The sequence below is a fragment of the Rana temporaria genome, chromosome 4, assembly GCF_905171775.1.
Source record: "Rana temporaria chromosome 4, aRanTem1.1, whole genome shotgun sequence".
Lineage (NCBI taxonomy): Eukaryota > Metazoa > Chordata > Amphibia > Anura > Ranidae > Rana > Rana temporaria.
In genome coordinates, this window is record NC_053492.1 from 205,771,508 (window position 1) to 205,887,767 (window position 116,260).

General features: G+C 43.0%; 2 protein-coding genes and 2 long non-coding RNA genes across 4 annotated transcripts; 1 reads left to right on the plus strand and 3 right to left on the minus strand.

Annotated features, from left to right (window-relative positions):
- Positions 1 to 3,383: 3,383 nt before the first annotated feature.
- LOC120936945 (transmembrane epididymal protein 1A-like) lies at positions 3,384 to 4,923 on the minus strand. The gene has a single exon (XM_040349776.1). The coding sequence runs from the start codon at positions 4,312 to 4,314 to the stop codon at positions 3,457 to 3,459; it is 858 nt and encodes a 285-aa protein (XP_040205710.1). The 5' UTR covers positions 4,315 to 4,923; the 3' UTR covers positions 3,384 to 3,456.
- A 19,205-nt stretch (positions 4,924 to 24,128) lies between these two features.
- LOC120936946 (major facilitator superfamily domain-containing protein 8-like) lies at positions 24,129 to 85,298 on the minus strand. Its single transcript, XM_040349777.1, has 13 exons — positions 84,973 to 85,298; positions 76,904 to 76,981; positions 71,823 to 72,008; positions 67,485 to 67,547; positions 65,493 to 65,612; positions 56,934 to 57,013; positions 47,770 to 48,064; positions 43,756 to 43,829; positions 43,601 to 43,684; positions 32,174 to 32,303; positions 29,304 to 29,426; positions 26,713 to 26,843; positions 24,129 to 24,722 (listed from the first exon to the last, which is right to left on the minus strand). Exons 1-13 carry the CDS (start codon positions 85,010 to 85,012, stop codon positions 24,657 to 24,659), a joined length of 1,470 nt encoding a protein of 489 aa, XP_040205711.1. The 5' UTR covers positions 85,013 to 85,298; the 3' UTR covers positions 24,129 to 24,656.
- A 14,637-nt stretch (positions 85,299 to 99,935) lies between these two features.
- LOC120935360 lies at positions 99,936 to 100,851 on the minus strand. Its single transcript, XR_005748431.1, has 3 exons — positions 100,771 to 100,851; positions 100,447 to 100,586; positions 99,936 to 100,281 (listed from the first exon to the last, which is right to left on the minus strand). It is a non-coding gene; the product is annotated as an uncharacterized LOC120935360 (long non-coding RNA).
- A 7,795-nt stretch (positions 100,852 to 108,646) lies between these two features.
- LOC120935361 lies at positions 108,647 to 109,748 on the plus strand. Its single transcript, XR_005748432.1, has 3 exons — positions 108,647 to 109,014; positions 109,199 to 109,338; positions 109,503 to 109,748. It is a non-coding gene; the product is annotated as an uncharacterized LOC120935361 (long non-coding RNA).
- The last annotated feature ends 6,512 nt before the right edge of the window (positions 109,749 to 116,260 follow it).

Here is a 116,260-nt window from a genome sequence, read left to right on the forward strand (position 1 = left end):
GAGTATCCCGCTTAAGGCAACAGTCTTCTACCTTGTGCACAATGTGTAAACAGGCGACGGGTTATTTTTTCCATTTAGTTTGGGCGTGCCCGGTCCTTCAGAGTCTATGGAAGCAGATTGTGGACTTCCTACATGATGACATGGGATCCCCTTTGACCCCAAACAACGTCTACTAGGGATATTCCCTGATTCTGAGATAAACAAATTCACCAAAACATTCCTACATGACACTGTTCTCTGCCAGGAAGATTATAGCCAGGCAGTGGATGAGACCCATTCCCCCTAGCTTTAATGACTGGAAAATAGATATAAATAACACACTGCCCTACAAGAAGTTCATATACATCAACAGAGGTTGCCCAGATAAGTACAACAAAATCTGGGACAGGTGGCTTGCGGACACATGTACTGATGGTTCATAGAGTCATAACCCCTCCCAGTGAGGAACCTTGTGATTAGTATAGACCAGTAGTGCCCAACCTTTTAAAGAGCAAGGGCCATTTAAGCGACTTGGTAAACGGTCGTGGGCCACAATGAGTGGAGTAAGCCCACTCGGCTCTATAGCGCCCACGCTACTCTCAGGTAATAGAATTCTATGACTCAGTGCAGGTAACGCCCAGGTGCACTTCTCTGTACCTGTGGATCAGTTTGAAAGCAGCCCAGTAACCACTGCAGAATAGATATGCCTATATATACACACACTGTGATTTTTAATAATAAAAACTTACCTTTAATAACAGTATTTTATTTTATTCCATCCCAGAGCAGGAGGTTGTGGGCCACATCAGAGGGGCCCCCGGGCCACTGGTTGGGCACCCCTGGTATAGACAGAAGGTTTTCACCCAGCTGATATTTGTTGACCATCTGGTTTAACTTGTATGAGTTCCTGACTTGTATTTACATGTACAATAGCCACATATCCTATGCATTTCCACAGTATTGCCTTATAACCTACAGAAATATGTTTAAACTGTAAATTGTTCAATAAAAGCCTTTAAAAGAAAAAAAAGGCAGATATGTTGCCAACACCTGAAAAGTAGATTATTGAAAACAAAACACCCCCCATGGGGGCTTTTAAGGCAACTTAGAAGAAAATTCATGAAGATATTACATTTTCTATATGTTTATTAAGGTAATTGTTTAAAAAAAATAGGCACCTATTTTACCATATAAAACCCACGATAAACCATAAAAACAATACAGTTAATATTGATTTCAAAAGTGTAGATCTTCGGGAAAATTTTTTTTGACTGACGCGTTTCAGGATGTTATTGTAAATCCCTTCATCAGGGGAATTTCTTTCAGGAGAGGTCACAAGATAAGACAATCTATGATAAAGCACAAGATATGTTGAATATATAGAACAGGTAACAATAAATGAGCATCGTCTGAGGGCGAGAGAGGGAATCGCTTACCAATCACCTGTATATCAAAGTCCTGCACTGCCAAGCTTTATGTGTTTTGTTGATATCTGTTGAAGAACTGATATGCACCCACATAGAATGGCTCTGTATATAACTTAGTCCCAAATGTCTCCTTTTGGCCGAATTAAAAAAAATATTTTCATATATGAGCATGATAATGAAAGAAATAGCCAGTAAGTCGTCAGCCTTCAATTGTGTGCTGACCCAGTGTGATTTGGAGTCCAGAGCCCAAGCAGCTTGATGGATTTTACACACAGGATTCTAAAGAAAGGGTTTTGGAAGAAGAAAAAAAAAAAAAAGTATAGACACATGTCAGCATTTGTCAAATGTATCTGCATGTGTGATAAATAAAGCTTGGCAGTGCAGGACTTTGATATAGTTTCCGAAATGGGGGGTTTTGTGCTATCTTGGCATTTCATGGCCTCCGAAACTGTGATAGGCAGTGAGGAGTGAAATGTTTTTTGGGGTCCTGTATGCAGCTAGACTCACAAAAAGTCTCAGATGTGGTATCCCCATACTCAGGAGAATGTATTTTGGGGTGTAATTCCACATATATCCATGGCATGTGTGAATAATGTATCATTTCAGTGACAACTTTGTGTACAAATGTGTTTTTTTTTTTTTTTTTTTTTAATTGCTTGTGACAAAAAAATTAAATATTCAATGGGCTCAATATGCCTCTCGGCAATTTCCTTGGGTGTCTACTTTCCAAAATGGGGTTGTTTGGGGGGGGGGGGTGGAGTTTGTACTGCCCTGCCATTTTAGCACCTCAAGAAATGAGATAGGCAGTCATAAACTAAAAGCTGCGTAAATTCCAGAAAATGTACACTAGTCTCTAGATCATGGGTCCTCAAACTACGGCCCTCCAGTTGTTCAGGAACTACAATTCCCATCATGCCTAGTCATGTCAGTGAATGTGAGAGTCTTGCAATGCCTCATGGGATGTGTAGTTCCGCAACAGCTGGAGGGCCGTAGTTTGAAGATCCCTGCTCTAGATGCTATAACTTTTCTGCAAACCAATACGCTTATAGAATTTTTTCTTTGCCAAGATCTGGCTAAATATATTTTGGCCTAAAAGTATGACTAAAATTGAGTTTATTGGATCTTCTTTATAACAAAAAGTAGAAAATATAATATTTTTTTCAAAGATTTTTGGTCTTTTTTCATTTATATCGCAAAAAAATAAAAATCCCAGAGGTGATCAAATACCACCAAAAGAAAGCTCTATTTGTGGAAAAAAAAAAATTTTGTTTGGGCACAGCATTGCATGACCGCGCGCAATTACCAGTTAAAGCAGCGCAGTGCCAAATTGCATAAAGTGCTGTGGTCATTTAAGAAGGCAAATCCTTGTGGTTAAATAACAGATGACAGATTGGATATACAGCATTAGGCCACCAAGTACTAATAGTCAGAGTTTTTAATAAATTCTGCTGGATTGTCTTTTGAGGGCCCCAGTGGTGAGACCTGTCCATTGCAGTTCCAGGCTCTGCTTATCAACCCTAGTTCCAACTCCAGCAAATCTCCATCCTTCTGCTGCAGGCTTTAAACTGCATTATTTAAAAGCACAAAAGTGAGTATCCTTGTAATGATAGAAGGATGGAGCTGGGAACCCCAATTACAGAAATCAATCTTCCTAAGAACAAAGTAATTTAATTCTAAAACTTAAAAAAAAAAAAGTAAGGTAAATTTTATATTTCACTGTGCCTGTTCATGTTTGAATTCTGGTATTACTGTATCATTATAAACCCACTATCCTGGAATCATAGCTTTAAAATATTGATGGTATCTGCACAATAACAACCCTCACTTTTAGTGCAGCCCCAATATAATATTTTTTCCTCAGTCCCCCCCGACTTATATCAAGGTCTATTACTAGGTATGGGCAAGGCTCAAATGTGTTGCAAGTCATTTAAAGATTTGTGTGTACTACTTACCTGTAAATGACAACAAACCCGAGGGTCATTGTAACAGGAAATTTATTGTGAAACAGACATCAGTGAGGACAATACAATTAAGATTTCAATCACACAGATTACAATTCTTCATCATCTTCTCCTCCAGTGAGTTTTGCCAACTCGTCTTTATCCCCAGCCAGTTGATAGTCATCTTTTTCTAGTCTGCTACCCCAACGTCTGTGCACAATACTTGTTAGCCAGAAGATAAGGGCCACTAGCCCTGCATCTGCGGTTAGATGCCAGCTGTAGAAAGTTGTGAGAAACATGAGGTCCACAGGGTCTGCTGAGTTCCAAATATGCCCTGTTGGAGGTCGATACAAGATAAAAGCAGCATGAAGCAGCCAAGTTCCTTGCACAGTCACTAACCATGCCTTGGTAAACCAGAGTTTGCGATGGTTTGGCTGCCAGATCTCAAAAACCATTATGGCACAATTTATGCCAACAGTGAGCAGTAGCAGTTGGTGGACATGCACTTCCACTGCTTCCTTGCCATGACCATGGAACTTCAGTAAGAGGGTTGTGATGAAGAAAGCATAAGTGAGTCCTACATGTTCAAGCAGTGGATATCGCTTCTGCAGACAGGACTGACTCACTATGTCTAGGATTCCACTTACAAAGAAGGAGCCATACATGTTGACATGCTGCCACTCACTAGGGTTCTGAAAGTGATACTCGGGGTCATCTGAGCGGAAAAATCGCAGCTTCTGTACTCCTGGAGGAAAGAAGAACTCAGCCAAAACAGCCAGGAAAGAATAAATTAGCTTCATTATGGCCTCTATGGGCAAAGTCTTCCAAAACTTTGGGTTGGTCTTGGTGCGGGGGGCATACTGAATCTTGCATCCATTCAGGACCATCCAGGAGTAGCGAATAGCATACAAGAAAGCAAAAGACAGGAATGCCAGCCCAGGAGAAATATGTCCAATAAATGTGCCCATGTTGAATATGGGGCAGCTTCTGAGTAAAATTACAAGTGTGATTCACAAGGAGTGGAGGCACAATGCGTTTAAGCCTCTGCTTTATCCAATGGAGGTTTACTGTTATCTCTGGGTTGCACAAGTTTAATCTCTGAAATCTGCTGCAGAAGGAATGTCACTCTTCAAGTCAGATGTCACTTGACTTTGAAATATTCACTAGAGCAAAGTTGTTCCGAGTTTGTTAGTAGGAAGTTCAGCAGGTTACCCTGGAGAGCGGATCAAATGAGTTGACAAAGGTCAATGGGATGTCCATAGAAGAGGAGAGTATTTGTGTCTTGTCAGTGTCCAAGATGCCCACTATGCCAGTCTACCTGGCTTACAGCAGTCTTATTGTATCCTTTTGTTTTTTCTTCTTCTTTAATGTAAAGTTATCACTTCATTCATGTCCACTGTATTCTTTTACTTGTCTTCACGTTTGCCCGCTATACTTCTTTGACATGGAATTCTATGTCCAGTCCAGCATACAACAGTCTGCTGGGTTATTGCACAAGCCGGTGTTTCAAAAAGGAGAAGAGTCCCCACCGTTGTGAGCAGTCAGTGAAAGGCATTACCTATTGACAGGAGCCTGAAAAGCAACTCCGATATAAAAATACCTGTTACTTACAGACACACCCCACAGGGTGGCTCAAGCTCTGTTTATCTGCAGGATTTATGAAGGGTGTGTGATGGAGAAAGATTAATCCTATCATTCAATTGTTGATGATGATAAAAAAACAATGAAGAGGATGGAAAGCAAAGTAAGAAAGGGAAGGGCCTCTTAACACGTTGTTGACAATTATAGACAGCAATTGGTCTAAAAAGAAAAAAGAAGCTATTTGTACTAACACATGTATTATCTTTAGTTACCTAAGGAGAACCCTAAATGGCAATAATATTCTGACATTTGCAACTGAGACTGTACCCTGAATGTATTTCTCTATACTATGTATGTACATTTGGCAAATAAAAACCTTTTAAAAAAAGAAAGGGAAGGACACAGAGCAAGGTTGGGAATTAGAACAAACATGTTTTAGCACATACGGTAATAAAAACGATCACAGCCAGGCAACAGAATGACTGTCACTTTTGTATCTTACAATACGATTGCTTGAGCTGGTATTTCTATATAGTACAGTATAATGCCTCCCAATACCTAGTCTTATACTGAAAATATGTGTATTTAATGTGCATCTCCAGTCAAAACCTTTTTTGTTGGCTAGGGAAGAAGAGTTAGGGCTTGTTTACATGGGTGACCAGGAGGTGGTAACAGCAGGCAGTTGAGCTGTGGTTTTACTGCCCCTGGCCACAAACCTAAACACAGCAATGCAGCTGTGCACATGCTGTGGCTGCAATTCTTTGCAGCAAAAATTAAATGGCATATTAAATTCTGCAGGTGGTACTAACGTGAAACGTATCCCATTCAAGTGATTGGGGCCATACTACAACTGCCCTGAAATGCACGAGGTTGCAGTGCAGTGAGTTGGCATTTTGAGGGTTAAAGTAGCCTATCAATCACCTCTAAAAAGTGGCCCCCTGGATTGCTTTTCAGAGGATGCACATGTGGACAAGCCCTTAGGCTGCATTCACACCTAGGCGACAAGTAACGCGGCGTATTTTGCCGCAATTTCGTTTACTTTTTTTTTTACAAAGAATTAACATTGCTGTCTATGGCCGAACGCCAATGCCGCCTGAAAAAAAGGGTCCGGGACTTGTTTTCAGGAGGCAGGCGTACGGCGTTCGGCGTGAGATGTGAACCATCTCATAGACAGCAATGGAAATTCGCCCCTCCAGCGTATCGGGCGTCGGGCGTTTTGTCGCCAAGGTGTGAATGGAGCCTTAGAACCCCTGCTAAAATGTTATTGCTTTATCCCCAAGAACACAAAAAAAGGCTACTTCTAAAAGTAACTAGGGGTGAGACTTGTAATGCATGGAAACAATGGAGAAGTATATAGCAAAAAAAGTATTTATTAGAAAAAGTTTATAATAGATGCAATAATAATAATAGAACAGTATTCAAGAATTAAAAATCATATATAATGATATAGTTTGTACACGCAAGGGCTCAGTGTACAAACTATATCATTATATATTATTTTTAATTCTTGAATACTGTTATCTATTATGTACTTTTTCTAATAAATACTTATTTTTGCTATATACTTCTCCATTGTTTCCATGCCTTAGAAGTCCGACCCCTGGTTACTTTTAGAAGTAGCCTTTATTTGTGTTATTGCTTCAACTTACGGATGTGGCATTGTGAGTGCTTCCTTCATTTTTTCCATTGCTTTATCCTCCTTTCTATGTGTCCTGGGTACCACTGTCATCAGAAAAATAAGTGAAAAAAAATCCATAATGATACAGTTGTCACTACAACAGAAGGCGAGGAGGAATATTCCATAGAGGGTGCCTGTTCTGGTGACAACATTTGTCAAACACAAGGACCACAGCCCCCTGGTTTCAGCAATCGGCAGCAGACAGGACAGACTTCCTCTGCCAGATCCTGCACTTTTCTGTGCATCCGTGCAGGCCCGGATTTACTCCCTGTGCCGCCCCAAGGCCGGGTCCTTCAGTAAAGCAAATACACACACACACACACACACACACAGAGGGGCCAAGTGATACAGTCGGCTGTAGCCGCCGACTGTATCACGGGAGCGCGCCCGCAAGAACTAACCCATATGTGAGAGAGCTCGCATGAAGGGGGTTAGTTCTTGCGAGGAGGAGCCGAGACAGCCGCCGATCCCCCATCACAGATTCCCCCCATCAAAAAGCCCCCATATAAGGTCATCCATCACAAAGCCCCCCATAAAAGATTCCCCATCACAGACTTACCTATTATTACAATGTAATATAAAATTAAATAGTTCAACTCACCATAATGCAGGATGAGTGGGAGCCCTGATATCACTGTCCCCAGCCAGCGGAGTGCTTCCTTACATCTCAGGTGTGACTGTCCCCAGCAGAGTGCTTCCTTACATCTCAGGTGTCACTGTCCCCAGCGGAGTGCTTCCTTACATCTCAGGTGTCACTGTCCCCAGCGGAGTGCTTCCTTACATCTCAGGTGTCACTGTCCCCAGCCAGCGGAGTGCTTCCTTACACCTCAGGTGTAGAGTTCAGCGGACACCTGGATGTTCGGGTTCGGGACAATGGGACACAGACTTTTAGAAAAAAAAATATGCGGAGGTCCCCGCAAATTCAATAACCAGACCCTTTAGGTCTGGTATGGATATTAAGGGGAACCCCGCCGTCAATTAAAAAAAAAAAAAATGATGTGCGGTTCCCCCTAAATATCCATAACCAGACCCTTTAGGTCTGGTATGGATATTAAGGGGAACCCCGCCGTCAATTTAAAAAAAAAAATGATGTGCGGTTCGCCCTAAATATCCATAACCAGACCCTTCAGGTCTGGTATGGATATTAAGGGGAACCCCGCCGTCAATTAAAAAAAAAAAAAATGATGTGCGGTTCCCCCTAAATATCCATAACCAGACCCGTTATCCGAGCACGTTGACCTGGCCGGTCGCAGAAAAGAGGGGGGACAGAGTGCGGCCCCCCCTCTCCTGAACCGCACTAGGCCACATGCCCTCAACATTGGGGGGTGCCCCCCAAAGCACCTTGTCCCCATGTTGATGGGGACAAGGTTCTCATCCCCACAACCCTTGCCCGGTGGTTGTGGGGGTATGCGGGCGGTATTCTTATCAGAATCTGGAAGACCCCTTTAACCACTTGACCACTGGGCACGAAAACCCCCTTAATCACCAGACCAATTTTCAGCTTTCGGTGCTCTCACAATTTGAATGACAATTACTCAGTCATACAACATTGTACCCATCTGAAATTTTTGTCCTTTTTTTAACACAAATAGAGCTTTCTTTTGGTGGTATTTGATCACCTCTGCGGTTTTTATTTTTTGCGCTATAAAAGAAAAAAGACTGAAAATTCTGTAAAAATAAAAAAAAAATTCTAGTTTCTGTCATATTAGCAGGTTATTTCTCACACACATCATATGCATACTACAAATTACACCCCAAAACACATTCTGCTATTCCTCCCGAGTATGGCGATACCACATGTGTGAGACTTTTACACAGCGTGGCCACATACGGAGGCCCAACATGCAGGGAGCACCTTCAGGCGTTCTGGAGCACCAAGGCCAATTTTGACATTTCTCTCCTACATGTAAAAATCATCATTTATTTGCTAAAAAATTACATAGAACCCCAAAACATTATATATGTTTTTTTTTCAAATACCCTAGAGAATACAATGGCGGTTGTTGCAACTTTTTATCTTGCACGGTATTTTCGCAGCAATTTTTTGAACGCGTGTTTTTAAAAAAAAAACTGTTTTGTGCTTAAAAAAAAAAAAACAGTAAAGTTAGCCCAATGTTTTTGCATTATATGAAAGATGAAGTTACGCCGAGTAAATAGATACCCAACATGTCACCCTTCAAAATTGCACACGCTCGTGAAATTGCGCCAAACGTTGCTACTTAAAAATCCCCATAGGCGACGTATTGCAAGGTATTGGAGTATTGAGGGTATTGCGGAGTATTGGGGGGGTATTGCAGAGTATGGGGGGGTATTGCAGAGTATGGGGTGGTATTGCAGAGTATGGGGTGGTATTGCAGAGTATGGGGGGGGGGGTGGTATTGCAGAGTATGGGGGGGGTATTGCAGAGTATGGGGGGGTATTGCAGAGTATGGGGGGGTATTGCAAAGTATGGGGGGGTATTGCAGAGTATGGGGGGGGTATTGCAGAGTATGGGGGGGGGTATTGCAGAGTATGGGGTGGTATTGCAGAGTATGGGGGGGGTATTGCAGAGTATGGGGGGGGGGGGTATTGCAGAGTATGGGGGGGGGGGTATTGCAGAGTATGGGGGGGGGGTATTGCAGAGTATGGGGGGGGGGTATTGCAGAGTATGGGGGGTATTGCAGAGTATTGCACTTTACTTTACTTTATCATTTTTTTTTTACTGCAGAGTATTGCGCAGGGATGGCTGGATCTGTGACTGCAATTGTCACAGATCCAGCCCACAGTGCGGCGGCTGCTGCTGCCGCCCGATCCCCCCCCCTCCCTCTCCTCTCACACTGTACCGAACGGTACAGAGAGGAGAGGGAGGAACCGGCGTCATTACATGACGCCGGTTTGTTTACAAGTGATCGCGCCGTCATTGGACGGCGCGATCACGTGGTAAGGAGCCGCTTCCATTGGCTCCTTACCGCGATCCGTGTTGCTGCGGGTCCCGTGGACCCAGCGAGCGCCGGTGATCGCGTGTGCGCGCCCGCTCGGGCGCGCAATTCCGACTCTCTGGGAGGACGTATATTGACGCCCTCCTAGAGTTAGGGAACCGCCTTGTAGCCGTATTTCGGCTATAGGGCGGTTACCAAGTAGTTAACAAAGGGGACCCCCAGATCCTGACCCCCCCCTGTGTGAAATGGTAATGGGGTACACTGTACCCCTACCATTTCACGAAGGAAGTGTAAATTCTTGTAAAAAAAAAAAACACACACCGTAGAATAAAGTCCTTTATTAATAAAAAAATTAAGAAAAAAACTCCAGCGGTAATAATCCACTCGTTCCCGGCTTCCTGCTCCAACGTTGTCCTGATCCAGCGACGGGTGCGGGTGATCTCCAGCGATGAGAAGATCCAGCGACGGGTGGGGGTGATCTCCAGCGATACGTCACTGGGTAAGCCCAGTCTTCCCTCTTCCTGGGCTTCCCCAGTGACAAAGCAGAGGGTACGTCAGAGGGTGCGGGGTCACGTGACGGGTGGCCCTGCCTCCCCTATATAAGTAATGTCACAGCTTCAGCGCGTCATTCGCTGGGCTGTGTCCAGCGGTGAGAGGAGGTCGGCGATGCTGCGCTCTGGATGGATCTTCTCATCGCTGGAGATCACCCGCACCCGTCGCTGGATCAGGACAACGTTGGAGCAGGAAGCCGGGAACGAGTGGATTATGACCACTGGAGTTTTTTTCTTATTTTTTTTTTATTAATAAAGGACTCTACGGTGTGTGTGTGTGTGTGTGTGTTTTTTACAAGAATTTACACTTCTTTCGTGAAATGGTAGGGGTACAGTGGGGGGGTCAGGATCTGGGGGTCCCCTTTGTTAAAGGGGTCTTCCAGATTCTGATAAGCCTCCCGCCCGCATACCCCCACAACCACCGGGCAAGGGTTGTGGGGATGAGACCCTTGTCCCCATCAACATGGGGACAAGGTGCTTTGGGGGGCACCCCAAAGCACCCTCCCAATGTTGAGGGCATGTGGCCTGGTGCGGTTCAGGAGAGGGGGGGTCGCACTCTGTCCCCCCCTCTTTTCTGCGGCCGGCCAGGTCAACGTGCTCGGATAACGCGTCTGGTTATGGATATTTAGGGGGAACCGCACGTCATTTTTTTTTTAAATTGACGCCGGGGTTCCCCTTAATATCCATACCAGACCTAAAGGGTCTGGTTATTGAATTTGCGGGGACCTCCGCGCATTTTTTTTTTCCCGAACTCCGAACCCGGACCCAAATTTTTTCCAATTATTCGGGTTTGGGAAAAACCCAAAGTCCGTACCGAACCCGAACTTTACAGTTCGGGTTCGCTCAACTCTACTCAGGTGTCACTGTCCCCAGCGGAGTGCTTCCTTACATCTCAGGTGTCACTGTCCCTAGCGGAGTGCTTCCTTACATCTCAGGTGTCACTGTCCCCAGCGGAGTGCTTCCTTACATCTCAGGTGTCACTGTCCCCAGCGGAGTGTTTCCTTACATCTCAGGTGTCACTGTCCCCAGCAGAGTGCTTCCTTACATCTCAGGTGTCACTGTCCCCAGCAGAGTGCTTCCTTTCATCTCAGGTGTCACTGTCCCCAGCAGAGTGCCTCCTTACATCTCAGGTGTCACTATCCCCAGCGGAGTGCTTCCTTACATCTCAGGTGTCACTATCCCCAGCGGAGTGCTTCCTTACATCTCAGGTGTCACTATTCTCAGCGGAGTGCTTCCTTACATCTCAGGTATCACTGTCCCCACGGAGTGCTTCCTTACATCTCAGGTGTCACTATCCCCAGCGGAGTGTTTCCTTACATCTCAGGTGTCACTGTCCCCAGCCAGCGGAGTGCTTCCTTACATCTCAGGTGTCACTATCCCCAGCGGAGTGTTTCCTTACATCTCAGGTGTCACTGTCCCCAGCGGAGTGCCTCCTTCCATCTCAGGTGTCACTGTCCCCAGCGGAGTGTTTCCTTACATCTCAGGTGTCACTGTCCCCAGCGGAGTTCTTCCTTACATCTCAGGTGTCACTGTCCCCAGCCAACGGAGTGCTTCCTTACATCTCAGGTGTCCTCCCCCCCCCCATTAGAGCCCTTCTATATCCAGCAGGCAGCAGCAGTGTTTCCGCCGTCATTACTGAAGGCTGAGGGGGAACAAATTAGAGGCAACCATTTTCCAGCAGACCACAAACGACTTATAAACAAGAAGGAAGCCTGCCGAGTGGCTACAATAGGAATTGAGTGGCGGAACCACCCACCCGCCACCCCTTTCCACAACAGGTTACAGATGAGAGGGGTAGCTGACAGGAGGGGGGTAGCTGACTGAGAGGGGGTAGCTGACAGATGGGGGGAGTAACTGACAAAGAGTGGTAGCTGACAGATGTGGGAGTAGCTGACTGAGAGGGGGAGTAGCTGACTGAGAGGGTAGCTGACAGAGGGGGGAGTAGCTAACAGGAGGGGGTAGCTGACAGATGGGGGAGTAGCTGACAGGAGGGGGGGTAGCTGACTGAGAGGGGGAGTAGCTGACTGAGGGGGGAGTAGCTGACTGAGGGGGGGAGTAGCTGACTGAGAGGGGTAGCTGACAGATGGGGGGATAGCTGACAGATGGGGGTAGCTGACAGATGAGGGGGTAGCTGACAGATGAAGGGGTAGCTGACAGGGGTTGGCTAAGAGAGGGGGAGTGTCTGACAGGGGGGGGAGTAGCTGACAGTGGAGGGCAGATGAGAAAGATAACACAGTGAGGAGACATAGTAGAGCACACGCCAGGCAAGGAGGCGGACTATGGGCAGCCGTGATCACCCACAGTCCAGCGCCGCCTCCAATCACAGACCCTCGCATCGTATAGGTACAACTGCTGCTCATCGCTGAGCTCGGCTCGGCTGTATGACAATGTAATACTGATGGCAGGTGCGGGAATCGGGTTGCGCCGCTCTAGGATATATGTGCCTGGGTTTCAGGTGGCTTGCCGCGGGATGACAAGTGGTGGGGGGCGGTAGCGCTGCCCCTACACTCACTGTCGCCCGAGGTTTTGTCTGGAATCCGGCCCTGCATCCATGGAGAGGCTTGTCTCTGCTTGCTCCCCCATCTCAGCAGTAAGCAGCAGAGAACAGGACAGAGTTCCTCCTACAGATCCCGCACTTCTCTGTGGAGCCGCACCACCCCTTCGTCTCTACCTCCCCTGGTCTCAGCATTCAGACTCCAGCAGCTAACTCCAGCCCTCTGGTCCTCCTCCAAACCCTGCACTTTCTACTTTCCAGCTCCACACTCTTGTCATATGATGTAAGAGGAGAATGGGTGCTCTGGATCAGTGTTGCCAACCCCCTGAAATGAAATTCACTGGCAGGATGACAAAATTTACAAACAGCACCAACTTTTTACTGGCAAAAAGCATGAAATTAATAATTTTTTTACTGACAGTGCAAAAAAGTACCTAAAATTAGTGCTAGTGCAAATACAAATATTTGAACTATAAACACATAGCTAGGACTATTAGCAATGTGGTTAAGTTAAACAAAAGCCAACAAAAATATATTTCTCCATTGACATGAAAGTCAGGTTACTTTAACCCAGCCAGCACAGAGTTTCCCCTTACATCCGAGTCTGCAGGATTCCCTCTTACAGTGCAAGGGAACTCTTATGAAAAGGGGAAAGCTGCAGATCATGATCTAAGGGGGAACTCTGATGCAAGGGGAGGTTCTGGTGACCAGAGACCACCTTATATCAGAGTTCCCACTTGCATCAGGGTCTGCAGCATTACCCATTTAAAAATGGCGCCAGGCGGCGAAATTACGTTACTGCGCAGTTGCATGGCCGGCCCGCAGTCATCTTTTCTACAGGCACCGCTGCCGTAACTGACAATTACAGACACCCCGAAAATGGGGTTAAATTTACGGGCTGTCCGTAAAATAACGGGCGGTTGGCAACACTGCTCTGGATATATAGTCTTATAAATACAACTGGTCCTTTTGAGGATAACCATAATGCTGTTGGGGTCCCCAATTAAATTGAGTTTGATGTCCCTGGTTTAAGGCCTTTTAAACACGGATGCTTAGGAGTGCCTATGTGCTGAAGCGTAAAATCCCTGGTGCTTTCTGGTGTCCAGGGGAGCCACACGTGCCTTGTACAGCCATGCAACCAATGCAAGTGAATGGCTGTACACAGCAGTGCTCGGGAAAATGCCATTTCCACGTTCAGGGAGAATCACCATATGTGTATAGCACTTGGTTGCTACTAGTAACAAACATCCACCAAATCACCCTCCTGCCAGACCCCCATATATCACTTCTGAGACAACGAGCAGTCATTTGCGTTGTTTTATTTTTGTTTATTGGGGAATATAACTTGGCTGGGGGACATGCCCATAGCACTTGTTGAATTGACATTACATTTAGAGAACATTAATTATTAGATTTAGCCCTGAAAGCTAATGCACTTCTAACATTCACAGTCTCTTCCCCTGCATATCTCCATGCAGACTATTGCTCCTCCTCCTCTGCACTAGCTCCTGCAAAATATCACGCCCCAGGACTCTTTTCCTCTTCCTGCACAAATCCTTTACTGTAAACTGTTAGACTCCTGTCTCATCATCTTCAGTATGACAAAAGGGGATCACTCTGAATAACCCTCAGCTTGCTGTCTGTATTTAGTTGCTGCTATATTGTTACTTGGATGCTGTTACTTGAGTGCTAATACTAGGCCAGAGGTCTGCTGTAGTTGAGCCTAATAATTAGGTCCAATAACAGCAATGATGGGGCACAATGTTTAGTCATGTGAGGGGGGCAATATGTTTCCCAATGACAACTATATTTAATGAGGCACATGAACAGCAATGTTAGTGTGAGGTCTTCATAAATAAAAAACATTTTTTGGCCATTGTACATCCCCACAAACATCGTCTGGTAAAGAAGAACGATGGCTTCACGATTGCTGCTGCAGCTCTTTCCCGCCACACGGCTTCTCCTCATACTCCTGTTCACGTCCAGCACGTCAGCCAGCGCTGATATTTTTTTTTGGCAGTGTGTATCAGCCGCTTTGATTGGTTAGGAAGCTAGCACATGACCTCCGAGCGCTCACGCCCACTCAGACACGTCACCGCTAGCACATGGAAGTGTGGGAAATGTAGTTTGTAGGTGCGGTGTACGATTTCATTATTTTTTAGATGACATTTCTACAGTCTCATGGCGTACCCACCGAAACGGTTTGCCGTGCCGGGAGCGGCACGCGTGCCACGCGTTCGCCATCACTGATCTAGAGAGTGACATTTTTGCCCATTATTTTTTGCAAAATAGCTCAAGCTCTGCCAGATTGGATGGAGAGCATCTGTGAACAGCAATTTTCAAGTCTTGCCACAGATTCTTAATTGGATTCAGGTCTGGACTTTGACTGGGCCATTCTAACACATGAATATGCTTTGATTTAAACCATTCCATTGTAGCTCTGGCTGTATATTTAGGGTCGTTGTCCTGCTGGAAGGTGAACCTCCTCCCCAGTCTCAAGTCTTTTGCAGACTACCAGGTTTTCTTTTAATATTGCCCTGTATTTGGCTCCATCCATCTTCCCATCAACTCTGACCATCTCCCCTGTCCCTGCTGAAAAAAAAGCATCCCCACAACATGATTCTGCAACCACCATCATGGGTGGGGATGGTATGTTTAGAGGAATGTGCAGTGTTAGTTTTCCGACACACATAGCGTTTTGCTTTTAGGCCAAAAAGCTCAATTTTGCTCTCGTCTGACCAGAGCTCCTTCTTCCACATGTTTGCCGTGTCCCCCACATAGCTTCTCGCAAACTGCAAACAGGACTTCTTATGGCTTTCTTCTTGCCACTCTTCTGTAAAGGCCTGATATGTGGAGTGCAGTGGTGTTTGATCGCTCGGTTCTCAGTGTAGAGGTGCCAGGAGACATAGACCTAGGTAAGTATGAATCTTAAAAAACAAACCCATACTCACTTTTATGCCGAGCTGCGTCCTGCCTCCAGCATCATAAACCTTTTAAAGGGTCAGGAGGTTAAGGAAGTGAGAGGCTGCAGAGACAAGTACGCATGGGTGAAAAGGGTGAGAGCTTCATCACTTAGTTTGTGAAGATCCCCACACATTTACTTCCATGAATTCTATGACACATATTCGCTATACCCTGTGAGTAGGTGCTGCTGTGTCACACATTTCACAGAGCCTGCCATCTAAATTACAGAGGTGCTGAGAGGAGGAGTTTCAGGAGGCGGAGTCAGTAGAGGAATCCCAGCTTGCAGGCAGCAAGGTGCCATGAGATGTGTAGTCCTTAGAAATTGCTTTGCAGAGGAGATTCTGCAAAGCATGCAGGCAATCAATAAAGTTGTGGAAAGAGATGACCAGCAGACAGGCAGAACTCCAACCTGAAAGGAGATTTTTCAAGTAAGCTTACAGTGGACTGTCAAATATAACTATTGTTTGTATTGATATTACAATGTTTATGTTATAAAATCAGTGTATGCTGTGACCATAGGACTCCTTTAAGCAAATATGTATGTTACTGGGTTTTCTTGACCATATCTACAGCTGCTGCCGGTGCGGTCAGGTATTTGTATTGTAGACAGTAGGGCATACTACATATTTACTCAGTATAGCAGCTTTGAGAAGTCTGTGTGTCGAGTGTATTCATATCCTATACCTGTCATGTGCACACCCTTCTGTATTTCTCACCCACAGACAATTTGGATTAATGTTTAGCTCAAAATAAACGGAACAGAAGTTAATATCTTTTGATTCCACTCTGACTGTTTTTGTGTTGTAAGTTGTTGTGGGGATATGGCACAAGCTTTCTAAACAAAGGGGAAGGTTACTGTTCATCAGCATAGCTCCCAATTGTCCCTGATTTCGAGGAACTGTCCCTGATTTGGAACAAAGTCCCTCTGTCCCTCTTTACTGCTCATTTGTCCCTCATTTTGGCCTGATCTATGTAGTTGTATATAAAATTTACTTTTTATCTTTCAAAAAGGTGTTTCCCAGTGCTAAACCTTTCATCAGGTTTCCAAAAGGTTACATTTGTAAATGCCAAAAGCCAATATAACGAAAAAGTAGTGGTAAAAAAGTGGCACAAGGTTGCAATTGATGGGCACAGTTAGCTGCATTTTCTTGGCACAGTGGCTGCAATTGATGGGGCGCAGTTGCTGCATATTATGGGTGCAGAGGCTGCAATTGATGGGGCACAGTGGCTGCAATTGATAGGACACAGTTGGCTGCATTTGATGGACACAGTTGGCTGCATATGATAGGCACAGTTGGCTGCATTTGCTGGGCACAGAGGCTGCATATGATCGGCACTGTTGGCTGCATTTGCTGGGCACAGAGGCTACATATGATGGGCACAGTTGGCTGCATATGATGGGCAGAGTGGCTGCATTTGCTGGGCACAGCTGGCTGCATATGATGAGCACAGTGGCTGCAATTGATATTTTTGTTTCAGGGGGGCTGAACTTGTGGCTCAGATCGCCGTTACCTATCAAAACCAGGTACCTGCCCCCCCCCCCCCCTGAATAGTGTCAAATGTGTCAGTGGAGGGTGCAAACAAGCAGAATTTGCCCTTTTGGGTGGAGCTCCACTTTAATTAGTATTAAAAGAGCGATTTTTTTTGTGATGTAAATTATCCTCTGCTGCAAAAACCTCACCCACAATAATTGGCAGGAGGACAAGGAATCTGTTCTCTCTCCTTCTAGTAACAGCAATAGAGGACTGAGAATGCTGCTAATAACTTCCAAAATTGCTCTTACTCGGCTCTCTGCAGGTTTGTCCTTCCACAGCACTCACTATGCTGGCTTTACCAAAACATACCTGACATGTAGAGGGGTGTAGCAGTGCCCCTGTGGGGTCGCTGTGTGTTCAACGTCCACACATCATCCTGCTTGGTCAGACATCTATTTGACTTGTTTTTGTTGTTTTTATTAAGGCATTAAACTTGGATGGGGAAATGGGATGCTAACATGATGAATCTTTCTTAGTAAAACAAAGGTAGTTGAATACAAACTGACAGTCTTTTCTACTGCACATCAGCACACTACTTGAGATCACTTCCTTTCCTTCACTGTCCAATTCTAGATTCCTGTCACCGTTATTCATTGAAGCCTGGCCATGTGCGAAGTCCTAATGTTTTCCTAGTAGCCATTTGCAGGCAAGGGTCTACAGGAACTAAATGCCAAAAAAAATTGATGTGGGTTCCCCCCCTAAAATCCATACCAGACCCTTATCCGAGCATGCAGGGGGACAAAGAGCTCTTCCCAACAATCCTGGCCATTGGTTGTCAGGCTCTGCGGGTGGGGGGCCCACAGATCCAAGCCCCCCCATGTGAATGTGCCCCTACCCATTTCACCCCAAAAAAAGTGTCAGAAAGTAAAAACCACAATAGACAGTTTTTGACAATTCCTTTAATAATAATTCGAAAAAAATGTCCCTAGATGTAAATCCATCTTCAATTATGCCGCCCAATGGACCGGAAAAATAGAAAAAGAAAAAAGAAAAACTCTGCCTTCATGGGAGGCATGTGGCGACTGCTGTCTTTTGGCTTTGACAGCTGTTATATAGGCAAGGACGGGGCCACCCACTGAAGTGACGCCCACCCCCCTCTAATGTCATGTGACCTCAGAAGGGGGCAGGGTCACTCAGTTACGTCACCGAGTGGCCCCGCTCTTGCCTATATAACAGCTGTCACAGCCAAAAGACAGCAGTCTGGAGGCAGAGCTTTTTTTTTTTCTCGTCATTTTCCAGGTCCATCAGTCGGCATGATTGAAGATAGATGGACATCGTGGAACACTTTTTTTTTTTTTTTTTAAATAAATGAATTGTCAAAAACTGTCTATTGTGGTTTTTACTGTTTGACACTTTTTTGGCTGCTTTCTCGGATAAGGCTCTGGTATGGATTTTGGGGCCAATTATTTTATTTTTTTACATTTTGGCATGGAGTTCCCCCTTAAAAACAATGCCAACCCTGAAGGGCCTGGTATGGATTTTGGGGGGGACCCCACACTGTTTTTTTTATTTTGGCGTGGCATTCCCCATACAAATCTATACCAAACCCAAAGGCATTTTTTTGTCTCAATTCTGTTATAGGGTTCCCCTTAACCCTTAACCGGATGGTAACAGGTTATTAATGCTATGACTATCGACCAGAGAGAGACTAATTAGCATAGTCAATGCTGGTAATAGATATCTATTATTGGTATATCTATCTATCTATCTAATCTATCTATCTAATCTATCTATCTATCAGCCACTGAGATTTGTGCATCTATGAGGTTCCCTGACTGAGCACCAATATGGGCTGACAGCTGGTAACATTGATATCTCCGCCCTACACAGCCTAATAGGACATATGCAACGGCCAAATCAAGCAAAGTTACAGTGACTAGGCACGCGGGTGTTTATCCCACCGGTCGATACACAGGAAAAATATATTCTCTTCTTTTAATATGGAGTTGCTAGTACGGCATCCAGAGCAGACCTGCCCATACGCTGGCTGTGATCCATGGCTTATCCATTTGGCAGGATGTTCATAGAATCCACATAGGGTGTCAAACACCGGTGCATACTCCGGTATGTGAGCAGGTCTCCTGGCCTTAAGAGAGGGGGGGGGGAGTATCCCCTTCCACGTCCTCCCAGTGACTGGGGCTTCCTGAGAGCATGGATCAGATCAGGAAAGAGTTAACAGTGGACAGTGCAATCCCCAGTCAGTCTAATAGCTCAGAGAAGGAAGGAGTAGCCTAGGGGAGGCTTTTGCAAACATACAGGCCTTTATTGCAGAATGGGAGTGACACCATCTTGCACCAGCAAATCAAGATGGCCTAAGAATGTCAACCGGGGGAAGTTGGGGGGAGGATACCGGCGCCAGCATGACACTTAATGGATGTCAGACTGTTGGAGCATGGATGAATAGTCTTGCCTTTAGTTTTGCTTTAATATCACTTTAATTTGATTGCAGTTATTGTCAGACACAAGCTTTAACGTACCTGGACATTTTAATACACGGTATAACAGGCAAACACATGAAAGACTGTTTGTGTTTAAATCAAATTTGTTTTTTTTTGTTTTTTTTTTTAGGAATAAAAAGATCAAACAAAACACCACCATTACTCATTTAAGTTTTATAATCCATTTATTTTTTGGGATATCCCAAACTTCCAAATTTGTATTGTAGAAATCTGCTGGGAACGAAGCACTTTGCAGTGTTGAGGAAACCATCCACCACATTCCAAAAATGTGTCCAACATTATGATAAAAATACATAATTGAGGTGTGTACATACAAACTTCAACAAAGTGCTCGACAAGAGGAATGTAGTACTTGTATTGACAACGTGACTTATAAAGCTAAGTGGAATGAACGCCCTTTTCAAGTTGAAAAGGCTAATAAATTCAACAAAAATACAATAATGTATGAACAAATAGGAAACTATGCCTCACAAACTGACAAAGGTTGAGCAACAATGCTGTATTGACTTAAAAGCTCTGACTGGATTATGAATTAGCATTTAACGTGACCCTTCCATACAAGAAAAACATCCCAAGCCTGCACATGCCTATCAATAAAATATACTTGCGTCCCCTGGTTTGCTCCTGCTGACCTCCCCAGTACAGAGGCAGTGGTGACATAGAGACAAGTGTAAGGAACCAGTGAGAGCTGCGGGGGACCCAGGAAATCAACACTCCTGAAATTGTCCCGGTGGACCATTTCTCAGCAACGGAGAGGAATTCAATTACATTTTTCTTTACACGTGCTTGCTTGAGACTTCTTACTTATGTGGCAGGGTCACATTAAATGCTAATCCATAGGAATCAATCAAAAGATACCCTGTACCAGTGTGAATTCCAGATTGATGTCTTGCGGGTTACAGCAGTTGGGAGAAAAACATTTTACCAATTATTGTAAAGCTATTGTAGGAAAATAGGAATTTTGTAATACTGTGTAAGACAAAACATTCTGGAACATTCGAGAGAACTAAAATGTTATTTACAGATTTAATATGATAAATATTCAAGTATTCTTTGATTCCATTTGTGGTGTGCTTGTGTTTTTTATTTGTTAGTTTCATTTTCTGTTGCCGACATGAAAGTCTTCCGAGTGACAAATACATCTAAATATCACTAAAGCATGCCGTTTGCGTACTAGTAACGCTCAGATCACCCATTTTACTAATAAATACTAGAAAGTTAAAAAGACTCTACACCAAACGGCAAAACCTTTCTACAATCAAGATATTTATAGACTTAGTTTAAATCCAAGCATGCAAGTTTAGGACTGTGTCAAAGGGGGGGGGAAAAAATCTTTCAGAAGTTGGTCTGTGTCTTCACGTCTGACAACCCTTATCTCTAGAAAGCGTAGACAAAACTAAAAACGCGTCATGAAAGATTTACAGAGCTTTCATATAAATGCTTGTTGCCTGGTCCTGATCCAAAGAAGTATGCAGATCAGAAATGTTGATCCTTCCCTGACTTTCGTGATTTATACACATTTATGAGTCAGAAAGAATTGAGGTCAGCGGTTCGTAAATTAGCCAAGAAACCAGAATTTGCTTAAAAAAAACGACACGACACCCTTGCATTTCCCTCATGACCAGTTTCCTTCAAGCATTTCTTTTTGATGTTTTATGCTACACTTGCGACACCTTATACTCACTTCTCCATCACTCCCCAGCTGTTCCTTTTCTTTTGCGGCTGCCACTGAAAAATACCCAATGTTTATTGGTATGGGGGGGAAATCTGACGACCTTCCATGATCAAGGGTTAGGACCCAATGTTCAATCGCTAGGTCAAAGCACTTTTACATGATGCAGAAGACCACACCACAGCTCCCACTGAACTCCAACACTACTTGACACTGATTATTTTATTGGTGGCTGTGACAGAGGAAGGAGTGGTGGGGGAAGCTGAGCAGGTGAGTATAAAGTGGTTGGGTGAGAATTTTGCACAAGTACTTGTACTTTGCTTTGAATGGAAAAGACAACAATGTCTATTTATAACTAAATGCAACAGCGATTTCCTGTTGAGCAACATATTAAATAACCAAAGAAAATAAAAATAAAATAAAGAAGACCAATAGCAGTCGCAGGGCAGGAAAGAGCTACTCAAATAACATTTTCACTAAAAGTGACAATCTTTTGACTGGGGATCCTAAACGTATATAAAGCAGGACCCCTGCCCCATACTGGCTTACCTTATAACTAACTCAGCCATACATGGATCGAAATTTGTCCAGTTTAGATGTGACCAGACGAGTTTCATCCATGTATGGGCTAACTGGTTGTACACAAAAGTCGCTCTATCATACAACTTGTGTTCAACCAGCCTGTTGGGTTTTTCCTGAACAGTCAGCTATAGCCGGCAACACGAATGATTGTATTCCACAAGAAGAATATGATAGCTCAGCAGGAGCGATTTCCCCATCCACTTAGAATGTGTGGAAGGGGGAAGTGGTTAATTATTATTTTTTTATTCAACCTATTGGTTGAATGAAAATAAATTAATCATGTACCAGTGAAATGAAGCGATTCAAAACGTGACCCACTTTTATAGTTGCATTTTGATTACAAATTTCACTAACAGCAGCCTTGCAACTGAGTTCTGCAATTCTGTCGCAAGAAAACCTGGAAGCTGTGGGAGAAGGAAGGGTGTCTAAATCAAACCTGGAATTTTCTAATCCACATAAATCTGTCAACTGAAGAATGGTGAAGCCGAGATGGTGAGTACTGTGTGGAGTGATGTGTGTAAATCATACACATCTCTTTTACCAGATTCTTTATAACCAGGTTGAGCAACCACACTGGGCCTATACACCGTTCAGCCATAACTTTAGGACCACTGGCAGGTAAGGTGAATTACATTGACTATCTCATTACAATGGCACCTGAAAGTGGGTGGGATATTGTAGGCAGGAAGGGAACAGCTTGTCCCTGAAGTTGAAAGCAGAAAAAATGGGCAAGCATAAGGATTTGAGTAACTTTGACAAAGGGACGAATTGTAATGGCTAGACAACTGGGTCAGAGCCTCACCAAAACTGCACCTCTTGTAGGATGCTCCTGGCCTGCAGTGGTCAGCACCTACCAAAAGTGGTCCAAGTTAGGAAAACGGGTGAATGGGCAACAGGGGGCATAGGTGGCAAAGGCTCATTGATACACTTGGGGAGCAAAGTCTGGTCCGTGTAGTCCGATTCAAAAGAAAAGCTACTGTAGCCTAAATTGCTGAAAAAGTTCATGCTGGTTCCCAGTGAAATATGTCAAAACACAGAGTGCATAAATTAATAATAAAGTGCCAATCACTGCAAATAATACCTAAAACAATATCTATTGTTAATGTGAAAATTATATAAATATTGTTCACCATGAACAACTGCCGCTCAGCCAACCACTGTGAAAGTGATTATACAACACTTAAAAAATGTGATACTAAAAAAATAACAGTGTAGCACAGCAATATTTAAGAACAATCTTATAAAGTCCTCTCTGCAAATGTAAAAAAAAATAAAGTCCACACTGCAGATGTGTAAAATTTAAAAATATATATTTCTTCAATGTGCAATCATAAAACTTCAACACCCGTGTCTACTGTCTTCAGGTGAAAGGGCTGCTCACCTCATTGCAAATAAAGTAAAGCATATCACACAAATCAGGCACTTCTCTCCTTTCCTCCTCTCCACAGCAATGGTATAAAGCAGGGGTGCCCAACCTCTTGAAGAGCGAGGGCCACTTAAGAAACTTGGTAACCAGTCGAGGGCCACAATGAGCGAAGCGGGCAGATGACAGGTCACGGCTACTCTATAGGCCCTCCGATCTGCCCAGATGAAAGGGGAAGAATTCCCTTCTGTTTTTTGGATTGGAGGTAGGCGGGCATAAACAGACATCTTTCGCTCTATAGAGGTGAATTGAGGGTCCCATTTGGTCAGGCTGAACGTGTGCAAAGGGCCTAAGGCTGCTTTCACACTGATGTGCTGCGGTTTACACATACCGCGGGTGCAGCGTAGTGCATCTGTGTCTATCCTGCGGGTTAACTGAACTTTGCCATAGACTCTACCTGTGGCAAAAGCCGGCGCTGTAGAGGAAGCATTGGCTTTTGGGGCTCTGCTCCGCAGCTGCTTTCTTCCTCTACCACCAGCTTAATTCACAACACTGATGCTGTGGTATGGCTGGTCGGCAACCTGCGAGCTGGGCTTGCCAACCCACTATTCCAGAGCAGGAGGTCGCGGGCCACATCAGAGGGCTCCGCGGGCCACTGGTTGGCCATCCCTGGTATAGAGACTACACTGTTATTTTTCTAGAACACACAGTGCATCACAGTTTGTTGCGTATGGGGCTGCATAGCCACAGTCATGTCAGGGTACCTATGCTGACCCATGTTTACAGGCACCTGAGCATTAGAACTGGACCATGGGCAATAGAAGAAGGTGGTCTGGTCTGATGAATTCAAAAATGGTTTGAGGAACATAGCAAGTTCGAGGTGTTGTCTTGGGGTTGCTACTACCTCTAAACATTTATGAAAATTGCAAAATGGTTTGTGTATGAGTTACCAGAAAATATTTTTGTAGGAGGGTTTTTTTTTTGGTTGTTACCAGCATCCAGTCATAGTTGAAGAAACAGAGTACCAAATAGCATTGTTATAAAACACAAGACATAGGCAATAATTTGCTTGTTTCTATTGTCAGTAGCCCCCATTAATATTTTTACACTGAAAAAATTGATATGTGGGCATGTAAAACTGGCATCTCTAATGGGTGGACTGTATTCTCTCCAAGTCAGTTAGGACACCACCTTCTTGTGACTGTGCAGCTATCTCACAGAAAAAGTTTGCTTCCACAGATGGAAATTCACCTCCCAACTGCAAACAGTAGCTATCTGTCACATGCGTTTTACATCGTCATACTCTGAAAAACATACTACAAATATGTCCATTGCTGTATCTTGTTGATGATCACAGAGAGTTAATGAAATCATAGAGTTCAAATTTCATGAAGGCGAGGCAAGCAGATGGCTTTCAGCAGTTAACAGCTTCCAGTCACTACAATGATCCCTGATAAATGGATAAAAAAGAAACCTCAGAGCACTTTTGAGTTATAGAAAGTTTCATTCTTTTTCATGAAGTTTCAGTCACCGATGGGGCAGGTTCCACAAGGTACTTGTATGACACGCTGAACAATATCTAGAAATAGACAAGAATGGTGTAAAAGCATCCCATGTCTTATCTGGATAACACAGCACAACAGAATATTTGGGAATTTTAACAAAGAATGTCCAGTATCTATATATGAAATACGTTATATATCTCATTTCTTCTTTTAGAAACGTTTTCATATAGTACTCTAGGATTCCTTTTTAAGGTTAAAATCTTGTCTAAAGACTGCAAATTTCAAGCTTTTTTATATAAAATCCAAGTTCAACCAAATTAAATTGGTGTGTGAACTGCACTCTTAGGCCCCTTTCACACGGACGGATAGAATGGTGCCTTTGGCTGCAAATTTTCTAGTTTTCTACCGCAGCTAAAAGCACACAATGCTTTCCTATGGCCCCATTCACATGCAACGTTTCGCTGCGATTTAGTTACATGCGGTTTGGTGCGAATAGAAAAAATGTAATTTAATGCGTCCAGGTGCGAGTAGCGTAGCTATATGCACATAACCGCATCTAATCACAGTCTTTTTTGTCAACTGTGGATAGCAGCGTGAGAAAAAATAACAACAGGAAGCACATCATAATCAAAAAAATAAAAAGGGTTGCTATGGGAATGACTACCGCAGCTAAACGCGGCCGCATGTAACCGCACGGAAACACATGTAATTACAATGTATAAATGCAGCTAATCGCAGTGCCTGGAGCCTTGAATTTCACAAAACAGTGTACATGCTTTTAACTGCGGCAAAACAGCCGTCCGCGTGAAATGGGCCATACTCTAAAGTTAACAATGGCAGGTCTGGGAGCATGACAGTTTTACGTTCATGACAGAAGTACAGGGGCTATCATTGACTTCCATCTAAAAATATTAATACAAAGCTGCCTATTATTCTGACCCTCTGGCTTTAATACTTGCGGAGGTACTGGTCCAGAACATAGCAGAAAAGTCCTTATCTAAATACTAGGTTAGTGACTCAAAGTAATAAACTAGGGGTTGAGTATGACATCCAGCCAATAACTTTAAGAATACAGAGTTAGTATTGGCAGCCTCAGCATTTCTCTCAGGAAAGGATTCTTTCAAGGTCAGATTCGCACATATGCATTACAAATGCATGGTAAAACCTGTGCATTACTGCAACATGTGGTAGCACATCAAGCCCGCATTACTGGATTGCAATGCTATTCATTTTGAATGGCACCCCACTGCACCAAAACAGCATTCCTGCATTGCAGGCCACCACCATGTACAACAACACACTACTGCTGCACTGCCAAAAATGACGCAGGTGCGTTTTTCTGGTCCATTATGGCTGCCCATTCAAACACACCACACAAGACCACAAATGTCTGAATGAAGATTTGATAGCGATCACCTATATGGCTAGGTCTGGACAGATAACTTATTCTGCCATTATCAAGGTCTGAAATTTGCAGTTCAAAGAAAAGGCTGCATGATGACTTTACACAACCAAATAGGGTCATCATATGACAGGCAGGAAGTCAAGAATTCCAATACAGTGGCCTTTATAAACAAGTTATATCGAAAACATATATATATATATATTTTTTTTTTTTGCTGTGTTAATACATATATAATCCCACACAAAGTAGAAATCGCACATAAACTAAGCTCATGCTGAAGAAAATAATGACTAATGTGCAAATAAAACCTATTAAACAAGTCAAAATCTCACAATAAATGCATTATTGGTAAACTATGCTGGCAGTCTCTAAGAACAATCTATACAGTAAAGCTTTGAATACCAAGTAAAGATAGTGTGACAAAGAAGCAGATTGTGAGAAAAAAAAGTAAAATATTTGTATGGGACAAGTGGGCAAGGAAAATACTATGGGGTTGATTGTAAAATCTGGTGCAGCTCTGCATAGAAACCAATCAACTTCCAGGTTTTATTGTCGAAGCTTAAATTAACAAGCTGAAGTTAGAAAATGATTGGCTACCATGCAGAGGTGCACCAGATTTTGCACTTTCCAGTTTTAGTAACTCAACCCATTTGTCTTACCGTGTTCAGAAGGAGCAGACCCATCATGACTCCCAACATTATGTAAAGATTTTCTGTTAAGCCTGCTGCCCACAGTGGCCCCAAAATTGTGGCTACACCTCCAACTGAACGACGAATCCCATGGTTAAACCCTGCAAAATGTGCAACACAATTTAATCTATATAAACATTTTCAGTATTCATAAACAAATATTACTTGTCCAAGTTGACTTGTAAGCATACTATATAAATTTTATAGATTTTAAGGCAAGATAAGGAAAGCTGTATTGTGTTAGCCATCAACAGAAATAAATGTCGCCCATTCCATTGACTGGACTCTAGTAAGGCATAGCAGGTACCGTATTTATCGGCGTATACCGCGCACTTTTTTGCCCTTAAAATCAGGGCAAAATCGCGGGTGCGCGATATACGCCGATACTTGCTTCCTGCGCTGTGTTTGAACGCCGCCGCCGACATATACCGAGCGCAGTACATTCGGCCAGGCTTGGCTCCCCTTGCGGTTATGCGAGAAGAGCCGAGAGGAGTCGAGCGTGGCCCGAGTGTACTGTGCTCGGTATATGTCGGCAGCGGCGTTCAAACACAGCGCGGGAAGCAGGAATCGGCTCAGAGACAGCGCGGGAGAACACCACGAAGGCCGCAGACGGACGCCGGACCGGACAAGGCCGCCGATGGACGCCGGGCAAGACACCAAAACTGTAAGTAATAATAAAAAAAAAATCCACGTTTAGATTAGGGGTGCGCGCTATAGGCAGATAAATACGGTATATGCATAATGACGATGAAACCATTTGAAAAGTATGACAAGACTTGTAGAGAGTTGCTTGAAGAAAGTGAAGTAAAAAAAAAGAACAAGTTAGGCATAGAAACTTCTTCATAAGGGTGAAGTCATCCATCAACTAAGGCTACTAGCAACAAAAAAAATAGATCTCACGGAGTGGGTAGAGTTACGGGGGTACACCCAGGGGGAATGTCCAAAAGCTTTGCAATAAGGATAATGGGATTTTTGACTTACCAGTAAAATCTAATTCTTGGAGCACAGTACAGCATACAGGCATTTTATCATTATTATTGGGTTATATGCAGCTACCTTTAGGTGATTGGACAATGTCATACAAAGAAGGCTGCAGGGACACCCCTCTATATAACAGGAATAGGTGGTATGGATAATCCAAAAGGGTCCACAAAGCATCTTCCAAGAGCCTAAGTACATCAGCGTTTCATCTACTCCTGGGCCAATTTGGTGCACTGAGGATCACCAGAATGTCCCTTCACAATCCTGTGAATTAGGTGAGGGAGAATGTGAAGGGACAGAAAGGTGTAGATTAACTGAGGTGTAGGTTGAACCGATTCCATGGGATCACTAGAGTGTACACTGCAAAGGCCTGAGAGTCCCTGGACCTGGTGACAAACCTGTTAATTGTGTTGTTTAATCTGGTCTTCAACAGCACAAGCACTTGTAGGCCACAGTAACTACGTCAGAGAAAGAACCAGGAGCTGTTACTGGTCCAGGGTCCAGTCTGCAAATAGGAAGAGACAATATGTGCAGGGCTGTGTGTACAGAAGCAGGCTGTACAGTAACTCCCTAGAAAACAAGCAGACACAGGCAAAGAAGGCATTTAGGCTACGCAGGTACAATAGACGCCATGTGGGATGTGCACAGGCTCAGTAGCACCAAACTTGGTGTGCCTAGAGAGCCAAAATGGCATAAAATTTTACATTTAAATTCAGCGAACCAAGTTCCTATCAGCAAAGGTGGACAGCTGTTCTCAATGCACCCCAAAGGTAAAATTTGGACAAGAGTACCCTGGGGTGAATGTTTAAGGGACCCTGTCCTCTACTCACTTTATCAGTAGCAGGATGAAACAGGAAATGACCCTTATTCTGGCTTAGCCTTTAACTATTGGCATACACCCCGTTGACGTCTTCATGTACAGGTCTATGCACAGGCTTCAGACTTGTGAAGCACCCTGAAGCCAATTCCACATATTGAGCAACAGGCCAAGGGGAGTGCCCACAGCAGTAGCCAGTGCAAAGCAACATTACAGCCCAGCCAAGCATCTTTAACCACGGAGGGTCAGGGTGGTTGTGATGCAGCCTAATTGAATTGTGTTGGAATATTGTCATCATCCATCACCCAAGGACCCTAGAAAAATAGGAAGGGGTATATATAGGGATGTCCATGCAGCCTTCTTTTTTTTGCCATTGCCTAGTATAGTGTTGCGTCATTTGAGACAATTCTGCAACCGATTAATATACACCTCAATGGCACATACATGACTCTGTTTCAAGCTGCACCATTTGTCATAAGAATTTTAATGAGAACTATGACACTCTTGATGAATTTTACAGACTGTGTGTGCCTGACAGGGATAAACGCTGTCTGAGCAGCAACATGCTGGAAGGCATAAATACATGAATAAAAAGGTACTGTACATATTATGTATACAAGATAAGCATCAAGGGAAAGCCAAGTCTGTTTCATTGCCCCTAGGCCTTGTCTGCTCTGTATACTCACCACTGACATGAAGCAATATTTAACCATTGGCTGGTTATAACTAGTTTTGAGGGTGGTGATTAAAAAGAGTTACTCACCTTGGGTATTCTCAGCTGTCACTTTGGAGAAAAGAGATACCTGGGCTACCGATACAAAGGGCAACCCAAGAACTTGTAGGAAAACCCCAATGATGAACTCTGCCAGCAGAAATCCATAACTCCCTGCATGAGATATGAATATTTTAATGCAAGTAATATTATGTACCAGGAGAGATATACACTCTCTCCGTTTGCTTGCTAATCGTTTCCATGCTGATCTGGCAGGTTCAATACTTTGAGTCATGGACTAGAAACAAGTACAGTATGCAGGTAAAGTGTTCTGACTTTTCTGTGGCTTCACTAGCTGCATACTTATTCTATTTCAGTGACTTACAAAATACTGAAGCCAGGGATAGCCAAGCAACCAGTATTTCCTCAAGGAGATTAGCCAATGTATCTCTCTCAGTACAGGATTCATTTAAGGCAAAACTTGGATTGCAAAGACTGACTAGCAGCATCAAAGAAAACAATTCTGAAAATGTGAAACATTTTAATGAGAAAAAAATAAATATTAAAGGGGTTGTAAAGGTACAATTTTCCCCCCTAAATAGCTTCCTTTACCTTAGTGCAGTCCTCCTTCACTTACCTCATCCTTCCATTTTGCTTTTAAATGTCCTTATTTCTTCTGAGAAATCCTCACTTCCTGATCTTCTGTCTGTAACTACACACAGTAATGCAAGGCTTTCTCCCTGGTGTGGAGTGTCGTGCTCGCCCCCTCCCTTGGGATACAGGAGAGTCAGGACGCTCTCTACGTTGCAGATAGAGAAAGGATCTGTGTGTTAGTGGGCGAGCACGACACTCCACACCAATGAGGATTTCTCAGAAGAAAGAAGTACATTTAAGAGCAAAATGGAAGGATGAGGTAGGTGAAGGAGGACTGCACTAAGGTAAAGGAAGTTATTTAGGAAAAAAAAAATTCCTTTACAACTCCTTTAAGTTGGTAATAAATGTTTTACAAAACAAACTCCAAAAGTTATATTTTTGTCACATAAAATAAACTTGTCATGAAAATTAATATAAGGGCTGTCATCACTGACCTCCCCAACAAAAAATGCCTGTTCTCTGGCTGTCATGCTGATCCACTGGATTCCATACTGTCTAAGCCAATGACCTAGAACACTTATGGAGATCTGGAAAGTCACTGTAATTTCAGAAGTAGTTATCTAGCTATTTGTTTCAGGTCAGTGAACAATTATTCAAGCAAGATGGTCAGTATGACAGCCAGTCAACTAGTGTCTCTAGCATGGAGATCTTAGTAATGGCAGCCTTTATGTTTTCCTTGTGTCATTTACTTTAAGAGGAACTGTAAATGCATTTTTTTTTAGACCTAAAATGAAAGTGTGATCAATGACTAGGCCTGTTGCTCCCTGCATAGGCAGGGATGGCTCGTACACATAGAACCCTTCTTATAAGAGCAATGTCAGGTGTGACCTAGAGGCCACACTAGTCAACAGGTAAGTATGTGCATGTTATATAAAACAGAGAGTGTTGCATTCATTTGTTGCTGGGGTTGCAAAACAGATGTGTGAGCATGACTGTCTGTTGTGCTGTGTAAGACCCACTGTTAGCAAAGGGAATTAAATCTTAAAAAGGGATACAAAGTAAAAGCACATCTATACCCAATCATAGAGTACACATGAAATTTACAAAAATCCCTTTAACAAACATTTAAAGTGTTACTAAACCCAGCACCATGCATTCACTGTATCTGGTCTTCCACAGTACACAGAACATGGAAATGCACTTATTTTAGTAACTCTAAACTGCTAAATACCTTTTCTCATCAGCAGTATATACAGTGCCTTGTGATTTCTATCAGTGTCTGGCCGAGCACTGGTTAAAGTGGAGGTTCACCCTAAAAACGATTTTTTAACATTAGAGCCAGCATAGTAAGGGCATATACTTTTGGCAGTTTTTTTTTTCTCCGTACTTACCTTTATATTCTGATTTGGTCCAGGGCTTCCGCGTTCTGATGACTCCGGGATTGGGCGTTCCTATCCCTGCCTCAGGGTTCCGATGACTGCGGGACTGGGCGTTCCTATCCTTCAGTTTCGATGATTGACGGCTTGTGAAACAGGTGACCTGTCGCACAACACGCATCACCAGATTTCGGGAAATAGCCGAGCTGCGAGTCGGCACTATACGGCGCCTGCGCCCGCCGTGTAGAGCTGACTGCGCAGGCGCCGTATAGTGCCGACTTGCAGCTCGGCTATTTCCCGCCATCTGGTGACGCGCGTTGTGCGACAGGTCACCTGTTTCACAAGCCGTCAATCATCCAACGGAAGGATAGGAACGCCCAGTCCCGCAGTCATCAGAACCCGGAAGCCCTGGACAAAATCAGAATATAAAAAAGGTATGTACAGAGAGAAAAACAAAAAAAACGCCGAATGTAAATGCCCTTACTATGCTGGCTCTAATGTGTGTAATATTAAATAATTTTTTTTGGGTAAACCCCCGCTTTAAAGCTTGTAGGAGGAGTTTTCATTAGTCTCTGACTGTCCTATAAGGCTGCAGGACCCCTGACCCTCTGTCTGGACAGTGCTGAGCGGCCATGTGCAGATCACATGCACCCTCCCAAAAAAAAAACCTCTCTAGCAAGACACATCAAACTGAGCATGTGCAGAGTGTCTCCAAGGCTCTGTACTATCAGGAGATGGATTGGGGCAGTGTAAGAAGGGGAAGATCAAAGAAGACCGGATCAAACAGCCTTTTTACACAATGCGCGGGATTGACCCTTTAGGATCCACAGTGAGTATAACAAGCATGCTTTACTATGTATACAGACTGATTTTACTGTTGTGGGTTTAGTAACACTTTAAGTACTGTCTAATGAGTGAGCACACACAAAAAGTAAATGGAGACCTGTTAACCTTTGGGTTTTGCCAAGAATATGAGGCACCAAATGCAGGAGATGTTACAGATGAAGAGGCCAAAAGCCAGGATGAGACGATCTGTACAGCAACGGCTGAGGGCGCGTACAATGAGGAAACCAATCAACATCTGCAGAGATACCATTGTTAAATCACCTTTCATAATAAACATGTACGGGTAGCTATCATCAAGTATAGGGATTCATGGGCTGGAACCACACGTCACCAAACTGACAATTTGTGTATGTATAGCCAAACATTTATTTTTTTTAGTTTTGGATAGAGTAGGTAAGGGTTAATGTTCTGTTGTCCGTGCCCTGTTGGGGAAAATTCTCTTCACTTTCTGTGCAAGAGATGCAACATGAAGTGAAATGAAATCTCTCTAAACCGAGAGCAATTCCCCTCTTAAGCTGGATACACACTATACAACTTTTGTTGTTCGATTTCCTTTAGATTTACCTATTTATCAACTATGTAGTGCAAAGGCCTGACTGATTGTATACAAATTGAAAAAGTGTTTGTAAATTTGACCTCATATTATATGGTTTTGGTAAATCAAAAAAAAAAAAAAAAAAAAAATGTATCCAGCTTTAGACAGCAGTGACCCAAACAGGTGCGTCCATGGGAAGGTTTCCTCCCACCTCCAGTTCTGGATACAGCTGTAAAAATGTAGATTTCCCAACACTTTCTGCCTTTCAGGGTGCATAAAGAGGGTGTATCTCTCCAGAAGGGATGAAATCCCTCCTCTATCCAAACTTAGAAATAAAACTGGCTATACATACACAAAGTCCCAACTCAAGCCAACATTTTGTTTTAGACGGAGCTGGAATCTCAAATGTTTACCGCGCCTGTGGTTTCCAATCATTTCCTCATCCAGCAATAAAAGCCTGACAGAGGTTCTCACTAGTTTCCCTGTCTATCCAAAACAAAAAAAATCATATGCAATGTAACGTGTATAAAATAGGCCTTCCCTCTTCTCCCATTTCTGCACGCAACACAGATGCATGCTTATGTCAAGAACAATAGACTTTATATAAGTTGAAACGCGTTGGGTTGACTTGGGGGATATGCAATTTATTTTAATACATTTCATGTATCCCTGCAGTTAATGTATAGTGTAGGAATGGTATAATAACAGAATGCGAGTCTAGACCAGCCAATTTTAAACCTGTTGTTCAATAATAAAAAAAAAATCAATTTTTTATGCACAAATTTGTAATTGTGCGATTTCTATCGCTACAACAAAGGCCCATGGAACAGTGGCGGCTGGTGAAGTTTTAGGATGGGGGGGCGCAAGACCCCGCCCCTCCACGTTTGGTCCCTCCCACTTCTCATAAGATTCGAACTGTTAATGGCGCTTCATAGGGCAATGGTGGCCGGCGCTCAAAAGAATTTTAAGTAAGGGATTTTTTTTTTTTTTTAAGTTTCTTAAAGGGGCCACTGACATTTTTTTTTATATATTTATATATATATTATATATATATATATATTATATATATATATATATATATATATATATATATATTTTTTTTTTTTGTGCCTACAAGAGGGGGGGCGGTGCTCGGGCGCCCCCTATGGGCGGGCCGCCACTGCCATGGAAGATATCTTCTGTCTAATGTCAAGAACAATGACCAGTAAGCATTTTGTTCAGTTGATAGCCCCCAACAAAACAAAACATTATAATAAAAGGGAACCTTGTGTTTAAAGAATAACTGCAAGCAAAAGAAGAACTTTTATGTAAAGGGTGCTCTTAAATAGTATTTACTTTTTAAATGCCGTCACTATTTAAGGAGCCGTTTCCAGGTGCCAGTGAAGTCTCTTGTTTGTACTGCAAGTCCTTTAACTGAAGATCTCGGTTATAAAAAAAGAGCAAGAAACGCCTCAAGGATGACAGTACAGTATATTAATGTTGTGGGGTGGCCACCTCACTAATAACATCCGCACTCTAATCCCCATTGCTGCTAATAGGAACCTGCAGTTTTTCCATGGAGATTGTCCAGCAACTTAAAATACTGGGAGCATTTAACCACTTAAGACCCGGACCAAAATGAAGGTAAAGGACCAGGCCCCTTTTTGAGATTCGGCACTGCGTCGCTTTAACTGACAATTGCGCGGTCGTGCGACGTAGCTCCCAAACAAAATTAGCATCCTTTTTTTCCCCACAAATAGAGCTTTCTTTTGGTGGTATTTGATCACCTCTGCGTTTTTATTTTTTGCGCTATAAACAAAAATAGAGCGACAATTTTGAAAAAAAAACTGCAATATTTTTAACTTTTTGCTATAATAAATATCCCCCAACAATATATAAAAAAAAAATTTTCCTCAGTTTAGGCCGATACGTATTCTTCTACCTATTTTTGGTAAAAAAAAAATTGCAATACGCGTTTATCGATTGGTTTGCGCAAAATTTATAGTGTTTAAAAAATAGGGGATAGTTTTATTGCATTTTTATAAAAAAAAAAATTTTTACTACTAATGGCGGCGATCAGCGTTTTTTTTTCATGACTGCGACATTATGGCGGACACTTCGGACAATGTTGACACATTTTTGGGACCACTGTCATTTTCACAGCAAAAAATGCTATAAAAATGCATTGTTTACTGTCAAAATTACATTTGCAGTTTGGGAGTTAACCACAAGGGGGCGCTGAAGGGGTTAAGTGTGACCTCATGTGTGTTTACAACTGTAGGGGGGTGTGGCTGTAGGTCTGACGTCATTGATTGCGTGTTCCCTAATATAGGGACGCACAATCGATGACAGCGCCACAGTGAAGAACGGGGAAGCTGTGTTTACACACAGCGGTGTCATTCTGCCGACGTATATCGGCGTTAGGTGGTCCTTAAGTGTTTAATGTAACAAATGCATGTTGTACCTCTTATGCCCTGTACACACGATCGGGCTTTTGCCCGGCCAAACTAATATCGGAATTCCATCGGAGTAAAAGTAAAGTAAACTTCGATTGAATTCCTCAGAAAAAGTCTGATGGGGCATACACGCGGTCGTAATTTCTGATGGAAAAAGTCTGTTGGACCGATCCTGTGTATGATTTTGGTTTCATCAGAAAGTAAAAATAAATAAAAAATAAACAAAAAAAGATTTTGGATTTCATGCCTTTGTTCTGTAAAAATAAAATGCTGTGTGATCTAATGCCAGCCATGCCTAGGTGGTGATTTAATGACAATGCAGCAGGTGTCTGTAAAAAAATTGAAATATATTCTTTAAAACCTATTTAGCCATTTTAGCAAACACAATGGGTATTATTATTATTATACAGGATTTATATTGCTTTACATCATCAGGGAAGACAGTACAGTTACAATACAATTCAATACAGGAGGGTATAATGCTTATTGGTGGAATATCAATGTGAGCCCGACAAAAAAAGTAGCAAGTCATATACAAACTTATTGCCTAGATCAAATCCCAAAATGTTGTACGCTTTTATATTTTGTAACTTTTAGCTTCATCTACAAAAGGCACAAAAGTGCTGTCTACGTACTAGGTCTACCTAGAACTTGAAGGAGCTCTTATCATTGGGTACCCAATGAAAGTCCACGCAGTTGCAAACAGATTCGGTGTACTTAGGTGTGGCCAGTCAGTTAATTTTTAAACGTGCTCACCATAAAACCTCTTTGTTTTATGCAAGATATTTACTCAAATGCTAACAATATTTAGGAGTGTGACTTTCTTTAGGATAAGCACAAGTGTCATACTTGACAAATATGCTGATATCATCCTGACACTGACTACACTATGGGAAAGCTGTCATGTGAGCTGCCAGTTGATATTTACCAAAGAGATGGACCTTGACCTTACCTGCATTTCATCCTAGACATTAGCAAAAGCAGCGATATAAAAAGAGTCACGTATTTAATGGTTCCTACTATTGCTTCCCATCTTCTTATCTTGCTAAATGTTGGCGATACACCTTTCAATTACGTCACATGATTGTTTAACTAGCTAGCCTAACGCTGGGTACACACTGTCCGAAAATTGTCTGTTTCATTGGGAACCGGACGACTTTCAGTCAGTGTGTATAGCAGTCTGTCTGACAGAAAATGGTCTAACAACTGACTTGTCGAAGGGCCATGCTGGAAAACCAGCATCCCATCAGAGTTTGCAGCCAATGGCTGTGAGTGCCTATTGATGTATTCTGGCTGAGGGAGGGTAATCCTCATTTCAGAATAAAATAGCACAGGGGATAAATCGACACACTAACATCGCTTGTGTTGACACGGCGACCTGTCAGTTTTATTGTGCATAAAAAACATGCAGCTTGTACCAGGCTTGGGTGGGTGCAGCAGAAATAAAAAAAACAAATAATCAGCATAATGGGCATAAAAAAAAAGTACAATTAACAGGATGTGTCCCTTGTCTCCATTTCTCTTTTGCTATGTTGAATTTTCCTCCATCCATGCCTTCCCACCACCGTAATCTCCCAGTGTGATTGGGGTTAATAGAACCAAGGAGGCAGTCACAGGCTCTCATAAAGTGTGCCCGACTTAGTGGTGCAACGGATCGTCATTGATCCGTGATCCGCACGGATCAACAGCTTCGGATTGGCACACACGTGATCCGCAGAGCAGCTGTAACAGCTCACATTGAAATTGTCTCCGCTCTGCTCGCACTCACACAGCCCCGCCTCCCCCTAACCCCGCGCTTGTGATAGACAGAATGCGGGTCCAATGCTGGGATGTGTTCTAAAAGAGGAACAGTATTCCTTCTCACCACCAGGTGGCGCTGTGTGTGACCGCCCTGCTCCGTGTATGTGGCCAGGGAATGACATAGTGGGTTACAGCTGATGGCAGCTTCCTTGGCACACGTGTATGGAGATATTGTGGGATGCGGGCAGTGTGCCCAATTCTACCAGGACCTGGGGCTCAGTTCAGTCTCTTTGGTGGCATTGAAGCTCGAGGAGTTTGTAAAGTGAGTAATGGTCAGCCAGTGCCATATAGCACCATTCCCTGCTCACCCTATATTCATATTACACACATACTGTATCTAGCTGCTGTGTGAGGCAAGCTTCCATAGTTATCACTAATTCTATAGAAGACAATCAGCAGGACCTACTACAAATCATTTGAACAAGTTACATTTAGGTAATCCATTAAGGCCAGCTTCACATTTGTGCACTGTAGGAACGCATGCAAACTCACACAATGCATTAAAAAAAATTATTTTTTCAGGCACACAGCACCCCCCATGCACACAAAGTGTGTGATAAAGTGTCATGCGTTTTGGTGTGCTACGATTTATAAAGCATCATACACTTGATGTTTTCAAGCTGCCCTAAGCGTGATCCACAAAACTGCTCTGTTGCACCTGCATAGGTGTGAGTAGGGCCTGAAAAGATCAATGGGTAAAGAGCAGCGGGCAGTGTTACCGATCAGATTTCAGCTTCCTGGGTCTGAATCTGGGAACTATTGAAGTAGAACTGAACTGCTGTCTGTGCACCAATTAGGGTTCTTTCACATGTGCGACAGTACCCTGTGTTTAAACACTTACCTACGGGACACTTTCACCCCCCTTCCTGCCCAGGCCAATTTTCAGCTTTCACTGCTCACACACTTTGAATGACAAATGCCCGGTCATGCAATGCTGTACCCAGACAAAAATGATGTATGGGAGCATTTTGCCTTCTCTGTCAAATATAATGATGAAGGAAAGAGGTTAGTGGATAAAACCGTGACGATGTGTTTTTGTCTTTTTTTTTTTTTTTTGCTGATCCAAAAAATTATACGATCCGTGTCTCTGATCCGAGAAACGATCCGAACCGCAAGATTTTGGTCCGTTGCACCCCTACTGACTATGCTCACTCTTTCCACCCAGGAAACTGCCATTCATAGAAGCTACAGCTACAGCTTCTATGAATGAAAATCAATGTAGGGCAGGTGGATGATTGAAAGGTCCACCCCCTGGACGATGCAGAATGGTCCAGAATATGGACTACTTAATCTTTGCCCAATGTTACGGCGATGGAAACAAATTATAACGTTCTAACCCGCTTTTACCTTGTATTTGGCCACTCTGACAGGAACACTTTCGACCATTCAGTCCTCTGTTTCAGGGGCTGTAAAGATCCAGGTACATACCTGCATATATGGTGGACATGCCCAATAGCCAAATCTTTTTGGGGGAAAATCTTTGAACTAGCCTCCGAAATGTTCCAAACGCCGCTATCACTAGACCCTTTTATAGCATTACTTAAATCTGAAACTTGACCATTTAACATTCTCCCAATTTAAGCTTTTTGTTCAACTTTCAACCGCTGCTAAACAAGCGATCTGCTGTTCTTTCCTTGGCTGTGCACTTTGCACTCATTTCCTCACCATCATTCTGTACCAGCAGCACACTGTGTGCCCTGAGCATTACATTACAGCAATTTCAGGCTACCCTAGTGCGCTTTTCTGACAGAGTGATTTACTGTGCCATCAAGCAGAAAACATGCAAAAAAAATTCAGAGAGGCGGGGGGGGGGGGGGGGGGGGGGGTTAAGGGGCGAGGACAGGACATCAGCTGCCCCTCTAGGCATGACTGGCCAATAAGAAAAATGGGAGGGCGTGGCTTAGGAAAATCGCTGCACAGCAAATTACTGCCTTCTGGGATTCATGCCAAACATCTCCCAGGAGGCATTGTGGAGGGGGGATGATGCACTCAGGGCTCGGGCCGCGGCTGGAGGAGATCTAGAAAACTAATAAAAATATAATAATTAAAAAAAAAAAATAATAATATATGCCAAATTCGTTTAAGGGGACTGAGCATCAGGGGATGAAGAGGAGTTGAAAAAGAGGGTGGAGCTCCACTTTAACAAAACCGAGAAACCACACTTTTATTCATACAGGTAATTACTGTGCTGAACCGCGCTCTGGTACATGGAGCGACCTTGTGAACTTACCCTCTATCTAATCTTTCCTTTCCCCCCTTTCTCTTAGTGCCGGTTCACACTACAGTGACTTTGGATCCGACTTGTGTCGCCCCAAGTCGCGCGACATGAGACATTCCGTTCTTAATGTACACTACTGAAGTCTCTCCGACTTCAGAAAAGGTTCCTGTACTACTTCAAAGCAACTTGTACCCATTGATTTTAATGGAAGTTGCCTCCAAAGTCAGCTCACTGTCTCAACTGAAGCAACTTTACAGGAAACTAAAATAGTTTAGTTTACTCAGGCAAACCCCTCCCTCCCACAGAGCTGATTATTCTGTGATTGGCCACAGCCAAAGTCGCCTGGCCTGGAGGCAACTTTAAGTTGTGTTGTAAGTTATTCCAAGTTGCTTTGCAAAGTCGCGCTGTAAGTCGGGTTGCCCCTGTGTGAACCGGCACTTACCTTTCTTCTTCTCCTTCTTTTTTTTCTATTATGAGTTAATTTATAATATGTGTTTATATATATCAGCTCAATATTAACACGTTTGACCTACACATGTACAATTTCTTAAAGGATTACTTTTATTAGGTATTAATAGTTACAATACTTATACTAACATGATAAAATAACATAGAACAATTAACTATATGTATGCGTTGCAATTTAGCACTAACCGGAACATACTATGTTACCTACATATACATTTGTTATTGTTTAACAAAAAGCTTGTCTATATATCCTTATACATGTAAAAATTGTTCTTTCATTCTATTGTGTAATCAATAAACCTCTTTGACAAGGAAAGGTCCACCCCCTCCATTCATAGATAACGTTTCCTTCATAGAAGCTATATCACGGCTTCTATGAATGGCGAAGCTGGGCTTAAAGGGCGGGTATAGTCATGCACACTTGAGAGCATGTGACAGCCCCTTAATTCTATTAACCCCCAATGTACTGGAATATTATGACAGAAGAGGGTGGGGGGCATGGATGGAGGATGATTTCACATAACAGAAGAGGCATCAGCAAAAGGGACACATCCTACTGACTTGCAAGTGATGTCACTGCCGATTTTTGCCTTTTTTTAGCCTGCACTAGGGCCCTCCATACACGGTTTAGCAGGAACCAGCTGAGATTCGAACTGTTAATGGACAGGCTGAATGTACCAAGTTGATCGATCAACTTGGGTACAAACCAGCAGGATTCTCTTGTGATTATCGTTAGCGGCTGCTATAGATGCTAGCAATAATCGCCGTCTTCTCCCAGAGGGGACAGCTTCCCCCCCGCCCCCCCTCAGAGTAGCCAGACAGTGCAGATGGACAAATCCCCCTGCTGCCCTATTGTATTCTGACAGTTAGCACCTGCGGCTGTCAAAATACCCAAAAAGTGTACTGCATCTCATTGGATGCAGCTGCTGTTCAGCTGAAAATTTTCCAGCAAGCTCCAACGTTGATTGAACAATCTTTTGTCAGACAGAACAGAACCGGAAGGGCTCCCCACTTGGCATCAGGAACTGGTTGAAATTCACTCAGTGTATGGCCAGCTTGACACACCGGGGGAGATTTACTAAAGCTTGTGCACTCAGAATTTGGTGCAGCTGTGCATCATAGCCAATTTCTTGTTCAATGAAGCTTTGGCCCTATAACCTGAAAGCCGATTGGTAAATTGCACCAGATTTTGCACTCCTCAGTATATAATCCCCCCATGCTTGAGCTTCCTTCTCGAAATTTGTATGTGAGCACTTACAGCCCAACTGAAACAAACAATGCTTCTAATTTGAAGCATTACTTGTAACCTTCCTGCTGTTTCTGCTGTCCTCGAAGACAGGATGAAGAGCCTCCAGAAACTGAAAAGACTCATTGTACAGGTAGATTTTCCATCCTATTAGGACATATTTCTGTGGGCAGAGCAAAGGAAAGGATTAAAGTAACTCACAGAATGGGATGGGGATCATGGCAGGTCCAGAGGCGTATCTAGTAAAAATGGCGCCTATGGCAAGCAATGAAACTGCGCCCCTGTCAAAACATTTGAAACCTGTCTCTTAGATAACCTAAAGGGGGTGTCGTTAGAGTCTGAGATGAAAGCAGGAAAGCAGGATGGAAGGACAGCGTGCCCAGATCCTACACCACAATAGCAATATGTGTATTCCAGAGAGTTTAAAGAGGAAGTAAACCCGGATGGCGGCCATATCTCTTGTCATGTGACTGCAGTCAGCTGACACCTGTGAGGGCGGGGCATTCAGTACCACAGACACTGATTGGCTAGGACACGGTGCAGCCCCTGCTATCTCTGTAGCTGGCTGTTACATCCCTCTCAGCATTCTGTGTGGGCAGCACAGGACGAGCCAGAGCGGTTCATCTTTTTTTAAGGGGGGGGGGGATATCACAACTCAGTCCAGTACATCCCTGCCTAGGACAAAAACATTTTTTTCGGGAAACTACCCAGGACGGCCATAGCCTGGGAATCTCCCAGCAAAATTTTGACTGTTGGCAAGTATGCCCTGGTAAGTGCCTTGCTGCCCAGCCATTCACAAGCGCCCCCTTCAGATGGCGCCCATGGCACTTTCCATATCTGCCATACCCTAGATACGCCACTGGGCAGGTCACAGTGTTTGACCAAGGTGCAAGAAGATGGGCAGATTGCTTCCTGCCCACTGCTATAGGTGATATCTGGTCAACACTAAAGGTGCTGGGCACGGCTGAACCATGCTTTAATCTGCCCCCCTTCCTCCCTTGCTGGTGTGCACTCAGAGGGCTATAAGAAAGTGTTTGCAGGCAAACTTACATAGTCTCGTCTGCCAGCCAGAACACAGTGATCCATGCTCCTGTGCACAAACCATACTGGACCACAATGTAACAGTTTTTGGTAAATTTCTAGGTATTTTGCCAAAACACCCCTGAAGATGCCTGGGCACCCTGGCTGAAAAAGGCTTCTCTAGAACAGTGGTCTCAAAGTACCGGCCCGCGGGCCATTTGCGGCCCGCGGACCAGTTATAAATGGCCCCCAGGCAGGGCAGAAGTGGGGGGAGCAAAAAAAAAAAAAATTTTTTTTTTTTTTTTTTTTTTGTGAGCTGGCGCTATTTGGTGGTGAGCCGTTGGTATTACAAGTTATTACCACCAGATGTGAGCTGGCGCCATCTGGTGGTGGCCGCTGGCATTACAAGTTAAGCATTACAAGTTAAACAGCAATTCTAATGTCATTTTACACTATTTTCACTGCCATCTTATTCCCTCTAATTAGAACCCCCAAACATTATATATATTTTTTATCCTAACACCTTAGAGAATAAAATGGCGATTGTTGCAATACTTTCTGTTACGCCGTATTTTCGCAGCGGTCTTACAAGCGTACTTTTTTTGGAAAAAATTACACTTTTTTTAATTAAAAAATAAGACAACAGTAAAGTTATCCCCATTTTTTAAAATATTATGAAAGATAATGTTACGCCGAGTAAATTGATACCCAACATGTCACGCTTCAAAATTGCGCCCGCTTGTGGAATGCCGACAAACTTTTTTACCCTTTAAAATCTCCATAGGCGACGTTTAAAAAAATCTACAGGTTGCATGTTTTAAGTTACAGAGGAGGTCTAGGGCTAGAATTATTGCTCTCGCTCTACCAATCGCGGCGATACCTCACATGTGTGGTTTGAACACCGTTTACATATGCGGGTGCTGCTCGCGTATGTGTTCGCTTCTGCGCGCAAGCTCGTCGGGACGGGGTGCGTTTTCTGGCTCCTAACTTTTTTAGCTGGCTCCTAGATTACAAGCAAATTTGTCAAACCCTGAGTTACATCAGTGCAGGTGGTAATAATGCGCTTTAATAATAACTTTTGGACTTTTAAAATATTATTTATATTTTTGCTGACATTGCTCAAGCCCTGTTTATGGACTGTTTATCACCAGCTTTTTTTTGTTACCCATCACAGTTATTTGGGTGTTGTGTTACACATAATATTTTGCACCTTTTATCACTTTATTTATAGTGTATTTCATCACATCAAGAGGAACCTCTGGAGTTATATGATTTGCATTAGCACTGTTATTGTTCACTGATCACTTTTACTTTTATGCCATTTTGGTTATACTGTTTTAAATCACAGTCATACCATCTTCCATTCCCTTTCCCCACCTGTCCATTCACCCGTCCATCCACTACCCAATAGCGCAGCACTACCTTCCCCAATATCAATAATGCGCTCGCTGACACCAGTGCTGGGGGTTAATAATGTGTTCGCTGACACCAGTACTGTTGTTTTTGAAGTTTGAAAGTTTGCATGCGGCCCCCCATGGCATATGAAAACTTGTCTTGTGGCCCTCAGGTAATTTGAGTTTGAGACCCCTGCTCTAGAATAATAAACTTTTATAACACGATTCAACACATGCATTGAATCACGCAAATCACATGATACATAAATCCTTTAGCCTCATTACCCTTCGGGTGACATCATTATATTACAGGCACAAGGTTGTAACATATTTCTTTATCCAATACCTGTACTATATAACCTCCCACACGGCACTAATCATATGCCATCATAAAAGCTGTCTCCTAGATTACATACCTCAATTCCACAAAGGAAATACAGCAGCGAATTTTCCAGATCCTGGAATGCGAGATATTTCTGTGCAAGTGGTGTGACCAGAGTCTGCAGAGGAATACAGCAATAGGTTAGATCCCATTTTTCTTTACTTGGAACTCAAATTCTGTAATACTCACTTCTAATGCTGTCTGATTAAAGAATGTCACAAACTGAGCTGTCAGAAGCACCACAATGTCCTCCCGCAGCAGTCCTACAACAAGTAACGTTGGAAAAAATAAATCTACCAGGAAACCCTACTTATATGGGATTTATACGCACAATGTTCATGTAATATGAGAAAAGTAATATAAATAAATATATTAGCTCTGCGGATACTTTATTAAAGGGGTGTTCCAGCCTTTTTTTAAGTTTATTAAAAGTCAGCAGCTACAAAAAGTGTAGCTGCTGGCTTTTAATAAACAGAAACTTACCTGCTCCACGGTTCCAGCGACGCACCGGCCGGGGCTCCGCTCCTCGCCCCCCCTCGCCGGCCGGCGTCTTCATTCCTAGTGTGGGCACCCGGCAGTGACAGCTTTCGGCTTCACGGCCGGGCACCCACTGCGCATGCGCGAGCGGCACTGCGCATTCGCGAGTGGCGCAGCGCCATCCGATTGGACAGGCGCTCGCCTACAGGAGGGGCTGCAATTAGGCGATTAAGCTATTCGCCTTACCAGCCCCTCGGCGGAAGGAGGAAGTGGGACAGAAAGTCTCACTTCTCCTGACCCCCCCCCCAAAAAAAATTACATGCCAAATGTGGCATGTAAGGGGGGAAGGAGTGGATTAAGCTGAAGTTTCATTTTTAGGTGGAACTCCGCTTTAAGTAAAACATTTTTCAACTTCAATTTTTTTTTCTTTTAGAACAGCCTGAATGTGTCATGCCATAAAACAAAAAAACAAGAAAAAAAATTCTGATCCAAAATATCAAGGTGTTCGTTCCAAATTGTCAGCCATAAAGAATGTCTGTGTGGCTGATGCCATCATCTACATTTTGCAGCTAAAATCAAGACTCATCAGACCAGTCAATGGATTGTTCAATAATCAATCAATTTTGGCGACCCTGTACCCAATGTAGACATACACTAGATTACCAAAGGTATTGGGACACCTGCCTTTACACGCACATTCATTTTAATGGCGTCTTAGTCCATAGGGTTCAATATTGAGGTGGCCCACTCTTTGCAGCTATAACAGCCTTAACTCTTCTGGGAAGGCTGTCCACAAGGTTTAGGAGGGTGTCTATGGGAATGTTTGACCATTCTTCCAGAAGCGCATTTGTGAGGTCAGGCACAGATGTTGGGTGAGATGGCCTGGCTTGCAGTTTCCACTCGAATTTATCCCAAAGGTGTTTTATTGGGTCAGGACTTTCCACCCCAAACTCGCTCATCCATGTCTTTATGGAGCAGGAACAAAATTGTTTCTGGACAGCCGCACTCTGAAAAAAATTGTAGCCTTTATTCAAAAAAGGACAGCACTACAAATCACAGCAACATAAAATCAAGCTATGACTAAGCACTAGTTTCAGTGCGAAACGCGTCAGCAGTCGGGTTTGATTTTATGTTGCTGTGATTTGTAGTGCTGTCCTTTTTTGAATAAAGGCTACAATTTTTTTCAGAGTGCGGATGTCCGGAAACAATTTTGTTCCTGCTTTGCCAAGTGCATTGCCTGCACCTGAGTTGTCTGCAACGGAGGATATTCATCTGGGTTCCCACCCGGAGTGGCTATTCCCTTTTCCCATGTTTTTATGGACCTTGCTTTGTGCACTGGTCCAAATCATTTGGTGGAGGGTTGATATTCGGGGTTGGGCTTGGCCCCTTAGTTCCAGTATACCAAGACATTTTGGACAATTTCAAACTCCCAACTTTGTGGGAACAGTTTGGGGATGACCCCTTCCAGTGCACAAAGAAAGGTACATAAAGACATGGATAAGCGCGTTTGGGGTGGAGGAACTTGACTGGTCTGCACAGAGTCCTGACCTCAACCCTATAGAACACCTTTGGGATGAAAAAGAGTGGAGATTGCGAGCCAGGCCTTCTCGTCCAACATTAGTGCCCAACCTCACAAATGCGCTTTTGGAAGAATGGTCATACATTCCCATAGACACACTCCTAAACCTTGTAGACAGACCAACTCAATATTAAACCCCACAGACTAAGACTGGGATGCTAATAAATATCAGGTGCGTGTAAGGGCAGGCACCACAATACGTTTGGCAATATAGTGTATTTTCCTGTTCTGACCTGACAGCTATGGAACCTAGTGTTGTTCAGCATGCTCTTCAAACTATCGCCAAACCTCCTGGTCATGTCTGCATTCATTTTATTTTTAGATGCATCTATGGTATTCATTGACTGCCTATTTTATGTTAGCAAGCAGATACACCAAATAAAGTGGCCACTGGATTCAAGAGGTTAGACAGACGCATCCATACTAAAATCCAAGTCAATTTATCTCACAGTGTAAACATTTTATAATTCTGTGCAGTCTTTAAAATTTAAATAGAGAGATATGTTTAAGTCCTTTTTATAAAAGATATGATTCGGCTACAGTAACATAAGGAGACACCTTCAGCATAATTAGTTATGCTGGCCACGGATGGGTAGTTTTATTTTTCCGGTTTAGCCAGCTGGCTGAACAAAAAAACAAAACAAATTACTCCATCCATACCAGTGAGGTGGATGGAGGAATACCCTCTGCCAAGATGTATTCTGAGAGTGGCACTCGCTGCTATCAGCATACACCTTTTTAACAGCTGTAGCTTTAACCAATCAAACAACTGACTTTTACTAATCAGGGGTGAGCGCACACTGATCAAAAATGTTCCGCTCTTTGCTGAACTGGATTAAATTTAAAATACGTCTAAGGTCAGCTTAACACTAGTTAGAATATGGGCATTGTTACCATTATATATGAGCTAATAAGGATATAATGACTTGGGCACCTTGAGAGACTTACTTTTACAAAAACCCCAATATAAGCTGAGCAATATCATGGTGAAGAAAAAACAGGGTAGGAAATGGAAAGGTATTATGTCATAATAGTTTCCATACTTATATGTAAAAACCCTATCAGCAGTCTTGTCAGAGCCATTAAAGTACATTTTCCATTTTGGATAGAGTAAGGGAGCGTTATAACCCGTCAGTTTTTTTTTTTCACCATCTGTGTCCCATTGCAGAGATTTACCTTCACTTCCTGTCCCATAGCCGAACCGGAAGTGAGAGGAAGTCACTGCAAATGAAGGGAATTTCTTGGGGACCCCCAGGTCAACAGAACTAGTGTCCCCATTGGAAGATTTCCCCTCTATTACTTTTCTGGGGACAACCCAAAAATTTAGATTTTTTTTTACTTTTAATAATGATAAATAGTACAAATAGAGAGGGTGAATGTCCCTAATGAGGACACAGACAGCAATAAAAACCGACAAAACCGAAAAATCCTTCTCCACTCCAAAATGAATCTTACGCCACATACACACGACCATTTTTCATGATGTGAAAAAAAAATAAAAAATGTAATGTCATTAAAACGATCGTGTGTGGGCTCCAGAGCATTTTTCATGATGTGAAAAAATGGCCATTAAACATTTAGAACATTCCCCTTTTTTTTCGCATAGTTTTTCACGTCGTAAAAAAATGGTCGTGTGTAGGCTTTAACGAAGTGAAAAAAACACTCATGCTCAGAAGCAGGTTATGAGATGAAAGCGCTCGTTCTGGTAAAACTAGCGTTCGTAATGGAGATAGCACATTCGTCACGCTGTAACAGACTAAATAGCGCGAATCGTCTCTCACAAAAACTTTTACTATCAAAAACAACCCCAATGGTGACACCATCCGAATGGAACTTCCCCTTTATAGTGCCATTGTACGCGTTGTACGTCACCGCGCTTTGCTAGAGCATTTTTTTTTCCACGATCGTGTGTAGGCAAGGCAGGCTTAACAAAACATTAAAAATGGTCGTGTGTACGCGGCATTAAAGCATAATAATCTCATAAATACAGATTGGTTTGTGTAAATTCCTTCTTGTAAGTTCCTTCGAGTACCATTTATACCGAGTGAATAATTTCTGTTGTACTGTTAAAACGTAAAAGTATTTTTCTAAATATACCTATTCATTCTTAATTCTATAATAACACTAATAAGTTACAGTGTTCTCACCAATCACTGGTTTCACATTGTGAAATCTTTGATCTAGTTCATCGTTCTTTAGGTGAAGATGATCATTTGCTGTTGGACTGGTGGACATGGATACATCTACGATAGCAGGAAAATCTTCCTGGTTAGGTGATGGCTCGTCTGAGTTTACCGTGCCATACGACTGACTTGGTATATCACTTTCCTTTAAGAGAGGCTCATGCTCTTGATTTAGTGACTGTGTGGAATCCCGTGGACCATCATAAAACATAAAAATGACCATGAATTGTATCAAAGTCCATAGAACACACATGAAGATCTGAAAAAAAAAAAAAAACATTAAAAATAAAACTGCAGTCCAATTTTGCAATCAAAAACATTACACACTTACTTTCTGCATGTTATGTTCTTAAAGGACCACTCCAGCAAATAATAGTTTAGTTTCTTTGTAATGCCAGTCAGTTCTTATGATCTTCTTGCCATAATTCTTAACCGTCTCCACATTTAGGCTACTTTCACACTGACGAAGGTGCCCTTTGCGTGGCTCCGAAACGTTGTACTTTCTTTGTGTTGTGATCATGCAATAAACCATCCGTTTGGACGCTATTTACGTTGTTCCATGGTGTGCTGGCAAATATTTATACTGTAACGTGCACCAGTATCCAGCTGGTTGTTGCTACGAGCACCCAAACCCAAGAGCTTATCCAGGAATGTGCGCGATGGAAATATGAAGTAATACTTTCACACTGAAGCGCTGGGTGCGTCGGCGCTAAAGTGTCCCTATTTTTAGTGCCGCTTTACCATTGTTTTTGCCGTTATTTTTGGCCACTAGCGTTGTGTTTTTAACCTCCGCTAGTGGCTGAAAAAGGGTTAAACCCGCCCGCAAAGCTTTTGGAGACGCTGCCCCATTGATTTTAATTGGCAGGGGTGCTGTAGGAGCGGTATTATTCACCGCTCCTACAGCGCTTCAAAGATGTGGCTGGCAGGACTTTTTTTTACTGTCCTGCCAGCGCAATGCTTTCACACTGGATATAAAGGAGCGGCTCTTTGCAGGCACTATTTTTAGCGCAATAGCGCCTCAGTGTGAAAGCAGCCTTACTGGAAAAACTCTCCTTACTGGAGAGTTTTAGGTGTTCACACACATTGTTGTGTGTTCCAATGGATTCTTCATAAAATGGAATAAAGCATCCAGGCAGGAGGAATAGGAATTTCTTACAATGGTAGGTTTGCAGACTCCTAGCTCCAACACAGGGCTCTTACCAATACCGTATTTATCTTCATATAATGCGCCCCGGCGTATAGCGCACACCCCCAACCTAGAAGGAAAATTCATGGAAAAAAAAAAATACTTCCAGTTTGGATGCCCCTCGTCGGTGTCTTGCACGGCGTCCATCGGCGGCCTTGTCCGGCGGCCTTCTGCGGCCATCGTGGTGTCCTCCCGCTGTGTTTTTCAGCCGATCCCCGCTTCCCGCGCTGCGTTTGAACCACTCCGCCGACATATACCGAGCGCAGTAGACTCGGGCACGCTCGGCTCCTCTCGCGTAAAGGACGTACAGGACATGACCGCGAGCGGAGCCAAGCCTGCCCCAGTATACCCGAGTGTACTGTGCTCGGTATATGTCGGCGGAGTGGTTCAAACACAGCGCGGGAAGCGGGGATCGGCGTATAACCCGCACCCACGATTTTCCCCTGATTTTCAGGGGAAAAAAGTGTGTGTTATACGCCGATAAATACAGTAAAAAAACCTGCCAGGGGGTAGAACCCTTTAGCATCCATCAAATTCAAAACGAATATAATTTTGGATGGACAGACCCTTTAAAGCAGTGGTCCCCAAACTTTCTAAGTAAAGGGCCAGTTTACTGTCCTTTAGGCTTTAGGAGAGCCAGATTGTGGCCAGCAGGGGTAGAAAATGCCCCAACATCCGTGCCCCATTATCGGTTTTATTAAGGGAAATAGTGCTCAGTTCTTGGTATCAATGGGAAGAATAGTGCCCTATTGATGGTGTCAGTTTGGGGAATGGTGCTTGATCACTGGTGTCAGTTGGGGAAATGGTGCCCCATGAGCCAGATAAAGTCAAACAAAGGGCCACATCAGGCCCATGGGCCACAGTTTGGAGACCACGGTCTTTAAGCGGAGTTCCACCCAAAAATGGAACTTACGCTTTTTCTGAACCCCCCCTCCGGTGTGGCAGGGGGGAGCAGATACCGGTTTAATACAGGTACTGTATTTGCTCCCATTTCCAGGCATAGATAGCCGTATTATCTGTGGGTATCTACGCCACTTCCCGTCACCACGCCCCCACTGCAGAAGGACCATTTTGATCGGAAGCTTTTTCGTAATGGGCGGTATGCTTTTGGTTTCTTTAGGGAAACCAGAGTGTAAGTGCGGAACACCGTGAAAAGCCCATGCAGATGGAATTATCAGTAAGAATTTAACCCAACATCCCAGCACTGCAGGGCAAGAGTGCCAACCACTTAAGCCGGCCATAGGCAAATCAAAATTTGGCCAGCTCAGCAGGAACCAGCCGAATTTCCATCCATCTACAGGCAGGCTGGTTGTACTTAAGTTGATCCATCTTTTTTTTTTTTCTTTCCCCTGAACACTGCCAGAAGAGACCATTGTATTCTGCCTGTGGGGAAGGCTTCCTGCCGGCAGAACACAATAGCGCTGCGGGAGGGAATTTCCAAATTCCCCCATCAACACAGTCATTGTTGATGGGGGGTATTTGGCAATTTTATTTCCTTTAACCCGTGGTTGTAGGAAAGAAAATTGCATAATGTAAGGCCTCCTTTAGCTACCATATTGAGACCTGTGGATCTCAGGATAAAAGTATTAATGTGCTTATAACAACCAGCAATCTGTTCTCATGTAATAATGTGCAGTGTGGATGGGTGGAATGTACTTTCTTTGGTGGATTGTTTGATGCAACGCCCAGCACATGTTTAATGTGTAAATGAAATTCATATGGAGATCGGGTGTAACCTTCGCTTCTAAAATCTTTCGATGAGACGAGTATTCGTGCAAGCTGCATTATTTAACCCTTCCCGCTGCTTGTGGCAAATAGAATTGGCATACAGAAGTCTGTTGCTGTTAAACTATCTTGACATTTTTAAGGGCTTTCATCACTAGGTGACATTTTATGTGACTGTGAAAAAGGTAAAACTTTCTTGCATATCTACAAGTTACTAGACGCAGCAGAAGCAAGAATAGTGGCGACGAATATACTAGACATCGGTCTAGCTTCACGTGAAGAAAAAGTGCGCGGTGATGATTTTTTATTTGTGAATGCAGTTATGTCTTTAAAGATTTAATTTTAAACTGAAACTGCTTATGTACTGTAAACCCTTCTAGCAGTCCTAGCTCTGGTGTAATGGGCTCTTAAAGTGGTACTGAACTCTTGTTTTCTTTTTGTTTTTCTTTAAAGATAACATGTTATACTTGCCTGTTCTGTGTAGCAGCCCAGATCCTCCTCTTCTTGGGTCCCTCTTCGGTGCTCCTGGCCCCTCCCTTCTGTCGAGTGCCCCCACAGCAAGCATCTTGCTATTGGGGGCACCTGAGCCGCAGCTCCCTGTGTTCATTCAGACGCTATTCGTCCCCGCTCCTCTCTCTCCTGATTGGTTAGCTGACTTTGACAGCGGCGGGAGCTAATGATGCCTCTGCTGTTTCTCAGCCAGACGTCCAAGACACTCGTGCACATCACTGGATAGATATGGGGCTCAAGTAAGTATTAGGGGGGCTGAGGGGGAGTTGCTGCACACAGTTTTTTTTTATTCTAGAGGCATTGAATGCTGTAAGATGGGGGGGGGGGGGGGTTCTCGCCTTGAGTTTACCTTTTGTGCTTTCTCTTTCACTGAACTAAATTGGGTCAGTCTAAAATGAGTTCTCTCTGCAAACAAGGAGACAGTCCTCACATGTCCTGCTGTCGGTGCCACCAAATGTACTGATGAAAAGCCATCATCCTCTAAAGCAGGGGTCCTCAAACTTTTTAAACAGGGGGCTGGTTCACTGTCCCTCAGACCGTTAGAGGGCCGGACTATAAAAAAAACTATGAATAATTTCCTATGCACACTGCACATATGTTATTTTGAGCCCACCGTCATTTCAAGCCATCATTGCAAGCCCACCCTCACTGTCATTTCAGACCATCATTGCAAGCCCCTCCTCATCACCATTTCAAATTCAAGCCATCATTTCAAACCCCGCCCCCCCCTCACCATTGCAAGCCCCTCACGATCATTGCAACCCTCCCCCTTCATCATTATAAGCCCCTCACTGCAACCCCCCCCCCCCCCCCCGACAATCATTAATTGCAAACCGATCATGATCATTGAAAGCCCCCCCCACCTCACCATCATCATCTCATTGCAAGCCCCCCTCGCCATCATCATTGTAAGCCCCTCATTGCAAGCCCCCCTTCACAATCATTAATTGCAAGCCGATCAAGATCATTGCAAGCCCCCCCCAATCATCATTACATCAACATCATCATCAGCCCCTCATTGCAACCCCCCCTCACCTTTGCAAGCCCCCCTCACCATCATCAGCTCCTCATTGCAACCCCCCCCTCACCATTGCAAGCCCCTCATTGCAATCCCCCTCCCCACCTTCATCATTACATCATCACCCCCTTATTGCAAGCCCACCATCATCATCATTTCATCATCATCTCATCAGCCCCCCCCCCCACCATCATCATTTCATCATCATCAGCCCCCCCCCCACCATCATTACATCATTATTTCATCATTATCAGCCCCCCTCACCATCGCAAGCCCCCCCCTCACCATCGTAAGCCCCTCACAGCCTTTCTCTTTACTGTGCCAAACTGCTGTCACGGTCCCGCTGTGTCTTGGTCCCGCTGTGTCACGAAGCTCACAGTGTTGGTAACAGTTCTGGCGCGTTGTGATAAATGTCCCGCCCTCCTCCTCCTAGACCAGCTCGTGTGATAGACAGAACACTGGCTCTATCACACGAGCTAGTCTAGGAGGAGGAGGGCGGGACATTTATCACAGCGCGCCCGAATTGTTAACACTGTGATCTCCGTGACACAGCGGGATCGCTGTGTTACAACCTGCCGTGTAACCAGCATTGCCTGTCAGGGTCGGGTGGGTCGGTTAAAAGTCATCCTCGTCTAGTCTAATGTCTAGTTTGAGGGGTCTTTTCAGGTGGAAAATGGTAACCTCCGGATTTACCTTTAGTTTTCACCACTTCACAAAAAGGTTAAAATTTAAAAAACCTACACATATTTGTTATTTATTAAAGCAGGGTTCTGCCGAAAAAAATATTGAAAGTCAGCAGCTACAAATACTTCAGCTGCTGACTTTTAATATTAGGACACTTACCTGTCCTGGGCGCCCGCGATGTCGGCACCCGAAGCCGATCTCTCCCTCGGCTCTCCATTTTTGGGTGGAACTCCGCTTTAACGCAATACAATTTTAACTTTGATATTTACTAGGAATTTTGTATATTTTGCCATGTATGAATCCACTATTAATGATTTTAGTGTATTTTTAGCGAAAATATTGTTTTGATCAAATAATGCGGGGGCCTAAAAAAAAAAAAAAATCAGTATCACCTTCATTTTATTACAGAGGTCATATGCTTTTTAGAAAATATATGGTTTGGGGGTCTTTTACAAACTTTGAAAGCTGTAAGTGAAAAATAAAAACCTACTGATTTTTTGAGAAATTTTTGGGTACGTTCGATTTTCATTATTTTTCAAAAAGGCGTGATGTAAAAATGTTAATTGTTTGTTTATTAACTCCATACAGGTTAAACTTTTATATTTAGTAGGGATTTAGCAGGAATGTTGTCAAATTATGTGTTTTTATCTGCTAAATAATGGTTTTAGTGTATTTTTTGTGAATATAATGATTTTATAAACATTTGCGCAAATACCACTGGGTTTTTGGGGTCTTTCAGAAATTCTGAAAGCTGTAAGGAAAAAAATGAAAACCTTTCAGACTTTGAGGGAAATTGGAATATTTCCACTTTTGCATCCATTACATTTTCACCATTTCGCAAAAAGTATTTGTTATGTATTAACTAAATACAGATTAAGCTTTTATATTTAGTAGGAATTTTGAAAAATTTGCTGTGTATTTATTTGCTAATCCTCATTTTAGTGGATTTTTTGCAAAAATACTGTTTTGATAAACATTTGCACAAATATCACTGTGCCCTAAAAATAAGCGGTGCCTTCTTTTTACTCTACAGGTCATGTGCCTTCAGAAAAAAATATGGTTTGGGGGGGGGGGTCTTTTACAAACTCTGAAAGTTATAAGTAAAAAATAAAAAGCAAAATAAATATTGCAAAAATGGTCTGGCCACCCGAGTAAGAATGGAGCACAGGGCCTGGCAGCGAAAGGGTTAAACGCGAACAAAGCTATCACAAGGAGTGGTGATATGCAGATATGTCTAGGTAAAAGGCCTCGGTTATTTCAACTGACTCACAATTTTAGTTGCCTAATATCACTTTAATAGTTTTAATTCTAAACTAAACTAATTTCAAAGATTCCACTACTTTTTCTGAGCTTTAACAAGAGACAGGTCATTGATTCCCTTGGAACGTCTTGTGAAAAGGCAATAAGAATTACATCACATATTAAGAAATGCTACATTTTGTCCATACAAGGCAACTGCTGTTCTGTGTGTTCTATACAAATTATCAACATCAGATAAGTCAGATAACCTTTGTAATAAATTCACCTCAAAAGACTTCTTAAAGTGGAACATCACTCTCTCAAATCAACATTGACTATTTTTAATCCTCATGCTACTAGCATTAGTAAACAGCTAGAAAAAAGTCTATAATATTCACTTGTTTTACAATTTTGTTTTACATTTCTTTAGTTATATCCTGGTTTCGAGGCCTAGGCAAATTAGGTTAACTATCCCAGGAAGTTTTCAGGAGGGGAAGATGGGTTTTCTCAGCTAAGCAGACCCTCCTGCCTGCATGCCCGAGATAAGGGCAGGTGGATTCAAGGAAGTAAATGCTACATGAATCATCTGCCCTTACTCAAGATGGCCAAGATCTGTTTGATTGCTACTATATAATGATTTCTTATTGCACAAATCCTTTCAAGGCTATGGTCACTCTATCTATAGACTGGCGGATAGATCAGGAGAACAGGGAGCTACCTGTCATCTGCATTGCCAGGACCTGATGGACCGAAGCATGCATGCTTGTATATACTACCCTAAAGCTTTTCCTTACGTCTTTTGTGAAAATGTAGGTGTCTAGTTGCCACAAAGGCACTCTGTTTTAATAACCGTCCTCGGATAATTATTTATTTTAGCATTTATTTCACACTCCAATCACAAAAAAAAGAAAAAAAAAGGCAGCTTGTGTGGCTTAGGCCGCGTACACACGACCGGTTTTCTCAGCAGAATCCAGCAAGAAACTCGATGGGAGACGTATTCTGCCGAGAAAACCGGTCGTGTGTACACTTTTCGCCGAGAAACCCATCAGGAAACTCGTCGAGCCAAAAAGAGAGCATGTTCTCTATTTCCTTGTCGGGCAATGGGAAAATTTGGTTTAGACGAGTTTTTGGACAGCCGAACAAGGAACTCGATGGGGAAAACGATGTGTTTCGCCCGTCGAGTTTCTCGGACGTGTGTACCATCCTGCTCCTTCAAATTTTTGAAAAGCAATGATGATTTGACCCCACTAACCATTAAAGAAATTGAACGAACATTCTTAAAACAATTTTTTTTTAACAAAATCTAACTAGTGCATGGTCAGTTGTCAGGGATGGGGAGGTTTCTGTAGTTCAGTCAGGATAGCAGCCTAGGGTGACGGCGCTACTCCTTCATAGATACATTAAAAGACCCATTCACACCACTGTACTGTGGCAACTTGGTACATTCAGCCTGCCCAATAACAGTTTGTGGGTTCCTGCTGAACTGGCTGAGATTCGAACAGTGTATGGCCGGCCTTAGTGATGGTAGTTCTCATAAAGGATCCTTTTAGGCCTCGTACACACGATAGGTTAACCCAGTGTTTCTCAATTTCAGTCCTCAGGCCCCCCCAACAGGTCAGGTTTTCAGGATTTCCCTCAGATGAAAAGGCTGTGGTGATTACTAAGGCAGTGAAACTGATCAAATCACCTGTGCAAAATAATGGAAATCCTGAAAACCTGACCTGTTGGGGGGGCCTGAGGACTGGAATTGAGAAACACTGGGTTAACCAGAGGACAACGGTCTGATGGACCGTTGTCATCGGTCAAAACCAATCGTGTGTGGGCCCCATAGGTTACAGGCATACCCCACTTTAAGTACACTCACTTTACATACACTCGCGAGTAAGGACATACCTATGAGTGTATGTAAAGTGTCTCTCAAGCTAAAGCTGCAGCTGAGTAATCCGTGCACGGATAGTTCAGATTCCCTGCTACTTGGAAAAACACTCCCCGACACCCCCACTACAGTCCCTGACACCCCAATACAGTCCCTGACACCCCTACTATAGCCCCTGACACCCCAGAAGTGAAGAAAGGTATTGCTTCATTTTAAGTACATTTTCGTTTTACATACATGCTCTGGTCCCATTGTGTACTTAAAAGTGGGGTATGCCTGTATTTAACCATCGGTTAAAAAAAAGCCAACTTGCTTTAAATTTAACCGATGGATTCCTAACCGATGGGAAAAAAACGATCGTTCGTAGGCACAATCAATCGGTTAAAAATCCACGCATGCTCAGAATCAAGTCGACGCATGCTTGGAAGCATTGAACTTCGTTTTTTTCAGCACGTCGTTGTGTTTTACGTCACCGCGTTCTGACACAATTGTTTTTTTAACCGATGGTGTGTAGGCGCGACAGACCATCAGTCAGCTTCATCGGTTAACCTATGAAAACGCTCCATCAGACCGTTCTCATTGGATGGACTAATCGTGTGTACAAGGCTTTAGGGTGTGAAGAATTTAGCCAAATTTTTTTTTTTTTTTTTTTTTTAACATTGACTAGAGACTCAAGTCATCCAAAAAGGTTAAAACAACCTATTCCAACTACTTCTTTCAGAGCAGGCCTTCCCTGAACTCTCACCCCTTCCCAAGCTGAGCCTATAGTGGAGTCCTTCAACGTTTTAAAGACACATAACTTCACTTATACTTTATGGCTCATTAATGCACTGATACATATGATACAACAAATAATAGCAATAAAAAGAAAGAAACTCTTGTATTCTTACTCCAGGAGCAGAGAACTTATCAACATGGAATGGTCCAAGCTGGAAGGTGCAATATCTAAGGAAGATATTAAATGCAGGACCTGAAAAAACACATCAAAAGAAACAGTGTGAAAATACTTTAAACCGACATGACCAAGCACCAACACAATGATACAGTATTTTATCGAGTTCAACCGCACAGTTTACACCTGTCTCAATAGACTGCTTTTTACATCAGGCTTGCTGTGTTTTAGATGCAGCAAAAACGGTGCTCCAGCATCACAAGCAGCTATGTTACACCAGGATCACTGTGTTTTCTGGATTAATGATAAAGGGAACTGGCGTAGATTAGTGCTCTACAGCCATGCCTAGTTTAAAAAAACATAAGATACTAATTGGGTAAATTGTACTCTACATAATCATTTTAAGACTTTGTTTAGAAATATGGGTGATGTGTACCTTAAGTGCTGGTTCACACAGAGGCAACTCGACTTACAGCGCGACCATTGAAATCAATGGGTACAAGTTGCCTAGAAGTCGACTTGAAGTAGTACAGGAACCTTTTCTGAAGTCGGAGCGACTTCAGTAGTGCACATTAAGACGGCTCACATTCACTTTTTTAGTTAAGTGGAGAGTTTTCCATCCCCCGTATGTTCAGTATAGAACCTCTGCATTTACTCGCTAGTCCTCCAGTCCCCCCAATCAGACACCTCTCAGTACCATAAGATCTTCGAAGGGTCTCCGGGTTGGTATCACACTTTAATTAGTCAGATGCTGTATCCATGCAAGCAATCAACCCCCCAAACCTCCTTGAACTTAGTCAGAGCACCCCTGTTCAGGTATGTAGCTTTGTAGAAGGGCACTGCCTTATTGACCAATACTTTCCAAGAATGCATAGTTGGCGACACATTGCTCTTCCACAACAATATAATACGTTTTTTAGCATAGAATAGTAACAAGGTAAAGAGGGTCCGTATAGCCCTGGTAGTGGCCAGTGGCTACACTAAATGTAGAAGACATACTTCAATGGACATGGGGATAGAAATGGAACTGACTTCTGCGTGCTATTGACTTATTTCTTGCTAATTTAATACAAATGTATGTATTTATTTTATTGAAAATAAACTTAAATTTGAATGAAAAAAAAGAAATGGAACTGACTGGCCTGATACAAGAGGCAATGGCTTGCCAGTAGGGTTTGATTGATGGGCACTCCCAAAAGATGTGCAAAAAGTTAGCTACAGGTGAAGTACATCTCCAGCACTGGGAGTGCCGATTCACAAACATCCTTGCCAATCTAGCAGGGGTGAGATAGACTATATGTAAGAATTTGTAATGGATCAATCTATCCCTGCTAGATACAAGATACTGAAACGCAGTCCCCCACCTGTCGTCCCAATCATCTGTCCAGTCTCGGTGCCATAGCTTCCCAAGTTCTCCTGCAAGGCCCCAACAAGAGGTTTGTTTCCTAGAATAAATCTTTATATAGGCAAGAGACTGGTTTTGGTAGCGATTCACTGTGCGTCAACAGCTCTAGGTCACTGGGCTCAAGTTAAGGGGTCCCCCACCAAATTGTGAACAAAAAGCATGTCTTAATTGGATTACCTGAAAAAATGTGTATTAGGCAAATTATATTTCAATTTGAGTTCATCAAACGACAGTAAAGTACTGTTCGCTACAATGTGAAGCAAAATCTTAATACCATATTGGTCCACACTACCGGGTCCGGGGTAATCAAAAAAATGTGATAAATTGGGATTCCTTCACAGCGGTGTTTTAAGAGAAAATCTGGTTGCTCTAGATGAGCTCAATCCCTGAGCTACAACCCATGCCCTCATCACTGAGCGCATGGAGGATGTCAGTGGGTAAGAAGCTTTTTGACCTCTGTACACCAGATGGGACAACGCCTCGTAGGAGCCCACCAAGGCAGCCTCCAGGGACAAGGAGTCATCATCCTGGGGGACAGTCAGCTGGCGGTGGGCCACCGTCAACTGTCCGGCCAGAAAGTACTTGTAAAAATTTGGAACTGCTAGGCCCCCCCTCCCCCCATGGCTGCTGCAATATCGCCAATTTAAGGCGGGGAACACCTCACACAGGGTTGTTTATAGTTGAGTTTAGAGGCTTTTTCTGGAACCCAGAAAAAAATGCATTCAGAAGCTGTGCTTAGAGGCATTTCAAGCGGCTAAACGCGGTAGCTTGTGTTTAGTTTACAGACATTTTGCATTTTAACCCAAAAAATAATATATATACGCTTCTAGACGCAAAACGCAGCATGTAAACATGGCTAAACGGACGTTTTTAGACGCCGGTCTCTAGCTGTCAAGCTAAATCGTTCAGGAGAGGTTGAACAACTTCCTGTGTACATGAAGCCCAAATCATTTTACTGCCAGTGCTGTAAGGCCTCTTGCACACAATACTCCTGTTTGAGCATCTATTTTTTTAGCCGTTTTTTTTTTGTATGTATTTGTGAGCATTTTCATGCATATTTGATTCAGTGAGCTGTATTGTAAATCTATATATATATATATATATATTGAAAAGGCATATGCCTCCCCTCTCTATATCACCATTGTGCTTCTCGCATTCACCTGCTTCCGCCCAGGACCACTCTAAGGGGAGGATCAGGATGGAGACTGAAGTAGCTTATTTTGCTTTCAGCAAGGTAGGAATCGCAAGGGTTGTTTTACTAAAGGCAAATAGAATGTGCACGTTGCAAGTGCAGTAGCACTTATATTCCCCAAAGCTTAGCGAATGTGGTGAAGCTTCACTTTGTTATGTTAAAAATGAGCGCCAAAGTGCACATTCTATTTGCATTTAGTAAATCAACCCCGCAGACTCAGAAATCCCTCTATCCTTTAAGACCTGATTTTCAACAACCAACAACCATGCTGTTAAAGCCAGGGACTGGAATAGAAGACCTTGAGATAGCAGATCTGGCCAGGGATCATCTGCTAGAAGTTTAAAGTGGAGTTTCCATCCCCAAATTTTTTTTTCATTATTGTGCTCATTAGACCTAAAAAAGAAAAAAAAAATCTGGAAATGCCTGTTATGTGGTCCCACGAAATCTGCCTTTGGAATCACCTAGGATTCCGACATCTCCCTCTAATGCTCCTGGGAAATGTGTGTCATCATTTCCCAGGATGCAGTGCGCTACCCAACTATCACTCCCCATCCAAGACTTCCAGGAACGGTGTGGACATAGTTTTATAAATTATCTTTTTTGAATAACTATGCGGATCGGCAGCGGATTGTAAAATAGTAAGTGACCGGATTTATATTAAAAAAAAGCATGATGAAAGGACATACATTTAAAGGGGTTGTAAAGGAATTTTTTTTTCATAATAAGCATCTTTTACCTCCAGACATTCCTCTTTTCACTTCCTCATTGTTCGTTTTTGCTCAGAAGTTGCTCTATTTCTTCTCTGTTCTGTTCACTTCCTGCTTGTCTGATTTTACTGACCATCGCGAAGGGAGGCTTTACTGCGGTGGTCAGTAACATGCTCACCCCCTCCTGGGAACTACATCTGTGCAGCAGGACGCTCTCTACGTGTTAGAGACTTCAAGGAGGTATGAATTACTGGACGTGCCGCAATTCATACTGGGAAATGTAGTTCTTACATAAACGAGCGATGCAAACCAGGAAGTGAATGAGAGAACAGAAACTAGAACGCCAGAGGTGATATAGATGAAGGAATTTAATAAGTATTTACTCGTTTTTTAACAGAATCATTACACTATTCTGTCTGTCTACCTTGCAGACATTAATTTTAGGCAAAACATTTTTTTCCTTTACAACTCCTTTAAAAAATGCTAATTGTGGTTGGAACCCCGCTTTAAGTTTGTCTGTTAAAAACCTTCCCACCTTTGACCTCCTTGATGAATTAGTCCAGTGCCCCACCACTAGTCTTTCTTAGAAAGGCATACATGTGAGGTGCCGTTTACAGGCAGCTTCTGCTATGCAAGCCTTTAGCCATAAGATTCTGCACATTTGTATGGAGCCACGAGCCTTTCTGGATGTTTGTCTCATGACATCTAGAGCATGTACACAAAAAAAGCAGAGCAGAATGTAAATGGTGTAATTAATCTGTAATAGCACAATCCTGACAAACAGGGTCACGTTAGTCATTTGTTGTCCTAGTGCAGTTTGACATACAGAAATAGAAGAAAAAGCTGGTTGCATGACTGGGCCTGTCAGGTTAGACAGCTTTTAAGGTTAGACAGCTTTTAAAAGCATCTCAAAAATTCTATCAACAGAAACTTTGAACAAAATAAACATCTTTACTAGGTACAGTGAAATGTTTGTATAGGCAAGGTCAACCACAGGAATACTCCACTTCTTTGTAAACTCTTTTTCCACTGGCTAGGGCTCAGCAAAGATTTTTGGGGAGTGCAAATCCATTCAGTAGTGACCCAATCAACATAGACTGCACATGCTATCTATTCATAGAGGGAATGTTTTGCAAGTTTCTTTAGGTCTCTTTTAGCCCAAAAGGGCCCGGCGAGACCGAGGAGGCTCAACTCATACAATGCTAACATTTTGGCAGACACAGGCAATGAGCTTTTCCATGTTTGTAAAGTGTACAAAGAAGGGTGACCACGCTCCAAACTTCAGAGAACAGGGAGCTTTATTTCATAAAATCCATATAGGACACCAAGACATCATGATATATAAGGACAGCAGCATGGTTGATGCGTTTCATGAACAAAATTTTCTCAATAGGTTACGATTAAGCGCATCAACCATGCTGCTGTTCTTATGCATCATGATGTTTTGATGTCCTTTATGGATTTTAAGAAATAAAGCTCCCAGTTCTTTGAAGTTTGGAGTGCGACCGCCCTTCCTTGTACACTTTGCCTGCTATGCCCAGATTGCGGACTGGACCAGCACCTGTCTTTCAGAGAGGGGAATACTTCACCTGGAGGGGTGATGCTTTCCATTACAGCTTTTCCATGTTAGCAAGTACTTTGCATGAAACTTTCTCTTCTAAATAGAAACAAATGTTAGGGAGAGAAATCTTCTGCAGCTTCCTCCAGCACGGCCTTAAAGGGGTTTTAAAGGTTTGTTTTTTATTTTCTAAATAGGTTCCTTTAAGCTAGTGCGTTGTTGGTTCACTTACCCTTTCCTTCGATTTCCTTTCTAAACGTTTTTTTTCTTTGTCTGAATTTCTCACTTCCTGTTCCTCCTCAGTAAGCTGTTCTGACTGACTAACCCCAGCCAGAACAGCTTGGATGATGGGGGCAAGCTTACTGAGGAGGAAAAGGAAGTGAGAAATTCAAAGAAAAAAAACATTTAGAAGGAAAAGGTAAGTGACCCAACAATGCACTAGCTTAAAGGAACCTATTTAGAAAATAAAAAACGAACCTTTACAACCATGGATCAAGTCCTGGGGAAAAAAGTGTGGGAACTCCCACCCAAGATCCACTCCCCCACCAAAAAACAAAAATGATACGCTCATATGCATAATTACTAAACGGCATGTTTTTTTTCGATCCACTGTACCTTAGTAATCCTTTATGTTACTGGGCGCTTCCTGTATAAAGATTCATTGGGTAGTGTGCGGGTATTCCGTCACTTCCTCGATGCCGCAATGTCTCCTGGGAGCTTTTGTCATTGTTCCCAGGAGATATTGCGGAGGTCTGTCGCGAGTTATGACGGGATTTATAAAGAAGCAAGTTCTTTCTATATCCCACGATAACTCGCGGCAGACCTCCGCAATGTTTCCTGGCCACTTAGCTTGGCTGCTCTAGTCCTGCAAAGGGAACGGAGTTCCTGCTGTGAAAAAAGTGCAGGAACTCCGTTCCCACGCGTTCCCGCAGGACTTGAGCCCTGTTTACAACCCCTTTAACATCCTCTCCATTCCCTTCTGTGTCTGCATCCTCTAGGAACGACATATTGGGATCCCACTTTGGGTGAGAAACAGGAGTAAGAGAAAGGTGGGGCATTTCTGTGCCCTAGACAAAGATGGCTGTATTAAGGCTGTGATCTGTCCATGAAATTATGACATTACAGTAGATGCAGAAAATTTTGCTTTATTCAAGTAGGCCATTTATTCTGTTCCTGAAATAGAACTAGAATCAGATGCAGAGTGCGGTGTGATAGATCATGATTATGTATTTTTGTTATGCAAGCTTTCAGCAACCTGTTTTGAATTGGCCCCTTTCACCTGTTCTCTGCCATAGCTACAAGTGAGGGTATTTCCCTGTGGGCCAATTACAGAGTAGAGTGCGAGAGAAAAGGTAGAAGTATGTGATAAGTCAGATGTAGAACAGTACGTATAACGGCAAGGGCTCTAGGCAAAAGTGTCATTAAAGTGTGCGACCAATGGTGTGATGCAACACCTGGTTATCCACCTGAAACTGAACTCTGACTAGTTGAATTTTAGCACCAAGTTTGAAAAGTTTGCACTGTGGAATACAGTAAAACCTTGGTTTGAGAGTAACTTGGTTTGAGAGCGTTTTGCAAGACAAACAAAATGTAATACATTTTGACTTGATATACAAGCGATATCTTGATACAAGAGTAGCGTCATGTCACAACCGAGTATAAATGAGAGAGGGGCCTCTAGGTGTAGCAATATGGTTACATTTAATGAAGGTACAACATTTAGAAACTCACATGCTTGAGGATTAAAAGAGTCGCATCTAAAATATGCAGGCATCCGGGGTAAAGCTGTCCACATAAACCATCCTCTGCACCACCATTGATGTCATCCCTTCCACTAGCGGTTCAAGCCTCGCTTTCAGATCGCTCTACTGCAGGGTAGTCTTCCCGGTCACAATTGCAGACTGACAACGGTGAGAGCCGGCAGTGAGGAGGACAGTCTATGTGGATCGCTTTACCCCGGATGCCTGCATACTTAGATGTGCCTCTTTTAATCATCAACCATGCGAGTCGCTAAATGTTGTACCTTCATTAAATGTAACCATATTGCTACACTTAGAGGCACCTCTCTTCTCTTTTATACTCTGTAGATCCTCCTGGATTTTGCTTCTAATCCCCTTGGGGAGGCTTCCATTAGTGGATGGACATTTTATGGTTACACAACCCGTCACATTGCTATAATCTTTTTATATAGACTATAGACTGAAGGACTTATGAATAAATGGTTGTGGAACAAATCATTTGAGTTTCTATTATTTCCTATGGGAAATTCGCTTTGATATACAAGTGCTTTGGATTACAAGCATGCTTCCGGAACGAATTATGCTCGCAATCCAATGTTTTACTGTAAAACATTTTTTACAGCAATGGTCAGAGATACAGGTGACCCTGTCTTACCTGTCCACGACACTGGGTTGTATATAAAGTCCAGGCTTCACCCATCACTGTGGGCAAACCCCCAAAGGGGTCTTCAGGGACTGGGTTCTATAGTGATGGACCACCGGCCCTGGATCTGTAGAACACCCTGTGGCTAATGCAATGCATTGCACCCAGTGCAGAGGTGAGTGCTTCACACAGGATCCAGTGCCCAAAGCAATATTAAACGCTGTATCCACAGCATGGGGTCTGGTTCCCAAGGTTATCTGGATACACTGCTTATGTGTAGGCATTAGAAGAAGTTGGGGTTGACTGAAGAATTACAGAAAAATATCAAAGAAAAATAAATAAACAAGTGAAGCAGATTTCTCTACACAAGGAGAAGAGGTCCATCACCTTCAGACACTAGGACTGATGGAGTGGTGTAGGGTTATAGGGGAGACGCCACAGGGGGCGTGTCTTCAAAAGCTTGCCAGTTCCCAATCACCTGAAGACACAAGCCTATAAGCCATAGTGTATGAATAAGTTGCTGTACTACTCAATTAACTTAAGTAAAGTAAAGTAGATGGCTCAAGTGGGTGGACAGCGTTGCAAAACTGAGGACATTTTCAGCCAAACTTATGCCGCGTACACACGATCATTTTTCGGCATGTAAAAAACTACATTTTTAAAAAATGTCATTTAAAATGATGGGCTTCACATCATTTTTCGGGTTCTGAAAAACGACAAAGCAAAAAAATTCGAACATGCTGCATTTTTTTAAAGACGTTTTAAACAATGTCGTTTTTCGTGTTGTAAAAAATGATCGTGTGTGGGCTTAAACAACGTTAAAAACCAGCGCATGCTCAGAAGCAAGTAATGGGACAGGAGCGCTCGTTCTGGTACAACTACCGTTCGTAATGGAGTAAGCACATTTATCGCGCTGTAACAGACAGAAAAGCGCGAATCGTCTTTTACTAACACGGAATCAGCTAAAGCAGCCCAAAGGGTGGCGCCGTTTGAATGGAACTTCCACTTTATAGTGCCGTCGTACGTGTTGTACGTCACCGCGCTTTGCTAGAGCATTTTTTTTTTTTCACGATCGTGTGTGGGCAACGTCGTTTTAATGATGAAGTTGGAATAAACGTCATTTTTTCTAGAGGCTGAAAAACGTTGTTTTTTACAAGCCGAAAAATGATCGTGTATACGCGGCATTACATTTTCATGGGCAGTTCCTTTTTCATTTAGCTGCACTTTTCTTAATTTTCTAAATACTTTACAATGAACATCAAATGCAAAATTACTTATTTCCTAGCATTTCCCCAGAAGTAAAAAGAACTCACCTATCAAAAGACCAGCTTGTCTGCATGCCATTGCCATGGCAAAGACCGGAACACGATCTTTGGCACTAGAATGCCGTGTCAGATAGCCAAAGATTGAAGCCCCAGCTCCCCCACCAATACCTGAAAAGAAGGAAAATAAGATTGTACCCTCAAACCACTTTGGGGTTTGTTTACTAAAGGCAAATAGACTGCACTTTATAAGTGCAGTTGCACTCATTTTCCCCAGAGCTTAGTCAATGCGATGAAGCTCTGCTGTTTTCTATCATCTAATCACGTGCCAGCAAAAATTCAATTTTTTTTTCCTTGCACCCGATTAGGTATTCTTTACTAAGTGACATTTCACCACATTCACTAAGCTCTGGGAAAAATCAACTCCTGCGTGTAAATATCAAAAACATGTTTAAAGTAGAATTGACCAAAAAAAAGAAGTTATTTAGAAATTGCTGAAACATCATGACAGCCAAGCAGCTAGACTTACAGCCTGCAGGTTGCACTGGGCCCATGGTTGCTAAATATCAGGCCTGTCAACGCCTCGGCTTGAAGGGGTTGTATAGGCGTGATGCCTGCAGCTGCATGCATCACCCCAGTACCGTTTTTTTAGAGCCGGCTTTCTTGGGACAACAATCGATGCGGCTAAGAAGCCCCTCTCAGCGGTTATCCCAGGCAGCGGGAGGGGACGTCCCCCCTCTTGCAGCCTTCCGTGGCTCACCCGGACTCTCCTGTCCCACTGGGAGGCCCAAGCGACCAGCAAGCATGTCCGCCAGCTGGCCAGAGACCCGAACAAAGCCTTAATCGGCTTTGATCGGGTCTCGGATCTTGGATCTAGTAAACCGGAAGCAATGTCATGAAATCACTTCCGGTTTACAGAAGACTTAAAAGGTACAAAAATTTGAAAAAATGTTGGTATTCAAAACAGCCAAACTTGGTGTTTTGAATGCTTCAAAGGGATTTGGAGTCTTATAGACCACAGATCCCTCCATAAAGAGTACCTGTCACCGCCTATTACTGTCAGAAGGAATGTTTACACTCCTTTTGACAGCAATAAAAATTATCAGAAATGTTTTTTTCAAAGGGACAGTGTAAAAGTAAAAAAAAAAAAAAAGAAAAAAAGTAAAAGCACCCCACCCCCCTTGCTTACACAGCTGGGGCGTGCCGTTTAATATGCAGGGGGGGCTGTTTAATGTAAAGGGGTCCAGAGGTACAGGGGCTGTGTAATGTAAGGGAGTCCAGAGGTGCGAGGGCTGTGTAATGTAAAGGGGGCCAGAAGTGCGGGCACTATGTAATGTTATCTTCATTTATTAGCAGGTGAATGTGGCCCTCCATGCATTCACATACATTAAATCTGGCTCTTAAAGCGGTAGTTCACCCTCCTTTCCATCATTAGACCATTAAATTCGGCATCGTAGCGCGAGCTACGGTATGCCGGTCTTAAATTTTTAATCCCCGTACTCACTGTTCTATCGCTCATTGAAGAATCCGACTCCCGCGGGGAATGGGCGTGCCTATGGAGAGGGAGGATGATTGACGGCCGGCTCTGGCACGTCACGCTCCCCGAAGACAGCCGGAGTAGGTCTCGGCTATTCACGGCGCCTGCGCACAGGCTATGCGCAGGCGCCGTGAATAGCCAAGCCTATTTCGGCTATTTCCGGAGAAGCGTGACGTGCCAGGGCCGGCCGTCAATCACCTTCTCTCACCATAGGAACGCCCATTCCCCGGATTCTTCAATCATCGATAGCACAGTGAGTACGGGCATAAAAAATGTAAGACCGGCATACCGTAGCTCGCGCTACGATGCCGAATTTAATGGTCTAATAAAAAAAAACTTTTTTTTTTTTTTTAACAGGGTGAACCCCCGCTTTAAGTGAGAAAAGGTTGTCGACCCCTGCTTTATGTACTGGGTAAATGGGCCTGTTGGCCACAAAGTTTAACAGTGGAGACACATGCAGACAGTGGGTTAGGCATCAGAGGTCTACCTGCTAAAACTAACATTACCTGCTACCAACCGACTAGCCAGGAGAAACCACTTGGAGATTCCAACAAAGTACATGAAATTACCTATTGAAATAAAAGAAACAAGGAACAATTGTGTATGGTAACACATAACAGACACAGAAAATAGGAATAGTTTTATTAAAGAATGACATTTCACCAATTGATAGATCCCACATTAAAATACAAGTGTACTTGTAATACACACTAGCTTTTTCAATATACAGTGTCTTGAAAAAGTATTCACACCCCTAGAAATTTTCCACATTTTGTCATATTACAACCAAAACATAAATGTGTTTTATTGGGATTTTATGTAATAGACCAACACAAAGTGGCACATATATATATATATATATATATATATATAAAATTAAAAGTGTGGCGTGCATTTGTATTCAGCCCCCCTAAGTCAATACTTTGTAGAACCACCTTTTGCTGCAATTACAGTAGCAAGTCTTTTTGGGTGTCCAAAGAGAGTGAAATTTTTGCCCCTTTTTTTTTGCAAAATAGCTCAAGCTCTGTCAGATTGGATGGAGAGTGCCTGAACAGTAATTTTCAAGTCTTGCCTCAGAGTCTAAATTGGGTTTCGGTCTGGATGTTGACTGGGCCATACTAACACATGAATATGCTTCGATCTAAACCATTCCATTGTAGCTCTGGCTGTATGTTTAGGGTCGTTGTCCTGCTGGAAGGTGAACCTCAGCCCCTTTCTCAAGTCTTTTGCAGACTAACAGGTTTTCTTCTAAGATTGCCCTGTACTTGGCTCCATCCATCTTCCCATCAACTCTGACCAGCTTCCCTGTCCCTGCTGAAGAACAAGTATCCCCACAACATAATACTGCCACCACCATGTTTCACGGTGGGGATGGTGTGTTCAGGGTGATGCACAGTGTTAGTTTTCCACCACACATAACGTTTTTCTTTTAGTCAAATTTTGGTCTCATCTGACCAAAGCACATGTTTGCTGTGTCCCCCAAAAGGCTTCTCACAAACTGCAAATGGGACTTCTTTTGGCTTTCTTCTTGCCACTTTTCCATAAAGGCCAGATTTGTGGAATGCACAACTAATGCCACGTACACAGGATCGGAAATTTCGACTTGAAAACCGTGGATTTTTTTCAGACGGAATTTTGGCTCAAACTTGTATTGCTTACACACGGTCACATAGAATTCCGGCCGTGAAGAAAGCGGTGACGTACAACACTACAACGAGCCAAGAAAAATTAAGCTCAATGATTCCGAGCATGCGTCGAATTGATTCCGAGCATGTGTGTTTTTTTGCGCATCGGAATTGCATACAGAAGATCAGAATTTCAGTCAAGAACTTTTCCGGTCGGAAAATTTGAGAACCGGCTTTCAAATTTTTGCTGGTCCGCAGACCAGTTCCCGCGGACATGTTCGGTCGTGTGTAGGGCCGACCGGACAATTTTCCGGCCTACCGGACAGGTTTCCAGCGGACAACTGTTTCTTAGCATGCTAAGAAACATGTCCGCTGGAACCATGTCCGCCGGACATGTCCGATGGTCAGTATGACTCACCGGACATGTCCGCTGGCCCGAGAACCCGTGCATGACGTCTAAGTGATTCGACGCATGCGTGGAAGCATTGAACTTCCGGGTTTGCACACGTCGCCGCGTCATCGTCACGTCGCCTTGCTGTCTGTCCGCGGGGATTTTGGTTTGATGGTGTGTACAACCATCAGACCAAAATCTCCGAGCGGACATGTCCGATGAAAGCGGTCCGCGGACCTTTTTTAATCGGACAGGTCCGCTAGTCTGTACGCGACCTAAGAGTGACAACTGACTGTATAATCCCTGTACAATTTCCATTCAATTTACCAAAACTTTGTTATATAAGGACATACCTAAACAATTCATTCAGTTTGTATCCAACGCATAGACGCTTACATTACACAGTTGGTGGTAGAGCTAATGGAAATTGTACAATCAAATGATATAGTATATGGTCAGCTTTAGCTGGTTTACCATATATCCGGGAATGAGCCAGAACATACCAAGCTATACAAGGAATAGCTTCCATTTTAATAACAGAAAACATTTCTTTATGTCTCTTCTAACCATCAGCACATTTATCTTTGTATATACCTTTAGCCATGTTGCTGATAGCATTTACTGTAAAAAAAAAAAAAAAAAAAACATATATAGCTGCCACTACTGAACATCCGAGTTCAAAAAGCAAGGCTAAACTAATAAATACATTTAATCTTATGTTTGTCGTCATTGACTTAAAGTATAACTAGGAGGCAAATTTTTTTTTTCTTTTTATGTTTTGGATAGATTTGAGAGGGATTAGAACAGCATTCAGGTTTTTAATGTGTCCCCATTAGGGAGGTTCACACTCTCCATTTGTTTTGGTTTATCGTTATTATCAAAAGTGAAAAAAAGGTCCCAAATATTGGTTGTCACAAGAAAAGAGATATAGCGGTGGAAATCTTCTAATAGGGACACCATTACCTGGGGGGGCCCCAACAATTTCCCTAATTTGCAGAGATTTCCTCACTTCCTGTTTTGGCTATTAGACAGGAAGTGAATGGAAACCTCCCCAATGGGACACAGATGGCAAAATAAAAATAAATATAAAAAACAGGGATTATAGATTTTCCTTACTCTATCCACAAAAAAAAAAATGTTTTTTAGTTCCACTTTAAAGTGGCCCTAAGTTGAAAAAAACAAAACAAATGCTCACCTATCCCTGCAACCATGTTTTAAATTAATTATATTGATAATAAAAAATAAATAAATGGTCCTTCAATACTAAAAGTGCTCTGAGCACTCATGGAGGCTAATCATGTTACCATATACATCAAAGAAATTTGAGAATATAGTTCTCACAAAGAAGAACATAGGATGTTACCATATGCCTATAAACCTGGCCTAGTAATTTCAGCTGCAGCAACTGATGTTTCTGCAGGGCCATCCAACTGAAGATTTTTGCCTGAACTGTCATCCTGTCCTTCAGCCAAAATCATGTAATTGAAATCCTAGGGACGGGATTAACTAACCATGCCATTTAACTGGTTGCCGACCAGCCACCGTCGTTTCACGGCGGCAGGTCGGCTCCCCTCCGTGAGAGCCCCTAGCTATACGTCGGCTCTCGCGCAGGCCACTAGGGGGGCGCACCGGGCACACGCGATCGCTCGTTACAGAACGAGGACCCGGGAGCTGTGTGTGTAAACACACAGCTCCCAGTCCTGTCAGGGAGAGAAATGCTGATCTTCTGTTCATACAATGTATGAACAGAAGATAAGTAATTTCCCCATGTCAGTCCACCCCCCCTACAGTTAGAACACACCCAGGGAACATACTTAACCCCTTCCCCGCCCCCTAGTGTTAACCCCTTCACTGCCAGTGGCATTTTTATAGTAATCAAATGCATTTTTATAGCACTGATCGCTATAAAAATGCCAATGGTCCCAAAAATGTGTCAAAAGTGTCCGCCATAATGTCGCAGTACCGAAAAAAAATAAAAATCGATGATTGCCGCCATTACTAGTAAAAAAAAAATATTAATAAAAATGCCATAAAAATACCCCCTATTTTGTAAACGCTATAACTTTTGCGCAAACCAATCAATAAACGCTTATTGCGATTTTTTTTTTTTACGAAAAATATGTAGAAGAATACGTATCGGCCTAAACTGAGGAAAAAATATATTTTTTATATATTTTTGGGGGATAATTATTATAGCAAATAGTAAACAATATTATTTTTTTTCAAAATTGTCGCTCTATTTTTGTTTTTAGCGCAAAAACTAAACACTGCAGAGGTGATCAAATACCACCAAGAGAAAGCTCTATTTGTGGGGAAAAAAGGACGCCAGTTTTGTTTGGGAACCACATAGCACGACCGCGCAACTGTCAGTTAAAGCGACGCAGTGCCAAATCGCAAAAAGTGCTCTGGTCTTTGACCAGCAATATGGTCCGGGGTTTAAGTGGTTAACAGATAAAATGTAAACTTATTTCTTAGAGCCGGTTCACACAGGGGTGACCTGTCAGGCGACTCAGCCACCTGACAAGTCGCGGTCCGTTCTATTCAATAGAACCGTTCTAATAGGAGCGACGCAGGTCGCGCTGACTTAGAAAAAGGTTCCTGTACGACTTTGGGGGCGACTTGCATTGACTTCAATACAGAATTCATTTTGCAAATTGCCTCTCAAGTCGTCTTGAGATCGCCTTGCCGAGTCGCCCCCAAAGTTTTGTGAACCGGCTCTAAAATAAAATTTTTGACACTAGTGGGTGAGAAACAAAAACCATACTACCCTGAAAAGGCCAAGTTCATGCAAGTCCCTTGATAAAAGTATAAAACATAATATGCCTTGCCTGCAATCTCAAAGCAATTGCTCAGTAGGATGACATGCTTTGTTTTGCCCGTCCTGTCTGACCAGTAACCAAACACAGGACCAGACAATAATTCAGTTAGACTGAAGGCAGAGAGAACAAGACCCAAGAAGAAAGGTTGTGCATCTAATGTTTGCAGGTACATCCAAACAGTGGGTAGGATCACAGCTAGAAGAGGAAAACAAACATGAAATTAATTATTTTTACAATACACTTCCATATAATGTTAATAAGCCTCCAAGTAGTTGGTATTTTTAGTTAGCAAAGCGACTTTGGGCATAATGTAGTGCCATACACACACAAAAAAATAATATGTATTCATGGGGAGATTACAGTAGAGGTACACCAAAAGGTTAATTTTTGTCACCATTATCGACACCTTTTTCTCTATTAACAAAATGCTGAAAACACAATTTTCGGCCACCGAAATATCAGTGCACCTCTAGTTTACAGGTATACAATCCATGAGCATGATGTAACCATGTGCCTAAATGTAAAACTGATTAAAATACAGTTTCTTTAAAAGGGGTTGTAAAGGTTTGTTTTTTATTTTCTAAATAGGGTCCTTTAAGCTGGTGCATTGTTGGTTCACTTACCCTTTCCTTCAATTTCCCTTCTAAATGTTTTTTTCTTTGTTTTCTTTGTCTAAATGTCTCATTTCCTGTTCCTCCTCAGTAAGCCGCTCTGGCTGACTAACCCCCAGCCAGAACAGCGTGGATGATGGGGGCAAGCTTACTGAGGAGAAACAGGAAGTGAGGGATTCAGACAAAGAAAAAAAACATTTAGGTAAGGTAAGTGAACCAACAATGCACTAGCTTAAAGGAACCTATTTAGAAAATAAAAAACAAACCTTTACAACCCCTTTAATTAATAAACAGAATATGTCTGAATATAAAAATTGGATTTTTGTACCTACCGTAAAATACTTTTCTTGGAGTTCACTGAAATACATAGGACTTGGAGACTACTGGGTCTGCTGCCTACAGAAAGATTTGGAAACTGGCAAACAAAAACAAGTGGCCTGGTGTAACCCTACCAATACCAGCACGCATCAGTTTTGTACAACGTAGAAGAGCAATATAAAGAGCAAGATCATAGACACAAGGGGACGGGACCCGCGTCCATCAAAGACCTCCAAAAAAAGGACTTTGTGGTAAGGAAAGCACAGAGATTGGACCCTTCATGGTACAGTACTCAGGGCTAATTGCTGATCACTGTCTGATTGTAAAAAGTCAGGTTTCATCCCACAGGCCCTTCACTAAGTGAAGTATGTGTTCTATATGTGATGGTAGACCTTGCGGGAAGTGAACTTCCTGACTTTTAAAATCAGAGATCATCAATTTGGAGAGGCTCTGTGCCTAAAAACCTGGGCTCCAACAGCTATGCTGTTAAAGTCAACAACTGTGAAGCAGAATGGTAAAAAGGTCCTTGGGACAGAAGATTGACAGCCTGGCAAATGGAGCATCTTCCAGGAGCTTGATTAGCTCAGATTGACAATCTGCTGGGTCAAGCCAAAGCTATAAGTATTACTGGTCTCAATCCTGCACAGCAGAAGCAGGAGGAGTTTCAGGAAAAGTAAGGCATAAATCAGGCTGTACTTACCCCATGGAGCCACCAGAGCATCTACCGTTTCTGCAATAGAAGCTCTGTACCTGTAGTCAAATCTATCCAGTTTGTTGTTAAATCTAGAGGCCAGGAGGTCCACATCCAGCATTCCTACCTGTGACACAGTTGTAGGACCCATTCATCTGCATCCAGATGCTGACAGCCGAGAAAGTCTGCCTACCAAGTTTTTCACTCCCGGGTGTTAAAAACGGCAGTTGGTAAAGGCTGGATTGTGGTTTTGGCCAAGAGAGAATCCTTTCTACTTGCTGTATAAAGACTTCTAGTACCTCCCTGATGGTTGATGTTGTGGCATTGTCCAACTGGATCCTGATTAGATGATCCTGCAGTTGGGGTGACCACCACTGTAGGACAACAAAATTGCACAGAGCCGGTTGTGCTGGCAATCATTGTAAGGATTTTCCAAAAGATCAGAAAAAATAATTTACCCATCTCCAAAACTAAATTCCTAAGCAGGTCAGAGGCAACCTAGTCCTTAGTATCAGGCGGATCAGTTTGTCCAGGGACTGAACCAACTTGTCCTCCAAAGACAGGACTGCATTGAATGAAGCTCCCATCAGTCCCAAGACTCATGAAGTTTCTCTTTGGAAACAAAAAAAACCCAGACACTCCAAGCAAAGAGTTGGCTCTAACACTGACTTCTGAAGGTTCAGAATTCAACCAAACCTTTTAAGGTCTGAATTGTCCATGACACATTGTTGGTCAGACTGTTCAACAGGAAGTTATTCAGATATCCCTTAATGGGAATGCATTGGGAGAGTAACAAAGCAAGCACAGGGCCAAAATCTTGTTAAACACTCAGGCCTTGTACACACGACCAAGAAACTCGTCGGGCGAAACACATCGTTTTCCTCGTCGAGTTCCTTGTTAGGCTTGTCGAGGAACTCGACAAGCTTGCTTTGCGTACACACAATCAAGACCAAATCGCCTCGTTCTCAAACGCGGTAACTACAACACATAGGACGGCAGGGGAAGTTCCATTCCACTGGCACAACTCATGGGACTGGTTTTGCTAATCTCATGTGTTTGCGTGTTGAGTAAAAGTTTGGTAAGAGACTATTTGCACTTTTCAGTCTGTTACAGCTTGAAAAATGTGTTATCTCCATTACAAATGCTACTTTTACTCCCGTCTCATACTTTATTATGAGCAAGCGCGGGTTCCTTAGCATGTACACGCTCGAGTTTCTCATCAAAAACCAGCCCGACGAGGAACTCGACGAGCCAATTTGAGACTCCCGTCGAGGAAAAAGAGAACTTGCTCTCTTTTTTGCTCGTCGAGTTCCTCGATGAAAAATGTACACACGACCGGTTTCCTCAATAAAAAAGGTCTCCCACCAAGTTTCTTGATGGATTCTGCTGAGGAAACCGGTCGTGTGTACCAGGCCTCAGAAGGAAGAAAATGTCAGAGTCAGGAATAGGAAGTACTGGGGACTTACATCAAAGCATAGGAAGCACTGGTAAAAATGGGGACATGCAAGTATTCATTTGTCAGGTCTACAGAGATCAGAATGACCTGATGGAAAGAAGTTTATGACAGGCCTTGTAAACTTTGAAATATGAGGGCCTTGAGATCCAATATTGGGTGGATGCCCCCTTCTGGTTTGGAGACTGTCACAATTCTTCTGTAGGTGGCAGTAAAACTCAATAGTCCAGGGGTGTCAAGGTCAATTAAATCACAGACCGCATCAGCATTATGATTGGCCCAAAAGGGCCGGTTGTATCTGTAAGACTATATAGTAATTTATCCAGGTTTTTTTTTTTTTTTAGAGAATAGGTGCAGGGAGAATAGGAGCTCAACCACGCCCTCCACCAAACTGCATCGAACAGTGGGTTTGGCCATATTGCAAAGCAGCAGTGGGAGGATCTTAAATGGGCAATAAATACCAGAAGTGCGTTATGTGCAGAGTTCAGGGGTGTTCTTTGCACAGACTGCAGAGTTCAGGGGAGCCCTTTACACAGAGTGCAGGGTTTATGAGTGCGCTGCATACAGAGTGCAGGGTTTAGGGGTGTGTTATGCACAGAGTACAACTATCTTTCACAAGCTGTCCACATTTAAATTCCAACCCTCTTTGTCTCTAACCTCTGTGCCACTCTCCCCCATCCCCCATCCTCGCATCTCACCTACCCAGCCCTTCTTTGGTATCTTCTGGCAGTGTACGTGGCTATACCCTTCTCTCTCTCTTGCAGGGAGATCATTGGTTGGCATCTGTGCACCCAAGCACAAATAAAGATCACAGTGCAGCTTACCACGTGATCCCCCATCTCACATGGCGGCTGTATCTCCATCTTTCTGGTCTCTGCCGAGAGTACAGGGCAGGCAGGGATCCGTGAGGCCACAGAGGGGAAAGCTGTCCTTGTAAACACAGAAGGCTTTTGTGTTGACAAGCAACAGTAGAGAGTGGAGGGCGATAGACAGAGGTGGGGGAGCGGAGTTTTGCCATGTTCTGGCAGGGAAAAAAGTCCTGGGTGCGAGGGCTGTGTGAAATGCCCTGGCGGGCCAAATTTGACCCACTGGCCTTGTGTTTGACACATGTGTAATAGTCTCTGAAGCCTATGTCCCTTAATGAACAAGAAAGAAAGTAGGTGCCCTAGGTGGGATTAAAACATATATAGCTAGATTCAGGTAGCTGGCCGCATCTTTGAGGCGGCGTAGCGTATCGTATTTACGCTACACCGCTGTAAGTCAGAGAGGCAAGTGCTGTATTCACAAAGCACTTGCCTCCTAAGTTACAGCGGCGTAGCGCGAATGGGCCGGCGTAAGCGCTCCTAATTCAAATGAGGATGAGGGGGGCGTGTGTAAATTACTTGTGACCCGACGTGATTGACCTTTTTTTACGAACGGCGCATGCGCTGTCCGTGTACATATCCCAGTGTGCATTGCTCCAAAGTACGCCGCAAAGATGTATTGGTTTCGACGTGAGCGTAAATGACGTCCAGCCCCATTCACGGACGACTTACGCAAACGATGTAAATTTTTCAAATTTCGACACGGGAACGACGGCCATACTTAACATTGACTAGTCCAGCTATTTGTTCGACTAACTTTACGCCAGGAATCGCCTTACGTAAACGGCGTATCTTTACTGCGACGGGCAAGCGTACGTTCGTGAATCGGCGTATCTCGCTGATTTACGCTTTCTAGGCGTAAATCAGCGTCCATGCCCCTAGCGGCGGGCGGAACTAGACAGCTAAGATACAACAGCGCAGGCCGTCGTATCTTAGCTAGGTTTAAGTGTATCTCAGTTTGAGAATACACTTAAACATACGACGGCTTAGATTCCGAGTTACGACGGCATATCTACTGATACGCCGGCGTAACTCTTTGTGAATCTAGCCAATAATGTATATACACATATTCCTTTTAGTAATTTCATTTATTTACTTGAAAGCAGTTGTAAGAACTAGAGTTAGGCAATATGTATTACTGTGTCATTACTGACCATATTCAATGCCACTGAGCAAAAAGATGAATCCAATAACAACATTTGTAAGTGTTTGCTTCTTCCTCTGGAGCACACCTGTTTGCAGAAAGAAAAAAAAATGTAATTAATATCAAACATTTGTCTGATCATAGTCACCAAAAATATTGGGTCACATTAATTATTGCTGAACTCCAGTTTAAAATGACCAATTCAAGTATAATAAGTGTATTTTAAAATGCAACTGGTGTAAGTACTTGGATTTGTCATGGTCTCAACTTCATTGGACAGTAAACTAGAAGGAGAATTGACAAGGGACATGTTACAGAAGGAGAGAGCAGAGCTTATCAGTCTGCTGCTGCATCACCATCTAATCATTGACTCTGGGAACTATAAGGTGACATCTCTGCGTTGCTTATTTGCAAAGAAGAAAAATCATGTCACCAAGCAGTTTCTGATGTCAAACTATTTCCATTTAAAGCGGGGGTTCACCCAAAAAATTTTTTTTTAATATTACATCTAGCAGAGCCAGCATAGTAAGGGCATTTACTTTCGGCGGGTTTTTTTTTTTCTCCGTACATACCTTTATATTCTGTTTTTGTTCCGGGTTCCGATGACTGCGGGACTGGGCGTTCCTATCCTTCCGATTGATGATTGACGGCTTGTGAAACAGGTGACCTGTCGCACAACGCGCGTCACCAGATGTCGGTAAATAGCCGAGCTGTGAGTCGGCACTATACGGCGCCTGTGCAGTCAGCTCTACACGGCGGGCGCAGGCGCCGTATAGTGCCGACTCGCAGCTCGGCTATTTCCGGAAATCTGGTGACGCGCGTTGTGCGACAGGTCACCTGTTTCACAAGCCGTCAATCATCGAACGGAAGGATAGGAACGCCCAGTCCTGCAGTCATCAGAACCCTGGAGGTAGGGATAGGAACGCCCAGTCCCGGGGTCATCAGAGCGCGGAAGCCCTGGACCAAATCAGAATATAAAGGTAAGTATGGGAAAAAAAAAAAAACCTGCCGAAAGTATATGCCCTTACTATGCTGCCTCTAATGTTAAAAAATCGTTTTTAGGGTGAACCTCCACTTTAAAGTACAGTATGTATTTAATTTGCTGATTGCCTGGAGTTCAAATTTGAAACAAAAGAAAGGAAATGAGAAAATATGTGGAAATGCTGTCCATAGCAACCAACTAGAATTATTTAATGTTCAATTAAATGAAATGTGGAACATTACTGATTAATATTAGCAATATTGCTCTTATTTTATTTCTTCCGTTTTAATGACCGAGCCCAATTGAAGAATAGCAAAAACTGTACAAATAATTATAAATGCTTTTTCAGCAATGGTATTTCCATACGTCTAAAATTGCCTTCGTATTTCAGATAATAACCAGAGTCATATTTCATCTCATTAAATAAAAATGGTACCAAACCTAGCTGTGCCTAGCCTCAATTTCTTAAGCTGGCCACACAGTTTTTTGTTTTGTTTACCAGTAGGCACCACTGATGCAGCCGATTGGCTGCAGCGGTCAATCAATGGAATGGCCCTACTAGACCAGCTGAATTTTGATCAGTGCATAGTCAGCTTCAATCACTGACCTGGATCATGTATGCAGTTCGTGAAATTCCTTGTAAAGGTTAAATGACTGAAGTCATGGGATCAACTTAACCGCCAGGCAACTAGTATTTTCAAAATTAGAGCTCAGCAATGATATATTTTCCTAATACAAATAACACAATGGTAAACCTATTCTAGTAAAGAGCATGTTCAAACAGTGGAGACAGCAGTTCACTAGTTCTGCAGGCTCTGGACCTCCAGAGTGTGCCTTGATTGTTTTTTCATAGGCCCCCTCAACATGTATCAATAGAGAAAATCCCTCTAATGCCTCGTACACACAGTCGGACTTTTGAACGTGCAAATGTCCGCCGTGAGTCCGTCGGAAAGAAAGTCTGGTCGTGTACACGAGGCATAAGCTATTCCTGCAAATTCCTTCCACATCAGCTGACATAGTAGTCACTAGTATTTCAGACTTATTTTAGCTGTATGTTCTTGCATGACAACCCGGTACAGGGGCAGATTTTTGGTACACTACTACATTCTTCAAATAAGGCATAAAGAAAGGCAAGTGATCTGAATGTATTTTAGCTTATAGAAGGATTGACTATATCTTCAATTCACAGTCTTTGCTGGACTTTAAGGCAGTTTCCTCCATAGGCCTTATGCCGCGTACACACCATCACTTCATGTGATGAAAAAAAACGACGTTTTTAAAAACGTCAATTTCAATGACCGTGTGTTTGGGGGAAAACGTTGTTTTATGTCTTGTGAAAAACAACAAAAAAAATTGAAGCATGCTTCAATTTTTTTGTGTCGTTTTTCAAAACTTCGTTTTTTGTTTCACAGAAATTCACCATGTGTAGCAAAAAACGACGTTTAAAACAACGTTTTTAAACCCACGCATGCCCAGAAGCTAGTTATAAAGCGAGCTTCAATGGAAAAAAGTGGTGAACGTAACCTCGCTTTGCTAGAGCATTGTGAAAAAACGATGGTGTGTAGGCAACGTCGTTTTTGAAAATTGAAGTTTCAAAAACGTCGTTTTTTACTTCACAAAAAATTTCTTTTTTTTTTATCACATAAAGTGATGGTGTGTACGCGGCATTAGGCTGTGGTCGGACCATTCTCCCATCCATTTGTCCCTGGGGAGGCTCCCCTGCAGCATCTGGTCACCATACTTGGCGGTTAAATGACAATCTCTTTTATGACTCGCTTTGTGTGCTGGCTATCTCCCAACCTATTAAGGACTTCTCTTACACTCATGCCTCTGATCTGACCCCCCCCCCCCCTTTGACCCAATGGAAGACTCTGAAATGTGTCCTTCAGTACAAATTCATTCAACATGGTTCCAGACTGCCGATATTCATAGACTGTTATCTCTCATTTCCACTCAAGTCCAACCATAAATGCATTATAGATTCCACTACCCTACTCAAACCCCTGCGCTTTTTTGCTGACCGTTACCATATTACTAGGGGCAAAATGCAACATATTCACTACTATACTATAATAACACAGTGATCACATCCGAATTCCAAAGCCGCTACTCACAATTGTACAATTTTTACTTAACCAACCCCCCCCCCCCCCCAATCCTACCCATCACCTCCTGGTTTACGGATCGACACACGCTCTTACATACAAGAGACCATACTGCCCACCACTCTGTCCCGACTGCGTTTTTATACACCTTACGCTTAGGGTGACCACATGTCCTGGATTGCCCGGGACAGTCCCGCATTTTGCAGGTCTGTCCCGGGCACATGCATTCCAGAACAATACAGTGTCCCGGAATGAAACTGACACAGCCACCGCCCAGGCCAATCTGATACCCCAAAAAAGCCCGCCACATCAGCACTTTACTCACTGACAGTATTTGTCCTGGCTGGTAATACCTGGAGGAGCACAATCCTGCCCCCTGATTGTGATTGGAGAAATCATAAATCCTGCCTCTTGTGTCCAATCACTGTGCTGTGATTTGTTACACCACAAGCAGATTTTTGGGAAGGGAGGGTGCCCCTGAATGGTAGTTTGGAAATGTGGTCACCCTACTTACGCTCCCTCATGACCTACTTTATCTGGTGCCATTGCTTTTTCAGATTGAATAGCAAATTACTCTGTAATCTAACAAATACATGGAGGATGGGGGTTGTGCCTTCCCGCATTTGAGCTCCAACATGTCATCCATAGTGGTGGCAGCATCATGCTTTGGGGTTGTTTTTCTTCAGCTGGAACAGGGGCCTTAGTCAAGGCACAGGGAATTATGAACAGTTCCAAATACCAGTCAATATTGGCACAAAACCTTCAGGCTTCTACTAAAAAGCTGAACATGAAGAGGATCTTCACCTTTCAGCATGACAATGACCCAAAGCATACATCAAAATCAACAAAGGAATGGCTTCACCAGAAGATTAAAGTTTTGGAATGGCCCAGCCAAAGCCCAGACCTGAATCTGATTGAAAATCTGTGGGGTGATCGGAAGAGGGCTGTGCACAGGAGATGCCCTCGCAATCTGAAAGATTTGGAGTGTTTTTGCAAAGAAGAGTGGGCAAATATTGCCAAGTCAAGATGTGCCATGCTGATACCCAAAAAGACTGAGTGCTGTAAATAAATCAAAAGGTGCTTTAACAAAGTATTAGTTTAACAGCTTGCCGCATGCCCACAGTGAAATGACGGAGGGATGGCGCGCTCACGTTCTGGGTGGACGTCACATGACGGAGCCCAGAACGGCCGCTCGGGGGCACACAGCGCGGCTGATCACATGGCTCTTAATCCATGTGATCAGCTGTATCCAGTCACAGCTGGTCACATGTAAATGCGAAAATGCTGTAAATTGGCTCTCCTCACCTCACACTGACAGAGCGTGTGGCGAGGAGAGGCAATCAGCATTATCTTCTTGCAGGGAACACCCAGACATGTAATCAGGGCACTGATCATCAGTGCCCAGATTACAGTAAAGCTCCCCAGTGATCATTATTGATGCCAGTCACTGCTGCCTTTCAGTGCATGTTCATCAGTGCTACCTATCAATGCCCATTAGTGCCTCCCATCAGTGCCGCCTATCCCGTGCCCACCAGTGTAAAAAATAAAAAACCCAGCAATGATTAAATACCATCAAAAGAAAGCTCTATTTGTGTAAAGAAAATTTTACAAAATTAAATTTGGGCACAGTGTTGTATGACTGTGCAATTCAAAATGTGACAGCGCTGAACGCTGAAAAAAGGCCTGGGCAGGAAGTGGTTAAGGGTGTGTACACATATTCAATCATATTATTAAATTTTTAAATTTTAATTTCCCTCTACCGAAAATAATTCAATTTGTTGTTCAACTGAGTATTACAGTTTATAGGTCACATTAAAGATGGGAAAAGTTCTGAAATGTATCTTTGTCTAATTTTTTACATCACAGAAACCTGACATTTTAACAGGGGTGTGTGGACTTTTTATAGCCACTGTAAATACAGTTTCTCATCAGCAGTATATAGCAGTCTTGTGACTTCTATCAGTGACTGGTTAAAGCTTGTAGGATGAATTTTCATACTGCACTGGCTGTCCTATCAGGATGCAGGACCCCTCACCCTCTATCTGGACAGTGCTGATTGGACCTGTGCTGATCACATGCATTTTCCCAAGAAAAAAAAAAACTCTCTAGCAATGCACACCAAACTGAGCATGTGCAACCTGATTAACCCCTTAAGTTCCACTGTAAGTATTAAAAGCATGCTTAAAGCGGTGGTCCACCCCAATTTTTTTTTAAAAGCCAGGAGCTACAAATACTGCAGCTGCTGACTTTTAAAAAAATGGACACTTACCTGTCCAGCGCGCCCGCGATGTTGGCAGCCGAGGCTGAGCAATCGCCCGTCTCTCGACTGCCCCCGCAGCAATCCTCGGTGAGGGAATCAGGAAGTGAAGCATTGCGGCTCCACTGCCCGGTTCCCTACTGTGTGAGCGGCGCGGCCCATCCTCACTGATCCCTGCTCTCTCCTGATAACAGTGTGTTTTCTAGGAGACAGCGGGGGGGGGGGGGGGGGGATGTGGCGTGATGGGAGTCTATGCTCGGAAGTAGGTACAAATACCTGCACCCCCCTCCCCTTGAAAGGTGCCAAATATGACACCAGAGGGGGGAGAGTTCAGAAAAGCGGAAGTTCCATTTTTGGGTGGAACTCCGCTTTAAAGAGCTCTTTCACACTGTGCCGCCATGAGCATCGGCGATAAAACGCTTTACTGTTGGATTTGCGGCGCATTTTGGCCACTAGCGGGGCACTTTTGACCCCTGCTAGAAGCCGAAAAAGGGTTAAAACCGCCCACAAATCGCCACTACAGCGGCGTTTTGCCAGCAGTACGGCAATGGGCACGAGCGCATTAGGAGCAGTGAGTTCACCGCTCCTAATGCGCTCCAAAGAAGCTGCTGGCAGGACTTTTTTTTTACGTCCTGCCAGCGCACCGCTCAGGCTTTCACACTGAAGTGAATGGAGCAGCTGTTTTAGGGCGTTTTGCAGGTGCTATTTTTAATGCTACAACGCCTGCAAAACGCCCTCAGTGTGAAAGGGGTCTTACTGCATATACAGGCTGATTTTACTATTGTGGGTTTTAGGAACACTTTAAGGCCCGATTCACACCTATGCAGGTTGCAGTTTGCATATTCCAGGTGCATTTTGCGTTTTTCAATACACGTTTTTAATTAAAGCTTATGGAACCCAAAACCAGAAACAAATCCCTGGCTCTTTCAATAAAATGCACAGATACATACATAGGAAACCCTGGTGGGGAGGTGAGGACTGACAGGCACCAGGAGGTGAGAACTGACAGGCAGGTGGAGTGAATACATATATTACAATTACAATACATGTACTAATTAAAGGGGAACTCCCGGCAGATAGAACACCAAAAAAATGCAAAACACAATTACATTTCTTTTTAAATGCAACCAGTACAACTACCTGAGGCCCAGCACAAGCACCTGGTCAGGAACCAAGCGGTGCCACTGTAAATTATGTTTTTTGCTGTGTATTTAGCTCTCTAAAACTTTGGATAGAGTGTAGCGGTATTAGAACACCTGTCAGGATTATTTGTTGCAGTCTGTGCCCCTGTTAGGGAGATTCACCCTCTCCATTTGTCCTGTTTACCATTATCACCGAGAGTGAAAGGGGAAGAAAATTCCAAATTTGGGTGGTCACCAGAATGGGAATAGAGAGGAAATCTTCTAATGGGGACATTAGTTTTTGCACCACTGGTGACTGCCAGGGATTTCCTGTTTTCGCTATGGGACAGGAAGTGAAGGGAAATCCCCTCAATGGGACACATACTGTATGGCAAAAAACAAGACAAAACCCTGACACGTGTTACAGCCCTCCCCTACTCTACCCAAAATGAAAATACAAGGTTTTGGCTTTAGTTCTACTTTAAGAACTCCGCTTGCGCCAACATGGATCACCATGCTTTATGAAGAAATCTATAAGTAGGAGAATCGTGCACCATGAAATATTCAGGTAAAAGGCCACACAAGCATACACCAGTCCGAGGGATATGCTTTTCCACACAGAGATGCACAGGTGTTCCATGCATCCCCATGTAGGCCGTCCCATTCATATCAATTGGGATGCAGCAGCTGCACCGAAATAGCCGCTGCTCCCAATGTGACAACTGCGTCAGTTGCCCTGAGCGCACTCTGCCTGCGTTTTTTGGGGGCCATGCATGGGGATGCCACATCATCCTCCGAGGGATCTTCAAAAGGTTTCCGCCAAGGGTGAGCTCTAGCGTGTGCGCATAGTACACGTGCAGAGCCCGCCAGGAAGTCTGCACGGCGCTGAGCTAATCACAGCCATTGTCCTGATGCTCGGCTGCAGAGATCGGGAAATGTCTCCCTGTTTGTGATTAGCGCAGCGCCGTGCAGGCTTCCTGGCGGGCTCTGCACGTGTACTATGCGAAACACGCTGGAGCTCATTCTTAGTTTCCGCACTTTTATATTTTTGTTGGAGTAGCAATTGGTTGTGTCTGAGAGTGTCATGTGACTGGGAAATGCATTGCAAAGGAAGGGACTATGTTGAAAAGTTATATAGTTTGTTTAAAAAAGAAAAAAGGGGGGGGGGGTTAAATAATAATGTGCGTAAACTTTTTGAAGAACCCTCGTATTTAAAAAGCCATTCATTCCTACGTTTCATAACAATGCCAATGACAGTGCGATTTCCTAGTACATACTACACACCCATAGGAAAACTAATCTAACACGTGACTTATTTGGGTGTACAAAGAGCAATTATTATGTAGTAAGCCGTAGCAACCAGACATCACTTTAGTACACTAAGGATAACATAATCAGGATTTTAGGCACACCGCCATATCAGATTCCAACACACATGTCCACCATTCACAGGCAATCACACTAATCCTGTGTCATGGTCATTTAGTAGGGCACAGCTATTTGTAAATAATCATCCCAGGTAAAATAAGATCTGCCTGGATAAAGAAGTGGAAAACATCAGATAAGGAGGACAGACCGGACTGAAACAAAAACAAAAGTACATTTCATTCTTACTGTCATTATCTGCCTGGGGATCCATGTGTTCTGACTCCATTATTAAGAGATTTTATTTTTCTTTATCATCTTCAATGATATCTCCAGCCTCTTCTACAATACATGCAACTTTAGCACAACCAATACTTGTTACTGTTTATTAGCACCTTGCATCACCCCCTCTATGTAATATATGATAGTTCCTGTACAGCGTGCCTGTAGCTCTGATCACCCCATGTAAACAATCCCTGCACAGTGCACTGTGTGTTCCATCTGATTCCTGGATGATGCTGGCTCCTCCCACTTCCCCTGCTGCCCTTCAGTCTCAAGTCTCAGCCTTGGCTCGCTTGTTTGTACAAGGACATCTTTATTGGGCGTGTGACAAAGACACAGTGACTGTCTATGATGCATTGTGGTCGGGTTCTATGCAGACCTGCAGCAGAAGGCTTGTATGTTGTTGCAGCTGCAAAGAGATAGCTACATCTGAGTGTACACTAAATGCAAATGTGTAGCAGATAGAAGCGTCTCTAAACACAGAGCTTCCTGTGCCAAAAAAAGAAATGGTAAGGTTTGTTTTTCATGCCCCTAGGTGTGCTCTGCGAAATTGCATATGATTCGTACCGCAGTGCAAATCACAAGCGATGTCCGTGCGATGCGATTTCAGCCATACAGATAGTATGGCTGGTATCGCACCGCATTCGGACCAAACTCGCACAGGACCCTTTTTGTGGTCTGCACCAGTATTGGATCGCATGGGTGTTCACACACCCATGCGATCCGATTCATGTCCGTTCGCAGTGCAATATGCGTGCTGAAATGGGGGAGTCATTAACAATGTATTGTTGCAGTTTGCATATGGCAGTGTGAACTGCCGTGCGAGTCGGTGCAATGTGGGAACCCACAGTGGATTCGCACGGTTCCCTCATCGCAGAAGTGTGAACCGGCACTCCAGCAAGTATCTGGTTGGTTGCTATAATTTGAAGATGCATGTTTCCGGGCTGTCATCCTGATCCTAGTTTCAATACTGACATGTTACAGAATAGGGGAAAATTTTATCAAATAGTTATCGTCATTTTCCTTTCCTGGTACCAATCCAATGGCGGCATACTAACAGCGTCACCAGGAGAAATAGATAGCGGCATGCTGAAAAACTCCCCCTACCTTAGATTGTAAGCTCCATGAGGGCAGGGACTGATGGGAATTTACAATGTATATGTAAAGCGCTGCGTAAATTGACGCCGCTATATAAAAGTACACTATATATATATATATATATATATATATATATATATACACTTATTTTTTTTTTAGGGTATGAACCCCCAACTCCATTTTTGAAATAGTAGAGATTAAGTTTTATACTGTATTTGACCATATATCGCTTCAATACTCATGTCTCTTACCCTAAAAGTATGCACACTAACACACACTTGTTTCCAATCATTTCCCTAAAAACCTAATAAATATGAGGTAATTTTCTGTGTGAGCATAAGCATCCCCATTTTAGTTTTTTAGTGTAAAACCCCAAAACAGCTTTGTTATTGAAAGTGTTAGCTCTATCTATATCCTATTTATTAAATTTTTTTTCTGATCCTTCATCGTAGCACAGTAATTAAGGAGTATTTTGTGAAGCAAGCAGTGTTGCCAACCGTCAGTATTTTTACAGGCAGCCAGTAAGAAAAAGCAACTTTCTCCTGTCAGTAAAAATGAAAAGGTTGCCAGTAAAAAATATGGCTATGACGCTTGGCTAGGCCCGGAGCCGGTGCATTGCCATGAAATGAGATTTGCCATGGAATGAGATGGTCCGCCTCCATCTCATCCTATTGGCTCACTCATGTCACGTGACAAAACATCAGTCACAGCTAGGCTATCATAGGGAGAGGATCTCCTCTCCCTGTGATAGCCCGATAGCACTGTCAGCAGCGTGCCTCCCGCCAGCGCTAAGTACACCCCGCGCCCGCAGCTCTACTTGAGTGAGCCAATAGGATGAGATGGAGGCGGACCATCTCATTCCATGGCAAATCTCATTTCATGGCAATGCACCAGCCGAGACCATCCGAATGCCTTCTACAGTGTGTTTTGGGCGGCTCTGGCGGAGGCAGTGCCTGAGCATGTCGTGTGATGTCATGGTGCAAGGGAGCCAAGCAGAGCGGCCAGAGCCTCATGTGCTGGTCGGGAGCAAGGCAGGCTGGGAGCGGGACTGTCAGTGCTGTTTAGACTGGAGTGGACAGGAGGGATCACCTGGTGTGGAGAGTGACTGTCGCTGTGACTCAGGAGGGGAAATGTCGTGTCGGTGATCTGTGCTGCTGCACACTGCTGTCATTGTTACTGTGAGAGTCAGTTTCATATGTGTATGCCTGACCCAATCTCATTTCTTACCCTCCTGTCCTGTCCCTGAGCTACTTCCTTACTATATCGAAAATAAAATAATAATATATTTTTTGCATTATTATGTATCTTAAATCATATTGCTAATTGCGCATTGTACTTGTTTGTAGCCTAAATACTGAAATGTGCACTTTTAAAGGGAAATTTTTAAACTTGTGGAAATACCAGTAAAAACTTGACTGTGCCAGTAAATTTTGGGTCGTTTTTCAGTCAATTTCAGTCTGGTAGGTTGGCAACACTGGATGCAAGGACTGTGTACAGTTTATACTACAGGTAGGCTCATACATTATTTGTACTTTGGGTTCGATCCCATTTACTTTTAGGGGCAACCAACCGCTAGGGAGGGAGCCAGAACACCAACCCCCTAGCTAGAGCTCCCCTGGTGGTGGTATTATGTGATCTTTGGGCCGCAGTACTGGCGTCCACCAGCGGGGGGTTCCTGGCAGTGTGGGGCCGACATCTCCTGCAATTAGGCGTCACCTGAGACTGATTGCAGGAGATGTGTACAGATACCCGGCAGTGACAATCATACCCTGCCTTGGTATCTCTTCATGCGCCCTGACTCTGAGTAGCTCTGCATCTATACCTGATCCTGATCCTGTCTGTTACCTGAACCTGGAATCCTGTACCCTGTGCCTTGTACCTGTACCTGTTCCCCCTGTGATCCATCCAGCAAAGGCAGGGCCCCCACCTCAAACATGGCCCCGGACCTAGCAGCCCAAGGCAGACAAGAAGGAAAAAAAAAGGAAAAAAATAAAGGTATATTGAAAAAGGTATCTAAAAATTACATATAAAGTAAAGTGAGCGTCCAAAAATGTATCCCATTAACAGAGAACCAAGCAAGCTAAACACCATGGGCCAGATTCAGATAGATTAGCGGATCTTTAGATCCGCGTAATCTATCTGATTTACGATCCGCCGGCGCATGTTTTTGAGGCTAGTGCACTTACCTCAAAACTTGCGGCGGCGTATCGTAAATCCCCCGGCGGAATTCAAATTCCGCGGCTAGGGGGAGTGTACTATTTAAATCAGGCGCGTCCCCGCGCCGATTTAACAGCGCATGCGCCGTTCGCAAATTTCCCCAACATGCATTGCTCCAAATGACGTCGCAAGGACATCATTGCTTTCGTCGTGTACGTAAATTACGGCCATCCGTATTCGAGAACGACTTACGCAAACGACGTAAAAATTTCAAAACTCAAAACTCGGCACGGGAACGACGGCCATACTTAACATTGGCTGCGCCCCATAGACCCAGGGGTAACTATACGCCGGAAAAAGTCAAACGCAAACGACGTAAAAAAAAAACGCCGGGCGGTCGTTCGTTTCTGAATCGGCATAACTCCTCATTTGCATATTCATCGCGTAAAAAAAAAAAAAAACGCCACCTAGCGGCCGGCCTGGAATTGCAGCCTAAGATCCGACGGTGTAACACAGTTACACCTGTCGGATCTTAGGAATATCTATGCGTAACTGATTCTCTGAATCAGTGGCATAGATACGACCGGCAGAACTCAGAGATACGACGGCGTATCAGGAGATACACCGTCGTATCTCTTTGAGAATCTGGCCCCATGTAAAACAAAAACAACAAACAACAAAAGCAAACACTAAAACAAGACAAACAGACAAACACGAAAACAACAAAAAACATAAAAACAAAAAACCTGACCACCACACTGTTTAAAAAGATAAACATGTTGTCACCAGCATGCATCTGATTCACATGACGTCCTATTGGCGTTAGCAAGGGAGGACACCACCTCGAGAGAAACCTGGCAATATGGGTCATGCACTTATTGCCCATGGATATATGAGAATCATGCAATGTATCTGCCAGGTTACATTCTTCTGTACACCGTGTCAACTGCCAGACGGAGGGCGTGGTGTACATTATGTTTTGTGAATGTGGGAGTTTCTACGTGGGCAAGACCAAGCGTGCCTTTTGATGTCGAATTAAAGATCATATATATTACATTGGCAGCTTTGAATTGCTAATGCCAATAGGACGTCATGTGAATCAGATAGACGCTGGTGACAACAGCGTAGTAGAATTTGCAGCATTAGAACACATTCCAATGAACCCGCGAGGTAGGGACCATGATAAAAAGATCTTACAGAGGGAAATTAGATGGATTCACACCTTAGCTACTACTGTGGCTCCTGGCCGTAATGATGCTATGAGTTACAAACCATTTTTGCAAAAAACAGCATATTTTTTCATTTGTCTTCCATTGTATTATATAACCTGTATTAATACTCTATGTAGGATCTATCCAAATTGTTTCAACTTATAAATACCGGTATATGTATGCCATTGTTTCAGCCAGAATTTCAGAAATGACAATTGACTTGCCAGTGGGTTACCTCATGCTGCAGCTAATACTTCCAGACAGGAAATCTATGGGGGAAAGCTGATCAAACAATTCAATATTTCCCTGTTGAATGACCACCGATATATAGTGCCTTGCGAAAGTATTCGGCCCCCTTGAACTTTGCGACCTTTTGCCACATTTCAGGCTTCAAACATAAAGATATAAAACTGTAATATTTTTTGAAGAATCAACAACAAGTGGGACACAATTATGAAGTGGAACGAAATTTATTGGATATTTCAAACTTTTTTAACAAATAAAAAACAAAAAAATTGGGCGTGCAAAATTATTCAGCCCCCTTAAGTTAATACTTTGTAGCGCCACCTTTTGCTGCGATTACAGCTGTAAGTCGCTTGGGGTATGTCTCTATCAGTTTTGCACATCGAGAGACTGACATTTTTGCCAATTCCTCCTTGCAAAACAGCTCAAGCTCAGTGAGGTTGGATGGAGAGCGTTTGTGAACAGCAGTTTTCAGTTCTTTCCACAGATTCTCGATTGGATTCAGGTCTGGACTTTGACTTGGCCATTCTAACACCTGGATATGTTTATTTGTGAACCATTCCATTGTAGATTTTGCTTTATGTTTTGGATCATTATCTTGTTGGAAGACAAATCTCCGTCCCATTCTCTAGGTCTTTAGCAGACTCCATCAGGTTTTCTTCCAGAATGGTCCTGTACTTGGCTCCATCCATCTTCCCATCAATTTTAACCATATTCCCTGTCCCTGCTGAAGAAAAGCAGGCCCAAACCATGATGCTGCCACAACCATGTTTGACGGTGGGGATGGTGTGTTCAGGGTGATTAGCTGTGTTGCTTTTACGCCAAACATAACGTTTTGTATTGTTGCCAAAAAGTTCGATTTTGGTTTCATCTGACCAGAGCACCTTCTTCCACATGTTTGGTGTGTCTCCCAGGTGGCTTGTGGCAAACTTTAAATGACACTTTTTATGGATATCTTTAAGAAATGGCTTTCTTCTTGCCACTCTTCCATAAAGGCCAGATTTGTGCAGTATACAGGGACTGATTGTTGTCCTATGGACAGAGTCTCCCACCTCAGCTGTAGATCTCTGCAGTTCATCCAGAGTGATCATGGGCCTCTTGGCTGAATCTCTGATCAGTCTTCTCCTTGTATGAGCTGAAAGTTTAGAGGGACGGCCAGGTCTTCGTAGATTTGCAGCGGTCTGATACTCCTTCCATTTCAATATTATCGCTTGCACAGTGCTCCTTGGGATGTTTAAAGCTTGGGAAAACTTTTTGTATCCAAATCCGGCTTTAAACTTCTCTACAACAGTATCTCGGACCTGCCTGGTGTGTTCCTTGTTCTTCATGATGCTCTCTGCGCTTTAAACGGACCTCTGAGACTATCACAGTGCAGGTGCATTTATACAGAGACTTGATTACACACAGGTGGATTTTATTTATCATCATTAGTCATTTAGGTCAACATTGGATCATTCAGAGATCCTCACTGAACTTCTGGAGAGAGTTTTCTGCACTGAAAGTAAAGGGGCTGAATAATTTTGCACGCCCAATTTTTCAGTTTTTTATTTGTTAAAAAAGTTTGAAATATCCAATAAATTTCGTTCCACTTCATGATTGTGTCCCACTTATTGTTGATTCTTCAAAAAAAAAAAATACAGTTTTATATCTTTATGTTTGAAGCCTGAAATGTGGCAAAAGGTCGCAAAGTTCAATGGGGGCCGAATACTTTCGCAAGGCACTGTATATGGAAGTGGGGTATTGTATATTTGTATGCATGGCTTTTCTTCCATCTTCCATTTGTTGGATGAGCAGATCACTCCCTAACATCTGACCACTGCCTGATGTCTATGGTCAGCTTTAGTGTATAGAACTTGTCATTTCAAGGTAAACATTCACCTGATGATAATTAGATATAAGAATATTTTAAGATCCAACTAACTGTAATTTTATCTTGCTATTTCTACATGTCTTGTGTAACTGTGTACAACGATTGACAGATCTAGGAGAGTTTCCTAGTAACTACTGTATATGCTTTACACAATGTTATCACAAAAGGTATTAAACTTTGCTATACAAAACACTCCTTTATTTGAGAAACAAAAGACTTTGTGGTTGCGACTTACTTTACAAGATGCTAACATCCCAAGAACCTAATAAATGGTACTTTTTTTAAGATGTGGTCAATAAAGAAGGTGAAGAACCAGAATGTTTTACTCTATACACAGGCAGGTTTCTACTAGCTGATACCCCACTGGTGTTCAATTTATCTTTTTATTGTTATATTTTATTGTTAGTGTTGGTTTCCATATCAAATGTGTTTTACCTGTTATCTCTACATGTCAAAGGCTTCAGTTACCTATTAACTGCAATACACCTGAAGCCTTGATTTATTTTTTGGTAAATATGTAGTGATAACACTGAGATTGCGTTAACTACTAAAGCTGGTCATACACCAGTAGAATTCAGCTAGTAAATGTCTATTTTCAGAAAGTTTAATTGTCTAATAATTAATGGGGTTAAATCAACAATCATTTTTGACCATAATGATGGAAAAAAATCAAACAAAGGAGCAGGATGGAAAGTTTTTCTCTCAAACAAATGACATTTCAACAGTGAAATCGTTTTTTTATTCATGAAATTCCATTTATTCCAAAACAATAATTTTTAAAAAAAACGAGCAAAAGAGATCCCAGTTGGGTTCCTGGAGGAAAGATATCATAAGTTTCCTTGATAACCTATATTTAATATATAAGTTTCAGTATAGAATTTCCTGTTAGCAGACTCACAAACTTGTATATGTACTTTGAGAAGAATGTGAATATATGTAAACGTTGCATAATGTATACATTGTCTTTCTTTGTTCACGCTAAATTTCAATAAAAATCTATTGAAGAAATTTTTTTTTTTTTTTTTTAAAACAAACTAAGATGGGAAGTACTTTTGAGTGACTTTCGTCGAGTCTTTGATGCCACTATTGTATGTACTGACTGGATTTTTGTTATACAAACATCTGTACAAATATCTACCATATGGCTAGTGTTAAGTGTTGTGTTCACAAAAAAAAATATTTTAATGAACAATGAAGCAATAAACAGATATAACAGTTGCCTGATGTACTGATTTTGGAGAGATCAGGAAAAAAATCTATTTTCTATGATGTACATCAAAATCTACTAGAAACAGAGATTAAAAAGGGTGTAAAAAATCTCATCCAGTCGCTGCTGTTTTTCTTTCCTAAGTCTGCACTAAAATGTGTCCATAAAGCCTCCTACGAACTACTATTTTTTTTGTTCAATCCAGTGGGTTGAAGGAAAAAAAACTGACAACTCAGGTCGGAGCCACTGTACTAACAATCTGATGTTAGTACAGTGATCTGACATTGTGTTCTGACAGTGGAATGGCCCCCCACCAAAACACTCCGGTCAGTGCTCTCAGCCATTGAGGCTAAGGGTACTGATCAGGAGCCACTTGGCAGACCTTTTTCGTGCTGGCTTCTGTTGACCCGGTTGCCTTACCGAATGTTGACCGGTTTCTATTGAACTGGCCGATGCCGCACGACATTAGGACCGTGTGTACTAGGCTTAAGTGCCTCCCCTCTTCCCTCATAAGCCAAGCAGGGATGTGTGGCCAAGGCATACATGCTGGAGGGCTGTCAGGATTATTCCTGCTAATAAACGGTTTTCAAGGAGAGGGTTGTATATGTCAATAAAAAGACACAATCATTTTGTTTCAGGGTCTTTTTTTATTTATTTATTTTTATAAATTGTGTTTAATAAAGTTTTATGAAAATGTAAAAAACAGAGCCTCTGGGCATTTCCCAGCTCGACATAAACTTATGACAAAAAAAAGCCCTAACAACAATAGCTCAGGTATACCTCACAGCAAAGAAATTTTTTAAAGAAAAAAGTCAAATCACATTTAAATTGACTGACGGTTGTAATTGCCGGCCCGGCAATAAAAAAAAAAAAAAGGCCCTTATTCGAGCATGCAACCTGGCAGGCCAGGAAAGGGGGGACGAGCGAGCGTCCGAATTTATCCGAAACGAAACAAACTGTCTGCCGTTGTGTGGTGGTCTTGATTAGTCCTTTATGTGCGCCCCTATCCCTCCCCCTCTCTGTTTTCCCCGTAGGAAAGTTGCTTTTGCACTGTTCCTACCTTGTTCCGTATATTTGCCTGTAGCGCCAATATATTTACTTGACCAGTTTCACTGTGATTATTGTTTCAGCTGCTATATATGTGAAATCTTTATTTTTTGCTGCATTATGTTCTATACATGCCACAGATGTGCCACTTTAGGCTTCTTACACATGATACTCCTGTTTGAGCATCTACTTTTTCAGACTTTTCTTTTGTATGTATGTATTTGTGTGTATTTACGTGCATTTTCATGTGTATGTGTTTGCGCATCTTTGCGTATATGAGTTTGCGCATTTTCGTGCAAGTGTGTGAAAACATATTCTTGTGTTCTCCTTTTGTACATTATGTAAATGGTCACTTGCATGCATTTTGTGCGCATTCATGCATACTTGCACACATTTTGCGCACACGAGGCGTAGACTTCTGACCAAAAAAGCAGATTTAAAAAAAAAAAATTACTGAAGAATGCATGGCGCTTGTTGCTTTGGGTCTGGTATGGATTTTATGGGGAACGGCCAAAATAAAACAAAAAATAAAAAAACGGTGTGGGGCCCCTCCCAAAATCTATACCAGACCCTTATCCAAACATGCAGCCTGGCAGGCCAGGAAAGCGAGCACCCTCCCCCTCCTGAACCATACCAGGCCACATGGGGACAAGGGCCTCTTCCTGATACCCTGGGCAGTGGTTGTGGGGGTCTGCGGACAGGGGGCTTATCGCAATGTGAAAGCTCCCTTTAACAAGGGGGCCCTCCAGATCCCAGATACCCCCTATGTGAATGAGTATGGGGTAAAAAAAAGAAAAGCCCCGTCCAGGACAAAGGCTGACCGCCTAATGCCTACTCCGCTGGATGATAGTTCTTATATAGGTAAGCGGCCTGGCCACCTGGTGACATCACCTGGCGACCCTGCCCCCTTGTGACATCATCAACTCAGCATGCCCCGGTCGGTGATGTCACAAGGGGCGGGGTCACATGTTGGTGTCATCGGGTGACTCAGCCCCTTAGCTATTTAAGAAATGTCAGACGAAGGAGCAGGCAGTTTGTGGGGAGCATTCCACAGGGCTGGAGATTTTTTTTTTCAGATGGATCTACATGGGGGACATTTAAAAAAAAAATGTAATAAGGGAACTGTCAGAAAACCTTTTGATCATCCTAGATGTTAACCCACTTCCTACCCAGTGTCATTAGTACAGTGAAAGTGCATATTATTAGCACTGATCACTGTATCAATGTCACTGTTGATGTCAATGGCAGGTAGTCAGTTCTCCCCAGTGTCAGTTACTGTCAGATTTCCCGCCACAATATCGCAGTTTCAGAGACATTTTGATGGACGGCACTGGAGACATTTGCTGCGTTTTTGAAACTTGTGTGGTTGCAGCTTTCTGTGCAGCTGAAAAAAGTTGGTAAATGCATAGGACTCTGGGATGCCATGGCAAGTCACAGGAAAAGTGGGGAATGTGGTGTTCAAGCCTTTACTACTTTGCCTTTTTATTGTGTTTAACACATTTTAAATTTAAGACCCCTTTCACAGCTTTAGCGCTGGAAATAGCCTCTGCTAAGCGCCTGAAAACCGCCTCCCATTCATTCAAGTGTGACTTTTCACACTGGGGCGGTGCGTTTGCGGGATGTTCCAAAAAGTCCTGCAAGCAGCCTCTTTGGGGCTGTAATTAGAGCTTCCAAAATGCTCTGTGCATTGAAATTAATGGGCAATGCTTCCAAAGTGCCTGAAAAGTGATTTGGAAGCGCCGCAACACAGGAGTTTTTAACCCCTTATTTGGAGGTTAAAAGCCCCCTGCCAGAAGCCAAAAAGCGCTGCTTAAACAGTGGTAAAGTGCTGCTAAAACAAGTGGCGCTTTACAGTGAATGCGGCTGTGGCCCCAGTGTGAAAGGGGTCTTAATTAATAAAATTTTCACCAGTAATATAGTAATAGTATTTCATCTGTTTTCACAATCCCAGTATAAAAACCCTAGAACTCAGAACTAGAATTTCTCATTCCCTCCTAGATATCAGATAAACACAATCTTTGGAAATTATTTTCCTGATGTTGTTAACCTACCTTAACAAATGTGGGCTAAAGTGTGTAATTTGCAGCATAACTACTATTAACCTTTTGCGCAAGTGGTCAAAACACTGACAGTTGTATAATGTTTTACAACACTTGAGTGAAAAATGCCCTGGGTGAGAGGTAATGTCAGTGCAAGATGTCAATACATGGAACAGAAACCACAAATGTAATCCTTGTTATCAGTTCTATATAGAGAGACATTGGAAGAGATTAATCAACATTGCCCACAAGAGAGAAAGATTCACTACGAGATGACGATTATAACTTCCCCTTTCTGCTGCACTAAATTTGCACTGCACCAAAATAAAACACCCATAATTACTTACAGCTAAACTCTGGAAAAAGTAAAAGTATTTCCTTGCAGCCGCACTCTAATGCTCTGTACACACGATCGGTTCGTCTGACGAAAACGAACCGATGGATTTTTTCATCAGATATCCGATGAAGCTGACTGTCATCAGTTTTGCCTACACACCATCAGTTAAAGATCTGATCGTGTCCAAAGCGGTGATGTAAAACACAACGACGTGCTGAGAAAAATGAAGTTCAATGCTTCCGAGCATGCCTCGACTTGATTCTGAGCAAGCATGGATTTTTGAGTGATGGATTTCCCCACAGACGATCGTTTTCTTCTATCGGTTTTTTAACCATAAGAAAAATTTAAAACAGGTTCTATTTTTTTTCACCGATGGGAAAAAAAACTGATGGGGCCCACACACGGTCCGTTTTCATCAGACGAACCGATCGTGTGGGTTAACTGCTCATTTCTGTCTAGCGGACCATGTAGCAATCTTACCCATTCCTCCATTCCTGTAGGCTTCTTTGCACTGCTAGATTAGTCCTAGAAGCCTTTTCTCCCCTACACTCCGGTGGTTGAATGCCTCTGATGTCATCACAACAAATGCAGGGATCTAATCTCTTCGATGAAGCATGGTGGAGCTCTTTCTGCCAGGGGAGCAGAGGAAAACCTTTGCAATTCAGACACAGCCCCACTGCAAGGGAGGACTTCTACTTTCTCCAGAGTTGGGCTGTACTGTTACTAAACCCACAACAGTAAAATCGGTCTCTATATGCAGTAAAGCATGCTTGTTATATTCACTGTGGAACCTAAGGGGTTAATCCTCTGCATTGTGTAAAAAGGCTGTTTGATCCTGTATGCAAGGATCCTCCTCTTCTTGAATTGTCCCCATAACAGGTCTGGATAAGATAGTTATTGGAGTCAGGCTGCACATGCTCAATTTGGTATGTATTGCTAGAGAGTTTTTTTTTTCTTTCTTGGGAGAGTGCATGTAATCAGCACAGGGCCAATCAGCACTGTCCAGACAGAGGGTCAAGGGTCCTGCATCCTGATAGGATAGCCAGAGCGGTATGAAAACTCCTCCTCCAAGCTTTAAGCAGACACTGATATAAATCACAAGACTGCTATATACTGCTGATGAGAAAGGGTATTTATCTGTTTATATTTACTAAAATAATTGCATTTCCATGTTCTGTGTACTGTGCGAGACCAGATATAGCGAATGCAGGGTCCAGGGTTTAGTAACATTTTAAGTGGAAGTAATGGGTGCAGGGGGTGCAAACTACAGAAGTAATGCAAATATTTTGGTAAATGAAAGACAGGTGAAGATTCCCCCTATCGTGTATCTTTGTGCTGGTTCACACTGATGTGGTGCGGGAAACCGCATGTGAATCTCACCACATTGTATAGAGGGAATACTAATGCACAAAAGGGTGAAGGAATAACTAAAACGAACAAAGCAGCTGCCAACATAAAGGTGTTCTCACACTAAGCATAAATGGTAAATATAGGGAATATGGCGCTTACTAATCCTCATAAATATTAAAACTAAAAACCAAAAAAATTAATCCAAGTAAGAATAGTGCAAAAAGGTAGCACCTAATATCAATATGACATCAATTACACCTGTGCAAATACTGGTAATAATATGTGCAACAATAGCAATTGTGCAAAAAATTGCAGCAAAATGTAAATAAATGATCACAAATTATTGTGCAAAAATAGCAATAAAAATGTGCAAATAACAATTGTGCTAAAATAGCAGACAAAGTGCAAATGACAATCAGGAACTCCCAACAAAGGGAGTGTGCAAAAATTCTTTGTGTAAAAAATATAGTTCAATGTATATGAAATAATCACATACACAGTGCAAAGTAATCCAACTGTGACAATAAATCCAAGCGTGTAGCAAAGTTCATTAGGTATGAAGTGCAAGTGTCACCATCCAGCAGATCTCCTCCATCCAGTGTGTGTAACATTTGCCCCAGCCTCTCACCTCATGTGTCAGATCAATATGTTTCACCGAAAAATCCACACTGGCTGATCGATCCCCAGGGCATTCAGGTAGAATCAAGCTCACAAGATAGTACCGCTTCTGTATCAGATCAATATGCCTCACCAATAAATCCACTGTGACAGATCTATTCCCAGGGTGTTCAGGCTCTCGAGATAATGACGCTCAATAGCATGTAAAGGAAGAGGAGGGCTCCATGGTACAGTATTTTGATAAAATAGATTTAATAAAAATATAATAACTTACAGTTGATGTTAAAAACAAACAGCGTGTATCACATAGGAGACTTACAATCTCGACCGGAAGTGATGGCACCCGGCTCTTTTCCTGACGCGTTGCGTCACTGTTCACATGACTTTTTCAAAGTGTATACCACACCCGCATGAAAAAAGGTGCACCTTTTTTTTGCCGCACTGGAATCGAGTGTTCACGCATTGACTTAGCATTGATATCCGCAGTGGTTCGCATGAATGGCGTGTGATGTGGTGCAGGAAACGCACAGGAATCGCTGCAAATCCCACACAGCATTAGTGTAAACCGAGACTTAAGGAGAACCAGTCAGGAAAAGATACTTGTAAGAATCAATTTCTCACTCTGGCATTGTATTCACACCTGCGTGTTTCCTTAACATTTGACAAAGCACACAAAAATGTGCAGGTCAACTGGTCATCCATGCAGGGATAATAAGAAAGTATAAAATAGTAACATAGGTAGAATCACATACAACATGGCAAATTCGTAGGATAAAATGTCAATGGTCTGACCTCGTGGCAGCGGCCGTCACTGCGTAGATTACCGAGGACTAAGGAGCGTACCATGGGAAGGCAGGGATAAAAAGCAGGCATTAACCAAATACCAAAAAGAAAACAAAAGAAGGGGGAGAGAGAGAGTGGGTCAAAATGCTCTCCACCGCAGCAAACGAGACAAAGGGTTGTGCAATAGCACATTTGGCAGCAATAAACAGGTAAGTTGTCAGCTTTTCTTGATAGGAAAATAGGCCCTGGTCGGGCAATGTAGTAAAGCAAGCTTTGAATCTTTGTGAATGGGGACATGGAACAAGGTGTAGAGGAGCCTGAAAACCCTGGATCAGAACCCACATTAAACGTGGGCAGGACCACCAGATATGAACAACATCACCTCGTTGGCCACAGCTCCTAAAGCACCTGTCGCTATATGATGGGTTTAAACTTGCTATATGGGCTGGGACCAAATACCATCTTAGTAGGACCCTGTATGCAGCCTTACTCAACTTTTGAGGGCCAATAGAGGTTGCTATGTCCCATTCCCACCAGACTTTATAAGAGGCAGCAGCAGAAGAGTTGACGGCATTCAGGGAGGAGTAGATCCTTAAAATGGCGCCCGGGGAGAATGTAGGCAGGTGTGTTCAAAGGCCATTTTTGAAAGAGATAAGTAGAATTGTGTCTCAGAGAGGTGACCTAGTGATGGAGTTGAGTGTAGTGGTAAAACTCAGTGGGTGGTGTTTTGTGAGTTTCCTGGAAAGAGGGCCAGGAGAGGAAGGTATGGGACGAAAGAAAGTGACATCCATGACATGACAACAAGGAAAATGTTCCTGGTTGTTCAAAATCCAATGTAAATAAAGGGTTGGTAAAAAGAGGAAGGAAAGGGGACATCAGGTTACCTGAATAACGGACCAAGTCCCAAAGTTTATCGAGAGGGCAGAGCCTGTGAGGCAGCCATAGTAGGACTAATATGGGAATTGAAAAAGAGGGACCCCACAATCAGGAGAATGTCAGTGTTTGTAAGTCACCACATCCCTAGAGTTATGGAAAAAACATGAAATACCCCCTCAAGGGTGGGACTTTATAAGTGACACAAACACGTGAATGAGTAGAAAAATATATAGCAAATTTATTTAAACAATTTAAGTCAGGACATCATACAGTGTCCTAGCAAGGATAAAAGACCACATGCAAGTGGTATACAGATCCTATTTGTAAAGCAATAAAACAGACATGAGACAAAAATTGGTCCAACCCGACAGCCGTTTCGGTATCTGTGATCCTTCTTCAAGGGGTATTACAGACGATCATTGTGTCAGAGAAATACATGTCTATTAGAAAAGAGATATATACATATATTACATAGAAAAAATTCAACTTAAACAATATTTACAACTCAAGTGACCGAAATTGTTAAAAAAACATGGGGAAGGGGAGACAAGAAAAGGACAGCCATACAACTATGTCATTTATCAAAACAGATATGAGCTACTTACAGTCAATAAGATCTGTAGATAGAATCCTGTCTCAGTGTGAAAGTACGCCAAAAACAAGGGGAGAATGCTGTATATGGAGATCAATGTCTCTGTGTTCACGGGGAGGATATACAATCATAGCCTACCAAAAAGGTCCACGCCTAGGGAAGGAAGGGAAAGAGGAAAGAAGAAAAAAAATAATAAAAAAATAATAATATATATATATATATATAATATGTATATATCATTATTTGTTGCATTCAAAGAGTTAAATGCAGACACACATTTATAGCAAAAAAGAGTAACCCCATAGAGCTGGTAATCCAAAAATGGAGAGTAACTTACCAGATATGGAAATCCATATAGGAGAGGGTATGCATGTGCCAGAGAACAAAAGTTCAGCCACAAGGAGACAAACTACCCAGATTATCCAATGTTTCAGGAAGGGTGAATTGCTGGGTGATCGGAGGCAGAGATCACTGGAAAAAGGAATTTAGGAGTATATATAAATAATATGTATGGCTAGTCTGGTGAAGTGTGCATAAAGGCACAGCACCAAAAACAAACAATAAGCCAAACATCAACAACCAGTGGTCCTACCTGCATTTCGCACAGATCCATGTAAAAGGCCTGGCACCTTCCGATGTGGAGGATGCAATCTGTGTCAATATATGAACATTGGGGACAATATTCTATTACCTGATGGTAAAACTTTCAGACCTTCCCACTTTGCGAACTGCAAAACACCTGGAGTGGTATATCTACTTTCATGCCACTGTGGGGCTTTTTACGTTGGAAAAACGAAACAACCTTTCTTTAAACGCGCTTCCAGACATATTACATGTATGCGGAAAGCAGACCCAGACCTCCCCCTGGGGCGCCATATTCGAGACGCCCATGGTGGGATGATCCCTAAAATCAAATTCCTCATTTTGGATAGAATACACCCCAACAGTAGAGGGGGCGACTGGAATAGGACCTTGCTGCAGAGGGAGACAAGATGGATAGCCATGCTAGATGCTACTAGAAAACCAGGCCTTAATGAAATAGTTAGCTATCGCCCTTTTCTGGAGGGATTTTCCTCCGGGGGATGGGAGGAATAGATTTCTCCACATCCATCCCCCCTCCTCTCCATTTTGTTTGACCTCCAAATATCCATGCTCTACTATGTACGACCATTTTTTGTACACTCATTTGCTGTATAATGCTTCGCGGGTGAGGGTATCTGTTTGGCCCCCACCTGACGCACGTGGGGGGCATGTCATGCGCACCTACGGTTCACCACCTGGGTTTTGTTATGTTTGCCCCCCATATTTGCAGTAATTACTGCTTTCTTGCGTCAGCGCACACTCCATGCCGGCTCCTTCCCATTATTTGGGCGATATCCGGCACGCCCTGTGCGAAAGGCCCTCTCCATCTCCCTTCCTTCTTTCTTTCTTTTCCACCCCCCCCCTTTTTTTATTTTATTTTTTTCCCCGTATTGATGGCATTGTCATCCTAATTCGGGTTATATACTTGTGTAAGGGTGGATTGGCACTGGCAATATCACTTATTTAAGTGATATCTCCTCCCTTTATCATTTTCAATTTTTAATTTAATTTAATTTTCAATTTTTGATCAATGTCATATATGGAATCACCATATTGACATTGATATAATTGCGACTTTATACCCGTCTGCCGCGATTGCGTCATCATGCCAACGCTACTACATGTGTCATTGCAGCAATGGTGTTACCATGCTGATCGACACATGCGACGTCCATACTTTTGACTATCATGGCGTCTGTTAAATGTATTTGGACTGTGCAGGCAATAATTGTTCGAGTGTAGTCACCGCATTGATATCAATGTGCTGGTGTCCACTTGCGAGTTTCATCACAATAGCGTCATTTCCGCAATTGCGTCATTACGCAGCGCATACGCGCGCGCATGCGCCTATGCCGCTAATGTACTCTATTCAAGCCCATCCCGTTTTTTTTTTTGTTTTTTTTCCCCAAGACGCAATTGCGTCACTACGCAGCATGTGCGCGCGCGCATGCGCCATAGCCACCAATGGACTCTATTTAAGCCCATTGCAGACACTATTGTCTCTGACTGTCATGGCGTCTGCTGGACTTATGGAGACTTCTCACATGCAGGTAGGACCACTGGTTGTTGATGTTTGGCTTATTGTTTGTTTTTGGTGCTGTGCCTTTATGCACACTTCACCAGACTAGCCATACATATTATTTATATATACTCCTAAATTCCTTTTTCCAGTGATCTCTGCCTGCGATCACCCAGCAATTCACCCTTCCTGAAACATTGGATAATCTGGGTAGTTTGTCTCCTTGTGGCTGAACTTTTGTTCTCTGGCACATGCATACCCTCTCCTATATGGATTTCCATATCTGGTAAGTTACTCTCCATTTTTGGATTACCAGCTCTATGGGGTTACTCTTTTTTGCTATAAATGTGTGTCTGCATTTAACTCTTTGAATGCAACAAATAATGATATATACATATTATATATATATATATTATTATTATTATTTTTTTTTCTTCTTTCCTCTTTCCCTTCCTTCCCTAGGCGTGGACCTTTTTGGTAGGCTATGATTGTATATCCTCCTCGTGAACACAGAGACATTGATCTCCATATACAGCATTCTCCCCTTGTTTTTGGCGTACTTTCACACTGAGACAGGATTCTATCTACAGATCTTATTGACTGTAAGTAGCTCATATCTGTTTTGATAAATGACATAGTTGTATGGCTGTCCTTTTCTTGTCTCCCCTTCCCCATGTTTTTTAACAATTTCGGTCACTTGAGTTGTAAATATTGTTTAAGTTGAATTTTTTCTATGTAATATATGTATATATCTCTTTTCTAATAGACATGTATTTCTCTGACACAATGATCGTCTGTAATACCCCTTGAAGAAGGATCACAGATACCGAAACGGCTGTCGGGTTGGACCAATTTTTGTCTCATGTCTGTTTTATTGCTTTACAAATAGGATCTGTATACCACTTGCATGTGGTCTTTTATCCTTGCTAGGACACTGTATGATGTCCTGACTTAAATTGTTTAAATAAATTTGCTATATATTTTTCTACTCATTCACGTGTTTGTGTCACTTATAAAGTCCCACCCTTGAGGGGGTATTTCATGTTTTTTCCATAACTCTAGGGATGTGGTGACTTACAAACACTGACATTCTCCTGATTGTGGGGTCCCTCTTTTTCATATATTTAGGGTAGCAAATACCCAAACCCCCATATCTTTTTTTCCCACAATCTCGAGACTGTCTACTCTTTTTATGTACTCTTTTACTTAAAAATTTATAGAGAGTTCATATATTTTAGAGACTATTTTTCCTTTCTTGTTTGCGGCTCTTAGTGATTGAACTGTTTTGTCCTTTAGCTCAAGTTAATTGAAGTTAGAATATTTTATTTTCTATTTTGTGATTTCTTTCTTGATTTACTGTATCATCTTGATTAGGTCCCACTATGTTTAGATCCAAAGATTTTGAGGGTCATATGGCCAGATATAGAGAACAAGCTAAAAAAGAGACACAAACTTCCGAAATGACGGCATGTTTCTCACAACTATCAAGACTAGTTGAGAGAAAAGCACATCTATTATGGCATATTGAGGGTTTTGAACAATATATCAGAGAAGATATGAACCCTTTAGGACTTCGTATCCAAATTTTTCCCACTTTTGAAAACATTGAAGAATCGTTTAAAATAAAATGGGAAAAAAATTTACAACAATGTAGTCTCGTCATGATGAGACTTCTGATTGATGAATATTCCACAAGAATTTCTAGGCTTAATTTGGATATTGATAAAGTCTATACACAGTTAAGATCATGTGAAAACCTTGATGGCTATAAAGCCCAAGAAGAAAGCATTAAAACCCGTTTGGACCTATTAGCAAGCAATACTCTACCTGCCAAGGAGAGAAAGTTTTGGCGTGACAAAATTGCTTTTAAGGAATCAAGGGCATACCATTGGCATAATAAAAGCAATTTTAATGCTAGTCAGAAATCCAATAAAAAGCGAGACACGGGTAGAGAGAAGGGGTCCAATACTTCTTTGAACTCCTCTCTCTCCTCTTCCTCTCAGGTATCCAATCCTAAGAAGAAAAAAACATTTAAGAATAAATGGAAATCTCCCAATAAAGGCATTAACAAAAAACAATGCACAGTGGAAGTCAACTCAGGTCTAGTTGATGGTGAGGGTGCAAGTAACAAATTATCTGGACCACGTGGGGGAGGGGTTGAACAATCAACCTCTAGCATACTTTTTCCTCATATTGGAGCGCCGGACAGGGGGGATCCCCTGACGGACACCAATACAACAAATATGACATCATAGCTGAACTCTATGCAATCTAATGAGGAAAAAAATTTAAACATTATTAACCTTTCTGATTATACCCTGTCTTTAGATGAACTATCAGTCCTTTCAAGGGGTCTCAGCTTCTGCCCGGATACAGATGTAGATAGATTTGAAACCATAAAAGATCTACATCTTTTTTCAAGAAAACTACTCCTAAAAAGTATGTATGACAAAAATAAGCATATTCCCGATGCAAAGGAAGCTGAACTAATCCAACATGAACACGATGTAAAGTTCCTGGTCGATTTATCAGAGGACCATGATGATAGAGATCTAATTGATAAAATCGATTTGGACAACTTATTGACGTCTGTTGTTCCAGAAAAAACAATAATTTTACCTAAAATACAATCATCATTAAAGAAAAAATCGGATAAATTTCCCGCTCTAAACGCCAATATGAATCTGAACGCGTTCCTAACCATGGTGTCTAGGGACATCAACAGATTAAATTTTCACCCCAACTGCTCATCTAATTTGACCAAAAAAGAAAAACTTGCTCTAGATAACCTTATCAAACAAACACAATTAAAGCGGATGTGCCACTAAAACAATATATTAAAAGCTAGCAGCTACAAATACTGCAGCTGCTGACTTTTAATATAAGGACACTTACCTGTCCTGGAGTCCAGCGGTGATCGCAGCAGAGGATGAGCCGATCGCTCGTCACCCTGCTGCTCCCCCCTCCATCCACGGTGAGGGAACCAGGAAGTGAAGCGCTGCGGCTTCACTGCCCGGTTCCCTACGGCGCATGCGCGAGTCGCGCTGCGCCCGCCGATTGGCTCACACGCTGTGTGCTGGGAGCCGAGTGTTCCCAGCACACAACGGGCGACAGACGGGATGTGACGGAATGCCCGTCTTTCGCCCGTAGCGTGTGGCCGGAAGTGGGTGCAAATACCTGTCTTTAGACAGGTGTCTGCACCCCCCTCCCCCCTGAAAGGTGTCAAATGTGACACCGGAGGGGGGGAGGGTTCCGATCAGCGGGACTCCACTTTAGGGTGGAGGACCGCTTTAACTATCAAACCAGCGGATAAGGGCGGTAATATAGTAATTATGAATAACCAGCAATACAAAGAGATGTGTCTAAAAATCTTGAGCAACAATGAATGGTATACCAAAATTTCTAGGCTGCAGATCAATAAGTTTTATGAAGAATTTTACAAACTTATTGACAATGCGTATGCTATAAAAACCATTAATCTTCAAACGTGGAATTTTGTAAGGACTATGCACCCCAGAATTCCCACGTTTTATAGTCTTCCCAAGATTCATAAAAACAAGATACCACCCCCCGGACGTCCTATCGTTTCGGGTTGTGGCAGTATCACAGAAAACATTAGTAAATTTATAGACGAACAAATACGTCCATATGTCAATAATTTACCCTCCTTTGTTCAAGATACATTGCACCTTCTCCAACAACTGGATGGTCTGTCTGTTCCCCCTGATGCCCTTCTGGTGGCTATTGATGTGGAGGCTCTCTATAGCTCCATTCCCCACCGGAGGGGCATCGAGGTGATCAGACACACTTTATCCCAATCCCATCGAGACAACCGGACCTTTGATAATTTTTTGCTTTCAGCCTTGGAACATGTTCTTACTCGAAACGTTTTTTCATTTGATGGCTCCCACTTCCTCCAGGTACAGGGCGTGGCTATGGGGACTTCTTGTGCCCCAAGCTACGCAAACCTGTACCTGGGGGAGTGGGAGCAGGGGTTTCTGTCTGAGGAGGCTTACTTGCCCCTAACAGACCACATTATACACTGGAGTCGATATATTGAGGATATCCTGCTGGTCTGGACGGGTACCCCCCAAATGTTATTAGCATGCCTTTCAGCCATGAATGACAACACATACAATTTAACCTTCACCATGACTTATAGTGATGTTTCAATCAATTTTTTGGATGTGACCATTGAGAAAGACCCATCTGGTAAACTTACAAGTGCGTTGTTTAGAAAGGACACTGCATGTAATTCTATTCTACATGCACAAAGCGCACATCCTGTATCTTTAATTAGATCTATTCCTTTTGGCCAGTACTTGCGGCTACGCCGCAACTGTACAAAGGATGAGACCTTTAAAATAGAAGCTGACAAGCTAAGAGATCGGCTCCTTCTAAGAGGCTACTCTTTAACTTGCCTCAAAAAGCCAGTGCCAGACCAAGAAATGACCTACTTACCAAGAAAAAACAATGTAAGAAATTACCGACCGATGCAAATCCAAATGCCCTTCGGATCATTACCAGGTTTAATAGGCAGAGCAAACATGTGGGCAGGATTATCTCTAAACATTGGCATCTGCTAAGTGTAGATCCATTACTAGCCCCCTATGTACCATTAAGACCCTTGATCACTTACCGTAAAACCAAGTCACTCAAAGATAGCCTTACTCAGAGTGAATACGTGGGTGAATTTCGCACAGATCCATGTAAAAGGCCTGGCACCTTCCGATGTGGAGGATGCAATCTGTGTCAATATATGAACATTGGGGACAATATTCTATTACCTGATGGTAAAACTTTCAGACCTTCCCACTTTGCGAACTGCAAAACACCTGGAGTGGTATATCTACTTTCATGCCACTGTGGGGCTTTTTACGTTGGAAAAACGAAACAACCTTTCTTTAAACGCGCTTCCAGACATATTACATGTATGCGGAAAGCAGACCCAGACCTCCCCCTGGGGCGCCATATTCGAGACGCCCATGGTGGGATGATCCCTAAAATCAAATTCCTCATTTTGGATAGAATACACCCCAACAGTAGAGGGGGCGACTGGAATAGGACCTTGCTGCAGAGGGAGACAAGATGGATAGCCATGCTAGATGCTACTAGAAAACCAGGCCTTAATGAAATAGTTAGCTATCGCCCTTTTCTGGAGGGATTTTCCTCCGGGGGATGGGAGGAATAGATTTCTCCACATCCATCCCCCCTCCTCTCCATTTTGTTTGACCTCCAAATATCCATGCTCTACTATGTACGACCATTTTTTGTACACTCATTTGCTGTATAATGCTTCGCGGGTGAGGGTATCTGTTTGGCCCCCACCTGACGCACGTGGGGGGCATGTCATGCGCACCTACGGTTCACCACCTGGGTTTTGTTATGTTTGCCCCCCATATTTGCAGTAATTACTGCTTTCTTGCGTCAGCGCACACTCCATGCCGGCTCCTTCCCATTATTTGGGCGATATCCGGCACGCCCTGTGCGAAAGGCCCTCTCCATCTCCCTTCCTTCTTTCTTTCTTTTCCACCCCCCCCCCCTTTTTTTATTTTATTTTTTTCCCCGTATTGATGGCATTGTCATCCTAATTCGGGTTATATACTTGTGTAAGGGTGGATTGGCACTGGCAATATCACTTATTTAAGTGATATCTCCTCCCTTTATCATTTTCAATTTTTAATTTAATTTTATTTTCAATTTTTGATCAATGTCATATATGGAATCACCATATTGACATTGATATAATTGCGACTTTATACCCGTCTGCCGCGATTGCGTCATCATGCCAACGCTACTACATGTGTCATTGCAGCAATGGTGTTACCATGCTGATCGACACATGCGACGTCCATACTTTTGACTATCATGGCGTCTGTTAAATGTATTTGGACTGTGCAGGCAATAATTGTTCGAGTGTAGTCACCGCATTGATATCAATGTGCTGGTGTCCACTTGCGAGTTTCATCACAATAGCGTCATTTCCGCAATTGCGTCATTACGCAGCACATACGCGCGCGCATGCGCCTATGCCGCTAATGTACTCTATTCAAGCCCATCCCGTTTTTTTTTTTTTTTTCCCAAGACGCAATTGCGTCACTACGCAGCACGTGCGCGCGCGCATGCGCCATAGCCACCAATGGACTCTATTTAAGCCCATTGCAGACACTATTGTCTCTGACTGTCATGGCGTCTGCTGGACTTATGGAGACTTCTCACATGCAGGTAGGACCACTGGTTGTTGATGTTTGGCTTATTGTTTGTTTTTGGTGCTGTGCCTTTATGCACACTTCACCAGACTAGCCATACATATTATTTATATATACTCCTAAATTCCTTTTTCCAGTGATCTCTGCCTGCGATCACCCAGCAATTCACCCTTCCTGAAACATTGGATAATCTGGGTAGTTTGTCTCCTTGTGGCTGAACTTTTGTTCTCTGGCACATGCATACCCTCTCCTATATGGATTTCCATATCTGGTAAGTTACTCTCCATTTTTGGATTACCAGCTCTATGGGGTTACTCTTTTTTGCTATAAATGTGTGTCTGCATTTAACTCTTTGAATGCAACAAATAATGATATATACATATTATATATATATATATAATTTATTTATTTATTTATTTATTTTTTCTTCTTTCCTCTTTCCCTTCCTTCCCTAGGCGTGGACCTTTTTGGTAGGCTATGATTGTATATCCTCCCCGTGAACACAGAGACATTGATCTCCATATACAGCATTCTCCCCTTGTTTTTGGCGTACTTTCACACTGAGACAGGATTCTATCTACAGATCTTATTGACTGTAAGTAGCTCATATCTGTTTTGATAAATGACATAGTTGTATGGCTGTCCTTTTCTTGTCTCCCCTTCCCCATGTTTTTTAACAATTTCGGTCACTTGAGTTGTAAATATTGTTTAAGTTGAATTTTTTCTATGTAATATATGTATATATCTCTTTTCTAATAGACATGTATTTCTCTGACACAATGATCGTCTGTAATACCCCTTGAAGAAGGATCACAGATACCGAAACGGCTGTCGGGTTGGACCAATTTTTGTCTCATGTCTGTTTTATTGCTTTACAAATAGGATCTGTATACCACTTGCATGTGGTCTTTTATCCTTGCTAGGACACTGTATGATGTCCTGACTTAAATTGTTTAAATAAATTTGCTATATATTTTTCTACTCATTCACGTGTTTGTGTCACTTATAAAGTCCCACCCTTGAGGGGGTATTTCATGTTTTTTCCATAATATGGGAATTGCCACACAGGGAGCTCCAGTAGTGACCATGGTTGCATGGACTACAGTTAGTTGAGAGATTTGTGCTGCCAAATAACATTTTTATTAGGGACTCCAAGTCCTCCCCCTTGTCTATACATATAAAGAGTGGAGCAAAGGACTATAGGCCCAGAAAAAGGAGAGAATCATATTCTAAGAAAAACATTTTTTTTACACATCTGATCAAAGAGGTACTTTTAAAATTATAATTATTTTAATTACCATTTATTATAAGTAACACAAATTTGACTTTTTTATTCTGGTGGGCACGGATAGGCAGCACTGATGAAAGGCATTGATAGGCAGCACTGATGAGCAGGCACTGATGGGTGTTGAAAGCAGTAATTTTTTTACACAAGTGGAGCTTTCTTTTGGTAGTATTTAATCACCATTGGGGTTTTGCAAAATAAATAAAGACCGAACATTTTGAAAAAAATAAAAATGTTTTAATAGTTTGTTATGAAGTTTTGCAAACAAGTAATTTTTCTCCTTCACTTATAGGCTGCACTGATAATGTGGGACTGGCACTGGTACTGGTGGACACTGATGAGGAGGCACTGATAGGCAGCACTGATAGGTGGGCAGCAATTGTGGGCACAGAAGCACTGGTGGGCACTGTTGGGACCCTCATTATCAGTGTAGATGCCCCTTTTAGAGAAGTTGGTTCACTTTTATATATCCTGGGTAACTCACCAGTATATGTCACGAAAGTCAAATTTAAGGAAATAGATTCCATCCTTACCTCCTTTCTCTGGAGGGGGAGTGGTCAGGATTGCCAAGAATACCTTCCAATGGCCGGTACTGGAGGGCGGGCTTGCCCTACCCTGCCTCCAGACCTATTATATTGCCTCACAGCTGGCCCATGCACATTGGTGGTTTTATCCTGAAGCCAACAATGCGGCCACTGCTCTGGAGGCAGCTATACTTACCTCCTACGAGTCCCTGCAAAATCTGATTCATCGCATGTCCCTTGTAGGGCGGACGATACAAATGCCCTGGCAATGACGCTACGGATTTTTAGACTCAGTAAACTAAAGTCCTCCACTGACAGTAACACGTACTCGCCAAACACCCCACCATGGGGGAATCCAAATCGACCAGAATTCTTCCGCAGATCTGATGGGGGATACTGGTCAAAACGGGGGGTGAAAACCATTATGCATTTGTTCTCGGACAACATGTTTCGTCCTTTTGAGGAATTTCGTAGAGATTATAATCTACCCCGCATGGCCTATTTCCTTTATCTGCAGATACGCCATACTGCGGCAACGCAGTTCGGCCTCCGCAATATAGTTGTTCAACTTTCACCGCTGGAACGATTACTGACTGACTCCTCTCACACCAAACTAGTTTCCACATACTATGGGTCCCTTTTACACTCCGCAACTCATAGGCTCAGCAGTGTGGCCAATAGCTGGAGAGCTGACATCCCTGAACTGACGGAGGACACCTGGCAGGAGGTTCTTCCCCTTCAGATCCCCTCTGTCATTTCTTCCCGTGACAAGGTGATACAAACTAAATTGCTATACAGATCCTACTTTACACCATGCTTACTGTTCAAACTAAATAGATTACCCTCTGCATTGTGCTCCCGATGCAGCATGGCTGATGGCACATTCTTTCACTTGATGTGGAACTGTGCTCTGATTAGGAAGTTCTGGTCGGAGGTCACAGCCTTCATTAGCTCCCTAACACAGTTACCCAATATATGTAATCCCCTGAGGTGTTTATTGGGCTATATTGATGATGATGGTATCTCTAAGAATATGCAAACCTTTTTGCGGATAGTATTGTTTTATGCTAAGAAATCGATAACCTTCCATTGGAAGTCTCAATCCTCACCCACCATAGCCTTTTGGCTTACTACCATTAACCATGCTATACCGCTACACAAGCTGACATATGAGGCTAGAGGGTGCCCAAAAAAAATCTTAAAGTTTTGGGGCCCTTGGGTTAGCTCCAAGGGTACCATCCCGCCTGCTCCTTGAAATCTGCCTGAATCCCCTGTCCCTTGGTCCCAATTAGGCAAATTGACATAGAATTTATGGGTTGCTGTGCATATCTGAAATGTTTACCAGCTAACAGTTTTTTTTTTTTTTTAATGAAATGGGCGATGTTCGTTCCATGTATGTGTTTGTTTTTTTGTTGTATACTGTGTACTGAAAATAAATAAAATTTACCTTTTAAAAAAAAAAAAAAAGAGAAGTTGGTTATTAGCTCCCCTCTCTCCTTATGCTGTCAGCATTAGGAAAATAGTGCTGATAGCCGGCTTCTGTTGACATTCGCAATCAGCTGTGATTGGACACAGCTGATCATTTGGTAAAGAGCTGTTGATTGGCTCTTTACCTCAATATGTGATCAGCAGTGTCCTTCGGGTACTGCAAACACAGAACGCTCCTGCCGCATATGACGGCATCCCAGAACTAGATGACCCCGCTGTAGCTTTCATTCAGCTATACTGTGGTCGGCAAGTGGTTAGGCACTAACAAAAAGGTTTAAACTGCATGTCAGGGCAAATAAAAGAAAACATATGACATACATCTCTATAATGAATGCACAATTTCTCTTTTTTTATCCAGTTAAAGATCACTGAAGATTAGATCTGCCAGAAATTAATGCAGCTTCCAAGTCCTGTTGCGGGATGACTGCACACCGCATTTTTATGTACCGTATTTATCGGCCTATTGCGCGCCCCGGCGTATAGCGCGCACCCCCGACCTTGAAGGAAAATTCCTGGGAAAAAAAAAATACTTACAGTTTGGATGCCCCTCGATGGTGTCTTGCCCGTCATCCATCGCTTCCTGCCCGTCGTCCATCGCGTCCATCGGCGGCTTGTCCGGTCCGGCGTCCTTCTGCGGCCATCGTGGTGTCCTCCCCGCGCTGAGTTTTAACCACTGCGCCGGCATATACCGAGCGCAGTACACTCGGGTATAGTCGGGCAGGCTCGGCTCCTCTCGCGTAAAGGACGTACAGGACATGACCGCGAGAGGAGCCGAGCCTGCCTGACTATACCCGAGTGTACTGCGCTTAGTATATGCCGGTGCAGTGGTTCAAACACAGCGTGGGAAGCGGGTATCGGCGTATATCGCGCACCCGCGATTTTGCCCTGATTTTCAGGGCAAAAAAGTGCACGGTATACGCCGATAAATACGGTAAGTAATGTCAGCACTGCCCAGTTATCTTTTACTAAACTACTTAAACTCACCTACTAATTCTGTAGTCCAAGATATGAAATAGAAGGGGTAGTTGGATGCCTTGAGATAACACAGGAAGTAAACCCAAAACATGGGACAACTTCGAATTTCTGATGTCTCAATAGGTATTTTTGAACTAAAACAGATACAACAGAAAGATGTTTTATTGGTATAATTAACAGGCCAAAAATAGCAAATATAACAAGTTTGTTAGGGTTTACAAAACAGTTTACATGCTACATTTCTGTGGGTCATATTTTACTATATGTGCCCTGTAACACTACCATGGGTTTGGTTACATTACAAAGTGTTTATCCATGGCATGAGAAATATCACACAAATGTTGCCTTCAAAAGATTATCCACTGATGCACTCTAGTGGCAGAATATATTGTGTAACAAAAAAACAACAGCAAATGTTGATAGAAAGGGAAACACTTAGACAGGGGCAATTTTCACGCACTTTAGAGCTGGAAATACTGTAGCCTCTGCTAAGTGCCTGAAAACGGCCTTTTTTTTTGCGCTATAAACAAAACAAGAGCGTAATTTTTTTTAAAAACACAATATTTTGTACTTTTTGCTATAATAAATATCCCCAAAGCAATGTATTTTTCTACATATTTTTGGTAATGCCGCTTAAAGGACCGATGTACAGCTACGACGGTTTGTGGGATCTTGCCGACCTGCCGCAGTATAATGACGGTGCCTGCTCGGCAAGTGGTTAAACAGAGCTCCGCTGTAAAAAAAAAAAATATTAAAAGCCAGCAGCTACAAATATTGCAGCTGCTGACTTTTAATAAATGGACACTTACCTGTCTTGGAGTCCAGCGACGGCGGCAGCAGAAGACGAGCAATCACCCGTCTCTCTGCTGCCCCCACCACCACCATCCTCGTGAGGGAATCAGGAAGTGAAGCGTTGCGGCTTCACTGCCCGATTCTTTACTGCGCATGACGCACTGCGCCGTCCTCACTGGTCCCCTGCTGTGTTCTGGGAGCCGTGTGTTTCCCAGAACACAATGGGAGGGGTGGGTTGGCATGACGCACTACCTGCAGGTCCCCACAGTGTGCTCCCGGAAGTGGGTGCAAATACCGGTCTCCCCCCTGAAAGGTGGCAACCAGAGGGGGGAGGGTTCCGATAAGCGGAAGTTCCACTTTAGGGTGGAGCTCCACTTTAAAGAATCGGCCAGGGAGTCAATATACAAAGCATACTTCTCAGTCTGCGGCTGAATTGCCTAGCACTTCCAACCAGAGCCAGTAGGTGGTGTCCAAATTGGGGAGCTTGTTGGAGAAAGGGCAGTTAAGGACACAATTGCCTGGGGTGAAGTGAAGGAAACTCTCCACAAGGTTAGAAAGTAATCAAATGAGCTATTGCGCTGACTGGAACCCATCTGTCATTTAACATGGCAAATAAGAGGACCAGGAGAGTGGTAGGGAACACCAGGTGTAGTGAATGCAGCTTCTCTCAGATTAAGTCTTAAGATCCTAATGCACATATAAAAAACAAATACAAGAGGGTGCCTCCCTATCTAGGTGTAGCGAAAGTATAAAAGACAACAAAAATGCACTCACTAGATAAAAGTGGATCAAGGCTTATCATAAACACATATAGACCTCCATAGGATCACCATGAGGCTGCAGAGCTCTGCAGGCATGTGGCGAGTTGAAGCAGAGTTATTGATGGAAGTACAGCGGTCAGGCTTCAGGCTGGAACACAGGCATCAGCAGCTTCCAGAAGTAGCAAGATGGCTGCGGCTTCAAACAGCACCTCTCTTGGCTGTGTGATAACAAGAAGCGGAGTGGATGTGGCTACATGTTTCAGGGCAGACATAAGCGCCCCTTTATCAAACCATAGGAAAATAATTCTGCTTCAACTAGCCACATGCCTGCAGAGCTCTGCAGCCTCATAGCGATCCTATGGAGGTCTATACGAGCTTATGACAAGCCTTGATCCACGTTTACCTAGTGAGTGCATCTTTTATACTTGTTTAATAAATTGCTACACCTAAATGAAGGTATCTTCTTGTGTTTGTTTTTTACAAGGTTAGAAAGTGCTTTCTTTCCTGCTCCGGAAGACTTAAAGTGGAGTTCCACCCAAAAATGGAACTTCCACTTTTTGGAATAATCCCCCCTCTGGTGTCACATTTGGCAACTTTCATGACCTACGTCATTTCTGGCGCCTACTCTGTCCTCTCCCGCTGTCTTCTGGGAGACACACAGGTCCCAGAAGACAGCAGGGACCAGTGAGGACGAATGCGCAGTAGGAAACCAGGAAGTGAAGCCGATTCCCTTACCGGGGATGGCGACGGCAGCAGCCGAGAGCCGACACACAGATCAGCTTCCGCTGCCAACATCGCGGGCGCACTGGACAGGTAAGTGTCCATGTATTAAAAGTCAATAGCTGCAGTATTTGTAGATGCTAGCTTTTAATATATATTTTTTTGGCGGACCTCCGCTTTAAGAGCATATTCAACCAGGGCAATGTCAGCTCTGTGGACAGCGCAGTGCTGAGTGTCTTCTGAGGCTATTTGCAAGTCAGCAATATGGTCCTCCCAGAACACCTTTATTACTTTTTATTAGGCAAACCTGGCTCAGCTCACAACAGTAAAACTTGTTGCTACTGACCATTACAAATTTGATTCTGCACCCTCCCGTATGGCAAGGTAGTTCCCTTTGTATGCTGCGCCAGGAAAATTGTATACTCACCTTTCCATAATTTTCCTTTCTTGGTGCATCTTCATTGCAGCATACACATTCCCACTCAAATGGTGGGAGTTACAGAGAATGCTGTGAGCCGGGTCTGTCTTTGATTTATAGTTAAGCAGACCTATCAGGTTGTGGAGCCACAGTATGCTGCCATGAAGATGCATCAGGAAAGGAAAATGACGGAAAGGCGAGTATACAATTTTTTGTTTAGTATCACTTTAAGTGGACTTAAAGTCATAAAAGTCTAATTTGTTAAAAATAACAAATATGTTATACTTACCAGCTGTGTAGAGGTTTTGCACAGATCCTCCTCTTCTCGGGTCCCTCTTCAGTGCTCCTGGCCCCTCCCTTCTGTTAAATGCCCCCACAGCAGCCCAAGCTGCAGCACCCTGTGTCCATTCAGACACAAAACTGCGACCCAGCCCCACCCCCTTTCTCTCCTCACTGGCTCACTGACTGACAGCAGTGGGAGCCAATGGCACTGTGCAGGACAACTTCACCGCATCAAAGGGACAATGGACAGGGCCATGTACCATAACATCTGG

What these genes read in the sequence shown, in the direction of transcription:
- LOC120936946 (XM_040349777.1), bottom strand. Translation starts at nt 85,012, where the DNA reads ATGGAGTCAGAACACATGGATCCCCAGGCAGATAATGACA. An exon ending in TTAATCAGACAGCATTAGAA is followed by an intron (nt 43,685 to 43,755) that starts GTGAGTATTACA and finishes ATTCCTCTGCAG; the next exon opens with ACTCTGGTCACACCACTTGC. An exon ending in ATTCTTGGCAAAACCCAAAG is followed by an intron (nt 29,427 to 32,173) that starts GTTAACAGGTCT and finishes TATCTCATGCAG; the next exon opens with GGAGTTATGGATTTCTGCTG.
- LOC120936945 (XM_040349776.1), bottom strand. Translation starts at nt 4,314, where the DNA reads ATGGGCACATTTATTGGACATATTTCTCCTGGGCTGGCATTCCTGTCT.